Genomic DNA, 107500 nt, shown 5'->3' on the forward strand with positions numbered 1-107500 from the left:
TTTAAGAACAATTGTTCCTTGATTCAACTCATAAAAGAGTTTGTGGAAGCAAAATTTAGTTTAAACATAATTTCTCACCTGATTATCTAAGTTCAAACTAACACTGAAATTTACAGACACTGCAACTAAATTCTATATTTATAGTGAAATGCATTAATAAAGCGGTAAAAAAATCTAGTTGAATTGAAGTTATCAAGTTTAAAAAACGGGAAAACAAAGATGATAATGTCAAAATGACAAATGCTTTTGTACGAAGTGCTGCTTAAAAAAAGATACTACTAAAAAGATACAAAACATATTAATGAAACTAATTTTGAATAAAGATGGTTGAATAAAGATGGTAACGTTATTTTCTATTTTAGTTTTGATTTGTTACATTTTTTGCATAAAAATTTTGGTTGATGTTGAAAGTTTAAAGATACATCACCACAAATTGTAAAGATGGCGAGTGGAAAGAAAAGACACCCTAATAGGAACTAATAGCTATAACCCTTATAACCTTTATTTGTCAGTTTATATCAACTAATTTATTATAAAATTGTTTGCTGATTATTTATCTTTTTCCATTTACTTCAAAGTGTTGGGGGTGATGGGGGTAGCTCTCTGAATGCCTATCACAATATTATGTGTGTTTTATTTGAAGCCTGAGTCTTTTTTTTGTAACGTTTTTCTGCTCTTTATTACATTATTATTACATTAGTATTTTAACACAATAGCTTTTATTAAAAATCAAGATAATTTTCTTTTAAACTGCACCCCATAATTAGTCAATGAAGAAAATAATTAAATGTATGATTATTTTCAGTTTTGACTACACAGTTATGTGGCATCTTACATTTGATTAGGATAAAAAATCATTAATGCAGTGATCTATATTATTTTGATACAACGTAATACATAAAATGCAGATGTGAAAAACATAAACCATGTAAGGTAACCATGATAATGGTAACCATGATGATGGTAACCATGATGATGGTAACCATGATGATGGTAACTATGATGATGGTAATCACTGCACCGTTTGTTTTAAAGTTAATAAATGCATTTTGTACTTGACACAATTTGTGCTAAAACACAAGTTTGTCAGCGCAAAAAGTTTCTCAGCTTAAACACAACAAAAACCTATAATAAAAACAGTCATAATAAATGCCTTTTGAAATGGCAAATACTTTCCATAAACCACATTTTGAACATCAGCTTTCTGAAAGTTTCCATAGTTTTTTTAGCTGTAAGTTATTGTTACAACCCTGCAAGTCACTAATTTTTCAAGAAATAGCTTCAATTCATCTTAACAAAAGTTAAATGAGCTCAAAAATTCAGGATTAGCAATTAAGCAATTACACAGAAGTAAAGGTTGTCAATAGCAACCTAAAATTCTATAAAAAAATTACTTTGACGACTTGTCTGCAGCATCGATTTCCTATTTGCTGATTTCTATAAAACAATAAAACACCGTCTTAATTGATGCAAAATGCTGCTCATTTCATCCAAATTTTTTTAGAATGGTGTCTTCAAGCTTTCATTACATAATTTTTCAAAAATGAAAGTATTAAAAAGGCCATTAAACAAGCAAATAATCCATTCCTGACAGTTTGTAAAGTCTGGTAGTCCCGGCAATATACAAAACTCTCATAATGCTATGAAAATATCTATGAATAACTGTGCAGCAAAGTTTACACTTATTTATTTTTGCAGATGTGCTTAACCTCAATTTTTACCCTTTATTTTCTTTATTTTTGAAATTATTATGTAATTAATAAAATTTTATTTAAAAATTATTAAAAATGTTTTATAAGTTAATAAAAATTGATTGAAGGTATTATGTACTTATTTTATGGCAAGAACCTAAAAAAAGTACATTCTGTTTCTAAATATTGAAACCAAATTTTTAAGTTGAATTATGCTGATCAATTAGCAAAATCGTCAAGTGTTAAGAATGCAATGGTTACATCAACACATTCAAAGTTTGTTAAAGCACTGCTAAACAAAATTATTTTAAGTTATTAAAAATTTAATGATTAAGAATTTAATAAGTCATTATTGCAAAAATCATAAGCATCAATGCTTTCTCATGGCTAGCTGCCATTAATAATATCAGTGCCAATATTAATATACCCTTTGTAAGATTTCCTTTTCAACTTGTTATTTAATTCAATGATAGTCCATCATTAAAGAGCTAACAAGATTTTCTCCAATCGCAGTCACGTAGTATTGCAATGCTACAAAAGTATTTGCTGTGATAGGTTCCAATCAACAATCTAAAGCTACTTTTCAGTTTTTCTAGGATGAGATAAATAGTTATCAAATAAATTTTGAGCAAAACATTTTTTTGATACTTTAGATATTACACTTTCAGGGATTGTGTAAACACCAAACTTATTTATGTTTACGTTTATTTCAAATTAAAAAATTTCACAAAATTGCAGTCTTTAGATAAAAATAAAGAGCGTGGGAACTAAAATCTAAGTATATTTTTTCAATTTTTTTACGTTAGGTGCCCCAAGAAGTCCTTTTGGTCTAATCACAGTCCACCGCGCAAGATCATTTGAAAGGAATTTTGCACCTCCTTCCTTACCGATGCTTTAAAAATTGCCCAGAGGTGGTGTTGAACTGCGGATCTCTAACTTCTGAGGCAAACGCACTTACCACTGCGCTATGGCTGCTGTAAGAATAATTAATATTTATTATTATATATATATGTATATATATATATATATATATATATATATATATATATATATATATATATATATATATATATATATATATATATATATATATATATATATATATCATACTGAAATATTATACTAAATTTAATTCCTTATACTATACCAAATTTAATTTCAGCCTTAGTGCGGCCGTGGCGAAGTGGTTAGAGCGCTTGGTTTATAAGCAGGAGATCCAGGTTCGAGTTCTGGACAAATTTTCGCGTCACGGTAAGGCAGGAGGCGCAAACTTCCCGGTTAAATGCACTTCCGCGGTGTTCTGTGACAAGACCGTTAGGACTTCTTGGGGCACCTAAAAATAAAAATTAAAAAAAAAAAAAAGCCTTTTTGTCTCCATTATTACTGAAAAAGTGCTACTTTGATGGCATTTTGTAAACATAATCTCTAATAAGCTAAAGCAGTTCAAGACCTGAGTTCTTAATTGTGTAGTAATGCAGGAGTTAAACTAAAACCAAGTCATAATACAAAAAGTTCAGAATATTGATATTTTTTACTCATTGATGGTATTTTCCAATGGAAATGCTCTTTAATAGTGCCATAAAATGACAATTTTTTGGTGTAAAACATTATTTCAAGTTCAACTCCGGCGATTATAAATAAAGAAAATACTCTTAAATTTCAACCTAAAAGTCTATGTTAATCTTAAGAGATCGTGTTTTTAAGTTAAAAAAATCGCTAAATATTAAACATTAGGAAAAACGAAAAAGTAAAATTAAACTAACAAAAGTATTATGAGCTTATTAATTTAAGTCTGCAAAATAAGCACGAGTGTATTCATTCACCTTTATTTTATGTAGAAATCCATTGCTAGTGACTTAATTTTCTTCAAACATTTACGCCTTTTGTTAATGATGATAACCTTTGGTTGGTTTCTATGAATGTTTTTTATGCACTCTGTATAACTTTTAATAAATGCATTAAACATAAACTGGTTAAACTGGCAATACAAGCTTTTAAATTATTGGTCATAAACCAGATTTAGCATCATTAATTTTTATAATGCAGAATAAATACTTATTTCAAAATTTTTCTTGATACAAAAATGTGCGTTGGATAAGTAGCAAAAAACTTTTTGCCAAAATATTTTGTAATATTGCTTTTGTTTTTTATATAGACAAAAGGATTCTTTTAAGTTTTGAATGTTTCGATATCATTGATAAGAACTTCAAATACATGATAGATGTAGTTCTAAACTAAATCCTAGTTGCTTAACTTCATTATTTCTTTAACTTTAACATTATTTCCAGAGTCTGAGCAAGTAGCAATTCCTTTTAATAAAAAAATCTCAATGAACCCAAATTATTCGTAATGTTCTTTGTTTCGTAAATTATCGTTCTTTGTTTCGTAAAAATTCGTAATTATCTTTGTTTTTAAGTATTTTTTGGTCAAGTTTTATGTTTCCTAATTAGAATTCCTAGTTGACAGTGAAGAACTAAATGCTAACGTGTGTTAAATCTTTTTTATTTTTTCTGATTACAAGCAAAGTTAAGATTGAGTTCTTAACATATTATTAAAATACAAATTCAAACAAATAAAATACTAAATTAAACAAATAAAGTACTAAATTAAACAAATAAAATATTGAATTAAACAAATAAAATACTAAATTAAACAAATAAAATACTAAATTAAAATTATGATGTTATTCAGTGACGGATCCAGCATTTTTTTAGTGTTAAGGCTAACTTCGAGATGTGAAACTAACTCAAAACATTTGTATGTTTATACTTATGTCAAATAATGATGCTTCGCAAAAAATTGCAATGATTGGAGGCTGGGAACAAAATAGCCCTTAACTTTCATCCCTTACTACCCCAAACGTGAGGGGCAACAAGTTCATAAAACATTTTCTGTACTAGTCTCAACTAGATTTATATTCATCGATAAATTTCAAGTTTCATAGTATTATCTCTCAGCGTTAAAAATTATGATCATATAAAATTTGTAACCCCTCAAATTCAGGGAAGTTACAAATCTCAAACGCCAAAAAGACGCTGGATCCGTCACTGTTAAGGAAATGATTTCAAAAAAGTATACTTAAAGAAACAGAACGATTACTTAAGGAGCATTTACTTAAGAATTCCTAAGGAGCAGGAAAAATAAATAACTTCAATAATGAAAAAGCAAACCTCAAAATTATTACCCATAGATTAGACGCGATAGAAAAAGATAATAACAACAATAAATGAAAAATATTGAATATTGAAAAAGATGTCTTAATTTTCAAGAAAATAAAATATCAAAAAAATTACCACAAATAGAAAAATACTATAACAATGAAGTAAATATATTATAGAAAAAGACAGTAGACTTGAGTAATAGATTAAGAAGAAATAACTAACGAATGGATAGATTACAAGAAAAACCAGGAAAAAATTGGGATGGTTGCAAAAAAGCGGTAAAAGAGCTAATTAAAAAACAACTTAAAATAACAAGTCAAGTGGTAAATGATAATTTATCACTTCACTTGCCATAATTAAAAGAGAATCATCGGTAAACTTTTTAGGTGTTGAATTGGACGAAAATTTAAGATGGAATTTTCATATAAAAAGTCTTGAAAAAAATTTCTAGAAATGTAGGAATGATTTATAGAGCAAAACCATTTCGTAATTTTAAATTACTAAAAGGTTTATACTTTGCTTTTATCCAAAGTTACATAGCATACTATAATATCGCCGAGGCAAGTACAAATTAGACACTAGATAATTGGTCTCGAGTCTCGATTTCTCGTCTGGTATCGGTGCGATACCATACCGTATCGGTATCAAAATCACGCGATACTGGTATCGAAAGTATCGTTAATGTTGGTACTGTTTGGTATCGTTTGATCTCGATGCGATACTTTACAGTATCAACTTCGAGATCACTGGTATCGAAAGTATCGGTTATGTTGGTATTGTTTGGTATCGCTGCAATACCATACAGTATCGATATCGAGATCACCCGATACTGGTATCGAAAGTATCGTTTATGTTGGTATCGTTTGGTCTCGGTGCGATACCTTACGGTATCGATATCGATAGTAGTATCAAAAGTTATCGGTTATGTTGGTATTGTTTGGTACCGATAGTATCATTTGGTATTGCAACCAATTTTTATAAACAATTTGTAATTTGAAATAGTAAATTCGCATGATTAATGAGATATATATGGTTCATTTCTTATAAAAAAAAGTTTTCTAAGCTGGTTGTATGACATCATGTTTATCATTTAATTTCTCATCTGGTATCTTTGTTTTAATTTAAATAATTGTGTCGTACCACTTCTGTATTTTAATTTCTCATCTGTTATCCTTATTACCATTTTTTTCTACCGTGATTAAAAGGAAAGAAAAGATTTTTTCAACATTTATTTCTATATTAAATTTTTACAAATTATTAAATTATGTTAAACAGTGTGTAAGGGCGGACAAAAAGGTAAGGAAGGGGGTGGTATTCGGAGTAACTACCCCTTCCCCTACCTAAGAAACGTCAAACTTCAAAATATTATTGATAAAATTAAAAAAATAAGAAAAAATAAAAAAAATTTACATAACCATTCAATTTATTTATTATTACTAACTATCTTATAACCTTTCTAAAATCATTCTAAATATCAAATTAAGCAGTTGTTTTATTTTTGAAAAAACGCAAACCTTATTTTTTATTTATTTTTTGGTCCGACTACCCCCCTAGAACAATGACCTGGATCAGCCCCTGCAGTGTGTAATTTTCCATGTCGTCATTCCAACTCTATCGAATTTTTATTTCAGTCAAGCGAAAATTTTCTGTGTGATATAATCTCCAAGGGAATAGTTTTGCAATCATTAAAGAGTGTTTTTCATATAATTCTCCAAAGAAAATTGCTTGTGATGCAATGGTTAATGATTATTCTAAACGAGTATTAGAAATGGTTTTTTAACTATTATTAATTAGAGTTTTTCATATAATTCTCTAGAGGGAATTGCTTATGATGCAATCGTTAATGATTATTTTAAACGCTTATTACAAATGATTGTTCAAAAGGAATTGATTTCGTAACAGTCACTACAGTTATTTTAATTTAATTAATTGTGTGATATCGCATTCATATTTTAATTTCTCTTCTGGTATCGTTATTTTAATTAAATCTCTCGTTGTATCGTAATTCTCGCTTTGTTCTGTGTTCAACATTCAACAACTAAACTTTAGGTTTAAACAATTAAACATAAGTATACTTTAGTTATTTAAGAAAACTAATCTTTAAACGTTATGCCATTTACAACATCTTTAATCTGGGATTATTTCAAGAAAAATATAGGTAAGCACTACTCACTAAGTATTTTTTATACTTTATCTCAAAAGGTAATTGCCGGCAATGTCGGGAAATAATTCTAAAATTAATTACCGGCAGAATTATTGTTACATATAATAACTTTATAGGTCGTAAATTTGCGTGGTCAAGTGGATAAAGTTATGGCATTTAAGCACGGAGTTCTAGGTTCAAGTCTTTCATGAGAATTTAATTTTTTTCTAATTTGCTTTTAACTAAAAATGCATGTTTTTTTTACATTTTTACGTTATTACTATTATTGTTTATTAACTATCAAGATTTAAAAAAAAATTAATTTAATTGGTGGAGCAATAATTCGTAAATCGCAAAGCACAGTGTGCTAAATTGATGGTCAGGTGTATGCCGGCCCACTCTGAATTTGTTTTTGTTTCATATAAAGATACCTATTAACTAATTGTAAAAAAAAAATTAAATTCACGCCTATCAAAGGGTCTTTTTTTGGTAATAATATTTCTGAAATTATTTAACTCTTTTGACATTTTTTAGAGGTAAAATTTACAGTAAATACCCCCAAAACTTAATTTTGCCTCAGGACCCAAGTGAGTTCGAAGCGTCCCGACTCTGTTGTTTTTAATAAAAATAAAATAAAATAATAAGAAAAAAGTAAAACAATTTTATTTGTTGTTAAACTTTATTTTACATTTTCAGGAGAATCTGCTCTGTGTAAAACTTGTGGGAATAAGCTTGCAACAAAGCAAGCAAATTTTACTGGCTTGCGAAACCATATTCAAATACAACATTGGAAGTTATTCATTGAACTTCAAAAAAAAGAAGACGAGCGGAAATCACAAGTAGATGAAGAACTAAACGTAATCGAGGCAGGTGCTTCTGGATCCGCAAAAGATGTAGCCTTCAAAACTCTCACTCTCCCAAAGAAGGCGGTTAAAAAAAAGTGGCCACTTCAAGATCGGCAAGCACTCAGTAGCATCTTTGATTGCTGCTGAGTGCTTTACGTTCAATTTGATTCTGAATTTGATGCTGATTCTGAAAATTTTAAAAGGTTTATGAACAAAATATTACCAAATGCTACAATAAAACATTCAACGACTTTCTCAAAAAACAAACTCCTTCAGCTTTACAATACACTGAAGGTAGTAATGCATGAAGTTATGGAAAAAGAGCTCATAGATCTTAATCAGGTTGCCATAACCACCGACCACTGTACATCTATGGCAAATGATTCATACATGTCCGTGACATTACATTAAATCTCGCCAGACTTTGCCCGAAAGAAATTTACATTAGAAGTGTACCTATTCAAAGAGCAACACACTTGTATCAACATTGCAAAAGCACACTCTCATACCCTGAATCATTAAAAAAAATACCCAATAAACTTTGTGTTATTGATCAGGCATCAAATATGGCATGTGCTCTAAACAACAGTGTGTCTCTAATAACTAAAGAAGAAGGTTCTGTTACATGCAGTGATCACAAACTCAACACTGCACTTCAAAGAACAGTTTAGGGTACTCCAAAACTGAAAGATGCTTTTCTTAAAGCCAGCTCACTTACTACCAGCCTTCATAAATTGACACCCTTCAGTGCTTTGTTGAAAGATGCTTGTTCTAGGTTAGATGTGAGTTATCTCAGAATACCCTCCACAGTAACCACGAGATTGAACAGCCATTACGATATGCTGTACGTCATGCTTCGACTGAAGGTTCCACTCATATACTTACGCGATACAGAATGTGATGATTGTAAGAAAACCGTACCTACAGATGAACAGTTCCTACTCTTTGAAGCTGTTGTTCCAGTGCTTAAATCTGTTAAAGAATTATCAGTTTTTTTATCTTCTGACACAGAGATCCGAACTGACATGTCACTGTCGAAAGTAACAGCACTCATTAACTTCATCGAGAAAGAAAAAAATAATTATGTTACTCATGGAAACAACAAAGTAGCAGAAAAATTCTTGGAGGACTTATTATCAGAACTAAATAAGAGATTCCTAAACAAAGGCCATAAATTACCCGCATTTGCACTAGGACAATACCTTCATCCATTTTTTCGTAGACATCTTCTTGATGTTGACGATGAAAATATTCACAAACTGGTTGAAAACCATCCCACAACCAAAGAATACTTTAAGAATTCTTCATTGTCTGTCTCAAGATCCAATAAGAACAACGGTAGTAACGATTCCGTTGCTGATAATGCACAAGGTTGGGAGGAAAATGAGTACAATATTATTTTAGCAAAGTATAAGGAAGATACTAATTCACATCATATACACGAAAACCCTCCTATTAAACTTGAAATGGAAAAATACCAAAAAACAATAAGATCCAAAAATGCAGGAAAAACTGACACCTTAGCATGGTGGAAGCAGCATGCAGCGAAACTTCCTATCCTTTCGGGTGTTGCAAGATCTTAGTTGGCAACTCCACCAACCTCTGCATCTCCTGAAAGAGCATTTTCTGCTTCTGCCCTTGTCATCACTGATTGTAGATACAATCTCAATAGTGACAAGACAGATAAGCTTGTATTTATAATGCAGAACTATTCCGCTCTTGAAAATTACATTAAAAAGTGACCCATCGTACAAAAAAATGAAAGTAATATAGGACATGAATCAGACTTATCTTTGCCATTATTAATAGAAGAAAATCCTAAAATACCAACGAAAGTACGGCAAAGGAAAAAACAACAAATGGACGATAGCCAAAGTATTGTAGATTATTAAAAAACAATAACTAAATCTCTAAAAAGTAATTGTACTTGTATTTTGTTAATAAAAAATTCAATAAGTCACATTTTAATTTTTTGTTTTTTTGTTTTATTGTGAGTCTCGATTTAAGACATTGCGATACTATACGATTCTTTTTATTATCGGTATCGTTTGGTATCAAAGCCATACTGATAATATCGACATTGGAACATAAGCGATACCACATGATACGAGACCTTTCTTCTCGGTATCGACTTATACGATACCGATTATCTAGTGTCTAGTACAAATCATACAAAATTAAAAAAGCTTTATAGTAAACAAAAATATCCATGTTGAATTATTTTTGGAACAAATAGAGCAGAACCCTGTGAGCCTTTATTGTGTTTACATGGAGCTTTAAATAATTGTAAAATAAACTTACATGAACTTTTAGTTTTTATGTATTAAACTAAGCTAGGAATGTTGACAAAAATATTTGAACCCTATTTTAGTGAAATCTGCCATAAATATAGCAAAAGATTCGCAGTAAACAACTTTTCTGCCCCAAAATATAGTTTAAAATTGAGTTCATACTTAATTAAGTGGGCCATATATATGGAATTTATTTTCAGATATTACAAGTAAAAAGAAAACCACTCTTAATCGATTAAAAAAAGAATCTAAACGGTTGTTCTTATTTATGGATCTCACTATGCTAGAGTTTAAATGTTTCTTTTAAATAAAGTAAAGCTCTAATAAAAAATCAAGATAACTAAAAAAAAAAAAAATTCTTTTAAAAGAATGTTATTATCTCAATCCACGGTAACAAAGTTTATTAATGATATTACTCTCTTAATATAAATATATGTATCTTTTTTTACATCTTACATCTTTTTATTTTATTTTATTACAAGTATATAATCGTTTTTTTGCAACTACAGATAATGTAAGCATTTTAGCAAATACTAATTACTACTTTGTATATTTACGCCAATATAATATAATATTTATAAATCACGATTTTATAAAAATGGGGCTCGGTGATAAGACAGAATTATGTCTACTTCTTGCTCCATAACTTGTTTTGTTGCATATATATTAAATTGTATTTATTGCAGAAGGCGAACTAAACGTGTTAAAAAAAAAAAAAATCGGAATTAGTTTTTTGGTAAAATAAATTACTAGCTTTAGACCATTTGTACTGAACTTAAATAACATTTAAGTTCAATACAACATCAAAATCATTTCTTTAAATGTTCTTCATTGGTATTTTCATTTTAACTTAAAGTTTTGAACTTTTTTCACAGCAAAACGCATCCGTATGCCACAATGTTTTTTCACAACGTATACAACGTCCATATACCGCGATGCTTTTCATGCAAAAATAAGGTGTACATAATTAATAAAAGATTTAATTAAAGATTTATGAGAGTATAGAATGAAATCGGTAGTGGGAAAATATCATCCGATACCATAAATTCTCTTTTTTTGTATAACTACTTATAAACACCTTTATAACTAAATATACGCGTAAAAAAAAAATTTCATAATTTAATAATCTTATAGCCTGTACAAATACTTTTCAACAAACTTAAAAATTTTTAATTTAAATCACCAAAAATAAATCAAAATAAATTTTTTTTTTGATTAAAATTATGATCTAAAAAATAGAAATTACATAAAAATAAAGTTATTAAATAAATATTTTACCATAGCTAAGCAAACGTTTCCCTGATAAGAAAATGTCAAACACGATAAAGAGAGGCAATGATAGCAGACGCTGACTTTGAAACGAATTGAGTATACGCCTTTCAAGAGAACTTAGTAGTGAAAGATAGTTCGATTAGTCGTAAAATAGAGGAGTTATTTACAAATCGAGGAGGTATTTATAATTAGAGGAGTTATTTACAAATAAAGGAGGTATTTACAAATAAAGAAGGTTTTTACAAATAAAGGAGGTATTTTCAAAATGCCAAAGTTATTAGTAGTTATTAACTAATTTTTTTGCAACTTTAATTAAGAATTTTTTTCAAGAATAGAATATATATTTTTGTCACCTTCAAATACTTTGAATGTAAGATATTGAATGTAAGAAATATTATTAAAATTGGTGAGAAATAATACATGACCAAGAATGGAACCTTGTTGTATCCCAGAGGTTTCTAAAAATGAAGAAAAGTGTTGGCTTTTAAAGACAACATTTTTACATCATATAATGCGAGCCAATGGAGAAGACCAGCATACCGAATCAAAAGCTTTTGGTATTTCAAAATCAATAGCATTAGTATCGCAAATGCACCTCCTTCTAATACAAAATAGATTTTTTCTGTTATAAAAGTTAACTTAGTGATAACCATAGTCTTCTTTTTGCTCCGGTCAATTGACCGGGAGAACAAAAGATTTACTTAGGTAAATCTTATATTCATGTACTTCGTTATTGTAAATCTTTAAAGGCAAAATATATTTAAAAAGAATCTTAGTTAACTTTATAGTTAACAAGTCATTTGTACAACAGGAGGATTGAAGTTGTTAGAAAGTTGTTCAACTCAAAATAAGATTATAAATGGTTTCCTTAAAATAGATTTAAAATAGGTTTCCTCATTTTAAAGTTAGACATGTTTTCTAAATGTTTATCAGTCAGACATGTTTTCTAAATTTTTCCTATATGTCAGACATGTTTTCTCCATGTTTTAAAGTCGGACTTGTTTTCTGCATGTTTTTATATTGGGTTAGATCAAATTCCTTTTTTTATTTTTTTACTAACCACTTCTTAAATTTAGTTACCAAAATGATTTGTAAGACAATAAGAAATAAAATCTTAAAAATTCTTATATTATATTCTATTTAAATCAAATACATTTCAAATTCTATAGAAGATAAATTTAAATATGAGTAACATATTTATTTATTGAAGTTAAGCTAAAACGTAATTACTACGTACCTGACGTAATAAGGTTACGTATGTATTACGTACTTATTAAGTAAGTATTATGGACCTATTTATGGAAAATTATTAAACATCAACTTCATAATCATACAAATAATATTCATCTGTATAAGGATGAGGTACTCCTGATTTGTGCATAATTTTTCGGAGCTTGTTCAGTCTTGTTCCACATGTATTTTGCACAGAATACCAGTCTCCTAGCTTTTCATACGATTTGGGCTTCAAATCAATTGAATTTATCATTTCGCATATTTTGCAGCTCCATGCACGTGGTTTGCCAAGTTTCCAAGTTTTTTTATACTCAAAATGTTTGTTATATGCGTTATCATTTTCGTCTAAATACTTTATGTAATTGGCAAGATCTTCAATTGTGTCAAAATCATTCACATCTATATAAGAGTTAGGTAGTGCTATTTTTTTGTAATTTGCTCCTCCCATCACTATGGGAACTGTATGTCCATCTAAAATTGTTTCAGAAAACTTTTCAGAAACATAATCTTCACAAAACGAGTTTTCAAAAGCTAAATAAAACTTGTAACGTTTGAGCCGTGCTTTACATTCAGCTGTACCTCGTTGACACACCGGAGGAGTTTTATCTTTATAAAACTTATTGGCGCAATTACCAAATACATCCACATTAATAAACTCTCTTAACTTATGAATATAATGTTCTCTCATGCAACCACAATGGCTTATTCCACTCCATATTAACTTGTCTTTATCTTCAGCGTGATTTCTAAACGGTGTTGATTTTTCATCTAAACTTTTTTCCTCCCAAGAGCCCCATTCCCAGTTGTATGGAACAAAAATATCCGCATCATGACGATATCCCATAGTCCAATTAAACAACCCATCATACAAATAAGGTTCAGGTTTAGCGTTATGAGGACACTCGTGTAGAAAATATATCCAGTAAGAGTTCGGGTTTCGATCTTTTTGAATCTTCAGTAACTCTCGACGAGTCAACATATCACTACCAAATGCGTGAAAAAGAACTACGTCAGCTTTACTAAGCAGCTTCTTGTTATAGGTTACTCGACAGTTTTGAACTTTACATGGGTGTCCGCCCCAATTGTTCCATTTTTCAGTTGTTTCTAAACCTGTCCATAGTTTACTACCCCATAATGTATTGTAAATTAGAATAAGTTTAGGTTCAATATTTTCGTTCGTTGTGTTTAAAACAAGCTCTCGTGAAATTTTTTTATTGCCAAGATATCTTAAGATTATAATAAATGACACAACAAGCAGTATGAAGTATACTGAGTATCTCAACTTTTTAGCACTATTTCTAGATAATGTCATCGTTTCTAAAAAAGGTATAACTATTATAACATTTTTGACATGTTTTATAGAAAACCAAAATTAAAAAAAATAAATAACAATATCACATGAACAAAAAATTAGTATCACACTATGTAATACCGAGTTATTATTATTATTTTTTAGTTCTATTGGTTTATAACCAAAGCTGCCATCTTCAAATACAGTAATAATCAACATTTAATAAAAAGTGGCACGCTAAGCAAAAAACAGTTTTAAATAAACGCTTTCAAAAATACACCTTCGAAAAAAAAATTATTTTCTATAAAACACTTATACATAGTATAAAAAACATTCAGTTATAAATCTCTAAAAGACTTAATCATCAATTGCAATTTCTGTTTATAAAATAAGTAAAAGAGCTATTATTTAAGTAATCATTAAATACTCTGTTATTGTTAAAACAATTGCGACGATATTTTACTTAGCAACAATTGTGATTTTACTTTAAAACTAATGGTTGATTGTTTCAGGAAGTATTTAATTAAAAGTAATTTTTTTTGTTGGTAAAAATTTATTTTTATGTATGTATATATATATATATATATATATATATATATATATATATATATATATATATATATATATATATATATATATATATATATATATATATACATATTATGTATATATATGTATATATATATACATATTATGTATATATATGATTATGTATATATATATACATATTATGTATATATATGTATATATAATATAATAATATATATATATACATACATAATTTTATGTATATGTATATGTATATATATATATATATATATATATATATATATACATAAAAATTAATTTTTATGTATATGTATATATATTATATATATATATATATACATATATATACATATATATATATATATATGTATATATATATATATATATATATATATATATATATATATATATATATATATATATACATATATATAACATATATATATATATATATATATATATATATATATATATATATATATATATATATATATATATATATGAATACGATGAATATTTATATAGTTGTTTGTTCATTGAATTGACGTCAGAAGACGTCACAAAATGCCTTTTTTATATTAGATTAAAATAGATAATGTGGAACAAAAATTTAAATAACAAATTTACCTAAAAGATAATAAAATAATTATGCTCATGGCAATAATCTTTATAAACCAATGTTTATAATGACATCAGTGTTTTTTGTTACGCTTGTAAGCTTCTGAACCATATAATTTATTTTAGTTATATTTTTTCAGATACTTCCTTAAAAAAAAAAAATTGCCTATGGTTAGTTATTTTTTAAGCAAAAGTTGTATAACTTTTGTAATCATATCTATAAACGGAATGCGAATTGGTAGTTGAAAATTGTAATTGATTGCGAATTTATAGTCATATTTGTATTTGACCTTTATTATTATTTTTTTTATCTTTTCTTCAAATAAAAAAGTTGCATAGTTATTATTATTTTTTTAACAAAAAACATTTTTTATTAATAGTAAATATTAAAAATGAAGGTTTAAAAAAATTAAAAAATACACTCAAAAAAATCTTTATTTGTTTTTAAGGAAAAAATTAGGAAAATAATCCCTTATATTCGACACTTAATTTTAGGTACGTGTGCGCAATTTTTAAACTATTTTTTTTTTCCACATTTATTTTGCTGTTTAACAATAAATAATCAACATATATATAAAAGAAACAAAAAATATGTCCGTAGAACAAAAAGACAGTAAAATCTTGTCAACAAGCACCATTTTTGTATATTCAATAAAAAATAATAATTTTTCATTTTTACAATGATTTTTATAATAAAGAGTTAAACAGACAGGGGCTAAAAGAAGATGAAAATGGCAATACGTCAATGCAATCTTTTCATAGAGCCCCTTTATACATTTTCAATAGAATATAGATTTTAAATTAAAAACCATAATGGGCATAAAACTGCTGCGCTAATCAGTAAATCAAATAAAAATCAAACAGTTTTCAATAGATATTACCTATTACCTTTTGGATTACAATGATATCTATTTCAATACAAAAAAAGGAGATTTAATTTATAGTAATATGAAAAAGTAGAAAGTAAAAATTTAAGTGCAATTTTAATAATTGCACAGCAAAAAGTAAAAACATAACAAACCTAAAAACTAAGTTCAGTTTAAACTTATCTACTAACTCCTTTATATACAATTATCTTGTGGATACGTACAGCTAATAATCTAATAATCAAGCTACATAAAAGAACACATAATAAAAAAATTAAGAACAGTTTTTAATGAACTATTTCGATGTAAAAATTACATTTTAGTTTAATGCTTATTGAATATAGTTTTAACAAGTTTAACCCGATAAACCTTTTTTTATACGTTACTATTTTAACACCAGTATTGGAATATAAATTCCAACACAAGAAGTTCAATAATTAAAAAAAAGTAATTTAAAGGTACTTAAATAAAAAAATACACTTTAAAAATAAAATTTTTCTTTTTAGGTTTTCTAATTTTCCTGCATTTTAAACTGAAAACAAATTTACGACGAAATTATTTATAACAATGATGAGACGCTAAATCTTCCTTGTTGCAATAGAATTGTGAAGTTTCTTTTTTACCACAAGGTAAAATTTCTTAAGCATTTCCTTATTTTACGGCTGAGCCGTGATTTAATTCGCTAGATTTAAGGAAATATATTAAAAGGAATAATTTAGTTCGCTTAATGTAAGAGTTTAATTCCCTTCCTTTAGCATAGTTTCAGGAATTAATTTCCCTAAAAGAAGAAAAGATTTACGGCAAAACCACTGGTTTTGCTATACTTTGCAGCTGCGAAGGTTTTTTTTAGTGTAAAGTTTCTTGTTGAACGTAATTAAGAAAAAATATATAGCCAAACTCCCTCCCTCACTCAGAGAATTTATTGGCAACGTTTGTTTATACATTACCCAGGTATCAAGCTTACATTGGGTAAACATTGAGCCAATGATGGCGATAAAGTGACCTAACGTCAAAATTTGACATTAGACAAATGCAGGTTTGATCATACTATAGGCATTGGACCAACGTGATATATAACATTAGCATATTGTTGTAAAAAACATTAAGCCAATAATGTTCACCACTTTAAACCAAAGTTATAAAAATTATCTGTGTGCTGAATACAACAACAAACTTTGTATATAACATCAACCCAACGTTCTATACAATATTGCACAATGTGAAAAATGGTTGTTTTATATCACTACATTGAAACTTAAACTAAAAACGAAAATCAATATATTAAATTGTATTACATAGTTGCTCCGGTAAACATACGTAGTCTAACTACAATAATTAATTATAATAATTATTATCGTAAGATTATGTATGTAAAAAAATAATAATTTCCTATAAAATTTATAGAGTAGTTTTGACGTTAGCTGAGCTATTTGTTATCAATTTGTGCAAAATAATAATTTTCTTTATTTGATTATGCAAAAAAAAAAAAAAAAAAGAAATTTGTCCACAATTGTAACTAATATAATAATGGTTTTAAATTACTAATAACAACAAACGCAACATTTTTCCGGTTTCGTTTCTTTTTCTACTTCCTGCATTGTTTACTTACAATCAGGCCCAACTTTAGGTCATACTGCCTCCCCCCCTAGCAAATTAAAGGTTGTGGTCTCTTCAGTCTCCTCTTCTCCTCCCACTCACACAAAAATATCCGTACATAAACACGTTGTTTTATATGCTTTACATAATAAATACTACTGCATAAGATCAAAATCCAACAAGTAGATGTCATAATCCACAAAATAAACGCAAAATAAGGTAATCCAAAAAGTAAACGCTGGACAGTCCGATTATTGTTTCTACATATAATTAAAATACTTCATCAGGGTAAAACAAAATCAGACATTTTAAAAGTATGCTTAGTTTTCATCTAGGCCCAATTAATGCATTCACAAAATTAACGAAATGATCGATCACACCTTCCGCGTTAATATCTTTTAGAAAAACATTTTCTATTTGAAGAAAAAAGAGCCGAGAAAAAAAATAATGAAAAGAAAAAAGAGCTGAGAAGCGTTTCTGTACTTTTGTTCTGTACTTTTGTTCTGTACACTTTTATAGACCTGTGGCTATTTTTCAATTTTTTTAAAGTTGAAAAGGATCTTTCTCCGGTGCGATATGTAACAGGAGCAGACAGCAAAATCTTAGGAGCTACGTCGACATTAGGAAATGCAGATACAAGTTTCTTTTTATTTTATTTTTTCGCCATATAAATTTATTAAAGTCGTAAAGCATAATATAAATACAAATAGCAAGGGGAAGAAGAAGACATAATTAGTCTTATTACCAAGCCCCTTAGTCTATACCGTAAATATAAGGCAACAAAATTTAAAAAACGTAACACTATATAATATAAAACGTTTTTCTAAAGACTTAATAAAATAAAAATCATCTGTCTAAAAGTCCTAATTCAACTTTTTGTTTTTGTAATTGTTGAGAAAAATTAAAAAAAAAGAAAAAAAAAGAATAAGTACAACGAACTATATTACTAAAAAGCAAGCAAGCAAATACGCATAATCTTGACGCTTTCCTTTTACACCAGCATATACCTTGAACTATGTGAATAATTCTTATAAACCATAATTTTTTTTTTTTTTTAAAAAATAAAGAATTTAAGCAATAACAAGTGGCACAATCCTTCTCTAAGATCGTCAAGCCCATAATGACAAACCTCTAATTATTGGGTAAGTTTAACAATAGCAATCATTAAAACTTCAGAAAAAGATGAGCGCTACGTCGTTCACCATTAGTTTTTGCTTCAATTTATTCTTAAACTCATTAAGCGTAGAAATTGTTTTAAGTTCATTTGTTAATATTTTATTCCATAATTTTGGCCCTCTAGTAGAAATTGAAAATTCGGTCGCCGCAAAATAACTTTTGGGTTGAATATAACTGTTATTTGAAAATCTCGTTAGACATCTATTCTGTGAGACAGCTATTCTGTTAGATATCTATTCTGATTTATTTTGAATAATGAGTAAAATATTTTAGGAGATTTTTATTAATTTTGAACATAAATATATATGAATTTGATAGACATTTAATTGATAAACATTCAATATATTTGAATGAACAAATAATGCTTTGGAGTGTGTATAATGGCCCACATTGGAAATGATTTTGATTGAATGCTTTTGTTTAAATAGTTTTTTTATTTTATTTTTAATTTATTTTTTTAATTTAATCTAATAGTTTTTTTATTTTATTTTTATTTTATATTTATTTTATTTTGTTTAAATAGTTTTTTTATTTTATTTTTATTTGTACTGCACAAAGCAGTATTTGCATAATTAAGATGGCAATGCATGAACGAGAAATATAAAAGCTTTAAGCAAGTTGGATTTAAAAAAGGATTAGCTCTGCATAGCAATCCTATATTCCTTGAGATTGTATTTTCGAGATATTGTATGTCTCTACCTCATATTTTCATCAAGAACGTCTCTCTTTGTCACATTTTCATCAAGAAGCACGCCAAGAAATTTTAAAGTGGGCTCTCTTTTTATTTCCTGATTGGCAATACAAAGTTTTGGAAGTTTTAAAGGAATTTTATCTCGGTCATGAAAACGATGGAAAAAAGTATATTTTGTTTTGGTTGCATTTAGAGATAATTTGTTTGCATTAAACCATTCAGTAAGATTTAATAGCTCTTCGTTTACTTACTTAAACAGAATATTTTTTCATTATGTGCATAAAATAGATTTGTGTCATCTGCAAATAAAATTGTATCTAGTTTAGTACAAGCTTTGCTTAAACCATTAATAAAAATGAGAAATAGGAGTGGCCCTAATATAGATCCCTAAGGATCCCACATGTTACATAATAAAGATCCCACATGTTACGTTCATATTGGTTATTTTATCTTCATTATAATAATGTATTGTTTTCTATTTGACAAACAGCTTTTAAACCACGCAATATTTATATATTTAATACCTTAGCTTTCTAATTTTGTTAATAAAATGTAATGATCAACAGTGTCAAAAGCCTTACTGAGATCAATAAATACACCTAATGTATATTTATTTTCATCAAATGATTTAAAGATATCATGAACAAGATGAACAATAGCCTGATCAGTAGAGTAGTTTTTTTTAAATCCGAGTTGCTTACTATAGAGAATATTGTTTACATCTAAAAAGTAATACAATCTTTTATACATAATGTGTTCTTTGAAAAGCATGATAGTATGGAGATAGGCCTGTAATTGGAGACACTAGTCTCATCTCCTAGATTTAGTATTGGTATTACCCTTGCAACTTTAAGTTTATCGGGAAAGATTCCTTGGTTTAAAGAGAGCGTAAATTTATACAAAAGCGGAATTTTTAGATAATACATTGATTTAATTACTAATTTACTGCTTACATCATCAACTCCATTACCTTTATTTCATTTAAGTAAGTACATGGCATCAAGTAATTTTGTTTCTGTAAGCATATTATTGTCCATTGTATTATTATTACAGTTTAGATATGATTTGAAGCAAGTTTTAATTTTATTTATTTTTGATGCTAAACTTGGACCTGTACTAACAAATGCATGGTTAAACGAATTAGCAATTATTGCGTCGTTAATAATTTCACAGTCATTTATAATTAGTTTTTTTGGAAAACGACTAATATTTATATCTTTTATACCTATAACCTCTTTTATTATGTTCCAAGTTTTTGTATATCATTTTTGTATTTTAGCAATTGGCCACTATAGTAAAACTTTTTTGAGCGCTATTAAAACTATAATCGTCACAAAAAGACGATTATAGTTTTTATAGTTTGTTTCATTTTTAAAAGTTCTTTTTTTAATGAACTTCTCATACAATCGTTGCTATTTTTTTGAAGATTTTATGATTCCGGGTGTTATCCAGGAATTTTGTAGAGTTTTTTTTTTGATAAATTTAGTTGTTATTTGGGAATGTTTTATTGTAGAAACATTCAAACATATGATAACATTTATCATAGTGTTTATAATGTATAGTATTATTATAATGCTTTATTGTAGTGACATTCAAACATATGATAAATTTATCATTAACATTTTTTGTTTTTAAAACAGATTCCCAGTTTGTTTTCGTCCTTAATTACTCGTTTTTTAGTTTTTACTTTTTTAGAAGGTTGATTTAACAATTTTTGTGCTTTGATCTAATAATTAAAAGTAAATCTAGATGGTTTGGCTTTTTAGTTTAACTTATACCAATTTCAATTTAAGTTTTAGAAAAGCTCTTATAATGCAGGCATTTATTTGGAAAATAGATGTCTGACTTGTGTGGGTAGACTTTTGAAAGTTCTTAAGCGCGCAATGTGATTACAATAGAATCTGAACAATAGAATTACAATAGAAAATGAACAAAAAATTAAGCTCGCTCTTGCTTCTCAAGCTCAGCTAAAAGTCACTTTATGATGATATTAACCTCAGCCACTGTTTTTCCTCTTTCAATAATGTTTGACGCCTCAATAGATGTCAATCCATCATGTTGGCTCTTGTGCGCTCTTTTTCGTTTCAGGTCAGCAGAGTACTAGTCGGTACCCACCAAACCAGAGCTAATTTTTCAAACTTGTCAAAACATAATCTAATCTGCTGAACAGAGATAGACAGAGAGCTGTATGTTCATTCATTACTCATTACTCCATTTATTTAACCATAAAATATGAAAATTTACAATAAAATTTTTTTTTTTTTATAAACTCACATAAATAAGGTTAGGTGTCACTCATATAGTTAAAAACTAGTCAATGGAGTGACAGAAAACCTATTTTCAATATTAGATCGTAAGGAAGAAAATGTCATAATTCTTAAGGAAGTGCGTTGGAAACTCATTCGCCACTGTTAAGTCGATTTCAGCGGCTTGAAGCATTTTATTCACTTTATTGAACTTTTTCGTAATTGTGTTCCAATCATGACGGTCATCTTCAGCTGATCCATTTTCCTGAGAAGCCTACTAGCTTCTACTTGTGTGTTCTACTGTTACCTTTTGTTGTTTTTTTGGTTCTTTTATGGCTACCTTAAAGTTAAAACACATTTTTCATTTATAAAAATATATAAGTAATATTGACAATTAAGAACTTAAAAAAACTTATTCTGATAATTATACCATGTAACTATGTATCTAGAGTAACGCGTTTGAAGAGCAGAACACGCACTTACACTTCCAGTTTTGATTTCAAGACTTTTCATCGATGCGTTGGAGCAGAAAAAAAAAGTTAAATAGCTGTTGAAGATAGCCAAAGAAAAGTGCAACTGTCGCACAAGACTCAGCTGCTGCAAAACCAACCAGATTCAAAGAATGGCCAGTGCATGAAACATATTCAGCTAGTGGGTTTAACTCCTTGATACTGGCTTGCTACCCAGTGTAGACCCCAGATATATTGGAAGCATTACGCATCAACATCGAAAAATGCAATGAACTGTCATACAACATTTAACGGCATTTTCGATGTTGATGCTGTGCATCTCTAATATCTTTTTGACAAGGTAAAGCGTAAACCCCATGAACTCTCATTAGAATGAATATTAAAAAACCTTCAATTGGTTTCCTTCAGGCATTGTATACCGAACAACATAGGTAAGTTGATCCACGTTTAAAATGTCTGCGGTTGAATCAATAAAAATTGAAAATTAATTGACTGCTTTTAGTTCAATACCTGTAAAAAAGAAATATAAACAATATATAAATGTTGTTTCAAACTTGTTAATTGCTCTTTTTAAAGCAATCTTAAAGTATATCAAATAAAAATATAAATGGGTTTTACAACTACCGATTATTCGTAAAAACGAATTGTCAAGTTACTGGATTAAACTTTTGCAAATATTAGCTTATAGATAGAAAGTAGCTACCCAACGGACGTCTTATGGACGTCAAAACCAGGTCGCGACGTCTTAGGCCAAATTTGGACGTCCTAAAGACGTCCGGTAAAGACGTCATTATTAGGACGTCCTAGTGACGTCAACATTAGAACGTTATATTAACTTTCATGTTTAGACGTCCTATTGACGTCCCAAGACCTACTTTAAGCGTCCTATTTACCTTAGAAATTAGTCGTCTCAAAGACGTTTACAGGACGTCTTCGAAAAAATTTAATTTATAAATAGATAAGTTTATATATAAACTTAGCCAAGGTCTTCAAAATTAGAAGGTCCGCTCATGGAATGAAAAAACTCTTGTGACGTCACTTTAGTAGTCCGATGTTAAATTTTTCGATTACCTATTTGTTTCTAAATATCTCAAGTTGTAAAAATTTAAATGTAAATATTTAGTTTATATATTATTAGTCCAGTTTATTATGAATTAAGTATATTTTTATCAATTTTGATAAAGTGTGAAAAAGTTAGTGTTTTTAAATTTCCAACTAATCCATAGATGAAAGAATTATGGATTCGTAAAATTTCTCGAGAAAATTTAGCTCCTTTAAATAAAACTGTTGTATTTGAAAAATATTTCATTCATACATTTGTTGTTTGTGTTAATACAATAAAACGAGATGATGGTTCTGTATCTGTTATGTGTTGAGAGAAAAAGACCAAAAATAACACAAGATGCTTACCCACCATTATTTCCTAACATTCCTTTTTATTTATTGATAAAAATTTTATTTACAATAACCTACTTGTTGATGTATTTACTTGTAATTTGAAGATAGACAGCAGTTTGGTGGCTAAGGTATAAAAATAAAAATATAAATTATTTCCCAACCTCAATTTAGTCCTAATATTCTGGCTAATATATTGCTGCAGTATTATTCAAAGTTCAAAGTTTCAGTAAAAAATATGACTGCTGTCTATCTAAAAGACATTACTATAAAAGTGGTTGAAATGATAGAAATTTTTTTTGAAATGATAGAGATTTTTTCTTTCATTTCAGACAATAGTCGAATTATTTTAAACATGATTATTGCCTTTTTGGTGGTGATTTTAAATCATTTATTCAACATTCTTATGATTCAACAAGAAAACTGTTTTTACTATTTGATAGTCTATTAAAACATTTATTGAAATGTAATCGCAATAACTGGCTGAGACGACTTGACATTTATTTCTATATCCTGGTATTACTGATGATTCTAAATGTAATGCATATATTGAACATATTTGCCAGGTGTACAACTTTGAAAAAAATATCGTTAAATTGGCTTCAAATTTTGAAAAATAATGCTTCTAACCCGACCACTATTGAAAAGACAAAATGTTAAATTAGCTCAATGCATTTTGGAAATGAACCAAAACAAAGATATAACGGGAACTCTTGCGTTTATAAAACTCTATTAAATGTCAAGTCTAGTAGTAAATGTCAAGTCTACTAGTAAACGTCAAGTCTACTAGTAAATGTCAAGTCTAGTAGTCAATGTCAAGTCTCCTAGTAAATGTCAAGTCTAGTAGTAAATGTCAAGTCTACTAGTAAATGTCAAGTCTAGTAGTAAATGTCAAGTCTACTAGTAAATGTCAAGTCTAGTAAAGGAATTTGTTAGCGAGATTGTAAGTGTTATCCTATCAATGACGTAATCAAAGACCTTTTTTTTTTTTAAATAAAAAGATTTCTACTTTTGACTTTAAAGATGGGAAAAAATTTTAACAAAAAAGCAGATATAGCTTCCAAACTAAACAAACTACTTTTGCTTGAAAATACACTAAATAACTTTTTTTGAACTGATTAAATACATCGTAAGTAGTTTGTACTTTTTTTATCTGTTGACAGAAAAATTTCAAACAAAATAATAGGATGCGCGATTTGTTCTTATCAACAGTTTTCGGGTGGAACTCATTTATTATTTTAAGAAATATGCGAATCAGAAAAAAATTAAAATCATTAGTGCTTTAAACATTATTTCTAAAAACCAACTTATAAAAAAAATAAAAACTTTCAAAATAAATTGTTATTATTATTATTCTTCTTTGTTCACTTTTTTTTTGTAATCAGATAATTTAAATTGAACGAAATATAAAAAATTATCTTGCAAAAGCTAATAATAAAAATAAATCTTTCTAAAACAAGATACAAATGGACTACTAATGTGATGTCACATTCCGCATGAGCGGGTCTTCTACTTTAGAAGGCATTGACTAAGTGCATAAAATATTATGCGCCACTACCGTGGTGTGGTCTAAAAAAGTCCTATGCAGTAAGAAAGTCCTTATGTAACAAATTATAAACTTTGTATATTATAAAATAAATAATTTGAGATTTTTTCAAGAGACATTAAGCACTTTCGATTTGAAAGGCACAGACACTTCCAAAACACGGAACACTTGTTTTTTTAGAGGATATTAAAACGTGGTTTCGAAAAATAACAGAGTATATGGATAAAAATGATTTATTGTCTGTTTGAGGATCCTAATCAAATTTGGAACCTTGATGAGTCATCTTTTGATCTGTGTCCATCTATTAAAAATGCAATTAGATAAAAAAACAAACGATTGTTTAACATCACTGCAAATAGTGATGTAGAAAGTTTCTCAGTTATGATAACAGTAAAAGCAAGTAATTTATTTGCACCACTTTTGGTTTTGTATCGATATGAACGGCGAATTCCACCAGAAATTGCAGCTGACTTTCCTAAAGAATGGATTTTGGGTAAATCAGCCAAAGGTTACTAGATGTCCCAAACATTTTACGATTATATACCTGGACCTTTCATTTAGCTTTTAAGGAAAAATAATACCCTATTGTCAATAATTCGTTTTTTAGATGGCTACAAATCACATTTGACCTTAAATTTGGAACAATTTTGCAGAGAAAATGATGTTGTCATCATTTGTTTGCCACCTCATTGCATTCATTTTACACAACCATTGGACCGAGTTTACTTTCATATTTGGACCTACATAGTCACAGAATGGAGAATATAAAATCTTTAAATTGCTCTACCAAAAAGCTCCTGCTCCAGACTGCAATTGCTAAAACACAGGAAAATCCAGCTATAATACCAAATAGATTTAAATGCTGCGGTTGGTGTCCTATCCTCATGAAACGAACAAGGTGCATATTTTTCTTTTACCATTGAGCATTGACATCCTAAGAGATACTTTTAAATGGTATCTAAAATAAAATTGATCTCTGAAAAAATATAATGCAGAATCATCAAGGCAAAAGAAGTCCAGATCGATAAATATCAAACTTTTACTACTGCACTAAAAATATAATCTAAACTGTAAATAAATATAATCTAACTATTATTCTTTGATAATTCGGCATCAACATTCATAGAAACAAAACTCTATCCTTCAACATGCTCTATTTAAAACCTTGCAATGATAAATAAAATATATCTTGTATGCTTCAGGGTAAAAATAAATCAAAATAACTCAACTTCTGGTTCATAACATAATTTACCACTAAAATAGAAACATCAATAGAAGCAAGATGTGTCAAATAAGGATGCTTTGCAAAAAATTGCGATGATTGGAGCTTGGGAACAAAAAAGCCCCAAAAAATTTCATAGTAAAAGATTTTAGTGTATTTTAGTGTAAAATTATGACCATATATATAAACCCATCTCAGTTTTATATTGTCGTAATTTTTGAACGAAAAATTGAAAATTTTTGATACTATACAAATTAAAATTTATCAATGAATATAAGTCTAGTTGAAAATAGCACAAAAATATTTCATCAACTTGTTGCTCTAACGTTTGGGGCAGGGGGGCCAAAATTTTGGGGTCTTTTTGTTCCCAAGCTCCAATTATCGCAATTTTTTGCAAAGCATCCTTATTTGACATAAGTATAAACATATAAATGTTTGGAGTTTGCTTCATGTCTGGAAGTTAGCTCAAAGACCAAAAAATGCTTTGGGCGCCCCTGGCTCTGAGTTAAAACCTAGCAACGATAAATAAAATAAAATATATGCAAGACATTGACATTAGAAATTATGAGAGAAGTTAATGTTTTAGGGTAAAAAAATTAAAATAACTTATAACATAGGTTATAATATAAAATAAGCCTATGGTATGCTGGTTAAAATAAAATAAATCTCAGCAGCCTGGAGTTCTGAAATAATACCCAGCTCGCGCATCTTCTGCTCCACAGTTTTGCAATGTGGAATGCACTAAATCTATACCCAAAGTGTTCTCCCACTTTATGAAGAATTTGGGGCACACTGTGTGTAGGAACTTGACATGCCAGCATGTTGTAGATAAGTGTCCAAATATCAAATGAGTAGACTTATTTACATCTGGTACTTTGTACTTTCTGCTGCATTTGCTCTAACTTTTCCGGTAAAATAAGCATATCATTTTGCAGGATGCTAGTCTCTACATTCTTCCCAAGTTGTTGACGTAAGGTAACTTCTTCAGTAGACAGATTTGTTTGGGTGAATTACAACTCTATTTTCAAACGAAAATTTGAAATTTGAAGCTTATTCAGCTGTAAGTTTAGATGTTGGACTTTTATTTTATTCCGCAAACTTTGAATTGTCTTTTCTTTGCAAGTAATAGCCTCATTGAGATGTTTAAATCTTGGCCTTTTTTTAATTTTTTCTTTTCACACCTTTACATCCTTTCTATGCTTTTGTTTTTTGGTACCAATTTCAGTCGAAAAAACACTTAATTTCTGTTTTAAGATTTTTTTTCTTGTAGTCAACTGGTCAGCTCTTAACCTGTATAACAAAGGACTTTTTTTATTAGGCAAAGACAAAATTCTAATATGTTTAGGAGATGACACTGACAAAGATGAAACAGTTTTACTTGAATTTGGGGTAGACTGAAATGATTGTTTTGCTGACAATGTTGTTGTTTGGCAAATAAAAAGCTCGTTGCAGAAGTCAATGAGCTTTTTTTATGATGTCTTAAATCTCTTATAAAATTGCGAGCCCATACTTTTGATGCATTTACAGGAACTTTAGTCTGACTATAACAAATAATGAAGCCATAAAGTTTATGGACTTGCTTAATAGTTAATTGATGTGATTCATTATTGTTAACGAATACAAACAGAATATGCCTATTTTTACAGTTGTTGCCAACTTGCAAAGACACTGCAAAGTTTGATTCTAAATAGTTTTTCGCTGCACCACAAAACACACACGTATTCTTTTTGGGACCCGTGATATCATGTGATGTCACGTAGAGTTATTTCTTAAATGAAAAAAAGTATTTTCAATGAAAATTAGTTACTTGTTTCTGTTTTAAGCAAAATCATTTAATTGATATCATTTGTATGCAATAAATATCAATTTTGATCAACCATGAGTTAACTTTACCAATGACTTTAAATAATTTATCATAATAATAAATATAAGCTTTATAACCATATGGTTATCATCGGGTGATATATCACCTATAAACTATCAATTAAATTATGACACTGATGATATTGTATTATGATAGTCTATAATTATGTGAGTTATAACTCACTCACTTATCATAACCAACTTGCATATACTTTTTATCATGATAAAGTTATTTTTAAATTTAATTTAAAAATTAATTAATAATATGTGATAACAATAACTATAAAATATTATTATACATATAACAATATTTTATAGTTATTATAACTATATATTGCTTTCAAATCTATTATAGACACATAAGTATATATATATATATATATATATATATATATATATATATTATATATATATATATATATATATATACATATATATATATATATACATATATATATATATATACATATATATATATATATATACATATATATATATATATATATATATATATATATATATATATATATATATATATATATATATATATATATATATATATATATATATATATATATATATACAGCGGTGGCCGAAAATTAAAGACCACTCATTTTTTAACCTTTTCTTAACCTTTAAATTAAAATTAAAAAGATTCTAATTGACATATTTAATTTTTTTTTTTAATATCTTGTTAATTAAAACATACGGATTAAAGTGGTATAATTTTTTGAATCTAATTTTAATTAAATAGCGTTTAACTTATTAAAAAACTGATGAGTACTTATAAATCTTCTTTAAATAAATTGCACAAAATTTAACGACCACTTTCAAATCTTTAATTTGCACTTATTAAAAATAATAATCCATTATTTTTTCTAACTGTCTTAACTGCTAATTACGTTGGCTATAAAATAAAATGTCAAAACCTGAGTTTCGATGTCAAATAAACATTTATTTTTTGAATTGCAATAAGGATATAAAAATATTGCAAAAATGCGTGCAAAGGTCGAAGAAAAAGACAGATACGCGGCTTTTGTATTAAAAGAAGAAGGCTATAGCATCAGACAAATAGCAGAAAAGCTCGGAAGGTCTCGCTCTTGCATTATTAACATAATTCAACGATACAAAGAGACCCGGTCAATTAATGATTGTCATAGGACTGGACGCAATAAAATTTCAAATGACCGTGATGTTCGCTCGTTAGTGAGATTAATGAAAGAAAACAGACAAGCATCATCTACAGACTTGTCTACAAAATGGACACTGTCAAATGGTCTGGAAGCAAGCTCTAGAACTGTGCGAAGGGTCCTCCACAACTTAAATTATTTAGCGTGCTGCTACAAAAAAACCACGCTTAAATAACAAACAAAAATTTGCCAGAAAAGAGTGGTGCAAACTACATAAAAATTAGTCAACAGATCAGTGGAGCCGTGTGGTCTTTAGTGATAAATTAACGTTGAGGCAGACAACAGAAAAGGTCGCGTAATGTTGCGTAGACTTCCAAGCAAACGATTCGATGAATCATGCATTTTGAAACGAACAAAACAAGGCAGTGGTTCAATAGGCATTTGGGCCTGTATGAGTGCCTGTGGAGTTGGCGTTTTTCATTTATTCGATGGTAGACTCAACAAAGAAAGGTACATCGAAATTGTCGAAAACTCGTTTATTCCTAGCATTGATTTATGGCAGTTGCAAGATGGATTTATTTTCCAGCAAGATAATGCGCCGTGTCATAAAGCGCATGTTGTCAGCGATTGGTTCAATTCTAATAAAATTCAAATGCTTCCATGGCCTGCCAATAGTCCAGACTTGAATCCAATAGAGAATTTATGGTCGTGGCTTGATCACAAGCTTGGTAAAGAACAACTTTACAATTTAGAGGTATTGAAATCTCTTATCATTTGAAAAATGTGCCTGATGAAGTAATCAAAACTTTAATGAACTCAATGCCAGAACGAGTACAAGAGTGCTTGAAAACAAATGGAGGAACAACACGTTTCTAAATTATTTTTTTATTGCTTTTTGAAATATTTTTGAAACTGGTCTTAAAATTTTGTCCAATTTTTTTTCCCATTTATATTTTTTACTAGTCAGTTTTTTAATTTTTTAACATTATTTTGTAAAAAAATTATAAGTTCTTTTATAATAAATATAAAATACAATAAAAATTCTTTCGAAAAATGTTTTTCTTTTTTTGATACCTTTTTCCAAAATAAAATTATACTAAAGTTAGAAATAAATTTTGAAAAAAAAATGAGTGGTCTTTAATTTTTGGCCACCGTTGTATATATATATATATATATATATATATATATATATATATATATATATATATATATATATATATATATATATATATATATATATATATATATATATATATATATATATATATATATATATATATATATATATATAGGGGAGAGTTGCCTTAATTGGAACACTTTAGGAAAAAATATTTATTAACCAAAGATGGCTTAACTATGAAAACATTTATGAATTGAATAATATAGATACACAACCCTACTATGCTTTTATTAATGATTCGACTCTATTGATCGCACCCTTATTGGATATAAACTTTGATTTTTCAAGGCATTATTTTGTTCCAATAAAGGCAATATCGTTAAGCTTCTGTATCGTATTATCATCAAACTCAATATCGTTAAGCTTCTGTAATCGTTTAAATGCAACGATAAAATTAGATCGCAAAAATTTTTTGTTCCAATAAAGGCAACTGGTCTCCTTGAATGGAACACATATATTCTTTAATTAGAACAGTTCTAATATTTGAATAAATTACAGCTATAAAACTTATGGCTCAAAGGAAAAATTAATTGATTAGCTTTTTAATAAATGATATTTAAAAGATATAACAACAAATAAAAATTACAACAAATATTTAATCCTTTTTTCGCAATTCATAAGTCTTTTTTTCTTGCAGCTTCTGCACTTGGAATGGTTGTGGTGATATGTGGTGTGCTGTGGTGGCGATGGTGATTTTATTTGATGTGCTCAATTTCAACTAGACTTTAGACTATGAAAAAAATTTTGTGAAAAATCATTTCATACTTTAAAGCAAGACTAAATACCGATTCCAAAAAAGCAACAAATGTCTAACAATAATACTATGTCTATAAAAGAAATTCGCTTTAAAAAATATTATACAGTCGGACTAATGATATTTTCTGATGATTCGGACGTCAAGTAGCGTGTTATGAGATGACATCGTTTCAATTACGGCAACTTTTGAAGTTCCATTCTAAGCAACAAAGGACCATGGTGTTGTAGCAAAATATTTACATACAAGTAACAACTTACGATATAAGCTCTTAATATCACATAGACTTGAAACCCTTAAAATTTAAAATTAAAAAAAAATTATCATCAAACTCAATATCGTTAAGCTTCTGTAATCGTTTAAATGCAACGATAAAATTAGATCGCAAAAATTTTTTTCTTTAAAAAAAAGTAATTTTATTCACATACGTGCAGTTTTTAAGTTTAAATACTAGAAGTTTCAAAAAATAAAGAAAATAATTTTCTTTACAAGAAAAAATATTCATGAAAGTAGAATAAGTTCCAGTTTCTAAATAAAGCTAAGTGTTCCAATTAAGGAGCTGTTCCAATTTCGGCAACTCTCCCCTATATATATATATATATATATATATATATATATATATATATATATATATATATATATATATATATATATATATATATATATATATATATATATATATATATATATATATATATATATATATTTAAACAATTTTAAAATGTATTAAATGTATAAACAGAGCAATTATAAAGTAGTAGAAAATCACTTAACAAATTTTTTTTATCATTTAACACTGCGTTTCATCACTGTAAAACACAGTGTTAAATGAAAAACTCCTCAGAAATGCATTTATGTGATATGAGAATATTGTTCACTTTTTTGCAATACAACTTGTCAATAACCAATTCCAAAGTATAAATACGCTTTTTTTAGTTTGTAGTGACCCATATACTCAGTTTCAAAGGTTTCGCTTTCTTAGATAAAGGCAAATATTTGCCATTGTTTGATATCATCAATAAAGTCAATGACTTTCAACCGATTAAAATCTATTTTAAAAATTTCAAAAGATTTGTGTAGGCAGTGTTTAATTTTTCGCAAATATTTTTGGCACTTTTGACGACTTCAATTTTCTGCTCGTATGCCATTAAAGCTGTAGCAGCAAGGGAGCAATGATTTCTAGATGTTAAACCGCGCCGTTGGAGATAAAACTGTAGCTATCCGCTTGACATTTCCATAAAATTCTCAAGAGTTTCAACTTGTTTCATCGCCAGTTTGCATTGCATCAATATCTAATTGTTATTTTGTTTTGAGAAATTTTAATTCAGTTTTATAACAATGCAACTGTTTTATTACAATGCAACAAGCTTTTTAAATTTAGACGCAAAAGGATCATTTTCCTTCTTTCAATAAAGTTATCGTTGATAAGTTTTCTGGCAGAATCAAAAAAAAAAGAAGTGTTGTTTCGGCATTATTTGAGTTTATTATATTTAAAAAACTTGTAGCTTTATTCTTAAATAATAAATATTATTTGAAAAAACTATTTTTATTAAATAATAATAATTTGTTTTTGAAAAAAAAAAAAATAAAAAGAAATAAAAATGAAAATGTTATAAAATCTCAGGTACGGCGTAAATTTAAAGTTTGTTTGCCCTGATAAACCAAGATGCATTTCGCAACCGCGAAAAGGTTTATTATGTCTTTCACTTGTAGTTTAGTTTCCAGTGCTAGTGCTAATAATGCATACACGTCTTATATATATATATATATATATATATATATATATATATATATATATATATATATATATATATATATATATATATATATATATATATATATATATATATATATATATATATATATATATATATATATATATATATATATATATATATATATATATATTGTGGTTATTTTAGTTGCTCCCAGAAGTCCTTACGGCCTTATCACAGAGCACCGCGGGAGCGCATTTGACAAGAAATTCACGCCTCCTTCCTTACCAATTCGCTTGATAGGCTGGAGCTGGCGTCGAACCACGGACCTCTGGGTTTTAAGCCAACTCAAACCGCTGCGTCAGAACTCTAACCACGCTGCTCTCTCTCTCTCTCTCTCTCTCTCTCTCTCACTCTCATCAACTCACACAGTAACAAAAAATTAACCTGGTGATAAAACAGCATCATAAAAAACTGCAGTTGTTTGGGGTTTCCGATTTAAACCCGCTCAATTTTGTTCAATTTTCAATAGTGAGATAATACTATGAAACTTAAAATTTATCGATGAATATAAGTCTAGTTGAGAATATAACAACAAATATTTTATCAACTTGTTGCCGCTGACATTTAGGGTTGAGGATAAAACTTAAGACCTTTTTTATTCCCAGCCTCCAATCATTGCAATTTTTTGAAAAGCAACGTTATTTGAAATAAGTATAAACGTATAAATGTTTGGAGTTCATTCCATGTCTGGAAGTTCTCAAATACCAAAAATTCCTGGATCCGTCACTCATCTATTTGCATTGAAAACTACCCGGCTTGCTTGTTTGTGTTTGCTATAAACCTTTTTCAATGAAAGTGAGCGATTACTTGCGCAAACTAAATTGTAATAACTAAATGAGCCCTCGGAAATAGGGAAAATAAGGACGGCAATAAATTGCCGACAAAAAAATTTGACACAAAAACGTTACCATAAAACATAGCAACGAGGTTAGCGATTTTTTGCCGACCTCAAACCTATTCATTTTGGAATATATAATAATAGTAGTAATAATAATATGGAAAAACATCTTCTTTAATCGCCAGTGTCATATCATACCAGTGTTCAACCAAAAATTGGTTGAAATTAGAATTTTTAACTATTTTCGATAGTTTGAAAATCTTTTGAATACATATTTAAAAGTAAAATGGCTTATAATTTTTATACAAAACAAAATATACAAGTTTTAATATATAGTATTCATTTATTAAACAAAAATTCAAAAGAAATCAAATAAAACGCAAAAAAAATTATAGCACCACAGCTTTAATGTGTACTTTAAAAAAAGGAAATATTATGAGCTCAATTTTTTTAAACATTTTACAATAAAGATTAGTTATTTCTTAACATATTAGTATTTTGTAGCGTGACCTTTATTGGCAATGACGGCTACACAACGTCTTGGCATCGAGTTGACCAAGTCCTGACATCGCTTTAGCGGAATTTCGCACCATTTTTGGGTTTTTTTTTTTATTGGGTTAAAATCTGGCGACCGTGCTGGCCACTCCATAACGTTCACATTATGCTCCTCAAACCAATTCTTTGCCTTCTTGCTAGTGTGCTTTAGGTCATTGTCCTGTTGGAACACCCATGACAACGGCATTTCATAGTCTGCATACGGACACATCATTTTATCCAATGTATCAACATAAACGTGTTGGTCCATAATAGTAGTAATGTGATGAATGGGCCCAACTCCGTAATAAGAAAAGCATGCCCATATCATTATACTACAATCTCCATGTTAAATAGTTTTGATGGTATGTTTTAAATTGTATTCTGCATCCGGTGGACTTCTGAAATACGCCCGAGAGCCTTTTCCAACATAAAGCACAATCGTCTGTCCATAAAACATTCCTCCATTTTTCGAGTGGCCAATTTGAGTGTTTTTTAGCAAACACGAAACGCTTTACAACATGTCTCGCACTTGTCTGAAATTGAACGTTTTCGACCACGTGTTTCAGGCTTTTCTTGAAATTTTATGGCATTTCCTATCATTTTATTATAACACTCAACTAAACGACCAACTTATCTATAAGATTTCCCTGCTGATATCAACTTTCAGATCAGTTCTCGTTTTTCGGCACTACAATGCTTTCCGCGTCTCATTTTATATTTAAATGTCTCAAACTAATACGCACTAACATAAAACGAATCAAACAGCTAAAATAAAACCAACGCTTGCTATTTTCACAATTATTTTTACCGTTATCAGAGTATTTTACAACAAAAGAGTGTGTGGTGCGATTTTATTTTTTGGTCAGAATTGGCATTTTTGATAAAAATCGAGCAACACCAAGCTGTTTTTCTCCCAAAATGATTTGTTTTAGAAAATAAACATCTTAGCTAATATTTTAAACAGCAAAGCTATAAAAAAAATTTATTTTGCATGTTTTTCTAAACAAAAAGGACAATATGCTTAGTGGTGCTATTTTATTTTTCGTAACTGTATATATATATATATATATATATATATATATATATATATATATATATATATATATATATATATATATATGTATATATATATTATTTTAAAACATCAAGAAATACAGTTTCTCTCAATACAAATAATATTATTTTATAAGAAATTTTCGCTGGGTTATAGATACCAGCATCATCAGCTTGTAAAATGTTACAATTATTTATAATCGTTATAGTTTATATAAAATTGTTACTATTGACGTCAGCGGTTGAATGGCTTCTTTTGATTTTTAAATTTTAAAAATGGCGTCCAAAACATAGTTTTTACATATTGGCCTTCATCAAGGTTAATTCCGCCGTTTCGCGTTTGTAAATTTGTACCCGTCAATTCCGTTAAAAGAAGCCACCGTTATACTTTTAGAACAATTAAGTAACAATTTATCATATAAAAACTTAACAAAACTAAGTATACCTGAAATAAAGCAACTCATAGAACTTTGCTTATATCAATGTTATTTTTATTGGAACAATGAGATTCACGTAATGGAAAACTCAGGACCAATCGGACTTTCTTTCATGGTTGTTCTCGCGGAATCTTTTCTACAATTCCATGAAAATAATGCAATTAAAATGGCTTTGACACAAAATCCGGCACTTAATCTAAAATCATTTTTAAGATACGTTGACGATAGTCATGCAAGATTTCCTAACATCAAACAAGCAAAACAGTTCCAAGATATTTTAAATCAACAACATCCTGCAATACAATACACAATTGAAGTTGAAAACGAAACAAAAACGCTTAACTTTCTTGACATAACCATTACAAATAACACACTAGGAAAATATGAGTACAAAGTATATCGAAAAGAGGCAATCACTAACATTCAAATTAAACCGCATTCAAATCACGATCCAAATATTTTAACAGCTATATTTAAAGGTTTTCTCCACAGAGCTTACTCCATCTGTAGTAAACATCATTTCCAAAACGAAATAAATTTTTTAATTGACATGTTTATTGAAAATGGGTACGATGAAAAGCTATTGAGGAATATTACACACCAATTCCATCAAAAAAGACAAAATAAAAACAAAATTCCATCAGAATGCAACAATCTTCCTGTAGTGTCTTTACCTTGGGTACCAGGCCTTTCACCAAAACTTCGAAAAATATTCCGAAAAGCAGGGTACAGAGCAGTATTTAAATCAAACCCAAATTTAAGATCTTTATTAACATCAAAAAACAAAACAAAACTACCAAGTAACAGCCAACCTGGAACGTATATAATAAAATGCAACTGCTCCAAAGTCTACATAGGTGAAACAAAAATGCAGGTAAGTACGCGGATGCATCAACATCAGAAGAGCATTAATGAAAACAAGCCTAATCAATCTGCATTAGCATATCATAAATCCTTTTGCAAAGAAAATATTATTTGGGAAAAAACAAGAACGTTAAAAGTAGAAAATAAAAAGTTTGAAAGAAAAATTAGAGAGGCGTTAGAAATACAAAACAACATGTGCTCTGCGCGAAACGGCGGAATTAACCTTGATGAAGGCCAATATGTAAAAACTATGTTTTGGACGCCATTTTTAAAATTTAAAAATCAAAAGAAGCCATTCAACCGCTGACGTCAATAGTAACAATTTTATATAAACTATAACGATTAAAAATAATTGTAACATTTTACAAGCTGATGATGCTGGTATCTATAACCCAGCGAAAATTTCTTATAAAATAATATTATTTGTATTGAGAGAAACTGTATTTCTTGATGTTTTAAAATAATATATATATTATACTCTCATACAAGATGTCATCTTTCAAATGTATATATATATATATATATATATATATATATATATATATATATATATATATATATATATATATATATGTATACATACATATATATATATATATATATATATATATATATATATATATATATATATATATATATATATATATGTATTTATATATATATATATATATATATATATATATGTATATATATATATATATATATATATATATATATATATATATATATATATATATATATATATATATATATATATATATATATATATATATATAAATTAGTAAAAAACACTTATCTAACTTTTATCTTCTACTTGAAGTTTCACCATTGCTGGATCATCAGGAAGAGTTACTAAATCTCAAAAAAAATTCAATTTATAGAAAAAAATATTTTACAGGAAGTTATAAATTATTATAAAAAAATTTTTAATTCCTATATTTTTTTGTTAACGGGAAGTTACAGAATGTAATTATTAAATAATTTTCTTTGGAATGGAGATTTGTTTTGGTCATTTGTTTTTTTAATTTTTCAAAAGGTATTTATTTTCGTGCCTACATTTAGAAATTAATTCAGATTTTTTATTTAATAAATTTTCTTGATTTAAATGAGTAATTATTTCAAATTTTTCTGCAAACATAGCATACATTTTTTGGAAATGTTATTATAGGCAGGGACACATTTTAGAATAGACTGTATAGACAGGGGCACATTTTATATATGTATATATTCACATGTAGAGGCAGGGGCACATGTGACATCACATAAATCACCTAAAACTGTGACATAAATGTGACATCAAGAAAATTCACTATTTTTTAATTTATATTTATTTCAATTTGAAAGCCAATGTTTTTAAAAACTTTAATAATATCTTTTCTAATTTTATCGAGTTGTGGCCCTGATTTTTTATGCATTATTATTAAACCGTCGTCGCGATAAAGGCCTAATTTATTAATTTGGATTATTTTAGCTAGGGTATTTAAAATATATAAATCTACAAATTCGTAAATTTCTGCTCCGTCGTAACTTCCCATTGTTACATCAAAGCATTCGTGCGTGGTTTTTTTCTTCCACGTTTCCTTATCAAAAAATATAAAGTAAAGTTTTTCTGCAGTGCTTAATTATACGGATAGTGTCTTCAGTAATTTCTAAATGGGATTTTCCAAATTCTATTGTTTTATCTAACATTGCTGCTGTAATTGAGGGGTAAAAATCAATAATATCAAATTGTATAAATGTGCATTCATTTTTATTGTTAATTTTAGAAAACCAATCTATAACATCAGTGGTATTATTCCACTGATGTAAACCTAATTTTTTCCTAATAGAGTTATTAATTTTGTCTAGTTTTATTTTACTAACGTGCCCTAGTTCACTTTTTGAGGGTACTAGTAGCCTACAAGGGCGTTTATTTTGAAAATTTGGTTTGTGATCTTTTTTGTGAAACAAACGCTTGCGCTGGTGCAACTGATTCAATTCTCGCATCTAAACTAATATTTTTGGCGATGTTTTGAGCTTCTAAATTAATCGCGTTTTCCAAGTTTATATAATTGTTTTTATTAATTTATTATTGCTCTGTTCTTTGAGAACATTGAGCACTCTGTTTGTAGAATCGCTAACATAATTTATATAATTCTTTTATATATATATATATATATATATATATATATATATATATATATATATATATATATATATATATATATATATATATATATATATATATATATATATTATATATATATATATATATATATATATATATATATATACAGTACCTGCTCAAATTATTAGACTCAAGAATAACATTTTCAAATTTTGCTAGATTTTTGGATTTTCTTTGATAGGTAGAAGTTATTGCTGTTTACTTTTTGTTGTTTATGTGTAATTTAACTTCTTATCATTCTTTTTTTGCTTTAGATTAGGAAAATTTATAAAATTTATATACTTTAAAAAAATATTTTTAACGCCATAAAAAGTATGGTAAATTTTATTAATATAAAATGAAATTTTATTTGTCAAAACTCTGGTTATGTAATTTTTAGAGGTCTATATTGACGTAGGTTGTTTTTATAACTTAAATAATGCAATTTCAGTTGTTTTTAATTTTTTTTTTATAATGCAGTCACATAAAAACTTATTGAGTGCTCTAGTTGTTTTTTAATTAATAATGGGTAAAGTAAGTGATGTTTCCCCACGTAAATAGCTAAAGCTGTTCTTCTGCAAGAAACAAATGACACCCGAAGGAGTATTGCAAAAATAGTCGAAGTCTTGCAGGTTACAGTTGGAAAAATAAGTTTCAAATTCAAAATAGAGGTCAAATTAAAACCACAGAGAAAAGGTTGATGTGGTTGAATGAGAATACAAGTGCTAGAGTTAATAGAAAAATCAAAAAAGTTATTGAACAAAATTGCAAGAAGCCAGCAATAAAACTGAAAAGCGTTTTGAAAAACCAAGGCATCAAAATTTCACTTGGATCTTTAAGAAGGAGAAGTTACGAGTTAGGATTTAAGTGTAGAAAACCACTGAAGAAGCCAAAGCTTAAGGCTGCGATGATTAAAAAAACGTCTTGCTTGGTCTAAGAAACTTTTTTTTTCTCAAGATGACTGGAATAAATTTTCTATTTTTTCTCTCCATACACTTAAACTAATTACATTTTCTTGTTACAAGTTTTCAAAAGTTGTTTTCGAATATATATGTTACCCTTATTGAATTTACTAATATTTGATAAATTATTAAACTTCAATATTGACTGCTTTATTCAGGCTGGACTCAGTGATGAAACTAACTTTGAGACTTTGGAAGATCAAACAACATTTGTGCGCCGCAGAGCAAGAGAATAAAACAAACCAGAACGCATTGTAAACACTGTAAAGCACCCAGCATCTACAATGATTCGGTCATGCATATCGAGCAGGGTTACCACTCATCTTTACATTGTACTAGGAAAGATGAAACAAGATCAGTACAAGACTGTCCTGCAGACTTTTCTGATTCCTCAGATACGAGAGTGATTTCAAAATGGTGAAAAAATAATTTTTATGCATGATGGTGCTCCACGCCATACCGCAAAACTCATAAAGACATTTCTTGCTAATGAGAGTATCCAGCTTCCGATTGGCCAGACAATTCTCCAGATATGAACTCTATTGAAAATCTATGAAAACTTGTCAAACGCAAAGTCAGTGTTGACATAATAAAAAGAAAGCAGAAACTCACAGAATGACTGATTGAAGTATGGCGTTGAGATCTAGATGTTGATGCATTAACCTCAAAGTGCATAAATAGTATCTCAAGGTGTATCAAAGCTCTTTTAAAGCCAAAAGGACTCACTACGAAGTTTTATAACATGTTTTATATCAATATATAGATTATATAAGAAAAAAATTAAGCTATGATTGCTTCTAGTGCATTTTTTAAAAACAAAAAAAGATTGAAAAATTGAGCACGGTTAAAACTTGTTAAAAATTGAGCACTTTCAAAATGTATTCTTCCAATATAATACTTAATTTGTTCTCTTAGTAAATTGTTTTTCAAAACCAATGGTTTAAAACCTTGCTCTTAAACCACAAAAATGTGGTTTAAGAGCAAGGTTTTTTTTTGTTGTTGTTTTTTTGTTATTCACCTCCGCATGGCCTAGAAGGCCACTACAGATGAAGAGGCTACTTAATAGTGGTTAAGGTTTTAAACCATTCCAACATTAAAACATTTAAAACATTCCAACATCCAAACCACTAGGTTTTAAACCAATCCAACAGAAAGCTCATTTATTCTTGAAATCTCTCTATATAACTCAATGAAGTCTTGACTAAAATTAATAAGTTGTCCTGCATTGTGATGTAGAAGATCAAGAAGATCAGTGACAAATTGTTAACATTGTTTATAATCTGGAAATAAGTCCCAGTCCCATCTGGTTTTCAGCTCTTCTATCTCATGTTACATTTTTAACAAATCAAAGAAAAACCAATTATGGAATAGAAAAAACTAATTATGTAATTAGTTTACAGAAAAACATTAATCAGCTAGGCACATAGCCACAAATCTTTCATTTAAATACCAACGGTGTTTTTGTGTTTTTAAAATGTCTTTGACACATATTTCACGAATCATCTTTTCTTATTGCACAGATACTATATTCACAAACTACTAATTTGTTGCTGAAGAAGATGTTATGTTAATAAGAAACTCACTGTGACATAAATCTAGCATGGTATGTGAAGCCATTTTAAATTTAGCATGGTATGTGAAGCCATTGGAAATATTAACTTAATCTTATCTTAAATTGTTCTTAATTGTTTTTGCCCTAAAATACTTTCCTTAGAAATTGAATAACCTTCAATGCTTTACCAACTGTTATTTATAACAGAAATTTTGCACTTAGTGCAGCCAAACCTATTCCAAATCATAATTCAGTCGGAGCTAAATTTTTCTCAATACTTTTTTTAAATAAAATTAAGAACAACAGACTTTTTAAATTTTCTAAAAGGCTGGAGATTATGTCTATTTTATTATCTCCATTATGATAAGTGTCTAAATATTTTATTGTCTCCTCAAATTTTTCACTAACCAACAATTGTTTGTTTCCTAATGGATCATTTTTAAAAGAGGAGGATACATTTTCCTCTTTAAAAATCAACATTTTTGCCTAAATAGTTTTGTGTTTGTTTCTAAATCTTGTTTCTAAATGGCAAATTAAAAGTAAAAGAATTCATTAAAAATTTTGTGACTAAAAAGATTTATACATTGATATTTTCTTAATAGAAATATATTACTATATCATTTTTATATTATATTAAATTTATTATTATATTATAAAGTCATTTTATATGTGGACTGAATTGTAAATTTACAAACATTTTACTATAATATAGTAAACATCTGATATGTTTGTCAGTATTTTCTTAACCTGATAAAGTACGCATGGTAAATTTTTTTTCCATGAGACAACCTCCAAATTTAATACATTAAGCGATAAAAAAATCAACATTAAGCTAAACTTATTGTAGTAATGTTTGGAACACATAGCACAATCTTTGTTATAAAGTTTTTTTAATAAGCAATTGTGTTATGAGTTATATGTTATGTGTTATATATTTATTTTCAATTCTTTTTCCAACATGAAAAATTTCACAGTGAGATATTTTTTTGCAACACAAGTAAAAGTTCATCTATTGCCACTATGCCGTTTCCAAAAAAGTTCATATATGTATATATTTATATGCATATACATAAATACTTACATAACCATTGTTTATTATGATTGATAGGCAATATATGGCTTTGAGATTGTAAAAAAATACCCCAACAACACTTGAGGTAATTAATGGCAGAATTTCAATATAACTTTAATTTCTATTAATTTTTAATTTTTCTTGTTAAACAATCCTTTTTTTTTAAGGGTTTGGGTATCCAAGTAAGACTTTTTATGGTGATGTATGGCTAACTACAAATAGATCAGAAGAAGATAAGGATCATGATGACTTATTCAAATGTTGCTCTTCCGTGTCATACTGATGGAACATATTTTTTAGATTCACCTAGGTAAGATCGTTATTTTTGATCTGTTATCACAACAGTCTCGCGTTATTATAAAAAATTTCATTGTTGTAATATTGAGTTATTTTTTAATAATAACAAATTATATGACAGTAGATTTAAAAAAAATTGACTGCTTGTTTTTCAAAACATTTATTTTTCAAAAAATTTATTTTAAAAACATTAATTGTTGAAAACAAATAAAGTGCCAAAAGTTAATTAGAGACAAAATTTTTTTATGCTATTCAAAATAAAAGGGCACAAGTTTTTAAGAATCAAAGAATCAAGGAAATATATTTTAATTATTTTTTATCCTTGCTTTTGTAAACAAACTTCAGAAACAAATAAAGAGTTTTATGATGACAAAACATTTTGATTAAATTTTGGAAGCAAATATTGTAGGAATTTTTTTTTACGTCTATAAATAAGTCAATAAAAATAAAAATTTAAGTTATTTAATTTAAGTATTAGAGTTTAGCTAAAAATGACTAAATCTCATTTTTAAAACTATATGTTTATTTTAACTGTTTAACACTTGTAACAAATAATAAATTTTTTGATAAAAACAAACAAATATATTAACTTTATTTTATTAAAATTGTTTTGACTTTTTTGACTTAAAGTATTTTATTATGAAGTTGAAAGTTTTGCCTGTTTTATTAAACATTCCTTCCCAAAATCTTCAGAGTGTTTTTTACAACAATTGTTTAAAAAAATGTTTGCCAAAATGCAGCAAACCTTTTAACACTTCAAACAAGCAATTGAAATTTACTATTGTAGTTGATAAAAATGTCAGTTAATCCTCTCTTGCACAGTAATGGTGAAACTTTATTCACAAGTGTCACTTCAAATATAAAAAAACAATAAATAACAAAGTAGACTAAATTGCATGTAATTCTGGAAGTTTGTAAGCAATAAAACCTGCAACATATAAAAGCCCTTATTTGCATTTGTTTGGCAACTGATCCTCACAATTTTCACATATTGACATATCAAACTCCACACCACCACACCACCACAGTTATCACAGTGGTGGTGATCAGGAGGAAATATTGTAAAATCTGCTTGCTCGTATAGCAACGCTCTAGTTTTGTCGATTCTAAATTTTTGAATAATATTTCGCACAGTTATCAGATATGTGCCACCTAACCCTTGCCAATATTTCCCAAACTGTTTTTCTAGTGCATCTGATTGCATATGTCCTAACAATACATAAGATACACAGCAATTCAACAAATACTTGACACAGCTTGCTAATCTTTTAAAAGTTTTTTGCAAAGCACTCTGGGTATCCATTGTTAACTTTTTCTCTCTTGATTTTGAATTTATGCATTTCAAATTTTCAGCAAAATAAGAAATATAGTTCTCTAAGAAATCTATTTACCAATCATTGACTGAAGTAATAGACCTTTTGCTTTACTGTTGGGTCAGGGTTAGTCAAACAAAATTAATAACTTCTTAAAAATTAATTTTTTTTAATGATTTATTTTAACTAATTGTGAGTTCTACAATTATTTAAGCTTTTCAAACAATAGTTTAAAAAAAAACTTAAAAAAAAATCTTGGCTTTCCAGTTGGAAGTTAAAATTAACTTACCACCAGAATACTGCAGCCCAGGTTTTATGTACACCTTATCAGCCAAGATAAAGTAATATTTTTGAATTTCCTAAAGCTCTTTAAATATCATCTTTAAATATTATCTTCAAATTTATTTAATTTGTTTGTCATTTGTTGTAACTCTTGTACACATAGCAAAACAAGCTTCTCTATGAGGTCAAAATATACTGAACGAGATTTTGAATAAAGATGCAATGCATCAGAAATGTCTTCTAAAGAAAATGGTGTATTGTTTGTTTTATTTAATAAAGCTACTTGATGTCTAACATAACTTGTTCACTTAGGATCTGTTTCATTATTAATAACATAACAGCATTCTCCAGTTGAGAATAATATTTAATAACTCCTTTGTTTAAATAGGTTAAAATTGTAAAAGTTTTCCAGTAAAATAAATAATTCCAGAATCTTCTAAAGTTATATATATTGAAAACTTAGGTACTGGCCCACAATGTTCATATGTTATTGAAGATACATTTTTTTCTTTTTCAACAACATAAAATTTTTCTTTACATTTATTTATCATTGACTTCAAATTTTTTACAATTGAATTAAATAGCGTCCATTTTTTTGAAGTTTTCAAACTTATCAGGTAAACTATTGCTCTCAGAGCACATTAACCCAATGACATCTCACTTTCTAGACACTATTGGAATACAAGACACTGGTATACCTTTAAAGACTGATGGAGGGTGCACTGGAACAAAACTACCACCTTTGACTTTTTTTAATTCTGCATCTTTAGGCTGAGCAAAAATTTGCTTATAATCTGTAAACACAAAGTTTGCATTTGGAAGTTTTTTATTCCATAACTCGCGATCCTCGGATTGAAAGGGAAATCTATACATTGTGACATAAACATCAACTTTTATTTTTGATTTTTAATTTGAGGAGCAACCATAAACGCAGCATTTATTAGGCATTTTACGAGTTTAATTATAATAGTTAAAATTAAGCAACCAAAATCCTTATTGAATCTATACTTCCCCGTAAAAAAGTCGGCCTTCACTTATTTTATGGAAAACGAGCTGTAGCGGCCTATATAAGAAGTCCTTGATCTGAGAGCATGAAACAACAATTGGTTCGCAAATCGCTTTGTTTTTACTTTTGCAGTTAAAAATTTTTTATTAAAACCTACAGATGTTTCATTGCCATGAACATACAGGAACTGGTAGGGAGACAGTATTTGTAGATGGTAAAGGTGCTGCTCAAAAGTTGAAGCTTACTAATCGCAATGCTGTGGAGTATTTAGCCAAGAAATGGATTCCGCCCACATATTATGTATCTTCATTATTTTAATCTTTGGTTTTACTTTTTATAATTAACATTTATTAAATTTATTATTTAAATTCAGTTATTCAATTAGGAAAAAGATTGTTGTTTAATAGCTTTAGGGCCTATTATAAAGATAAACCCATACACAAAAGAAATTTATCAAGTCAGGGTAATTTATTTTTGGATTATTGTTTAAATCAGTTTAAGTCTCTATCCAAATATATGTGTAAATACATAGTCATAGAGTATATACATATAAGTGTGCATATATATATATATATATATATATATATATATATATATATATATATATATATATATATATATATATATATATATATATATATATATATATATATATATATATATATATATATCAGGACTCGAATTAAGCGTATCGCGATCGCGAATAGCGAGTACTTTTCGCACCTTCGCGATTAGTTTTTTCTTAAAATTTGTTTTTTCGCGATCTTTCTTTTTTTCGTGATTATTCTTTTTTTATTTTAGAAGATTGATACTCTATTCGCGAATATTTAGTGTTCTTTTACAATTGAAAATTGCAGTGACTTCTGTAACGATAATTTTTTTTAAAACGGAGCATAAAGTAAAAGAACGAAATAAAAGATTTAGAAAATCAATTAGCAAAAATGTTCAAATGCAGGAAAAGACCGATTGTTTAAGCCTTTGAGCGCGACGAGCCACGATCGTGGCTATACCGTCAGAGCGCGAACAGCCACAATCGTGGCTTCAAAAGCGGTCCTTGAAACTATGACTTTTTACAGCAAAATACTGCTGTTTGTTCATTAAAAATGGTAGCATTATATAGAGCACATTTTTTTCTATCTTTTGGTATATTGTTTTTATATGTTTGGCATTGAAAATGAGCAACTGTAAAGAAAGTTGTAAGGATGACGAAAGTTGTACCAGCGAAGAATTCTTAAGTTCCAGCAATGACAGTTTATTTGATGAAGGCACGATGACTTTAATTTAAAAATTGTATACAATATTATTTAATTCAAATATATCACCTAGTATGATAATTTGGAATTTTTTATTTTTAATTATTATGAAGAATTCAGTTCTGATGGCAATGTTGATGCAGATGAAATTTGGTGGTTATGTTTTAGATGATTGGATATTTTTTCTAGGAGATGACCTTGGTCCTGTCACACAACAGTTGTGCATTAAAATCATTAAACTGCTTTAAATCTCATATAACCTACACAAAAATAAAGTTCTAAAATAGTTGTTTTCTTTTTTATTTATTTGCTATGTTTTTTGCCGATTTGTTTCAGTTGAATTTTTCTCAACGGCGTTTGAATTTTATCGAGCGCTCAAAGGGAAAAATTTATAAAAAAGGAAAAGAATTTATAAAAAAGGAAAAGGAAGGAAAAATTTATAAAAAACAAACGATTAAACACCTATTCGAATCAAGAAATAAAAGACTTTAATTGAAAAAAGAAATAAAAGTTAATTGATTGAAAAGTCACTTTCTTAACTCGAATTCTCAAGGGCTTTATTCCCATTTAGCTCATTCATTATGAACAAATTTAATGATATTTTTATAAGTTTATTTTGCGAAGAATAGTGGAAGGCAATATAGACTCTAAATAGTTATTAAAAAAAACTTTAAAGTTTGTTAGTACACTTGCTAATTTTAAATTAGTAGCAATAAATGGATGCCAATAAGGACCACAGATGCAGTTTATCTACAGTTAAAAAGTGGGAAAAACATTTTTATTGCGAGTTTAAATTCGAGAATACGATTTAAATGGAAATGAAGTTATAAGATTAAGATACAGTTTATGTAAACAATTTGAAAAACGGATAAGTCAAACAAAATTGTTTTTCATGACCTGGATCGAACCAGGAACAATATCAATAAAAAAAGATTCACTGGCATCGCACTTAAGCAGTGCGCATAATAAAGAGGCCACGCAAATTCTTCAACAAACAACATTAGGTTCAGTTTCATTATCTAACCACGTTATTCATAATACTCCAATCGGGCTTGGTTTGCGTAAAATGGCCGTAAAAGACGCTGATTCGCTACGGGAAAAGTTTAATATTGCGTATTACTTGGCAAAACTTAAATCAAAAATCAAAAAAAGTATTGGATTGTAAAAGATTCTATTATTTAGACACATTTTTTTTCTTTCGCTTTATTTTATTGAATGAAAAAAGTGAACGCTAACTTTTATTAAAAAATACATTGAATGAAAAAGCAATAGAATTTGATAAGGTTACTTTGATCAGAAAACTTACTTAATAAGAATTTAATTATCATTCTTGTTTGTGATTGTGCGGGTTTTCGTAAAAATGCAAAGTTTTAACATTTTATCAAGATAATGTTTTCGTCATTTTTAATACTTTTTTATAACTGTTTCAAATTTATAGATTGTTTTGTAAGAGTTTTAAATAATATTTTTACTGTTAAAAATTTATAGAAAATTAAATATTCTAGTTGTTTTAAACAGTTAAAAATATGTAAATAAAATAGAAAATGAAATAATTAATCAAAAGTTCATTGATTTTACAAAAATACCAAGTTCATTGATTTTAAAAAAATACAGCCGTTAGATTTAATGCAATATAATAATAGTAATAATGTAAATTATAACTAAAGCTACTTTACAACAGCTGAACGTAAATGTTATGACATCTTATGCAAAAATGAGACTTATTATATATGTTATTATAAATGAGTTAAAATAAATAATGCCCCCTCCCCTCCGGCGGGAGTGGAGGAGGGGTTATGAGCAACAAAAAAATCGCGATTAGATTTTTTTACGTTAATTTGAGCCCTGTATATATATAAAATGTATATATATAAAAATGAGTGTATAGCTGTACCTGAAATTTCACTGATAAAAATAGCTTTATGAGCATTTCTTAAGTGTTTACTAGTATTAATAAGGAAAAGAATTCTTACCTGAGGTTTGAATATTTTTGTTAAAGTAGTAGTAGTAGTAGTAGTAGTAGTAGTAGTAGTAGTAGTAGTAGTAGTAGTAGTAGTAGTAATAGTAGTAGCAGTAGTAGTAGTAGTAGTAGTAGTAGTAGTAGTAGTAGTAGTAGTAGTAGTAGTAGTAGTAGTAGTAGTAGTAGTAGTAGTAGTAGTAGTAGTAGTAGTGGTAGTAGTAGTAGTAGTGTTCTGTAGAGCATATAAGTATTTGTGTCTAATATATTTTTTCATTTCGTTTCCACACATGCTCTTAACCAATTTTTTGATTTGACCCTAGACATTGTCATGTATTGTTGGATTCATTACAATGATTATTCATTACAATGATTAGATTTAATATGATGATTAGATTTAGGTTTAAAATAACACCGAAATCGCACAATTCCTATTACTAAAATAATTACATTTTTAGGGTTAACCCGTAAAAACAAAACATTTTTAGGTTCGGAAGTTTTCGCCCAAAATGGATAAAGACAACTTTTGTTATTTTTTATACAAATTTATAAATAAAAAAATTATAAATTGTTCAAAATTTACATCTTTAAAATCGTTTTATAGCAAAAGCTTTTACCAGAAATGAGGCTGTCATAAATTTGGTTATATCATTTGGATATGACTGTCATGAATACGTCATTTGTAAAATACAAACCATTGTCATGGATAATATTTAATTTATAATATAATTGAGATACTGTTTATTTATTATTTTAATATATTTTTGTGACAATAATATAAAAATGTTATAATTGAGTAAAGTTAATTCGTAAATATATTTTCTCGATTCATCATAATTTTTTAGAATTTTACTGGAGACGTTCTTATTAAAATTAAAATTAAAAACATTGTTCTAAACCTCTTTTAAAATGTTCAGAATTATTGAAACTTTTGTAACTTTATTTTCACTACCATATTACTCATGATTATAACAAAAAAAAAATACTATAAATATGATTAACAGCTTCCTCCATTACATGTAACTCTGGTGGAAAAAGGTAATCTACCAATAAATGGTCGCTGGATTCTGGGCGTATCAATTGAGGATTAGTTCCATTACAAAAATCTTTAGCATTACGTTACATTAAACTTGATTATGAGAATTTTTTGTTATGCCGCTCTAATAAACCAAAAGTTTTTAACTTCTTTTTATAAAATGGTTTTATTCTTTTCCATTTGCATATATGGCAAGGTTAGCACTTTGAGATAAACCACGCATTATTTGACAAAGTTTAAAACCAGCTACAAATAATCGTTTTTTCTATCTAAACTATCTTTTTTTTTAATTTTATCTTTTATTTATAATGTTCATTAATAAAGAAACATTGTAGTGACTAATTGTAGTGACTTTCAGAAACATTTAGAACTAAAGCTAATAAAAAAGAAGTTTTTACAGAACTTTCTTTATATTTTGAATTTTGAAATTCTTCATAAGTACTCCTGGTTGTTTTGTCATTGCGAATATTTTTCTTAACTTCTAAACCTTCTATCTCACAATCTGACAGTAGGTTCAAACTGATCTAAAATATGAAAAATTTTATTTTACCAAATGTTGTACCTTATATTTTAGTTTTAGCTGAATCAAGCTGAAGCATATTTGAAATGATATAGAAAAAAAAAAACATATTTTATTTACCTTCAGAAAGCCTCTTGCTCCATCACGAGTTTGGCTATTTGACAAAAGACGCTTGCTCTTAAGAGCAGTGCCCATTTTAGTATTTGTAGAAAAGAAAAAGAGAAGCAATATTATGAGAATATGATAATGGTTGGAGGTTGGTTGCAAGAGTAGGTCCAACTATGTTTTCAATGCATTTTTGCACCTTGTCTAAAAGAGTAAGGGCATCGTTTGAAGATCCGCCCCAGATATGGCAACAGTATTCCATACAAGGTCGGATTTGAGATTTATAGAGATTGAGAATAGAATCCGAAGTAAGGAAGTGTCTAGCTCGATAAAGAGATGCAACCTTAGCAGATAACTATTTTTGCAACAGATTTGATGAATGGCTTCCAAGAAAGTTTGGAAGAAATAGTTAATCCTAGAAGATGAAGAGTAAATAACTCATCGAGTACATCACCGTTCATAAATATAGAAAGATCTAAATTATTACAATAACAAGTGGCTGAAAAAAATTGACTTTTATCTGTATTAAAGTTCACCAGCCACTGTGAGCCCCATGCTGTTGCAGAAGTGAGATCCTTTTCAAACTGAAATGCCCTCTCCAACCAATCAGAGAGTGTTGGCTTCTTATTACAACAAGAATAAATGGTAGTATCATCAGCAAACAATGCCACCTTAGATGTGAAGATCATTATTGTAAATTAAAAAGAGTATAGGGCCAAGGATAGAACCTTGAGAAACCCCTGATATTAAAGAATAAGTAGAAGATGCTGTCCATCGAGGACAATTTTTATACTACAATTGGAAAGGAAGGATTCAATAATCTTAAAGAGAGCGCCAGATACACCATAAGAAGAAAGCTTATGGAGAAGACCAGCATGTCAAACTTTATCGAAAGCTTTTGAAATGTCAAGAGTGATGGCCTTAACCTCTCCACCTTTATCTAATCCAAATTATTGATAAATATTTTATCTAATGCACGATAAAACCTATCGGTTTTATCGTGCATTAGATAAAATATTTATCAATAATTTGGTGGAAATTAATAACTTGGTGGTGATGGAAAATAACTCGGTTATGATGGAAAATAACTCGGTGTTAAATTGTATGTAGTTTTGACACAAAGTTGATAATGCTAAAAAAATTTATTTCGTTTTTTATTTTTAAAATTCATCCATGCCGAATAATTGTTAAGACATGAATTACACTTAAAAAATAAATATATGTATATATATATATATATATATATATATATATATATATATATATATATATATATATATATATATATATATATATATATATATATATATTATTTGTTTTATTAAGTTAATACGCTAGTTTTTTGATTTGTTTATTTTCGATAGAGTTTTTAGTTTACTAAATTTCGTATTTTATTATATATATATATATATATATATATATATATATATATATATATATATATATATTTTGTTCGTTTTATTAGGTTAATATACAATATTCCATATATTTTAGAGCACAATTTGTAAATTAAAACATTTTTTTTACAAAAAAAAGTGAAATATTGATGCACGGTCGTTTACAAGCCCTGTTTGGGTACGCATGCGTATGTAAATAGTTGTAAGTAATCAATCGTTATCGAAGCTATCGGATGAATAATTTATTAGTTCGATTACTGCATGGTCCGTTGAGTGATTTTTTTAAACCCAAATTGTTTATTATATAGTATATTATTCTCTGATAAATAACTTTACAGTCTTACATACATAATAAGTTTTAATAATTTCGATAAACATGGTAAAACAAAAAGAGGTCTATAATTATATTTGTGACATCACTAGTCTTGACAATAGGTGTAATTTTAACAAATTTTGAACTCAAGTACAATACCGGATTTTAATGAAAGGCCTAAAAGGTTGCAAAGAAGCAACTCAATAATATTGAATCTTGCTGAATAGTTTTAATTTAATATTGAATATTTAATTAAAACTTTGGAATATTGATACCAGAGTCATATAATAATGTTTACAGATACTTGCGGTGATTATAGCCTGAGAATATCCGCCATCTAAAAATGGGTCTCTGGTCCCATGCATGGGTGTAATAAAATTAAATTTAATTTTTTTCATAATATCTTTAACTACATCGAAATTAATCGTAGGATTGAAAATTTCGCATAAATTAAAATAATAAAAGAAGATTTCGATCTTTTTTTATGGACTGTCGTGATGTTTTACATAAGAAATTTACAATAAACGTTTTATATTTTACTTTTTTTTTTTTTCATTTATTTATTTAAGTTTACAATGTTAGTCGTGTTACATAATTCATAAGCCGTAATACATAAACATAAGTCGTAATACAATTACACAAATAATACAATTCAGCGTACTAACAATATAAAGCTTGGTTTCCAAAAGAAGATCAGAAGGATCTTATCATCGGAAAAGTAATAAGTAATATTAAAAAGTAATATTTATAACGTGTATATATAAAATAAAAAAAATATATATATACATATATATATATATATATATATATATATATATATATATATATATATATATATATATATATATATATATATATATATATATATATATATATGTATATATATATATATATATATATATATATATATATATATATATATATATATATATATATATATATATATATATATATGTATATATATATGTATATATATATATATATATATATATATATATATATATATATATATATATATATATATATATATATATATATATATATATATATATATATATAAGATTTAACGTATTTACATTATGCAAAGATACAACACATTTTAATATATAATAATCTGAAGAATAATGTCTTATGTTTTACTTTTATATGGAAATAAATAAAGATAAATCGTTTATAAAATAAAAACAAATAAAGATAAATCGTTTTTCCATATAAAAGTAAAACATAAGACATTAAATACGTTCAGTTTATAAATATCTAAAACCTTCATATAATCAAAAAAATATTTTGAATGTGAAAAGCGATCCGCATAATTAACTACGCGGATTACTGACGGCGATAAAGATGTTGTAATTTACTTTTAACCGTACTTCCCCAGGCGATGATTGCATAATTTATATAATTGTGTATAAATGAATATTAGAGTTGGGTTAGCTTTTTTTTGTTTAGATAGATAATTTCGGGATTTGTATAAAATGCCAATGTTTTTAGAAATTTTTATACTTATATGTTTACTTATATGATCAATATGTTTTCTCCAAGTAATATTCTCATCAAGATAAACACCTAAGAATTTTATAACAGTATCTCTTTTTATTATCGTTTCATCAATATAAATTTGAGGCATATTAATTGGTAAAAAACGGTTTTTTGCGCAGGAGTGAAAGATGATCCATTTTGTTGTGTTAATATTTAAAGTTAATTTATTAGCTTTGAACCAATTAGAAATGAGATTGAGTTCTTTGTTTGTAGTTGAAAAGAGTTCATAAGCATCAGTATGGGATAAGAAAAGATTAGTATCATCAGCGAACATTATACTTTTCAATTTGGAAGCATTGTTTAAGTCGTTTACATAGATTAAAAATAGTAGTGGTCCGAGAATAGAACCTTGTGGAACACCACAGGTTATGCTCAGAGGTTCACTTTCCTGACCATCATTACTATACACAAGTTGTTTTCGATTTGTTAAATAGCTTTTAAACCATTTTAAAATTTTATTGTTTAAACCATAATGTTTAAGTTTTTTGATTAAAATTCGACCGTATCAAAAGCTTTTGATAGGTCAATAAAAACACCTAGTGTATATTGAGATTTTTCAAAAGATTCAGAGATGTTATGTATAAATTGAATAATGGCATGTTCAGTTGAACTTCCTTTTCTGAAACCAAACTGATTGTCATGAAATAAGTTGTTGTAATTAAAATAATTGTATACTCTGTTGAAGATAATTCTTTCTAAAATTTTAGAAAATATAGAAAGAACAGAGAAAGGACGATAGTTACTGATATTGGATCTGTCGCCTTCTTTATGGATAGCGGTAACCCTGGCAAGTTTTAAACGTTCAGGAAAAATACCTTGATGAATTGATGTTCTGAAAATTTTAATAAGAACATTTTTTAATTGTTCGTAGCAATCTATAACAATATTCCCGTTTATTTCATCTGCACCAGGTGCTTTAAGGATTTCTTTTTTTAAGGATTTGAAAGCTTTTTCAAACTCATCAAATGATAGTTCGGCAGATAATTCCTCAGAGCAAATACCTTTGTCAATAGGTACCAAAAAATCATAAAATGAGGTTTGGATATTTGGTATTTTTCTTGACAGAGTTGATCCAAATTCAGTGAAATATTTATTGAATTCTTGAGCTATTATTTGTGGTTCATACAAGCTATTGTTATCGACTTTCAGCATTTGTGGCAAAGAGCTTGACCATGTTTTTTGTTTTCCAGTAATTTCTTTTAATACTTTCCAAGTGCTTTTTGAGTCATTTTTAACTTTATTAATTAATTTTGAATAGTAAGTTTTTTTTAAATTTTTTCGAATTTTTTCGGAAAGATTTTTGTAATCTTTGTAAATTTTTTCACTAGCTGGTGTTTTTGTTTTCAGATATTTAATGTATAACTTTTGTTTTCTTTTGGATGATTTTTTGAATCCTTTGGTAATCCAGGGATTATTAAAGTGTTTTGTTTTTAATGTAACTGTAACAATTGGGTAATTAGATTCGTAAATAGAGGTGAATGTTTCAAAGAACTTTTCATAAAGGTTGTTTGCGTTTCATTAGAATTTAAGTGTTTCCAATGTAAAAATGAGAGCTGATTTTTGAAAGACTCAATATTTGATAGTTTAAAAAAACGTTTTTTTATAACTTTATTTAATTTTCGTTGTGGTTGGTCAGTGTTTATGGTTAGAAAAATAGGAAAGTGGTCTGAAATATCTGTTTTTTAAGATGCCCAATTTTATATCACTGTTGAACAAGTCTGTGGAGATAATATTATCCAGCAAGGTAGCTGAATTTTTTGTTACTCTAGTTGGACGATTTCCCAGTGAAAAAGCGCACATGGGATACGCGTGGATTTTTTCCATATGTAACCCATGTGGGGATTATTATTTTGTCCCATGTGGGTTTCATATGGTAAATCCCACATGGATTCCATATGGTAAATCCCATATGGGATACGCGTGGGTTTTTACCATATGTAACCCATACGGGGATTATTATTTTGTCCCATGTGGGTTTCATATGGTAAATCCCACATGGGTTTTATGTGGTAAATCCTACATGGGATATAGGCGGAAAATACTACATGTTATAGATCTTAAATGACACATATTTTAATCCAAATGGTATAAAAGTAGTCAATACTAGACAAATAAAAGTCCGAATGCGTCTATGATAATTTTTAAAATTCTTTTAATTTAAAAATTACTTGAATAGTTATTTAAAATTAATCATCAAAGCTTTCAGAGAGGCTTAACTTAATCTGGTATTTGCTACTTTATCCTATTTGGTATTCAAAATGTGTAGCATTTTTGATCTTTTACATGTGATGTTTTCCACTTATAACCTGTGGGATTTACCTTAAACAATTATGACGAAATTTTATAAAATTAAAAAACGTGTTGCAAAATGAATTTATTTTAAAATAAATGCTATTAATCAATACATCCAAAATGAATATTAAAAATATTATTTTTTCTTTTGCGATTTACACGCCGTTTTTTGTCGATTTAATTTATTAAATCGCTTCGGCTTGCATAATACCAAGGTTTTTAGTATCTTCTAACTTTCTTCAAATATTTTATAAAAAAAAAAAAAAAAAAAATACAAATATATATAAATATAAATATATATATATATATATATATATATATATATATATATATATATATATATTATATATATATATATATATAGAGAGAGAGAGAGAGAGAGAGAGAGAGAGAGAAAGAGAGAGACAGAGAGAGAGAGAGACAGAGAGACAGAGAGAGAGAGAGAGAGAGAGAGAGAGAGAGAGAGAGAGAGAGAGAGAGAGAGAGAGAGAGCAATTTTAATTATTAGCCAGGTTGAAGTCATTAATGACTACAATATTTCACAAATAATTATTTTCTAATTTATTACTTACAATGACTAACGTATTATGGGTAATTGAACACATATTATGCGTAATGAGCTTGAACCCATGAGGAGAATCCTGAAAAAAAGTGATCAATTAGGATAAGTAGTTAAACAAAAAAACAAAAACAAAAATGTAAAAACCTACTTTTTCAATGATATAAACCTTAGGTGCAATAGCCACTGAATGCAAAAGTATCTTTACTTTTTCGTCACACACACGGCCTTCTATAATAACAGGCCTTGACATCGCGCAAAATGCCGTAAAAACTGAAGGCCGATTAAACTTTCACTTTTACTTATATTGATATATTTTTATATTAGGTAGGGTGTAATGGCAGTCTATGTTTTCTAATAATAATCTCTAGTAAAGACGGAAATATAAAAAGAAAACCAAAAAATTGTTAAAAGATAATCATATTTTTCGTATTTCAAATTTCATTAAGAATATTTATGTAATATTAAATAGTATCAATAACAAGCAGAACTATAACAAAGTATATATCTATATATTAGAAAGATAACTGTATTTTTAATTTTTTCTTGCTAAAAATGGTAACAATAAAAATCACCAACAATAAAAAACACCAACAAAAGTAGATTCAAGCAAAAAAAAAGTTTTATCAATATATCTCAACAGGGTAAATATTTACAAATCCAAACATATTGAGACATATAGGCTAATGAGAAAATAAAAAACATAACAAGTAAATAGCATAATAAATTACAAAACTAATTTTCACATAAATTATGATAGCTTTAGTATTTTGGGAGTGGTAATTAGAGAGTAATTCTTTAGCAGAATATTAGAATATACTCTGCATTGTTTTTTTGTGATTTTAAATTTATATTTAGCAGCAATGAACTGAAACTGAGTAACACAAAATGTTCTGTATAAAGGGTCAGTAGCACCTTGAAAAAAAAAAGCAAAATATTGACCATTAGACTAGAGTATCAGAAAGAATTTCAAGTCCGCCTCTGTTTAAGCTATACAGATAATTTCCATATTTATAATAATAATTGGTAGAATCATCATAAATTTTTATTTCGCTTTTTTGCACATAGCCAGCTATGTAAACTATAGCCACTAATGTAGATTTATTAACTGAGCTTTCAAGATCATGTATATTATCCAGAAGTTCTTTTTCATCAGTAGAAATATCTCTAAAACATATGTCACAAGTATGACCATCGATACCATCAACAGGAATGTCAAGTTGTAATATCAATTTAGTATGTTGAATATTAATTTTTTCAATTACAGATTTAGCATTTATAAAGTAAGTACCTCCAGATCCCTGTCAAAGCTTAGAAAAAGCTTTTTCAAGTGGATCTGTTGAAAACCAACCTAATAAGACATACTTTGCTCCATTACTCAACAAAGTTTCTACGAGATCAATAAAGCCATAACATGAATGCGCTATTACATTGCTAGTATCTAGCGTAAGCTGTTTTACACGCTTACCTGTAGGTTTCATAAAATTTGACAGTTCAGCAATATCTCTTAGCAGTTGTAACTGTTGATCACCAACTGAGTGGATTTCTCCGCATAATTCATTTCTAAACCAAATGCCAGCACCATTTTGACATTAACAACATTCGAAAAAAAAATATTTTTTCAATAAATACAGCAGTACCTTCAAATGCTTTATTTTCAATCTCTGGATGCGTTCTTAATGTAGCTACTGTTTCTTCGCAAAAAACAGACAAACAAAACTTTACAGATTGTCTCTCTATTGGTTTTGGATAAACTGATATAGCTGTAAGTTTAGAGAGTTTAAAAAGACTATTGCACTCAGTTTTATATAAAGTTTCTAAATCACTCCACTTAGCCAAAGCCAGTTCTTTATTGTTCAAAAATTGAAGTTCGCCAGTCTTTTCTGTCAACCAATTGTTTCATATAGATTTTAAGAGATGCACATAATCATACAATAAATATATACCTGATGTTGTTAACCATGGTTTACTATCAACTGTTTTAAACATTCCAAAAAATCTTTGATTTACACGGTTACCATCAGTAATTATTACCAGTGTCTTACTATTTTCAATATTATTTATCGTATCAACAATTTGTTGACATTGAGCAAACTGAAATTCAGAAGAACAATTTGCAACAGGTTGAGCTCTACATATAAATTCTGGACCTCCAAAAAGAAATTTAATCATAAATGATAAAATTGTTTTAGCTAACTTTTCAGGGTAGTTTACTGCTTGACCAAACAAAGCACCTCTTTGGTAAAGTAATGAAGCTTTGACATAGACCTCATCAATTAGTAGTATGGAAGTTCTTTTCAATGGATTTAAATTCATAAAAATACTATTTATGAAACTTAGGTCCTCCATTGAGCTTATTTTTGAAGTCAATCATGTCCTTATACTTGGCAACTTGTAGTCAATACACAAACAGTCATATAAACTTTGTCACATAGCAAAATACTCATATGCTCTACATATAATATCTGAAGTATATAAAACTTCACCAACATTAACTTTTCTCATAGCATTAAGGTGTTCGAATAGAATATTTAACTAAAGCGAACTTTCTTTATTTTTTAAAAATCTAACTGCTTCAAATAAAGCTGATTTTGTTTTTATTAACTTTAATTTGTTTACAGCTAAAGATGAAATATTACAAGTTGTGCCATTATGGTTAGCTAAAAGTGAATAATCATTGAAAATTACTAAAATAAATAATGGAACACCAAGTTTGTACATTTTTGATTGTATGTGTAAACTTTTTTTATTAAGCTGGAAAACAATAACATCGTTATTATCACTTAACAAAGATTGAATATCGTCAAATATAAGTTCATCCTCTTTTAGAAAATCATTTAACTCATCTGGTAAAATGCTTCGAAAACCGCTTGAAGTTACAGTTTTTCTAACTTTACTTGCTGGTGTGGCTAAACAACTAGGTGGAATATTTTTAAAAACAGATGGTGGGTTTAAAGGTCGTTGCTTCCCATATTTGCTTTCAAAAGGTGCTTCATTTGGCCAATGAAGTTAAAATACTGCTGTATAGTCTGTAACAATAAAACCAGTTCTTGGGATAGCTTCACTACATCTTTTTCTCTCCTCTAGATTCTTCGGGAATTTATAAATTGATATTTTTGTTGTAGTTGAGTATTGATATTTTTGTTGTAGTTGTAATTGATATTGTAGTTGTAGTTGTATAAATTGATATTTTTGTTGTAGTTGAGATAGTTTGACTTGCAAAGAGATACACAGCATTTTAAAGGCATTTTAATTATTAAAAAAGCTAACCGTTAGTTTGACAATATTATTACCTTACAATGTAATGCCTTGAACCTTACAAGGTTATCGTCTTGAAGTTGCGCTATCTAATTTATAAACCAATCAAATTTTAAAGATTTATTAAAAAAGTGTGAACACAAACTTTCGTCTAATGTTAAAAGATGAAAATGTAAACACAGTATTAGGAATTGGCCTTCAGTTTATCAACTTTGTTGCGCGATGTCAAGGCCTGTTATTATAGAAGGCCGTGGTTACACATAATATAATATTCTGAAACTAATAAACAAACATCTAAATTTCTATAAATAAATTTATTCTTTGATAATTGCCTTCATATCCTATCTTATTTTCAAATCATAATCTATTATGGTATTATTTATATAACATATCACAACAATATTATTAAATTTGTGATGTTTAAATATCATATGAACATTCTCTAACATGTTCATATGATATTTGAATATAGTTCTTGAGTATATTATCTGCAAACAATTGACTGATGCAAGTTCAAATGTTGTCAAAAACCAAGCATGCATGCATGGGACACTGCAGTGTCCCACAAAGAAACGCTGGTTTGAAAGTCAAATTTTCTTTATTAAAAAAAATTATTAAAATAGGGGGAAGATAGGGAGGTTTCTGTAACTTTTTTTAGGCTCCAAAACTTTTAACTTTATATATAATAAGGTTCATAAAACTTAAGGGACCTACGAAGTACATTGAGGAACAAAAACAGGATAATTACAGAAACTTTTCAATTTTTAATCTGGAGTACCACAGTGTTATTGGGAATAAAGTCCAGTATTCAAAGTAATATGATCTAAAGTAATATATAAATTAAATAAAATGCTTTAAAATGCATGCAGTTATACATATAACTCCTGATAGTTAACTATATGTATAACTAGTTATACATAAAATTTATTATATAAACTTATTTTTAAAGGTTATGCTTGAACAAATTAGTACCAATTAATTCAAATTCAAGATTTAGTTCAAGTTCTTATTTGTTCATTGTTTTTTCGCTATTTTATATTTATTTGTTCAAATTTGTTAACTAGTACTAATTCTTACTACAGTAAGAATATTTATCATTGTTGAACGTGATTTTATTAGTAACTTAATTTTACTTTCAACATATTTTGACAACACCCTTTACATTTTAAATGATGACAGCTTTACTTTTCTATTGATGTTAAATTTATTACGTTTCAATAACTCAGATTGAATTTAAACTGAATTATTGTAAGCTTTGTAAGGGTTTGTTGTATATCAAATGGTGTTGTAAATAAAGTAAAAATAATATATATATATATATATATATATATATATATATATATATATATATATATATATATATATATATATATATATATATATATATATATATATATATATATATAGTATTTAGGCTATGGGATCATCCATAAATGATGCCAGTAGATAGAGGAGCAGCGTGAGTTTAACAATAATTGACAATGGGGAGGGGATGTTGAGACCAAAAGAATGTCAATTAAAAAATTAAATTAAAAAAAAAGTAAAATATTTTATTTAAAAAAAAGTAAAACAATTTATGCTAACTATGAGCAGGTTTTAGAGGTATTTACACCAACAATGTGGTCTAAAAACTTCTTACTTTTGTTGCTTAAAACTGTAGAGGATCATAGGAAAAACAATCTAAATTCAGAAATTAGCTTGCTTATCTAAAGAACAATTTATGTTGTTTTTTTTTACTTTCAGTACTGTTGAGAATAAATGTATAATTGAACCAGAAAAAAATTGATGGTATATGCATTTTTTTTATATTATATTAACAATTCAGATATACCATCATAATATGATAACAAAAACTGACAACATTTTCAATGGGAGATGGCAAAAAATTGACTGAGTTTGATAAAGGGTGAAGGTGTTCAATAAACGGGTCATCATCTAACATCATTATGCATAGATGACCCTATGATTTAGGTAAAAAAAGTAATCAATTTGCATTATTTCTCATTTAAAATATATATATATATATATATATATATATATATATATATATATATATATATATATATATATATATATGTATATACATATATATACATACATATATATATATATATATATATATATATATATATATATATATATATATATATGTATATACATATATATACATACATACATATATATATATATATATATATATATATATATATATATATATATATATATATATATATATATATATATATATATATATATATATATGTTATATATATATATATATATATATATATGTATATACATATATATATGTATATATATGTATATACATATATATACATATATATAATATATATATATATATGTATATATATATATATATATGTATATATATATATATATATATATATATATATATATATATATATATATATATACATATATAATTTTTACTTTATTTACAACACCATTTGATATACAACAAACCCCTACAAAGCTTACAATAATTCAGTTAAGATTCAATCTGAGTTATTGAAACGTAATAAATTTAACATCAATAGAAAAGTAAAGCTGTCATCATTTAAAATATAAAGGGTGTCAAAATATGTTGAAAATAAAATTGAGTTACTAATAAAATCACATTCAACAATGATAAACATTCTTACTGTAGTAAAAAATAGTACTAACTGATAAATTTGAACAAATAAATATAAAATTAACAAAAACAATGAATAAATAAGAACTTTAACTTGAACTTTAACTAAATTTTGAATTTGAATTAATTGGTACTAATTTGTTCAAGCATAACCTTAAAAAATAAGTTTTTATAACAAATTATATGTATAACTAGTTATACATATAGTTAACTATCAGGAGTTATATGTATAACTATATGCATTTTAAAGCATATTATTTTATTTAAACATTACTTTAGATCATATTACTTTGAAAACTGGACCCAGAGGCTTTATTCCCAATAACACTGTGGTACTCCAAATTAAAAATTGAAGTTTCTGTAAATATCCTGTTTTTGTTCCTCAATGTAGTTCATAAGTGCCTTAAGGACCTTATTATATCTAAAGTTAAAAGTTTTGGAGCATAAAAAAAGTTACAGAAACCCATCTCCATCCTATTTTTTCTTTTTTTAATAAAGAAAATTGGAATTCTTTGACTTTCAAACCTGCATTTCTTTGTGGGACACTGCAGTGTCCCATGCATGCAAGATTGGTTTTTGACAACATTTCAACTTGCATCAGTTAATTGTTTGCAAATAATTTACTCAAAATCTAAATTCAAATAACTATTATATTATCCTAATAATACGTCTATTTGCACAAATCTTATTTCTATAAAAAAAGATAAACATTATTCGTGGTACTTACATACTTGCTTGCCATTCTCTATATTAATATAAATTATTTTCACACAATATAAACGTAACGCAATGCAATGTCGATTTAAAAATTCTTTTTTTAGTTTTTTTTTAAAAGTTTTTTTTTTAGTTTCCAACTTTCAAATTAATTCCCATGCAAATCCCACAGGAAACCCACGTGGGATTTCCCAAGTGTGTAAATACCATATGGTTCCCACATGTAACCCATGTGGGATTACCCACATGGGTTTAAGGTGACAAATTTCCATACGGATACCACATGGGAAAATCCGTCCCACGTAAATCCCATCAATCCCACACGGAACCCACACGGAACCCACGCGGAACCCATGTGGGACGCGGTTTTATTTTTCCCTGGGTTATTAAAGGAATTGCTTCAGATTCAAAAATTGCATCATAAAAATTTCTAACTTTGTTATCGTCATTGTAGTCAAAACAATTCATATTAAAATCACTAATTAGAAAGTTTTTTTCTTTTCCTTGTTACCTTTCGCAATAACTTTTTGCTATAAAAACATGCTCAAGTTCTCGCTCACGCCATCTGGCGGTCGATAACAACAGCTAATTAAAATGTTCGTTCATTAATAATCTCAATTGTTAATATTTCTCCATCGCCTTCAGAAACGCAAAGATCATTTCTACAAGACTTTCTTTAAAATCGCGTAGGTCATTTTCTATGCTCAAGAATTTCGATTTGTTAGTGTCTACTTCTTTTTCAATTTTATCTAATCGATTAGTGAGTATTTTTAAATTTGCACAATTTATACCAGTAAAATTTTTTTCTTGATCTTTTAACAGGCGCTCCGTTTCTTTTAAAATACTCTTTTTTTGTTCTTCGAGTTTGTTTGTAATTAATTTCTCTATATTTTTCAATGTAATTTCCATTGTTTCTTCTTTTACTTTATTATGATCAAGTTTTTTTTCTTTTATTAAATTCAAATCAGAAACAATTCTGTTCAAATTTACCAAAAAAATAAAACAAAAAATTTGTCAGAAAACAACAATCAGAAAACGAAAACTTTCAACAGCTGAATTTTTTGAACAACTTTACAACCAGAAAACAACAACCAAAAAACAACAACTTTCAAACAACTTCAACAACTGAATATATTGAATTATGAATATATTGACTATGTTCTTTATTCTTTTTTCTTTGGTGATTGCTTTGATAACCACGGATTAAAAGAAAAGTAAAATGACAGGAGATGTATGTAATTCAAATGTATGTAAATTAAGATGTATGTAATTTAAGCTTTAAGAAAAAAAAAAGTTTTTTACTTTTTTTTTTTCTGTGCATTATTGTTTTTTTAATTATTAGTTTGAAGAAATGAGAGAATTTTTACAAAAAGTTATAGGACATTGGGATAGTTTTACTATTATCAGGCATTTAAATTAAAAAATGAATTTAAGAAAATGTAAAACTTTTTTTGCAAGTTACATCTACTAACTTTGCAACTAAGACAGTACTTAAAACCCTTTTGATTGGTTTCATGCAAAATCAGAAGAGCGTTACTTCTTAATTGAAAAAGTTTTGAAAAAATAAAGTTAAAACATAAAGAGCGCCAAGTAGAGTTGAAATCAAATAAAATTCAGTGTTGAAAATAAAACAGCAACTCAAAGCAGGGACAAAAGGAAGGAATCTCTGAAAGAGCAAATATTGTAAATGAATTTAATTACATGATCTTGTTATAAAAGGTAGGATCACTTTAAAGTTTTATAAAAGGTAGGATCGCGTTAAAGTTTTATAAAAGGTAGGATCACTTTAAAGTTTTTTTACTATTATTAATTGGTAAATTTGTTATTATTTAAATATAAACAAATATTGATAATCAAATGATGACCAAATTTTTATATTGACATTTTACTTTTACTTTTTATTTTACTTGCAGAAAAATCACGATTAAATGCTTCTACGATTAAACGCTTCTACGATTAAATGCTTCTACGATTAAATGCTTCTACGATTGTGATACAATTTAAACAAACAAAAAAAAAGGTTAATGATGATTTTAAATTCGTTGTTTGCTTTTTTCTTAATTTTCATTTTGTGTATTTTTACATTTGCATTAATTGTATTTTTTTCCATAAAAGCTGCAATTTGTTAACTAATGTAAATTTTTATCTTTATTTTTGTTTTTTTAATATTTTGTGTTCATATTAAATGCTAAAATCTTTATAACAGTCTTTATAAAGTCCGTAGAATTAAAAATTCAAAGTCTAGGTAACAAAAAATTAATATATATAATTAAAGTACAAGCAAAAGTATCTGATAGAAGATCCTAATGATCTTATCCCCAAAATGATCTTATTGCCAGAATAATGATCTTATCTCCAGTACCTTTTTTCAAAAACATGTATTACAATACCAGAAAAAAAATATTTACATTGAATCATAAAGTTTCATTATATATTGTATATTTAAAAGTATTTAAAAATATAAAATAAAATAAAAATTTTAAATAATTTTAATTGAGAAAATGAAATTTTTTAACTTATTTTTGAAGACTGGAAGAGTAATCAAAAAATCAAAATTTGGTATAACTACCCTATTCCATAGATGTGGCGCACGATATAAAATACAAAATTAATTAAATCTTGTTTTACAAAGCGGTTCATTTACAAAATTATTATTTCTTAAGGCTTATATGTTTATGGGTATCAAATTAAATAAATCTTTAAAAACTAAACGGGCATAAATTGTTTTTACACATATAAATGAAACATAAAACATTAAATACATTTAATTCTTATACGTTGAGTATTCTCGTTTCCATAAAATATTCTAGTATGCACAGTGTTAAAAAAATTGCCAAAATGAAAAAAAAAATGTGTTTAATATAGGTTTAATGGTAATAGGTGTTTTCATACTTATGAAGCTTTAATAAAATGATATTTGTTATTCATTAGCTTTTAAATATAATAAATAAAATTTGTTATTCATTAGCTTTTAAAGTTTATATAACCTCTTAAAGATAAAATTTTTATTTTGATTTGTAAATTTTAAAACAAAAATTAATTAAAAATATAAGTTTCTACTCATAATTTGTAAACTGTTTTATAAATTAAAGCTATATGCGCTATTATTTTTTTAGATATAGATAGATTTTTTATTTTTAAACAACAGAACTTTGCTGCAAGTTTTTTGCTTGTTAGTAAGAAATTTTATTTAACTTTGAAGTTCATGTGTTTTTGTATGTCTTTTGAATGCAAATTTTTACTTTCTTTAGTTAATTAAAAAAAGCTCCAAAATCCTCCGGTCTGAAAATACTTTTAAATCTTTATTAAGTATATATATAACAATTTAAAATTGGTTAGAGCCTCAACAAAGTACCACCTTGTCTAAAAAATAACTTTTAGACATCAGAAGGGGTGGTGCTAGCATTTTTTGGTCTTCAAGATATCTAGCTTCGAGACATTGAGCAAGCTCCAAACATTTATATGTCTATACTTATGTCAAATAAGGATGCTTTGCAAAAATTTGCGATGATTGGAGCCTGGGAACAAAAAAATCCCAAAATTTTAGCCCTTCCCCTTGCCCCAAACGTGAGAGCAACAAGTTGATGAAACAATTTTTGAACTATTTTCAACTAGACTTATATTCATCGATAAAATTTAAATTTCATAGTAAAATATTTAAGCGTTCAAAAAATATGACCATATAAAGTTTAAACACCCTCAATTTGAGGGGGTTGCAAATTTTATATAGTCATAATTTTTGAACGTTGAGAAATTATATTATGAAACTTAAAATACAATTAAAAAAAGTTTTCTTTTGATCAAAAATATATTTAGAAGTTCCAAATATGTTACTTAAAGCTAATTTAGTATTATTTAATAAAAAAAAGTTTAACACAAAAATAAACAACCTGACCCACTCCCAGCGGGCACACGACGTTGGAGTAACGTTGAAATAACGTTGATTGACGTTGATCGACATTGATCAACGTTATTTCAACGTTATTCCAACGTAGTGTGCCCGCTGGGACTGTGGTATATGAGAATCGATTTGCAAAATTTATTAAACGCATTGAGTGTTTCTGACGGCGGTAAAGACGTTTTAACTTACTTTTGCCTTTACTACCTCTGGCAGTAATTGCATAATTTGTATAACTGAGAACAAATGAGTAATAAAGTTAAACATTTTTTTAAACTTTTATTTATTTAAATATATTCTGGTCTTGTATAAGATTCCAATACTTTTAGACACTTTTGCGCAAATGAAATTAATGTGTTGTTTCCATGCGAAGTTCTCGTCAAGAAAAACACCTAATAATATTGTTACTAAATCTCTTTTTAGTTCAACTTGATCAATAAAAATTTGCGGTATATTTGTCGGCAAGAAACATTTTTTGGAGAGGGAACGAAAGAGAGCTTATTTTGTTTTGTTTATGTTTAAAATTAATTTGAAAGAATTTGATATTTTTTGAAAAATATGTAATTTATACTTTCTGCAGTTCATCATTCATAGTCGAAAAGAGCTGCTAAATATTATTATTAGGGAGAAACAAATTGGTATCTTCTGCAAACATGGTACTTAAAAAAATTTTTGTATAATAGATTATTGAAGTTTTACTTATTTCTTAGGCATTTCAAAATTCAAATAAAACTACTTACTCAGCAAAAACTCTGACAAATCGAAAAGGCTCTTGTTATTAAAACGAAAGTTAAAATTTTTATAGTTTTATAGTTTTATATTTTACTAGGGAAACAAGCCCTGAGATTTTTACATATTTTTAGATATCTATAAATGTAAATGAACTTATTTACTCTGAAAATTTGGAAAAGCTTTTTTTCTTTTACTAAGGTTAATTTTCATGGGTTTTACAGGGCTTTAATTGCTTTTGATCCAATTGCCCGAGACGGAAGAAGCGAGTCCTGGAATCCTTTTCATAAAAACAGTTAGTAAAATTAAATGTTTGAATCTTAACAAAAAATAATTTACATAATTACTTTAATAAAACATTTTTGCATAGATGGCATTTGAAAATTAAATATTTTATCAAGATTTGGTGCAATATATCCTTTAAGAAAATTAAGCAAATCTTCACGAGTTATTGCGCCAAACATAAATTGTCATAACTCGGAAACCATTTATCAAAATTAAAAAAAAATTTACTTATTCTCATTATTTACATAGTTTTGCATAAATTATATCCGAAAATAACGATGACAAAAAAGCTGCTCAGTAACTCGTCAATTACAACCAAGTATTTTCAATAATTTTTAAGTAAATTTTTTAATATTTTAATGAAACTTTTCCTCATGAGGTCATAAAAATGAGAAAGAAAAAACAAAATGATTGTTAATGGATTATATTATTTGCTATTAATTATTCGCTTTTAAAATGCAAAAAAAAAAAAGCGAAAACTTGATTACTAAATTTAGAATAAAACAGGTCTGTAGGAACAAAAATTATATTGGAGGGGGAGGAGGAAAGGAGGGGAAGGCAGTGCCGGATTAAAACTTACTCATTAGTTTTAAAGATCTTTTTTTTTTTAAAGTCATTTTTTCAGTCAATTTTTATCGAAATTATTTATTTGAAAAATTATTGGGGGAAGGGGGCAAATATCCCAACTGACCCCCGATTGCTACAGGCCTGTAAATTAAGTTACTTAAAATAAAATGCTAAATAAGAATACTACGGTAATCGAATTACGAAATGCAATTTGATAGTTATGAAACGTGGTTCGTCATTAATGGCATAATAGGAAGAGAAAAGATAAATTCACCATCTCTATAAAAACTATTATCAACAACATCATCTAGATGGACATCTCTATCAAAAAAAACTATTATTTTATATATTATCAACAACATCATCTATTATTTTATATATTATAACAAAATATTATAACAAAAACTATTATTTTATATATTATCAACAACATCATCTAGATGGACATCTCTATCAAAAAAAACTATTATATTATATAAAACCCTAACCCTTAACAACACTGGCATATTCTGTAAAATATTCTCGGAAGAACTATTCCGTAAAATCTTAGTCATAGTATTTAACTAATCTGGAAACGCGGGCCGTTTTCTATAGATCTTGAACTTTATGGTGTGACCGGACTGAGAGTGCATCAAATGTTTTTAAAATGACTTTTTGTAGCGCAGACTTTGAAAATTTGAATGAATTCGATGCTGTTTTAGCTGCTACTGAGTTGCCATTTGTTGGAGACAGACCTCAATTTTAGTTCAAACAGTAGTAGTTCAATTTTAGTTCAAACAGTAGTAGACTACCTAATTTAATTTATCCTAACCAAAGTAAAGAAAGAATGTTTATGTGTTTGTTTTGCAAGAAACGATGTATATCATAATTTGTGTCTCGTCACCTCAACGCCAAGGATAAGTTTACTGATAAACATTTATTAAAGAATAAAATAAAGCAAAGATTAATTTTCATCTTGTTAGGTTTTAAAATTATTTAATCTAGATTGCAGGTAGGCTTGCTTCAGATAAATGGTACTCTGCTAAAAGTTGAATTTAAAAATTTAAAATCAAGTATAAATATTTCAAGTATTTCATTAGAAGAAGTCATTACAGCTTAGTTCCTAGTAAAAATGTAACTGATTCATTTGATGGAAATGCTGAAATTTTGTACCGCTGATTCTACAAAATATTTTCTGGAAAAACAATTTCTTTTTAAAACTGTACTTTTCATTCATGCTTTCAAAAATTGTATTTTTCTTTCATGTTTTGAAGTAGCAAATCTTATATCTCTTTTATCAATGATATTATAACGTTTAAGCGTGTATCCCACTACATTACTAAACAAAACATTCCATTATAACCTAGTGGGAATGTTTTTAGTACCTCTAATTTTACAATTGGTTTTAGTTCTAACGTGTCTAAGTTGTATCTTGAGCAGTGTTTATCTTATTTGCTTGCTGCTAAATATGCATGATCATCTAACACTTCATATACAAGTTTGTAGATTTTGCATTGCAAAAGATAACCTAAAAGCTTTCAAGATTTAAAAATGTCAAATTAAATTGAAATATAATGAACATCATTTAAAAAACACCCTCTACTTTGGAACAAGAACATTAAAGTAAAAGTGAGATGACTTCAACCTACTAAAACGGCTATTTTCATTGCCACATATTTTTGAAAAATATTATTGGTATATAATTAGCTCCTAGAGTAGTAAAATAAATACTTCATGTATATCTAATAGTTTTATGATGTAGTAACTTTATAATAATACAAGATTGAATAATAAAAGTAATATAATTGTCATTTTAATTTTAAAATAATAATGACAACACTACTATTTTACATATATATTATACAAATTAAAAGGTATTTAAAAAAAACTAAAAAAAATTTTAGTTTTTTTTATATCGTTATTATTGAAGCCAAAGTCATTAATAGATTGGTTATCCTTGCAAGCACTAAGTGGTTGTTAGTGTCCAAAATAATTTTCAAATAAGCTATTCCATTATGTAATAAAATTTTTAATACAGCAAAAACTTATTACTTAGGCAGCAAGTTTAACACTTTTTAATAAATATTTTGTCAACGTTATATGCTCAAAAGTTTAGGTAAAATACAAAAGCCACATTCTATGTCTTCATAGAATATATAATCAATGTGGTTCCACAGTATAAACTTACCATCCTTTCATATATCTTTTTTTTTCTGTATGTTTTAAGTTGGATAAATCATATTTAAATAAGACAGTAACAAGTTGTCTTATTTTAATGTGGTGGATTAGGTAAAAAGGAATCATTTAAAATGCCTTTTCAACAACTTGCGATTTGCAGAGACATCATCGCAAGTTACAAGCAACAACTTTTATGAAATTTAGTTTACAAATTTTGATTGCTTTCTAAAGCAAAAGAAACGCTTGTCGTGCAGTGGCACCAGTTGAAAAAGTCAGCTAGATTAGTCAAGTGTATCATAATACACTGTAGCTGACTTTGAAACTAGATAATTAACATGAAATATCTTATTTTAGTTGAAGATAACCTTTGATTTTGAGATATTATTTTTCTGCATTCAACAAAATAGATATTATATTATAGTTTAAACTTAAAATCAAGGTTTGAAATAAAATTCTTTAGCTGAATAGAATTCTGCTATCTTCTTTTAATACATTGTAATTTTTTTTTAATTAAATATTGTTTGATTTATGTATGTTAGTGATGCAATATTTGGTAGCAGACTTTTACATCACCTTTTGCATCAAGTATATATTTTTTACTTGCTATCATGTAAATTGCAATGCAGCATAATAAAAACAAAAATTTAAATACGAACTTTTGATTTTAATTTAAGAAGCTTTGATATACTAGCTACTTTTTAAAGTATTTATTAAAATCCTAATTTTTTTTTTACTAAATAAGTTTTTTACTGTAAAAATGTTTTTCTATCTTAATAAAAATGGAAAAACATTTTTACAGTAATAAGTGCTTATAAACCGTCTAAAATGATAAAATTGTACCTGATTTTTCGTTTGTTTCCAGATGAGATACCAACATAATATAAAGAGTGATATATAAATTATCAACTAATCCAGCTAAGTAAACTTTATATAGAATATAGAGTTTATTAAACTCTAGTAGCTAACATTTTAAATAAATAAACTCTGAATATATGATACTAAGTATTTATACCCATATACATCCATCAAGTTATAGTCGATTAAATGTTTGCATCTATAACATATTTTCATATAGCATATAACTTAAATGCTTATATGATATAAGCTATATGGTTTGAATATGCATATTCATACCACAAAAACCTGTCACGTAGCTACATTTATCAACAGTTGATGTTTTTATTTTATGTTATATTTATCATTTTTATTTGGAATACGAAATACATATGCAATCCAAAATAATAACTTGAAACTGAATCACCAAAACAAACACAATTTGCTCCAGCCATTTCGATATTTATCTCAGAATATATGCAATGACATCGCAAATGGTGGACGCTTTTTTCAAACGGTTGAAAATAACTTTTTGTAAGGAAAAAAGTAAAAGGGAGAAGAAAACATTTATAAATTTAACAAAAATAAAATCAACAAAAAAGAATAATAAATAAACGTTTTAAAAGAAAAAAGAAAAAGAAATATCTGAAAGAAAATAAGTAAAAAGTAATGAAAATATAAGTTAAAAAAAAACGTTAATGAATGAAATATATAAAAAGAATGGCAAAGAAAGAAAAAAAAACAATTTAAACTTCGGAACCACGATCGGCAAATCAAAATTTTTTTAATTTTTTCATATATTTCTTTAGTTTTCTTTCATATATTTCTTTAGTTTTCTTCCATATATTTCTTTGGATTATTTATTTTATTATTTATTTATTTTTTTTCAGTTTTTTGGCGTATATAGTTTTACTTATTATTTTTTGTTAGTCATTTATTTATTTTTAATTATTATTTATTTTTAATGATATATAAATTTTTTATACAGTTATATATTATTTGTTTTTATTTTCATTTTACCCATTTATTACATATGTTTTATTCTACCGTGTATTATTATTTTTTTTAATCTTAAGTTTTTTTTTTGTTTTTTTTTGCCAAAGGTAATTTTTTGTTTTGTTTGTAATGTTTGTTGTAACTTTTTATTTTTTTTTATTTTCTCAGTGTTTTTCTGTTTATATTGTATTTATTTATTTGGTCATAATATTTGCAATATATTTTGATTATTATATTATAAAAACCATGATTAAATTAATATGTTTACTAAATCTTTATAATTTTTTTTAGCAATAGTCGTTTTTATGTCATCGTTTGTTGTTACGTTTTGTCAGTTTATTACTGTTTGTAACTGTAACTTTGTAAGTAAAAACGATTGCTGTATGAAAAGTAATACCGATTTATTTAAATTATTATAACTACTTTATTTTTATTATTGTTATAATTGTTGTTATTATTATTACTATTATTATTGTTATTACTATAATTAATATTATTATTACTAAGATTAATTGTATATAAATAAACTATTTTTTTAAAGGTATTTACTTGAGATTAGTATTTCAATACTATTTGTAAATAGCCGTGAAAATTTATTTTCAGAATATATATGATTGATTGATTGATTGATTGATGCATCTTAACTATAGCGAAATGTAATGTTTACAATTTGATGCACTCTAAAGTAGACTGAGCACTAGTATAGGGAGGAAGTTAAGTGTTATAAGAAAACGGCCCGCGTTTCCAGACTAGTTAAATACTATGAATTTGGTAAAATGTTCTCGGAAGAACGCAATATTTTTCAAATATTGGTTTTTCAATTCATTCAAGTTCAATTAAAAACTACCTTTATTTAAGTAAATAAATTCATTTAAAAAGAATTTTAAGGTAAATTGTGCTCTTTAAAAAAAATGGCACCAGATTTACATGAAGTATCTAGTTGTATATTTCTTGCAAACAAAATCATTTCTAATCTATATACTAAAGCGCTCAATAACCTCTGAGATTTTTTCGGATTTAGATGAGCACAAGTAAAACCTCTATACAAATGTAATGATTAATTGCACAATACTGACTATATCCAATCTTTCTGTATTTTCAAAAATCTTCAAAAGTGTAAATTATAATAACATCAACTACTCCTTCACTTAAAACTATTTATTTTACCCAAATCAGTTTGGATTATAAAAAACTCTTCAACTTAATAGCATAAAATTATTGAAAAGTTTAAGCAAATAACTGAAAGATTTTAACAAAACAAATTTACTTAAAAGTATTTATGGACTTATAAAAAGCATATGCTACAGATGACTATTGCAACCTCTTAGTGGACTTATAGATAAATAAAGTACTTTGGAATAATTACTTGATTAAAATCATAACAATAAAAAACAATATGCGCTTACTGTTTTAAGTATTAAATATCTTATTTGGAATTCCCCAAGGATTTTTTCTTAGTCCACTTCTATTATTAGTTCATATAAATGATTTTTGTAAAGGATTCTTAAAACTGAATTCAGTAAAGCACTCTTAAAACTAAATTCTTAAAATTAAATTGCTGATAATAGTAACCTATTTTATACAAGCAAATAATAGATCGAAGGACTACACTTAGATATGTATATGATAAATTATGTATGACAAACTATGATAGACAATGTCTGAACTAAATAAAGTAAATACATGGTTTAGGCTAACACTCTCACTTAACGTTGAAAAAACTAACCATAAACTGTTTCATAAAAAAAAAATATCAAGAAAATCTTTCCCTTAAGTTGTCTGATATTATTGTAAATGGTTAGTCTTATAATGGCTTGTTTTTTAGGTAATAAAAAACAAGACGTTATAAGATTATAAAGTATTCTTGCTAATAAACATTTATTCTGGCTTGGTCAAATAAATTCCAATATAACACACCGAAATTGTTGGCATAATCATATAATAATAAATTGGCTTTTGAACGAACATTTTTTTTCGGATGAAATTTGAAATCTGGCAATGAATTTTAATTTTTCTTTAACACAAAATTGAAAAAAAAGGAGTCTAATTCTTGGGAAAGGTTCTTAAGTTTAAAGTCGGGTATTTCGGGTATATCTCTTGCACCCTGAAAAAAAAGTATTTTGGTATTTTTGATAAAGTTTTTGATTTTGATTAGGGTTGCCTTCGATAATTTGGATAAAAAAAATTAAAACAGTTTTTGATCTTTTTTTATGGATTGTAGTGTTATTTTACATAGAATAAATAATAAAGACAATTAAAAATCTTGTCTGTGTTTCCACTGAGAAGATGTACCGGTTTATGCATCCATTTAAAACAAAAAAGACATCCATTTAAAACATCGTGACAATCAATTAAAACATTTAACGCATGCGCAATCTCAACATTCTATAATAAAGATTTTATTTATGTATTTGTTTACTAAATTTATTTTTTATTAATATTATATTAATTTATTGATTTTCACAATGTTTTAAATGAATGTCATGGTTGTTTTAAATGGATATCATGTTTGTTTTAAATGGATGCAAAAACCAGTAACTGCATGGGAGCAAGAACTTTTATAATCTTTGTTTTATCTAGTAGATCTGAAAGTGCTCGGTTCACACAGTTAATAATAAATGCAGCAAATAATTTTTTTTTACTAATTCTTTTTCTACGAGGATTTTTGTAAACTATCAGCTAATAATCTAATCATTCCAAACCTTCTATGTTCATATTGAAATTGAAAGCTTTGAACCTCATCTTTTTTTTCATCTTTATCAAGTTGCTCCTTTAGGTTCTCACACAACAGATGTGTGCTAATCTTCGTCCAATAACATTTAAACATCTTTTACAGACTTTAATTTTCCTTTTTTTATATATATACTTGAGCCACATGTTAAGATGCTCTCAGATATAAGGTATATAGCATATTGGCAAATTTTTTGGTTTCTCGTAAGAACAGTTTCTTTACCCCTAAAACCTGTAATTAGGGTTCTTAAATCTAGAAAACTTTTTCACTTAAATTTGACTAATACAATAAGCTCCTTAAATTTGCTAAATAGCCCACTAAAATCGCAAGTTAGCTCCTCAATTTTGCTGGGCATCTAATTGGGGTGTTTATGGTAGTCAAGCCAAGGCACTTTTTTTATAAAACCTTGTCATACATTTTTTCCTAAATATTTCGGTAAATCAATTTGTATATCTATTTATTTTGCTTGTGGTGTGTATATAATAAACTTATATATTATGAAAAGTTTGTTTATAAAAGTAAAATATAGAATTCTTGATATAAATTTGTTGTATAAAGCATCACTAAACTTCTCAAAAAAAAGATCGAGATTTTTGTTTGTTTTTTAATCCATGTGATCGGAGCCACCCATGCTCAAACTCGAAAATGTTAATAAAAACTTACCTCAAAAATACCGTATTTTTTATAGATTTAAAATTTTTAACAACAAATGCTTGTTTAATGAAATTTTAAATTTTTAATTAATTTCTATTTAGTTTTAGACACTATAAAAAAATTAGATTTATTTCATTACACCCAAGATAGTTTCAAAAATAGTAAATAAACTCTCAATCGATGGTTTTTATATTAGAGAAAATGTTTGGATAAACGTACTGAAGTGGCAAAAAAACAGCATAATAAAGTTATATTTTATAATTTTTTTTGATGAAACCAAAATTACCTTTATCATGAAAACATAAAGTATTACTATTATTTGAATATATGACAATTTGTTATTAACATTTGTATAATGATACTTAAAAAGCGTTTTTAAGTATCATTATACAAATGTTTTTCTACAATTTGCAGCTATGAGATCATAGATGATCTCATAGCTGCAAATTGTGGAAATTGTAGTTTAACTTCTTGCAGAATAACGGCAACTAGAGCCATAACAGTAATATGAAAACGTCTTCTCATTCCGTCTAGAACAAGTCGACCAACGGGCAAGTACCTTTCAGTTAAAACTTTTACATCTTGTTTAACAGCAAAATAACCAGTTCCTTGTCTTTCTGAATAGACTTTCTGAAAAAAATTTTCAACAGAACTGTTTGTCACAGCGCTACTTACATCTGGTTCAAGGCTAAGTAAATCTTTAGGCATGGATACAAATTTTGGCGGTACACCTGTGGGTTTGGGCGGAGGTTTTCAACAAATTGATAGTAACTCGGAAATTTAATTATCAATAGGATATGTTATTATGTTATCAATTATAATGTTATTTTGTGCTATTTGGGTGTCTTTAATAACGACTTGGTCAAACTCCTTAGTTTCACGCTCAAAGAGCCACGCGTGTTTACTATGAACTAAAAGCCTCCTGAAATTTTTTGAGAAAGGCTCGGAGAGTCATATTTCCGGACAAGGTCACCGCGGATACTAACAGCACGTCCAGCAAGACGCCATAGTGCAAAGCATTTTTTGCATTTGCATTAGCTGACTCCTGCAGCTTGACTTTTAACAAATTCAAGGCTTTTTGCAATACGGTAAAAATTTGCTGTAGTTAGTTTCTCTTTATGTGTTTTTATTCGGTCATACCAGGTTTCCAGAAATAAACTTAACATACAGCTGTTTTCTCGGTAGTTTTACATATTAATACACACCATTGCTCAAAATAAGAGCTGAACATCACGCCGAGAATTTTTCTAAAGCTTAGTACTGAGAAATTTTTATTCCACATCTTGGTTTAAAAAAGTTGAGCCTCTCGAGCCACTTTTCTGTTACTGTAAAGTTAACACAAAACTGTCACACAAATTCAAAATCGTCATTTCTAAACTTTTTGGTGAATTGCATCGCTTGGTTGATGTTAGGTATAAGAGAAGTGGACTTAAGTTTTCCATTTTAAGGTAAAGTTTTTATTTATATAAAACCTTATCTTTAATAGATGAAAAACTCTATCAAAGAACATCTACTTTTTGTGAGAGAAACAAATTCAAGTATAACAGAACTTGTGCTCTATTCGCTGTATCGACGGGGAGAAGCCTAAACATTTTTAATATGGCCAAATATTGCATATAATGAGACCTATAAAAACAATGAAAAAGTTGTTCGCAACCAAAGGTTTAACATTGTACCTCCTTCCTGGATCGATCGATGCGGTATTCAATACATTCGCAAACTTAATTAGTCATGTAATGAAAAGAGATAAGTGCATTTTTATTGTCGACAATTGTATTTGTAAAAACTTGACTTGGATTCGCGGAGGTCACTGCTAACTAAAATTAGCATATTAGGTTGCCACATAAATCAGTCGTTGTGGCTTTTAGGTCAAAGGTATAAAGAGATACCTTGGGTTGTTCGAGACCAGCTGAGCTGCATCATCATATAACCGCTAAAACATTATCAGCTTCAAATCATCTTCATTCTAAACACTATGCTGCTGCTTTGATAAATTTACATTCTCACGAAAATGAGAGAATTAAGCTGATATTATTTTAGAAATAATTAATTCAGCTTTGCTTGGTTTTTTATTATCGTAGGAATGGTTATAACATATATTTGGAGAAAAAAATATTAAAATATGTTAAAAACTGTATGATGAAAGATATTTTAGTAGAGCTTATGGGGGAAGGAGCGGTGTAAGACTCAGTTGAAATTTATGTTGAACACACATATAAGCACAAAACAGACTCTGTTAGCTTTTATAAGTCAAGACTAGCAGAATGCGTTTTAAAGGAAAACAAAGTAAAACTTCTTGGTAGGAAGCTAAATCACCAAGAACTGAATAATAGGGCCTCTAATGAAATAGTTACTGTATAGCAAATACACTTTGCGAATGGGAAGAAGCATAGCTAAATCTGAAAAGAAAATACTCGCTGGGTAAGCTGCTGCTGCTAAACGAAAAGACAAACGACCAGATTTACTTTCTGAGTTTGGTAAGGAAAAAGAAATAATTTTAAACTTGGAAGAAAAGATTAATAAAAATAATAGAAAAAGATATAAAAACGAAAGATCATTAAAAAAAAGTTTTCTTTCAATTTTGACAATGCATGTTTTGTTTAAGCTGTTAATGAAGTTGGTGCCATTGTATATTTTTTTTGAAAAAACAACGATCTGCCTGCTCCTACAATTATTAAATCAGCGCCTTTTATTCAACTCAAGATCTTTTTATCAAAAAACTTAAAACTCGAGTATTCAAGCTCTAAATAGTATTCGAGCTCAAAAGAGTATTCGAAATAGTATTCGAGCAAAAGTACTCAAAAAAGTATTCGAGCAAAAGAGTATTCGAGCTCAAAACTCGAGTATTCAAGCTCAACCACACTTTTAAACCAACAAAAAAAGGTAGTAAAAGATTGCTGGAGTGTTTGTTAAACTAAACTCGTCTCATGGTAAAATATTTTAAGATATCTTTAAGCGTTTCTGGCTAATTGTCTACCTCTTCAGCTTCCGTTTTTTGCACCTCCTGGTCAACATATCTTAGAAATATTTAAAATTTTTCTTCAAGAGAAGCAAATTCTTCAACAGGTAACACACTATCGCTAAGAGCGCGCGATATTCTTTCTTGTAAAGAAGATATAGACTCTTTGGCTGATGTTTACATGTGGAATGTGATGTATACATGTGGAAGCGTTTGCTATTGCTGTTATATCTTTTTGCATCAAACTGAGCATTGCAGAGATAATTTCAAATGAAGCACCAGTCGCTGCAAGCTAAATGCGTACATGAACAGCAACAACAATAACTGTAATTGAACCTGCAACCACTTCTATTAAAATTCTTTATCAAAACCAGTAGCCGCGATAGATAAACCTTTTGAAATTTTTTTACGGCGTACCCTTTTTTTCCAAATTCGTCACCGAGCTCATTAGCCCTTTGAACATATGACAAAGCTGTTTGAAATTGCCAGGTTGAAGGAGCATCTAGCGGAATATTTTCTAATGTAAGACCTGAAGTTTGAAACCCTTTGTTAGTAAGAAATGGGTAAAGCATTTGTTCACTTTTTTCTATTATATACCATTACATTACTTGTTTTTATTGTTTAATTCGCAACAATATCTATCCTAAACATCAAAAACTAAAACAGCTTGAGAAAAACCAATTGCTGTTCCATCATAAACAATAAATTTAAAAGTTTGTCAATAACTTGAAAAGGATCTAAAGAAAACTAATTCAAAGATTTAGGCTCACAATAATAAAACTGACTCACTTGCAGATGCGGTAAATGTAGTGTCTATTACTTTCTTTGAGGATTTCCTTTAACTGTTTCCGCGTTTGAAGATATCTTATCACATTCATATGTATATATATATATATATATATATATATATATATATATATATATATACATATATATATATATATATATGTATATATATATATATATATATATATATATATATATATATATATATATATATATATATATATATATGTATATATATATATATATATATATACATATGTATATATATGTATATATATATATATATATATATATATACATATATATATATATATATACATATATATATATATACATATATATATATATATATGTATATATATATATATATATATATATATATATATATATATATATATACATATATATATATATATATATATATATATATATATATATATATATATATATATATATACATATATATATATATATATATATATATATATATATATATATATATATATATATATATATATATATATATATATATAGCACCAGGTGAAGTATCAACACCTGCATAGCATATAACTCTTTGTAAAGCTATTTTAATACCCGCTGTTGTTGTAATCGGTACTGTTAAAGTAACCGTCATAGTACCTGTAATACTTACTTGGTGAGCTATATGAGTTTGCTTTGTTTGTTTTTTATAAACTATTTACATTTTCTGTCTAATACTTCAGAGCATACACAATGGTAACTATTTCAACTCCCGCTATTACAATACTTGTCAGCTCCTTGCTCTAGTCACTACCGCTTTCTTCAACAGTAATTGTTGTTTCAATTGTTGAGTTGTCGAACTGTCCGTTGATTTTGTAGATAGTTGCTATGCCAAGAGGAGCACTAAAAGAGGATGTTGACTGATTGATTGCTATATTCAACTTTACTGCCCATTTTTTATTGCTAAATTGCTTGCTATCATAAAAGCACATGGGACTACATAGTAATCAATTAGTCTGGAAGCATTTTGAATTATTGTTTAATAATTAGATATACCAGCTGTATCATTTTCTTGGCGATGAATACGCAACTCCAACGCGTTAATAAACTCCGAGTTCTTAGTTGTAGCAAAAAAAGAAACAACCGTATTCGTGAATGCTTCCTGAAATAGACACAAAACCGGTTTTAGTTATCCCATCCGTTTCATCAGGAGTCTAACCTACACTTAAGTTAATAATGTAATAATCACCGGTTTTTCCATCTTGAACTAATCTTTTTGGATCATAATCATACTCCCACGAATTAGTATTTTTTTCTGGATGAATATAATTGCATTTCTATGCATCACAGCGTTCTTCATTAGGAAGTGCAACGGTTAGCCTCATTAAAACAACGCGTACAGTATAGTACAAATAAAATCTGAACAAAGCTCTCGCCAAAGAGTCTTTACAATATAACATTTGTGTATTTACACCACAGCAAACAGTAGCACAAAATTCAGCAAAATTCAAAAGACTTATATAACTAGCATCCTCGCTTGGAGTATAATCTTGAGAAACACGAGGCTGCTTAAATAAGTATGTATAAAATGTGCTTTTATACGTTAGTATAAAGCTAAAGACTTTGTTAACGAAAACATTTTCAATGTCAGCAATAGTCAATGGGCATCGGCTTGCTCCCACCGTCGTGTAATAAACTACATCCCTCAACTTTACATCTGCAGCTTGAAGAATATTATTTAGTAGATCTTCAAGAGGTTTATCAATAAACCCTTCTTTATACTCATTATAAGGATAATAATGTTGACCACCTCCTATGTAATTACCATCACTTGCAGCTGGTAGTTTGTAAACTAATCTTGGGAGTTTATCTTGATTACTATCTGGAATGCGATACTTTTGTGGCTAGTAGAACTTCTAAATCCGCTTCAACAGCATAATAATTTGCAACTTTTCTTGATTTTTCAATATTTATTGTGTTATCATTAACTGAAGCATATTTTAAATCAAAAAAAACCAAATAGCGTCATCTGGCATTAAGTATAACCTTGTTCCTGGCCTATAGTAACTCATTTTTCATATTTTTATTAATGTTTTTTATTTCTAGCTCTTTTTCTTTTTTATAGATAACTACTAGCAACTCTAAAAATTAAAACGTCAATAGCTATAAAAAGAAGCCTTAAATTTTTTGCTAAACATCCGACAACGTTAGCTGCAACGCGGAATATCAATGACAGAGTTCCTGATATGATACCCGGAAGGAAAATTTTTCCAGCAACCCATCTTAAACCTTTAGCCAAATGATCTAAAATATTTTTTTGGTTCAGGCTTAGGGTTAGATTTTGATGAATTTGGGGCACCGCCTAGCTTTGAAAAACTTTCCACTTTAGCTTCAATAATCGCTTCTATAGCTGTAAGATTAACTGCTACTGTTACTCGTTGTTCTCGAAAATTTGTTCGTATTTTATCACCTAAAGCTGATTCTCTATCATTAAGTCATCGATTAATGATTGCGAATCTTGCAAATTGAATTTTAACTTACATTGAATTTACATTGAAGTATTTAGTTAAGAATATTAAATATAACACCAATTTTGAAAAAATATTAAAAAACTTGCATATATGAGCTAAATTTAAAAAACAACCTCATTCTTGAAGTTTAGAATTTGAAGACTCTGAATCACTTTATCTCTTTAGTTCTTTAATCAAGATTTAGGTTTGTCAATATTTATGATTTCCACTCTTTATAAGGTGAAATAAATGTTTTTGTACTTTTTTACTTAAGGTACAGTCGCTTTCTTAATTTTTATAATAATCGATGATTGTTAGTACTGAAAAAAGTCTTCCAGTTTAGCTAAAAAAAATCATTGCTCAATATTATGAATACAAAGTTAATTCTACTAGAAGTTTTACTTGTATATATAATGTAGAGCAATCGCTAGCTGGAGTAAAAATAATCTAGATAGAAAAAGCATTACACATTTATAAAAAGATTTATTTATGAAATGATTCTAACCTAAACTTACTTTGCTTTAGATTATGATCATTTCATTGTAACTATACTTGCATCTCAGTTTCTCATAATTGAGAATGGTAGTTTAACTTTTTTTGGTAGGGTAACACAGGGGCAAGATGGCGAACGTTTTGAAAAGCCTGAGTTATTGTAAAACTATCAGTCATGAAACAGTAATGCTTTGTCAGTGTGTTCACAAAACCATAATAATTCATTGCCTGCTTTGATTTTTAATTAGCAAGTTGAAAATTTGAAATAAATTTAAAATAATAAGTTCATAAATTTGATATCTGGTCACGTGACCGGGGCAAGATGACTTATTTTGCAAATTCTGCCTCCAATTTTTATAAATTCAAGCGACCATTAAACGTTTACTAAACATTTGCAAAACGTACATGTGCCCACTGGGTTAGTTTGGTTAATGACCGAACGTTATTTTGGTTACTAAACGAACATTTTAACATTTATACATTTAAACATTTCTTTTGTCATTTATAAACATTTTACAACGATCTTGTTGAACAATTTTTATCAATAAAATTTAAATAAATAAAAAAAAAAAATAAATAAATAACGACAGGAGCAAGTAGAAAACAGAAGTCTTGTCATCAAGCCCCTTCAGTAAGCGTAAAATATTTTTACAAAGTTCTCATTATATAAATTTACAAATACTCGTTATATAAAACAAATTAAGACATAATTACAACAGGAATACGACAAATTTCAAAAATTAAATAAATACATACAGTAAGAAATATTACAAGATGTTTTTTTTTTTTTTCATTTAAAAATACAAAAGTATGTTTGTGTCTGTTAAATCAAGTATATTCTGTTTAACTATATTTTTAAAACAATTTATTAAAGTTATTTTTTTCATATTTTCATTAAGAACTATGTTCCACAGACGAGGCCCTCTATATGAAATTGATTAATCAGATGTTTTAAGAGTTGACTTTTAATTAAATTAAAATTGGTAAATTAAAATTATGGGTAGAGCACCTCATTAAGTATTTATGATTTACTTTTAGAAATCGGTTATTAAAGAATTTTGGAAACATGTCATTTTGATATTTAAACATGATTAACAAGTTTTAGAACACGTTTAACTCATAGACATTAAGAGCTTTTATTTCCCGGAGTAACGGCTTGGAGTGGGCGTATTTATGCACATTACATATAATTCTACTGGCTTGTTTTTGCTTAATATATATATTTTTTAATGCTGAACGGCAAGTTCTTGCCCATGTAATATTACAATAGCTTATGTAGCTATGGATAAAAGAGTAATATAAATCTATTAAACATTTTTTACTTAGGTGTTTTGTTTTATGCATAATGCCTATAGTTTTAAATATTTTATTTTCAACTAGCGTTATATGATTTTTCCAACTGAGATGTTCATCAAATATTATTCCTAAAATTTTAAGTGATGAAACTTTGTTTACTACATTGTTATTTATTATTAGCTGAGGATGTTGCAGAGGCAAGTCGTTGGATTTAGATTGATGATGAAAAAAAATGTACTTAGTTTTACTGATATTCAAAGACAGTTTGTTTGATTTAAATCAGTCATTTAGGTTTTTCAGCTCACAATTTACTGTAAAGAAAATTGCTTTTATATTGGAATGGGTATAAAAAGATTAGTGTCATCAGCAAAAAGAACAAAATTAAGCATGTTTGAAGATAGGCAAATATCATTTACGTAAATCAGAATAGAGCCTCGACGAACTCTTATTGTTTTTAACTTTGTACACGTTGAATCATAAGATATTCCTTGTTGTCTATTTTTAAGGTAATTTTGCAGCCATTTTAAGTTGCTATTTATTACTCCATATGTTTCTAGTTTGTACAAGACAACTAAAAGACAATTTTATGATCAACAGTGTCAAAGGCTTTTGACAAGTCAATGAACAACCCGAGAGTATAACTTTTTTTAGCAAACCCAATTAGAATTTGACTGGCTAAATCAGTTACTGCATGATGTGTTGAATACCCTTTTCAAAAACCAAACTGCTTGCTGTATAAGTTATTATGTTTTTTAAAATAAATATACAGTCTGTTATACATAATACGCTCAAGCAACTTTGAAAAACTAGAAAGGATAGATATAGGTCTGTAGTTAGATGGTATAGAATCGTCGCCATTTTTGTATACAGGGGCTACTCTTGCTATTTTTATTTGACAAGGAAAAATACCAGTTGTTATTGAAAGATTGAAAATAAAGAAAAGAGGTAATTTAATAACATCAAAAATAGCTTTTAGTACATTAACATTAATATCATCAAAACCGGCACTTTTATTTATTTTAAGCGCATTAAAGGATGCCTGAAATTCATTTGGACACAGTTCCGACTCATCCATTACATAGTGTGCTTTTTTTAAATAGGATTGGAATGTTTTATTTCCAGGAGTTATATCTGCTGCTAATTTTTTTCCTATTTTTATAAAAAATTTGTTGAAGTTTTTAGCTATTTCTTTCTTATCAAATATTTGTTTGTTCAAGGTTAGCTTTAATCTATTTGGAATAGTGGTGTTTTTTTGTAACTGTTTTTTCCCAGTAACTTCTTTAATTACTTCCCATGTCTTTTTACTATTTCCCATTGAATGTTCTAAGATGTTAGAATAATAATTTTTTTAAATTTGCTTTTTTATTCTTTCAAAACAATTTTTTATACTTTTTGTATATAATTTCATTGTTATAAGTTTTATTTTTTTTAAAGTTTTCGTAAAACCTTTGTTTTTTTCCGGATGATTTTCTAGGACCATTTGTCATCCACGGAATATTAACGTTTTTGGAATTAGTTGTTTTTTTTTAATTTTTGGAAAGGATCTTTCGTATTGTTTAGAAAACAACCGTAAAAATAAGTTGTATGCATCATAAGCATCATTGCACTCAGTTAAAAGATTCCAATCAATTTTTTTTTTTTTTTTTTTTTTTAAACATCTTCGCTTCCAACAAGGCTGCAAGCAGCCACTAATTAAAGTTGGAAGTTACTGTAAGAGAAAAGATGAAGATTGTAGAGCAAGATAACGATTGACGGACGATTTAAAAGATTGCAAATTATACGAATCAGGAAAGCAAGATGAAGGAAGCGAATTCCAAAGAACAGATGTTCGAGCAAAAAAACTAGAAGAATAGGCGTTTTTGAAGCACTTAGGAACAGTCACAGAAAAAGGATGACACTTAATTAAATGACGAGTAACACGAGAATGAATTTTAGTAGATGGCACAAGACACGCTAGCTCTTTAGAGCAGTGCCATTATAGTATTTGTAGAAAAGAGAAAGAGAAGCAACATTACGACGATGTGATAATGGTTGAAGGTTGGCTGCAAGAGCAGGTCCAACTATGTTTACAATGCGTTTTTGCACCTTGTCTAAAAGAGAAAGGGCATCATTAGAAGATCCGCCCCAGATATGGCAACAGTATTCCATACAAGGCCGGATTTAAGATTTATAGAGGTAGAGAATAGAATCCAGAGTAAGAAAGTGGCGAGCTCGATAAAGAGATGCAACCTTAGCAGATGCTAATTTTGCAACCGATTTGATATATGGTTTCCAAGAAAGATTGAAAGTAAGAGTTAATCCTAGAAGATGAAGAGTAGGTGACTCATCGAGTACATCACCGTTCATAAATATAGGAAGATCTAAATTATTGCGATGACGATTGGCTGAAAAAAGTTGAGTTTTATCTGAATTAAAGTTCACCAGCCACTGTGAGCCCCGTGCTGTAGCAGAAGTGAGATCCTTTTCAAGCTCAAATGCCCCCTCCAAGCAATCAGAGGGTGTTGGTTTTTTATCACGACAAGAATAAATGGTAGTATCATTTGCAAACAATGCCACCTTAGATGCGAGAATATCTGGAAGATCGTTAATGTAAATTAAAAAGAGTATAGGGCCAAGGATAGAACCTTGAGGAACCCCTGAAGTTACAGAATAAGAAGAAGAGTGTTGTCCATCGAGGACAACTTTTATGCTACGGTTGAAAAGGAAGGATTCAATGATCATAAAGATGTTGCCGGATACACCATAAGAAGAAAGCTTATGGAGAAGACCAGCATGCCAAACTTTATCAAACGCTTTTGAAATGTCAAGAGCGATGGTCTTAACCTTTCCACCTTCATCTAATGCACGATAAAACCTGTCAGTTGTTACTGTTAGCAAATCAGCTGTAGAACGAGAAGATCGAAACCCATATTGATGGTCAGAAAGTAAGTTATTAGATTCAAGATGAGAAATTAAGTGTTTGTTAATTAAAGATTCAAAAACCTTGCTTATGATAGGAAGAAGACTTATGGGACGGTAGTTAGACGAATCAGACCGCTCTCCAGAATTTTTGAAGATAGGGATAACAGATGCGGCTTTCCAGCAGGCTAGAAAACAAGACTCTGATAAGCACTTGTTGAATAGTTTTGAGAGTATAGACGACAGCTCCGGAGAACATTTCTGCAAGACAATAACAGGTATGTTGTCTGGGCCACAAGCTGTAGAAGAATCTAGGCAGGAAATCACTTTAGATACAGATGCTGGAGTGATATGAATGTCAAGCAATGGATCAACCTGTTTGTTGGCAATATCAGGTAGAACGCAATTAGTGGAATCAAGAGATGATATTGATGAAAAGTTTTTAGCAAACAATTCGGCTTTGTCTTTAGGTGAGGTGACAAAGTCTGAACCATACATGAGAGGTGGAATTATAGATTTGCCCTTATTATTGATATTATTAAAGATTCTCCAGAAGTCACGAGAGCCTAATTTTTGAGATGAGATACGAGATTTCATGACCTGAGAATAGCGGGTTTCGGCGTTAGACAAAACCTTTTTACAGTTGTTTCTAGCAGTAATAAACAGACGTCTGTTTTCTGGAGAATTGTTTTGCTGATAAACATGGAAGTAACGGTTTCGATTGGCAATCGCAGCAGCACAGTGTGAGGAAAACCATGGAGGAGAGTGAGGCTTGACCTGGAATTGTCGAGAGGGAATAAAAGATTCCATGCCAGCCTAAATCCACGAAGTTATGTAAGAAGCACATTTGTCGACAGGAAGTTGAAAGATTTCTACCCAAGGGCCATCACGAAGAAAGTCACGGAAAGAATCCCAGTCAGCTTTACTGCAGTTGAAAGAGGTTCGGTAATAGGGGGATTCAGGTGATGAAGAAGAATGAGATATTAGTTTTAGAGAGATCAAACTGTGATCAGAAGAATCTAAGGGTGAATGCGGAGAAACTGAGCACTGACTAGGATCAGAAACAAGACATAAGTCGAGTAGAGAAGGTAAATGATTAGGGTTGTCAGGAAAGCCAGTTGGAAAGTTGACTATTTGAGTTAGGGATTGAGAAAGGCAAAAGTTGTGGGCTTTAATGCCTGCAGAGTCACTGGCACTAGAGCCAAGCCATTCAGAGTGGTGAGCATTAAAGTCACCGATAACAACTATATTAGCTGATGGATAAAGAGAGAGGGCTTGGTCAATATGATCAGAAATAACATCAAAAAGAGTGCAGTCTTGAGATGAAGGAGAGCGATATAGAACAAAGAGAAAGGCAATAGAGTGAAGTGGTGCTAAACGAAAGCACATGAAAGAATAATCAGTGGATTCAAACCTAGTTTCACGACAAACAGGTGAATTCTTACGAATGTAAATGCCCAGGCCAAGCATGTGACTATTGGAGTCTTTACGAATCAGAGGAAGATAACCAACAACACTAAGATCACAAGATGAGACAGCCGAACTTAAATTAGTCTCACAAAGAGCAAGTAGGTCTGGTGAACTTTGCAAGAGATAAGACTCAACAGAAGAAAAGTTACTTCGAAGACCACGAATATTAGTGAATGATAGGTTTAGAGGACTTGGTGATGATGATGGTTTTTTGTGTTTTATAGTTTTTGGTACTTTATTCATTTTTAAATTAGATTGAAGATCTTGACTCAAAGCATAGATAGTACTCAGAACACCGTTTAATAGCCCAAGCAATTGCCTCATTACTACTAATAAACCCTAAGCCGTAACAAAGGGCTCCAAATGTGGCCTCCACAATGCACACCAAAAGTACAAACAGGGACACCATCCATGCGCAACATGGCACTGTTAGTACTTTGATATTTTTCAGCTGTTGATGGAATCAGCCTCTCTGAGAGCTACCACAGAGTTCGGGAAACCTGACTACCAATTCCAATCCATTTCTGTTCCAATTAATTTCTGTTAATAATTCTCGAAGTTTTATGATAGATTGGTTGTTTATTAGTCTTAGATATATTGCGAATAAATTTTTAGATTCAGGAATTAAAGAGTAATTTATAAGAAAATTTGGAAAATGATCGCTTATATCAGATTTTAATATTCCATTTTTGATTTGGCAGGTCATGGCAATATTAGTGATAATATCATGGCAATATTAGTGATAATATCAATAATTGAAGAAGTTGCGTGTTACGTGCGTTGGTTTGTTAATTACAGGTATTAAACTGTTCTGAAGTAGAGTATTTACAAACCGTTTAGCGTAGGAATCATTATTTATTTTTTGAATGTCTATGTTAAAATCACCAATTAAGTAAATTTGTTTTTTATTGACTTTTGGCGATATATTTTTTAAGTGTCTTTCAAACGCTTCAAAATTACCATTTTTGGTGGTCTGTAAAGAAAAGTTATGAAAATATTTTTGGTTTTCTGATTAAGAATTTCAATTGTTAACGACTCACAATTAGCGTCATTGACACTGAGGTTTTGTAATTTTCTAAAAGTAAAAGTATTAAGAATAAAAATACATACGCCCCCGCCAATGCCATTTTTCCTGGGTTGGTGTATTAAATTATAAACTGGTAGAAAAAAATTAGAATTTAACTCATTGCCATTTTGACACCAAGTTTCTGGTAGACAGATTACACTAAAATTGTAGTTTAAGTTTTGTAAAGTTATTTTTAGGGATTCAAAATTTTTACTCATACTCCTGATGTTCAAATTTAATAATGAAAAATTGGATAAGGAAGAGTTTAAATAACTTGAGACATCACTTATATTAAAATAAACAGTATCTATTGAAAAGTTATTAAAATAATTCACGTCAGGATCAAAGTCATTTGTTAAAAGTATCGTGTTTTCTCTAGTAGATATATCAAAAACATTCAAAATATTATTTTCCGCCAATTAAAAGAAAAATGCATATATATGTTACCTTTAAATATTCATTCAAAGTATATATAACTTTTTAATTTCGATTTAAATTATTTTTACTAAATTTTAAAAAAAGAGTTTTTTGAAATTGAATTTTTTCTTCTGTTTCATTCCAGCTATCTTTTTCAGCTTCCAACAACCCATCAATTCTCAGATTTTTTCTTCTGGATCTATCTTCAGATATTCTTTGTTTTTCCTCGATATTTTCTCTAAATGATGTTTCTTTTTTTGATTTTTCGTTTTCTCGCTCGTTGACAATGGCAATTTTTTTATCGAACAGCTCCTCGTGGAAATTCACGCTCACCTTAACATCTTCTACATCATTATCTAATAACTTTATTTCGTTAGAATTATCATTAACTTTTTGTTCAACTTATTCTAGTCTTTCATTTAATATCTTGGTGTTTACACTTAAAATGTCGATAACAACTTTTTCTTGCTGTTTCAATATAATCGCCATCTCATTTTTGTATTCTGAAAACATTGCTGCAGTTTCTTTTTTATATTCTAAAAACTTTTCTTTTATCATTTTTTGAATTTTAACAATTGTGACTGCCATATTTATCAAACTTTCCTGTTGTTATTTTATTTTTTCCTATTTTTTTTGTTGGAAATGAATATATGTTATTATAAAATTTGTTTAAAGATTAAACTTTTTTTAGCCGTAAAAAAAATACGTCCGCTTACTTCCGTGCGCATTGCGCAACGTCTGCTTACTTCCGTGCGCAATTGCGCAAACATTAGTTTGGTTTCTAACAGAATTTTAATTTTGTTTCTGAACTAAGCTAACATTCTTAACATATTTAAACCAAAATCTTGATTTAAGTTTATTTTTTTTTAACTAAAGTTATTTGGAAAATTTTGTATTTTAATTTAAAGATTAAATTCTCAAATTTCAAAGTGTTTTTTTAAGTAATTGTAAATAGTGTACGCATACATTTTTATTTTAAAAGTAATATAAAAAAAAACTACACCAATCCTGAGTTTTTATTTTTATTTTTTAATGAAAATACAAATAAAAAATGCGTTATTTCGATAACACATTAGAAAAACAATTTCATGCTGTAACTACTTAAAAAGAATTTCGTTGTTACTAACGGAACGTTAGTTTAGTAACTAACCCAGCGTTAGTTTGGTTACTAACAAAACATTAGTTTGGATTCTCAACCAATCTAAAATTCCAATTAAACTTAAATCAAATCAAAATTATTTTTTTATACATAAAATCATTTGTAAAACGTGTATTTCGGATTTTAATATATCTAAATAGTAATTTCTCAAGTTTCAATAGTTTTCTTTTAGAGTAAATAAAAAAATGTACCCTTATGTATTTTGAGAAATTTGTGCATATAATGTGTAAAAATATTATCTAAAGTAAATCTATCCCCAAAAATGCCTTTTACTAAATACTATTTCAGAGCTTCTGAAATAAAACTGAAATGCCGAACCACCCTTTTGCTGCAATCTATGTAAAAATGGTATACCCAAGTAAACTCAAGGTTTGTCACTTACAGAAAATAGGAAATGACCATAAAATTTTTATATAAAACCATAAAGATAATTATTATAAAAATAAAAAAAGAATAAATTACAAAGCAAAAGATATTACTAAAAAAAGGTATTACTAAGTAATAATCGTGCCGTAGTGGTTAAAGTAGGTGGTTAAAAAAGTCGTTAGCATCAAAAGCATATTTTGCGTTATTGGTAAGAGAAGGAGATGTGATCGCCCTAATTAAATGCTCCTCCGTGCTCTGTGGCAAGACCGTTAGGTCTTCTTGGGGCACTAAAACAAAAATTCAAAATTTAAAAAATAAAACAAAATAAAAAATACCCTATAGAGGATATATCCGTTTAGAGTTGGAAAAATGCAATTTTAACAAAACTAAAAAAAATCATATTTATTGTGAGGGGAACTTAAGATTTTTAAAACACCAGAGCTCTGGATAATAAATTATAGCTCTGAACAATGGATATAAGCTCGGAATCCTGAACATATCCCAAATAATAAAAAATTTTAGGGTTTAGCTGAAAACATGGTAATAAAAAATGTTTAATAAAAATGGAATATTTTAAAAACATACAAAAAAAAACTGAAAATAGGTTTTGCTTTCAATTAAAACCAAAAAAAGCGAAAAAAAAAAAAAATAACTCTTTGGATTTTGAAAATATTATGGACATTAAAGATTTGTTAAACGCAACATGCAGTTTATTGAAATTCCTTCTAAGGAAGGAATTTCAAAAACTATACACCAGTATTTTATAAAGAGAAGAATAAAAAATTTGTAGAGGTAGAGACTCAGAGATAGAGACTGGAATCAGAGAATGAACGTTAATAGAATCAAAAGGTGGAGAACGGACGGTAAGTAAAAGCAAGTTTAGCAAATTCTAACTTTTCAATTTATTGTATTAATGGTTTTTATGACAGATCAATAGCGAATAATAATCCAAGAAGAGTTTTTTTTGAGTAACAATTCACAAAGCACTACAAGTCCCAATCTGGTACAGAAGTGAGATTTGATTCCAGATTGGCTGCTTATTCTAATGGGTTGAAAAGAATAGACTTTTTGTAAAGACAGGATTATAAAATTAAGTTTTCAGGAAAGAGAGCCACTTTAGATTTAAGATTTTCACGAAGAACATTTATGGCCTGTAAAAAACGCTATTTACCCCAAAATTTGCACACAAAAATTTATCAATGAAATTGAAATAAAAAAATATTTTGTTACAAAATTTTTAGGAGTGGTTCTCGACAAGAACATTACACGGAAACCACATTTTGATTATATTCAAAATGTGGTTTAAATGATATGTTCAAAAACATCTAAAGCTAATGGAGTGATTAATAATTCCAAATTATATCTAAACAAAAAAATCTTAACCTAAATTTATCACACATTTATTCACAGCCATATAAATTATGCAAATATAAAATGGTAAAGCAATGAAAAAACTAAAGTACTAAATGCCTCTACTGCCATTAAAAGCATGCGATTCGCTTGAATTATTTTGCGGATCATTTTACTCTTTCGAAACCATTATTAATGGAGATGAAAATACTTAGTATTTACGAACTCAATATTTTTAACGTTTTATGCTTTACATACATGTGTAAAAACAAGTTAACTTTACCAATCTTTAAAGATCTTTTTTCTCTAAACCCAGTTAATAAATATACACTTAGAAATAACAGTTTTTCTATTAAAAGTTTGCAGATCAAAGTTCAACAAATTTTGCATCATATTTCATGCACCACATCTCAGAAATAAGATTGTTAAATCTAGTTTTTATATATCTAATACTTTTTTGACATTTTAATTGTAAATCTTTTACTGCATTTTTCTCATTCTTATTATAAATAGATGTCTGTGTTAACTGTATTTACTTTCTGGGCTGTTCTGAGGAGGGGGCCTAGGGGGGTGTCCAGCCCCCCTACAAATTTTTTTAATCGGCAAATCGGACACTGGAGTCTGCGAAATTGTCGGTCAACGAGAACAAAAATGTTGGCCAACGAGGACCCTTTTTTTTTTTTCAGATAAGTTAGTCAAAATTTTTTTTTTTGGCTTTAGTCGGCAAAAAACAGAAGCGTCACCTCCCCCTCCCCCTTCACCCCCTAAAACCACCCCTCTCTTTGGGATGGCCCTGTTTACTGTATTTATTTTTTGTATATGATATTTCTACGTTTATAGGTTCTAAGAATAAGATCCTACTTTTTAATTACATATAACATTTGGTATCCTCTTAAGATTTATATTTTTAATTCGAAAAATGATTTATTGCAAATTTTATTCTTGTTTATGTTCTCATGTAAAAAAAGTTTTAAACTGGTAAAAGATTCTGATGATAAGACCATTGTGATCTTATTTCAGAAGCCTTGTTTATTTGTTTTTGTAAATGATGACAAATGTAAACAAGCCAAAAGATAATTAAAAAAAAAACTCATTTATTCTTAAAGCATCGTAAAGCATCGTAAAGCATTGTAAAGCATCGTAAAGCTCAACTTTCTATGGTTAGGACTAAGAGATTAATAATTTATGAAAAAAAATTTACTAAATTTTACTTACTAAATTTATGTTGTAAAAAATTTACATTGGTTAAAAAAATGGCGAAGACCGGGTGCTCTGCTCAATATATTTGATGAACAATAGGTGTTAGATCCAAAAAATTGCCAACACCGGGAAGTTATATATAAAACTTATTAAAAATTTTCTCTAAATAATCATAAATACGAAACAAGACACTCAAGAAGTAATTACTACATTCCATTTTGAATTGAATATGTATACGTATATATATCGATTTGTAATCGTTTATATTTACTTTATACAATACGTCATTTTTATATTTAATTTATATTACGGTACGTATAAATAACGATTTTTAATTTATAAACTTTAAACAATTTAATTTATTAACTTAACAATTGTTTTTTAAACTTTTTAACTTTAAGTTTTTTTAGTTTTTTATTATTATTATTTATTTTATTATTATTTTTTTTTACATTTTCGCAACGGCATATTAGTTACGAATTTTTCACATCGTAATATAAGCAAAATATACTTCCGTTACAAAAGATTATATTTAACCAAATACTGATAAAATACAGTTAACAGAAAAAATAATACTCAGTTAAAAAAGAAGAAACAATTAAAAAAATAAATAAATTAAGGAAGCATTAGTTGAAAATATTATGAAGGACTTGTTAAGATAAATTATATTGTTATAGGGAACTCGTAGAAGACTGAATTCTTATCATTGAGAAGTCTTATCATCGAGAACCTTGGGTATTACACAAGATACACATAAACATCGTTATTCTTATGCGCAAATATTTTAAATATTGTGATAAAATTTTGTTTTCTATCTAGTTGAATTATGATTTGTGTGTGGGTATTTTATTTAATTTTTTTTGTTTTATTTGTTTTTTTAATGTTTTTTAGTTCAAATTTTTATTTATCATGTGAACTAGAGCAATTCTATGTAATTATCTATATTAAGAACAAGATTTTTAAGTTTTGACTTTAAAGAAAATATATTGCCAGGAAGATTAATTAAGGTGTATTTCGGAATTAATTTGTTGTATAAATAGGGGCCGCGATAAGAGATAGAGAATTGAGAGTTTTTTGTTTTTTTTCGAGGGAAGATAAAGTTACCAGTTGCTCTAGTGTTAAACTTATTGGTAATTAAATAAAAGAAGTTTTTTGTAAAACGTAAAGGTACTAATCCCATTTTATATTGAAAAATTGATGGAAGTGCCTTTTTTAGTTTTTTAGTTGCTTCGAATGAAATAAAATATATTTAGTTTTTTGTACGTTTATTGATAACTACTTAGCACTAAACCATGTTTTAAGTTGTTGAAGCTCGAGGTTGACTTTGTCAAAAAGGTCATCGATAGAAGAAGATGAATAAAACAGATTTGTATCATCTGCGAACATAATGTAATCATGATTTGTAGCTATTGGAAGGTCGTTGATGTATATAAGGAACAACAAGTGGGCAAGAATTGATCCCTGTGGAACACCACATTTTATTTTTAATAGCTTTGAATTAGAAATATTGTCAATTACGACACATTGTTGTCTATTATTTAAATAACTGGTGAGCCATTTAATAGTTTTGTTTTTTATACCATATTTTTTCATTTTTTCAATCAGAATTTTATGATTGACCGTATCGAAAGCTTTTGTAAGGTCAATAAAGACTCTCAATACAAACTATCCTTTATCAAAGATGAGCTGATGTTGTTCATGAGGTCTATGATTGCATGTTCCGTTGAATGATTTGTAAGAAAACCGTACTGATATTCACTTAAAATTTTGTTTTCTGTTAGATATTTATACAGTCTATTGTAGATTATTCGTTCAAGAAGCTTGGAGAATACTGGAAGAATTGAGATAGGTCTGTAATTGGTTAGTGATGCCATGTCTCCAGTTTTAAGTATTGGTAAAATTTTCGCTATCTTTAATTTTTCTGGAACAACTCCTGGTCGAATTGATGAGTTAAAAATATTAAAAAGAGGATCTTTTATAAAGGATAAGATATCTATTACTAAATTGCTGGAAATATCATCAATTCCCGGAGCTTTGTTTTTTTTAGTGATTCTATTGCTTCTTCGAACTCCTCTAACTTTAGATCATTTTTAGGATGTAAGCTAGTATGGTCAGTAAAATATTTATTAAATGATTTGTTTGAGTTATTTATTTGTGATGCTAGGTTTGGGGTAACATTTACAAAAAAATTGTTATTTTTTTCGGAGATACTCAAATCCATTTACTTCGATTCTGGAGGGTAAAGTTACTGGTTTTTAATTTAGTTTTACCAATAATTTCGTTCATAATATCCCATGTTTTTTAATACTATCACTATGTTTTTGTAAATGATTGGAGAAATACAACTTTTTTGATTTTTCTTTAATTTTTTCAAAAAGATTTTTGTATTGCTTATAGATGATGAGATTTTTTTGATTCTTATTTTTTAAATACTTGTTTTATAACTTTTCTTTTTTCTTAGAGGATTTTTTTAGTCCTTTTGTAATCCATGGACATTTCATATATTTAATTTTTATTTCTTTTTCTTGTAAGTGGAAAGTGCTTATTGTATTGTTTAAGGAAAATATTTATAAATGTGTTATAGGCAGTATTGTAAGCCCTTGGTTGCATTGAACATAAACAGTAAACCAATTTGTTTTTGATAGAGATTCTTTAAATTTGCAAAAAGAAAACTCGTTAATTTTTCTTTTATATGTTTTAATTTTTGCATTATTTTAATCTCTACCACTACACCGCATTTTTTAATCTCTACCACTACACCACTACCGCATAGTTTAATGAGGTTGAGTATTGTGCAAGTGAAAAAAATATCGGGAAGTGATCTGATATGTCTATTGAAAATATTCCTGTTTCATGAGAAGCATCTAAAAATGAGTTTGTTATTATATTGTATATTATCTATAGTAGTAATTGAAGTTGAAGTGAATTGTGTGGGTTTGTTTATTAATGGAAGTATACCGTGCTGAAATAAATTATCAAAGAGGGTTTTAGTATTGGCGTGTTCTTTGTATTTTAAACAGTCAATGTTCAAGTCTCCTATACAAAATAAATTTTTTTTTCACTGTTGGTTTTAATAAAAATTTGATTCAAATAGTTAGAAAATTTTAAAATATTTCTTTTTAAATTTTTAGATTCACTCTTTTGTATAATATTAGAACTTGTCAAATTATATATTTCTCTATTTCACGAAGGGGCTTGATGATAAGACATTTTGTCTTCTACTTGCCCAAGTCAGATTGTATTTATATATATTTATTAGATCTTAAGGATAAAATTGTAAAATGTGTGATAATTGACGAAATAAAACTAACTACTACTACTGTTTAAAAAACTAATAAAATGTCATAAGATATAAATAAAAATGTTATAAAGTTTTATAGTTTGATAGTTTAATAATTTCAAAACTATTAAAATGTCATTACATCATAAATAAAGTAACTTAAAGCTTCTAGCAATTTCTATGATTACTTTGACGCAAAACGATAAAATATTTACCGTATAGTCATCTGCCATAACTTAAGATTTCGTAATCAAGCAAACTTTTCACGCTGTTTCAACTTTGGTTGCCTTTTAAATGCCATCTCATCAGCTTTCTATGGCATTTCAACAGCGTTATCTTCTGTTTTAATATCAATTTGCGATGATGTTAAATACTATTTATTTCATAAACAGTTTGGCGGTATTAAACCTTTTTTAATTTAAGTTTTTTTTTACCTAAGTTTTCACAAATGTTGTCATGATATATATATATATATTTATATGTTACGTTTTTGTGAAAGATGTTTTAAGTTGTGAACGATAATAAAACTAAGTTTGCCTTTTTCTTGCTCTAACGATTGATTTTGTTATATGTAAATAAAGTATGTATACTCTAACCATATATTTTATAACTATAAATATTTTCTTTAAATACTTACTCAATAAATAAAAATGTTTTTTATCAACAAAAAAAAGAATAAAAACATCATAAAATTAACAAGTATTTAACTTACTAAAAAAACGTTTAAAATTTTATTAAAGAATTAAAGTAAAGTTATTTAAAGTGAAAAGCGTAATAACTAATAAAAAAGTCCCTTGTCCAATTTTATATTAAACCACAAACGCAGCAGCCAGTTAGGTTTCTTTTTTGTTTAAGACTGGGATTTAGTGTATTTAAACCACAAAGGATTTTGCAGAAGTTTTTTCTCACTTTCTTATTCTCTATTTTTGAGTTCACGCGATTCAAAGCATATTTTGTAATCACTAGTTGGGTAATTTAAAAAAAACAATATGTATAAACAATTTGTATTATATTCTTTTAGATTAAGTCAATAAGAAACTCAAAGCCCCAATATAGTAAACCATTTTAACGTGAGTAGGTGAAATGACTTACATAACTTTTAATTGAAGTGTCATAATTCATAAGATGAGTTTTTTACCTTTAATAGTAAAAATGTTCATTATTATTTAATGAAAAATCAAACGTACTTTGTATTTTCGACAAATAAAACATCTACATAAACAAAGGTTTTTTTTCAGGTATTAAATACTTCATATGGTTTCATTTTTCAAAGTTAAAAACGTTTATTTCAAATAATTTCGAATGTTGAAAATTTTATGTATATATATTAGGGTGGAGTGAATTTTAGTTTTTTTTACAATTCGTTCAGCCTGGGTGTGCAAAAGTTGTCTATTCATTTCAGAAATACTCTGGAAAAATATCAATGCTCTAGGAAATTATCTTGAGGTGCCTCAAGACCTTTAAAATTTTAATGGGTCCCTAATATTATGTAAAAAAAAGTTTTTCAAAAGTATGTCATGTTGGGTCTCAAAAGAAGCAAAATTTTATAAAAATTTCAAAAATATTAATTATTTTATAAAAAAAATTGTTATTTTATAGTTTATTGCAGAAAAAATGACCTTTTAAACTAAAAATAAAAAAAGTTTATTTTTTTTAATTATAGTTTCAAAAAAATCTTAAATAATAATTTTTTTATAAAATAATTGTTATTTTTGAAATTTTTATAAAATTTTGCTTCTTTTGAGACCCAACATGACATACTTTTGAAAAACTTTTTTTTACATAATATTAGGGACCCATTAAAATTTTAAAGGTATTGAGGCACCTCAAGATAATTTCCTAGAGCATTGATATTTTTCCAGAGTATTTCTGAAATGAATAGACAACTTTTGCGCACCCAGGCTAAACGAATTGTAAAAAAAACTAAAATTCACTCTACCCTATTATATATACAGAAATTTTATGTACATAATTAAACATATAAAGTTTTTTTTACTCATTATTGTTTGTGAAGATTAAAAACGGGGGATCTTTCATTTTGTTTAATACTATGTAATATTCAGATTCGATATATATATACAATTTTAATTATTTATAAGTTTTTTTTTTATCTAATTTTAAAATACTCATTAGTACTTTATTATAACCTTTTAGAATAACGACTGTACAAATTTAAATGGAACCAAATCAAGGAGATAAAGTTAGCTTTTTTAAAGGTAATTTTTATATAAATGCCCATTTTTTAATTCTTTCTTTCAATGATACTTAGTGGTGGTAGTAGTTGTAGTAGTAGAAGTAGTAGTAGTAGTAGTAGTAGTAGTAGTAGTAGTAGTAGTAGTAGTAGTAGTAGTAGTAGTAGTAGTAGTAGTAGTAGTAGTAGTAGTAGTATTTTGGAGCTTGGAAATTCATTTTTAATCAAATTTAAATTTTAAAAACTCTAAAAAACGTGCTACTGTCTCCCTTCTTTATTTTCGGGATCAATTTTCTTTTAGATATTAATTACATAAACTTTTATAGATATAAACTCTTAGCATTAATAAAACCAAATGGATCTTTATCCATTTGGTCTCTTAAATACGCTATTTACCCCAAAATTTAGCCAAATTTTTATTGATGAAATTGAAATAAAAAGAGATGTTGTTACAAAGCATTTAGGAGTGGTTTCTCGACAAGAACAATAAATGGAAACCACACATTTACAATATCTGCTGAAAAATATTTAATTGTAACGGAGTCTTATACAAATCAATATCATATCTTAATAAAAAATCCTTAACTCAACTATATTTCTTATTTGATAGCAGTTATATAAACTATCAAAGTATATTTTTGGAAAGCACTGAAAAAAGTAACAAAATCTTAACGTAAATTTATTTTTACCGCCGTCAGAAACATGCAAACCGCTTGATTTATTTTAAAGATTGATTTACTCCAAACCATTATTTATGGAGATAGTACAAAAACATAAGAAAACAATAAAATGTTTTTATAAAGATTTATTAAATTTAAAAATAATAAACTTTTATTGTAAAAAACTTTATGGCTGTATTTACGTAATTTGAGGTTTAGAAAATAAAATAGCTGGGTTTAGTTCAAAAAATGAATCTGATCCAAGCCCCAGATATGATTTACTTTTTAATCACAAACAAGCACAGATAAGCACAGTTTCTTATCTGTGTTTGCTCGTGGACATCCTTATCATTGTAAACAAGGAAATTGTCATGTAAACCTCAGAGAACTTGTATTGGCAGACCGAATAGTTGCAGAGCAGATTTCGTCAACTGTGGTTTCAGGCAAAGATGCATCACCAAGAGAAACAGTTCAGATCAAAATGTAAATAAGATAATTTTAATTAAAATGTAATTTTTAGGATCATCAGTTTCCCAGTAACTTTTTTTTGATCCTTTGAGTGTTCAAAATATGATTTCAATCCAAGAGAACATGGGGCTTTCAAATACCGGAATGAGGAAACTTGGATTTGCTCCTAACTAGATTAGCCTAGTAAGGCTAGTTGAAACCAACTTTCAGCCAAAGGCATTAAGAGACTACTTCACCATAAGAACTTGCTGCTAGCTCAGAAGATAGCCAGTTGGTGTGGAAAAATCTTACTTTTTCCACATCAATTGCTCTCTCAGCGCCTTGGTTATTGCTATCTAAGCTCGTTGTTTTTCGTTCTCTTTCATTTGATTATGTTTTGAAAATCAAAGATTTCAAATCCAGTTTTCTGAAGCTTCAATTTTCTGTCACTCCAAAGGATTATGCTGTTTTTCATCATGCTCAACAATTTATGAAGGAGAAAAAAATTAGCCTGGGACTGTATAGTAAAATGCCACAAAAGCTTTACATTCTTGTTTCGAAAGTAATTGGGAAAGATACAAAAGGGATCCTTCTCATCCCAATTACTCTCATCAGTTTCTAAACTGTGTTGTTGATTACAACAGCAAAAAAGTATGAACCAACTGCGCGGAACTGAAGCAAGATGCAAAAATATCAAATAAGAATAATCTGACTAAAATTGAGTTGTTAGAATGCTTTATTGAGAAGTGTTTTTTTTTTGCCAAATTGTTTGTTAATAAAAAAAGAGAATAATAAAACAATTCAGAAGTCAATTTAAATATTTCTATTTAATATTTAGACTTTTTTGAGTAAAATAACTTTTTTTTGGAGAAATCGTAAGTTGTTATAACTTGAGATAAATATCAGTTGCAGAAAATCTTTAATAACTCTGTTAGATTTTAATACAAATTTTTGAAATTTTATTATGGATACTTTATGGTATACAGTATCACCACTTCAAAGGATTTTGGTGGGATTTTCCATCAGCGTTAGGGTCTCAAATTTTCAGGGTGTCTGTCTGCTTTTTTCTTATAAATTAAACAAACGGAATTTCTGCAGCGTTTATGGTATTTAGCAAAAATAGGCATGATAAACACAAATTTTATGCGCGCGGAAATAAAATATTTTTTGTATTGACGCAAACAATAAGTTTGTATATAATAGGGATGTACTGAGTGAATTCTCTTAGCTCAAAAAAATCGATTGAAATTCCAGATAAGCTTTTTATAAGTACCTATACAAAATTTAGTGTGATTAATTATCAATTTGATAATGAAAAACTTGTAAAATGCATTTTTAAGAGGTGTATCTATCATTAAATAACGGTCAAGTTTAACTTTCTTTACGAAATATTCAAATATAAATATATATAAAATTCAAATATATATATAAATATATATACATATATATATATATATATATATATATATATATATATATATATATATATATATATATATATATATATATATATATATATATATACATATATATATATATATATATATACATATATATATATATATATATATATATACATATATATATATATATACATATATATATATATACATATATATATATATATATATATATATATATATATATACATATATATATATATATATATATATATATATATATATATATGTGTATATATATTTATATATATATAATTATATATATATATATATTTATATGTATGTATATATATATATATATATATATATATATGTATATATATGTATATATATATATATATATATATATATATATATATATATATATATATATATATATATATATTTATATATATATATATATATATATATATATATATATATATATATATATATATTTATATATATTTGTTTTTATCATATATAAACAAACCATATATTTATATATGGTTTGTTTATATATGACGTCATTATTATTTATGTTATGCATATTAGACACGTGTTTGGCTTAGTATTTAATTAAATTTCATGGTTTCTTGCTGAAAAACTATAATGTTGTTATTGCTTATTTTAGTGTGATAATGGGGAAAAAGCCAGATATTAATGATTTTGTCAAGGGGAAAATTGTAACATTGAATGCTGAGCGTTATTCTCAGCGTGATATTGCAAAGAAACTGAAGATTTCTAGAGGTGCCGTTGAGAATGTTTTAAGATCTGGAGGTGTTTCACGGCGTTCCAACTGCAAGGGAGTACGAAAAAAAAATCATCGTGATGATCGTTATTTGAAGAGTACTGTTGTGTCTAGTCCGCATACTTCTTCTGCACGCATTGCAAGCCTAGCTAGTGATAGGGGTATTCAAGTGAGTGCTAGGACTGTTAGGAGACGTCTGTCAAATGACTTTGGTCTTGTAGCTCGCAGACCAGCGAAGAAACCTCTAATCACAAAACAACAACTCCTCCAGCGATTGAAGTTTTACCGTGCAATGAAAGACAAGTCAAGGGAGTGGTGGGAGAGAGTCATGTTCACAGATGAAAGTACCTTTCAGCAGCAACGAGGCCCTGGTTACAATTACGTCAGACGTCCTGCCTCTCAGTGATTCAATCCCAAATACACCATCAAATCTTTCAAACATCCATCAAGCGTCATGATCTGGGGTGGTATCACAGCAAGTGGTCGGTGTGGACTGCACATCTTCGATAAAGGGGAAAGGGTCAATGCCAAAAAGTACTTGGAGGTTCTTGAAATTAAGCTTCAAATCCACATGAACATCTCAGGAGCAACAATTATGCAACAAGACTCAGCCCCTTGTCACACAGCAAAGATTGTCCAAAAGTGGTTTTCAGACAACAACATTGAACTTCTTTCCAATTGGCCATCAAATTCACCTGATCTAAATGTGATTGAAAATTGTTGGCAAATTATGAAAAGGAAAGTTGCTGCACATCGTCCTACATCAGAAAAAGACCTGAAAGAGATTTTGATACGTGTGTGGACGACAGAAATAACACCGGAATACTGTAGAACACTTGTTCATAGCATGCCTGATTGCATTAATGCTGTGCTTAAAAATAAAGGATATCCTGTGAATTACTGACTTTTATTCATCGTTTGAGCTAGAACTTTATTCAGTTTATTGTAAGGTTAAAATTGCATTTGATAATATGCCTGCTAGACCTTGTTGCTAGAGTAAACTGTGTATTTTCCAAAAATTTGCTGCTGGCTTTATTTCAATGGCCACTAGTGTATATATATGTATATATATATATATATATATATATATATATATATATATATATATATATATATATATATATATATATATATATATATATATATATATATATATATATATCAATATATATATATATATATATATCAATATATATATATATATATATATATATATATATATATATATATATATATATATATATATATATATATATATATATATATATATATATATATATATTTAAACAATTTCAAAATGTATTCTAAAAATAGAGTGCTTAAAATTTTAAAAGTTCTCAATTTTTACCCGGTTTATCGGTTAAAGTTTTTACTTTAACCGTGTTTTTCTCGGAATAGCAATTTGTGGACGCCGGCCAATATATTTGGAGAAGTGTATAATATTTCATAAAATGTTCATTAAAAAATATTATATTGTTTTCCGTATTATACTCTATGATATGAATGGAATGGATTTTATTTTAATTAAAAAGAAAAGTTTTTGGTTAATGAAAAGATAAAAAATCTTACCCTAAACTTCATTCGTCCTGTTGTGGTGGGTGAAAAAAAGTTAAGAAAAATCTGTTCCACTAATATCATAGCCCTGCGTTATGGCAACATTATGGTTCAATATTGAAAAGTGGAAATGAGCCAATTTCTTAGTGTTTTGGCCGGCGTAAAGTCATTTTTTAATCATTTTAGGGGTATTTTGATCTTCTCGTTCTACAGCCGATTTGCTATCAGTAATAACCAATAGGTTTTATCATGCATTAGATAAAGGTGGAAAGGTTAAGACCATCGCTCTTGACATTTCTAAAGCTTTTGATAAAGTTTGGAATGCTGCTCTTCTCCATAAGCTTTCTTCTCACAGTGTATCTGGTAACATCTTTAAGATTATTGAATACTTCCTTTCCCATCGTAGTATAAAAGTGACAATTTCTTACTCTGGATTCTATTCTTTATCTCTATAAGTCTCATATCCGGCCTTGTAGGGAATACTGTTGCCATATCTGGGGCCAATGTTCTAATGATGGCCTTTCTCTTTTAGGCAAGATGCAAAAACTCATTGTAAAAATTGTTGGACCTGCTCTTACAGCCAACCTCCAACCATTATCACATTGTCGTAATGTTGCTTCTCTTTCTCTTTTCTACAAATACTATAATGGGCACTGCTCTAAAGAGCTAGCGTCTCTAGTGCCATCTACTAAAATTTATTCTCGTTTTACTCGTCATTCAATTAAGTTTTATCCTTTTTTTCTGTGACTGTTCCAAAGTGCTCGAGTAAACTCTTAATTGTCTAGTTTTTAACCTCGAACATCACTTCTTTAGAATTCGCTTCCTTCATCTTGCTTTCTGATTCATATAATTTGCAATCTTTTAAGTCATCTGTCAATCATTACCTTGCTCTACAAACTTCATCTTTTCTCTTCTAGTAACTTCCAACTCTAATAGTGGTTGCTTGCAGCCTTGTTGGTGGAGAAGATGTTGAAAAAAAGACATATTTTATTACCATTAAAGTAGATATCTATGAGCTTTAATAAATATAGTTTAAAAGACTCTGGGGATTATGTGCACAACAAAACATTTTTTGAATTTTATGTTAAAAAAAAATTTTTTAAATTGTTTGCATGTTTAAAAAATTTATTTTATTCATTTATACATAGTCATATTAACTACTGTAATACTGCATGGGTAAACAATCATTCATCTTTCCTAGAAAATATTTATATAAAACGAAAGCAAGCAAGTCGATTAGTTTTGGGCGAAGATAGGTACGAAGGTGCTGAGCCATTACACACTGAAATAAATGTTCTTAACGAATATGAACTGAATACATACCATAACTTGTTATTTATTTTATTAAATTTCAAAAATGAAATAATTCTAAAATATTTTTATAAAAATTTTTCTCTAACTTATCATAAATATTACACAAGACATTCGCTAAGTAATTATTACATTCTTCTAACATCACTAAAAAAATCTGACTTCTCAATTACACGTCGGTGACCAAGCTTGTGGAACTCTGTTCAAGACGAAAATATGAAAAAAAAAAAAACAAATTTTAGTGATATATTTAAAAGATCTATAAAAAACACTTACTAAATTTAAACAAAACATAAACTCTTTCATTTTTTTAGAAAAAAAAGAATTTTTTTTTATGATTTATCTTTCTTCTTGTTTTTGTCTGTCTGTTTTAGTTTTGTATAAAAAATATAAATAGAAAAATTTAAATTTTGAAAATTTTTTAAATTTTATATCTCTTTTAAATATTTAAATATATATAAATATATATTACGTATTATATTGTATACGTATACGTATATACACCGATTTGGAAATTTATATATTTTCGTTATACAATACGTTATTTTTAAGTTACATTACGGTACGTGTAAGTTTTTTTTTATTTAATTAAAAGACCTTTTTCTTTTTTTATGTAAAATATATTTACAAGGTAAAAATACATATAAATTTTGCAAACTTATAAAGAACTTTTTTTTTTAAACTTAATTTTTAATTTTTTTATTACTTTTTAAACTTTTTAGATTCACTCTTTTGTATAATATTAGAAATTGTAAAACTATATTTTTCTCTATTTCACGAAGGCGCTTGATGACAAGATTGTATTTATAGATATATATTAGGTTTTAAAGATTTTTTTTGTTTTTGTTTACATTAGTTTGTCTTTGTACAATTATATTTTCGCGTCATGGTAAGGAAGGAGGCGTGAACTTTCTGGTTAAATGCACTTCCGCGGTGCTCTGTGACAAGACCGTTAGGACTTCTTGGGGCACCTTAAAAAATATATATATAGTGATAGTAATAAAAAAATACTAATAACAATTACCTTTCAAAAATTTACAATGATAAACTATATAAGCAAGGTAACTGAAAAAAGATCACAAAGATTTTGTCATCAGAACCTTAAATAAGCCGTTTTTTTTAATGCATCAATAAACTTATTACAACGACGAGATAAAATAAATGAATAATCTTCTTACAATGATGAAAGAAAATAAACTTTATAAAATATATAGACTAATGCAAAAAAGTATATAAACAAAGTAAAATGACTTAATATAAACAAAATAATTTGCTTAGTAATAATAAAAAGTTAACAATTTCAGAATATTACTATTAATAGTACATAAGTAAGTTGTCCATGGAAAGAATATATCTTTTAAGTTTAGCTTTAAAAACAGGATTAGAAGAAGGTGAATCAAAATTTTGCAAATTGACAAAGTAAAACTAACTTACTATATAAATATAATGTATGACAGATTCATTCAAACCTTTTATGAAATAAACAATGTAAATTTTCCAAAGGTCACTTTTTAAAAACCGGTAAAAGTTTAAAGTCATCTTAGTCCTCAAAAAAAAGCAAAATCTATATATAGAATACTTAAAAAAACCAACATCTGAAAATAAATAAATTTATAAAAGTTACACTAAACTATTTGAAAGCCAAAAAGAAAAGGCAGCAAAAACATATTACTGTGATTTACTAGAGAAGCATAAATCTAATAAGCAAGCGAGATAAATAAGTTTTTTGTATCTGTTGGACCAAATTTAGCTACAAGTATTCCAAATATGATAAATCCAATAAATGATTACGTTTTTCCATTAATTTCTAAATTAGATAAAATTGAAGTAACTTTTTCAGAACTTGAAAATGCATTTAAGATGCTGAAAACTAACAAAGCAGTGATGATATAAATTGTAACATAGTTATAGATTCATACGACAACATAAAGTATATTTTTTTCAAAGTTTTTAGGGGTCAATTAATCAAGGAATTTTTCCAGACCAATTAAAAGTTGGCAAAATTACACCAGTAGTTAAAGGTGGTGAATCATAAAATTTCAGTAATTATCGTCCAATATCTGACCTCTCTGTTTTCTTAAAAATTTTAGAGCAAATTTTTTTTAAC

General features: G+C 27.7%; 1 protein-coding gene and 1 long non-coding RNA gene across 3 annotated transcripts; one reads left to right on the plus strand and one right to left on the minus strand.

The window, feature by feature from the left end:
* Positions 1 to 12517: 12517 nt before the first annotated feature.
* On the minus strand, positions 12518 to 14269 carry LOC100205137 (glycoprotein 3-alpha-L-fucosyltransferase A). Of its 2 annotated transcripts, none has more exons than XM_065809263.1 (2): positions 14069 to 14269; positions 12518 to 13953 (listed from the first exon to the last, which is right to left on the minus strand). In XM_065809263.1, the coding sequence occupies exon 2, from the start codon at positions 13946 to 13948 to the stop codon at positions 12713 to 12715; it is 1236 nt and encodes a 411-aa protein (XP_065665335.1). In that variant the 5' UTR covers positions 13949 to 13953; positions 14069 to 14269; the 3' UTR covers positions 12518 to 12712. The 2 variants fall into 2 exon arrangements, with proteins under 2 accessions (XP_065665335.1, XP_065665334.1); XM_065809262.1 differs by having other exon boundaries at positions 14208 to 14262.
* A 2201-nt stretch (positions 14270 to 16470) lies between these two features.
* Positions 16471 to 94747, plus strand: LOC136087318 (uncharacterized). The gene is made up of 4 exons (XR_010641716.1): positions 16471 to 16589; positions 42636 to 42778; positions 64876 to 64982; positions 94439 to 94747. It is a non-coding gene; the product is annotated as an uncharacterized LOC136087318 (long non-coding RNA).
* The last annotated feature ends 12753 nt before the right edge of the window (positions 94748 to 107500 follow it).

This window comes from Hydra vulgaris, chromosome 11, assembly GCF_038396675.1.
Source record: "Hydra vulgaris chromosome 11, alternate assembly HydraT2T_AEP".
Classification (NCBI taxonomy): Eukaryota; Metazoa; Cnidaria; class Hydrozoa; order Anthoathecata; family Hydridae; genus Hydra; species Hydra vulgaris.

What these genes read in the sequence shown, in the direction of transcription:
- LOC100205137 (XM_065809262.1), bottom strand. Translation starts at nt 14,247, where the DNA reads ATGTATAAGTGTTTTATAGAAAATAATTTTTTTTTCGAAG. An exon ending in AAATAATTTTTTTTTCGAAG is followed by an intron (nt 13,954 to 14,207) that starts GTGTATTTTTGA and finishes TACCTTTTTTAG; the next exon opens with AAACGATGACATTATCTAGA.